Source organism: Aethalodelphis obliquidens, unplaced genomic scaffold, assembly GCF_003676395.1.
Source record: "Aethalodelphis obliquidens isolate GAN/ISIS:26980383/991018 unplaced genomic scaffold, ASM367639v1 scaffold2, whole genome shotgun sequence".
NCBI classification, from domain to species: Eukaryota; Metazoa; Chordata; class Mammalia; order Artiodactyla; family Delphinidae; genus Aethalodelphis; species Aethalodelphis obliquidens.
The window spans coordinates 29,632,673-29,776,851 of record NW_020837946.1 but is presented as its reverse complement, the minus strand read 5'-3'; the positions used below and the strand labels follow the sequence as shown (position 1 = coordinate 29,776,851).

General features: G+C 40.5%; 1 protein-coding gene and 1 pseudogene across 3 annotated transcripts; one reads left to right on the top strand and one right to left on the bottom strand.

Annotated features, from left to right (window-relative positions):
• Positions 1–59,497: 59,497 nt before the first annotated feature.
• On the bottom strand, positions 59,498–120,885 carry INO80D (INO80 complex subunit D). 3 transcript variants are annotated; one of them, XM_027123278.1, is made up of 11 exons: positions 120,783–120,881; positions 101,719–101,811; positions 101,368–101,614; positions 95,658–96,400; positions 89,084–89,192; positions 77,250–77,474; positions 70,953–71,062; positions 69,406–69,539; positions 63,819–64,036; positions 62,563–62,720; positions 59,498–61,207 (listed from the first exon to the last, which is right to left on the bottom strand). In XM_027123278.1, exons 3-11 carry the CDS (start codon positions 101,583–101,585, stop codon positions 60,042–60,044), a joined length of 3,081 nt encoding a protein of 1,026 aa, XP_026979079.1. In that variant the 5' UTR covers positions 101,586–101,614; positions 101,719–101,811; positions 120,783–120,881; the 3' UTR covers positions 59,498–60,041. The 3 variants fall into 3 exon arrangements, with proteins under 3 accessions (XP_026979079.1, XP_026979089.1, XP_026979098.1); XM_027123288.1 differs by lacking the exon at positions 101,719–101,811 and having other exon boundaries at positions 120,783–120,885; XM_027123297.1 differs by lacking the exons at positions 101,368–101,614; positions 101,719–101,811; positions 120,783–120,881 and adding an exon at positions 100,398–101,350.
• Positions 75,665–76,153, top strand: LOC113629141 (60S ribosomal protein L27a pseudogene; annotated as a pseudogene).
• Positions 120,886–144,179: the final 23,294 nt, after the last annotated feature.

Here is a 144,179-nt window from a genome sequence, read left to right as displayed (position 1 = left end):
TCCCAAAGAGGCTCGGCAGAATGGAATTGAGCCGGGCCCTGCAATGCGAAAGCATATACGCTATGAAGGAGCAATCTGTATAGAAGCAGTCAATCCAAGGTGATTCGTGCACTCAGTCACTCAGAGGTGTAAATCCCTGGGGATGCACGAGGTAGGCGGTTGGTCTGGATGCCTATTTTCTGGGGGCAATGAATGAATGGATTTCTCCCTCCTTTCCAGGCTCCAATGCTTTTAGCAATTGGCCCTGTGGCAGGATTTATACCACGGTTCTTGTAAATCGTACCTTCTCTCTCTCCTTTCCAAAGGTTTCTTTCAATAAAATGCAGATGGAATTGAGAGTTGCTTCTCATGTGTTTATAGGTTACTTCTGCTGGGCTGCTTATGCAGGTGCACGTCTCTAGGCCTCCTTGTTTTTTATTTTCTCTGCCTATTAGGGAAATGGAAACATATGGATTCCTTGTCTGGGCCCAGCGGACCTTATAGAATCGTATCCCTGTCGCCTTCCTCACACATCTTCCTGTATCACATGGCTCTGAATTAGCCTCTTAATCTCCAATGGAAAAGCCATAATATGGGGAAATTCAATAAAGTGTCTATGCAGTCTGAATGCCAAAGCACTTACAAAAATAGATGGGAACGTGGTCATTTATACAACTGTGAAAGGAGAGCCTTAGCTGGCATTGGTGATGAGTCACCATTGCATAAAGAAACAGACATTCAACATGGCAAGGCCGAGCCTGGTGTTCAGGCAAACTAAGATTTTTAAAGTCTAATTGGGAAAAAAGTAGTACTTGAGTGTAAAGAAATTGCAGGCTTGAATTTGCATCTGCACCACCAATGCAAACATTTCCAGGTTACGTGAGCAGTTTGATGCAGAGATTCCTTGACAATTCTTTGCCTGGAAGTTGAAGTCTAGAGACATATGCAGAGCGTTCCCAGAAACGAATGGCAAAACCCTGCTATAGGTAATATTCCCATGTTATAATTTTCATTGTAAATAAATAACTCATCTACTGAAGGCTGCATATGTTTTATTCAAATACCCTACTACATTCCTTTAGGAAGAGGAAATAAGTGAATGTTCACCCAGGAGGCTGTCCACCATGCCCAGCAGAGTGCTCAGTAAGACTAATAGGAACACATAGTGTCTACGTTGCTCCAGTTTTCAGAAAAAGAACATTCCTCAGGTGAAGATGATCATTTTGCTGTTCCTCCATGCCAGTCCAGGGACAACCTAGGAAGGAGGTGAAACATACAGACATCTGTCCCCAGCTACATCTGGACGAAAAGACGAATGCATCCTGTGAGGTATCAAGCTTGCAACGTTCTGCAGCTGGGGGCCTCAAAATGATTTGCAGAGGTTCAGACTAAAATGGGGCGGGATTCCATGTGCTTCCCTGAGCCTTTTGGGAACTTTGCCAAAGTTGCAGTCTAGAGGGAGTCACACTGTTGAGCCTTGACAGCCAGGGCCCCTGACCATCTCCGTGACACAATGAGTGGGAAACCTGCTCCTCTGTCTGGATAGATTCCACTTGGATGGGGTGGAGGCTCAAACCTTCACAAGGTCTTCCCTGGACCCACTAAGGTGCCCAAGGAAGGATAAGGCTCCAGGCGCCCCCTGGTGGAGAATCATTGTATGTATGAATGATATTAGTGATGGACACTTGCTTCGGGAACATAGTGAAAGCAGAAAAAGGAATCACTGATAAGGGTCTGCTTGGAAAACTCTTACAATGACCCTCATGACTTGAACTTGGTTTTTCCCTTCCCAAATTCATGAGTCCAGTTCTATACCAGCTCCTTCTCCAAAGAAAGTAGAACAAGGGCTAGCAGTGGAATCCCTGACCTGGGGATTGACACACCCCTGTTGTGGTCCCAGTTTTGCCTTGAACATATAACCTCAGGCAGATTGTGTCACATCTGGAGGCTCAGTTTCCAAATCTGCAAAAAAAAGTTTTGACGCGATGATGTCTAAAGTGGTTTCCAGCATTAACTTCTAGGACTCTACGTTTCAAATGTTAAAAATGAACTATAGGGCTTCCCTGGTGGCGCAGTGGTTGAGAGTCCGCCTGCCGATGCAGGGGACACGGGTTCGTGCCCCGGTCCGGGAGGATCCCACATGCCGCGGAGCGGCTGGGCCCGTGAGCCATGGACGCTGGGCCTGCGCGTCCGGAGCCTGTGCTCCGCAACGGGAGAGGCCACAGCAGTGAGAGGCCCGCGTACCGCAAAAAAAAAAAAAAAAAAAAAGAACTATAAAGATGTGCTGCTCATACCATGCAAACACAATGCTCATGGCTCAGGTAAGCCCAGAAGAGGTTTCCCAACAGGGCAAGATTGGTCCCTTCCCCCTTGTGTGGACTCCCCTTCTGACCAGCAGCCGTCATCCAAGAGAAAGCTGGTGAGAAAAAAAAGGATTGCCCGTGTTTTGTCATGGAAGCATTTTCTCACTTGGTTTCTTATCGCCGGTAGGAAGACGTAATAAATACTAATTAAAATAACCTGATGCAGCATCTTTCATCTTGACAAATAGCTCGTCCCCCCATCTTTACATAAACAAATTAGAAAAACCAAATGAGGATATATGGATCTAGGGAGAGCAAAAGAACAGGAGTTACACCCCGCACGGAGGAGACAGTCACCTGTGATCGTGATCGCAGCTATTTCAAATGTAATTACCTCAGTCACCTCCCACTGGGCAGGGACTCTTAAGGTCTGCTCAGCTTCTAGTGCATGACTTGTGCTCAATAAACGACAAATGCAATTATAATAATTAATAATTCATATATTAATAATGCAGTCCCTTTCCCCACGCTCAGTAATTGCCCGCCAATATGCCATGCATACACAGGAACAGGGGCTGCCAGGCACCCCGGAGTTTCTCTACACTTCCATAAAGCTGTGTCCAAAGGTCACCTTGAAGAGGTGATCACAGCCTCCCGTTCGTCTAACAAAGATGGCTGGCTGACGTGCTTCATTTTCTCTCTCTCTCCTTCCCATGGCAAATATTGGAACTGTCTTTGAGAACGAGCCCCGAGAAATAAATGTCATGAAGGCACAGCTGACATCTGTCTGGAGCCCTCACTGTGCTTCTCAGAGGCCCAGCAGTCAGGATACCTCACTCGTCCCTGGCACCTCCTTCCTTATCCAAAACTTGCAAAGAGCTTAAGCAACTGAAACGTCCATCCGGACCCTCCCCCGGCAGGGCCCAGCCTGGCAGCAGAGAGCCTTTGAGGCTTGTGGAGCAGCTTATCTGGGGTGAATTGGCGAAGACGGTTTGGGGAATCCTCATCCCACAGTGAACAGATTGTTCATTTCGGAGGCAGTCATGAAAATCAAAAGCTCACCCAGGTTATTAATATCCTAGCAGGCCTCCCCAGAAGAGGGCTAATGTTGATCTCTTTATCTCATCTGTGTTTTCTTTTTTCCTGGCATTCTTTGATTTTTCGCAATGCAGGTAATTCTACTCTGTTTGATCAGAGCTCACTCAAGTGGTCTAATGAATTTCAATTGCCAGTTTATTTAGGTTTCCAACTGGCCTCTCCTCCCCGGACATTCCAAGCGATTTCCAAACTGGGATTAAAACTCAGTGCTTCAACCTCCCCCGCCCCCCCCCCCCCGTCTCCCGCCCCCTCTGCCGGCTGTTCCCCACCTCAACCACCACCGTCCCATTTGTTGTAATATTAAGGCCGTGGTCAGCAGGAAACAGAGACTGATGTCATCAGACAACTCTCTAATCCTTCTGGAGTCCAGAAATGACTGACCTTTTGTTATACATAAAATCCACTCCTAGAGAAAGCCAAATACCGTATGCTAACACATATATATGGAATTTAAGGGGAAAAAAATGTCATGAAGAACCTAGGGGTAAGACAGGAATAAAGACACAGACCTACTAGAGGATGGACTTGAGGATATGGGGAGGGGGAAGGGTAAGCTGTGACAAAGCGAGGGAGAGGCATGGACATATATACACTACCAAACGTAAGGTAGATAGCTAGTGGGAAGCAGCCGCATAGCACAGGGAGAGCAGCTTGGTGCTTTGTGACCGCCTGGAGGGGTGGGATAGGGAAGGTGGGAGGGAGGGAGACACAAGAGGGAAGAGATATGGGGACATATGTATATGTATAACTGATTCACTTTGTTATAAAGCAGAAACTAACACACCATTGTAAAGCAATTATACTCCAATAAAGATGTAGAAAAAAAAAAAAAATCCACTCCTACACCCTAACTCTGAGGAACCAGAAGGCAAAAGAGTCCTTTAAACTGATCATCTTGCTTCTTACAAATTGCTTTCTCACAGTATTTTTTAGCTTTACTTTTTTTCAGGCTCCAAGTAAAACCAGCTAAAATAAAGTTTTTGGTTTCACCTTCAGAGGATAAAGTATACACAGAACTAACTTTCAGAATTAATTTTCTGTGTGTTGATTAGATCACTTTCATCAAGATAATGTTTGATTGGAGAGCTCTGCCAAGCATACCATTGGCACTGCACCACCCTAAATAACTACTTCAAATAAGACCACGATCCCAGTTTCCACATCGCGGGAATGTCTCCCTTCTGTCTCCAGTCCTCCTGGCGGAAGTGCTGTGTGTATGTGTTTGGTACACTTTATGCCTCATAGGGGGCTGAGAATGAAACCCTTGAAAGATCAGGTTTTTTCTCTCTCATGCTTCTGGTTCAGAACCAGTGTCAAAAGTATCTGTATTCATGTTAACACCCTCCCTCCAGGCTGTTAAAAAAAAAAAAATCTTTGCCTTCAGTTCAGTTCTTTGTTTTTCTGAATTCCAGATTTCTCATTAAATAAAAACATTGCTCATCTGTAGATATACCTGTAAAAGAAGCCCAATATCACAAACCCATTATCTTTAGCTATAAATGTGGTCTTCCTCTCATAATCTTTATACTAACTCAAAGACACTGTCATCGCCTAGTCCAAGGGTTAGGAAACTCTGTAAAGGGCCAGATAATAAATATTTTAGGCTTTGGAGCCATATGGTCTCTGTCACAACTACTCAATTCCACTGTTGCAGTGTGAAAGCAGCCACAGATAATACATCAGTGAATGGTGTGGCAGTGTTCCAATTAAACTTTATTTACAAAAACAGGTAGTGGTCCAGGTGGGGCCCTAGGGTCATATTTGTCCACCCTTTTGTCCAGAAACTTGGGAATCACCATCTTTGCTTCTCTCTTTAACCCCATACACCCAATCAATAGATGAGTCTGCCGAGTTTACCTCTTAAATATTTCTGAAATCCCCTCTTCTTCACCATCTTTAAGTTCTTACTCCACTTTAAAGATATTGCAACTGAAAATTATAGACGATGCAAGAAAGACAATGGAGTACACTGATGTTCAAAGAAAATTGCCCACGTATCAAGATTGGAGGATAAATTTATGCTTACTGTGTTTCATCAAATCCAAGATCCCATTGACTGTAAGATGTACAGTATTTTATGCATGCCGCTAAGAAAGAAAAAATGCAGCATAATCAAAACTTTCTTATCGCTCAGAATTTTTGTATTACACTTCTTGAAAAAATCATTTTAGACATAGAAGACATTGTTCTTCATCAGTTTTGTGCGTGCATTAAATATACATATATATGCAAAATAAATTGGTTAACGCATTCCTAAAACCTGATATGAAGAGCCTGATTTATACATCATTTTCCTTCTAGAGTCATGAAAGTCTGTGTCTTTTACCTCAATAGACCATCAGGGTGATGGTAACGCAGCATTTCTTAAAAGAGTGCTCCATAATTGTTTCCAAGAATTCTCCCCATCCCCTGACACACATTCAACAAATTTTCATGCTGTCCCTTTTTTGATCTTACTAAAAGGTGTCATGGGAATGCTTGCCAGTAACAGCCAGTTCTCATGTTCCCTCCTTAAGGAGTCCCTTAGATGCTTTGTGGCTTAAAACATGGAGGATCTGCAGTTGTCTAGTTGTGACATCAGGAGTAGCAAACTAATATGCTCATGCTAGCAATGACAGCTACATCTTGAATTTTGCCTGGCAGACGGTGATTAGAAAACAATCCCAATTTCAGAGATGTTAACGTAAAAAAAAAAAGTGCATCCATGAAATATGGTATACGTTTTAAGTTAGAACAAATGTTTATGGCATGTATGTAACATTTTTTATGATTCTCCCACTTGAACCAGTTTTTTTGATTAACTAGCAGTCATTTTTTTGATTAACTACCAGTCATTGTTACCTATAAAATAATAAGGGTGCTTCTGCTGTACATGCCAAACAGGAATTCGACAAGCTCAGTCTTTGTCGGAGGTGAGATTTGGAGCTTAAAACGCCTCTTTTTAGATGAGTATATGTCACAAGCAGCTAGATTGTCTCACTGGCACTACCTTTGACAATTAGAAAAAAAAAGAAACTAGTTTTTTCCCAAAAATTTCTCCCAGAGGACTTGAATGGTGCTTATTCCCCCTACTGATTTGGCTTGAAAAGACTCACCCGTAGTGGCAGAAGGAGCACTGAGATTTTTAGAACCAGTTCTTCTAGTCCAAGGATCATACCATGACCTCAAATAAGTGAAGTCTTGTGGGACCCACAAGATACAAAAGGAAAGAGTTGAATTTCACAAGGAAAGCCTTCTGAACCTGAGAGGTTAGAACATTCTTCCAAATTTACCCGAGGAGGGCACATGGGCCCACAGAGGAAAAGCCTCTGGGACCCTCAAGCTTCTATAGGCTAGCTCCCCATCAGACACTGGGGTTGGCTCCATCTTCCTCCTAGAATGAGTTGCTAGTTCAGCTACTGTTTACAGAAAGAGTGCCACTTATATAACGTTAGAGCAGGGGAGACCTCAGAAAGCCAACCTCATAAAACACCAGCTGGGAAGACTGGAGAAAGTGGGCTGGCCCATGGGACCACTCCAGGTCAAGGGCAGAGTGTCTAGATCCTTAAGCCAGTGTTTTGCTCCCCACAGCTTGGGGCCCTTGGTAGCAAAATCCCTATATTCTTCAGAGAAGTTACCCTGTGAGACCATTCTTTTAGTCATTAAAATAAAATGCTACCCTCTTCAAACTCTAGAATAGGAAATCATCTTTCCCCCACCTTCCTTGAAATGTGGCTGAGAACGGTGCTGGCTAAAATTCCATAAGACCTCTTCTTTTAAGCTTTAAATGGAGCTCATTAAAGCACTCGGGGAAAAAGACTACTGTTTATTTTCTTGTGTTTCTAAAATACATTGCTGGGACTTCCCTGGTGGTGCAGTGGTTAAGAATCCGCCTGCCAATGCAGGCGACACGGGTTCGAGCCCTGGTCTGGGAAGATCCCACATGCCGCGGAGCAACTAAGCCGGTGCGCCACAACTACTGAGCCTGCGCTCTAGAGCCCGAGAGCCACAACCACTGAGCCTGCATGCCTAGGGCCCGTGCTCCGCAACAAGAGAAGCCACCGCAATGAGAAACCTGCACACCGCAACAAAGACTAGCCCCTGTTTGCCGCAACTAGAGAAAGCCCGCGTGCAGCAACGAAGACCCAGCACAGCCAAAAATAAATAAATAAATAAACTTAAAAAATAAAATAAAACAAAATACATTGCTGAGGTTTTCAAGAGAAAGACAGACAGCATTGCTGGGAGAAGGAGGCCAGGAGATGGCTGGATAAAGCCACGGAGCTTCCAACTCACCCCTCAGCGTCAGATGACTCCTGAGAAAACAAAGTGAAGCCTGAGCCTATATGACCCTTTTCCTATGTGCCTATGTAATCCTGAGCTGACCCACTGTTGTGTGCCCAGGAGAACCCAGAGGTGGAAAGTGATGGGGAAGCCGTAGGCGGGTCACTTTGCTCTGTCTCACTTCAGCTGTAAATTTTCTGGGCTATACGAGCATGACAATTGATTTATTTTTCATTTAATACAGATTTATCCTGTGACGCTTTGAACACTCACTGACTCAGAATGGAGAATTTTCAGTTTAGTAAAGCAAACGCCCAGTAAATATTATTGGATATGAAATTTGTTAATCTGCACTTCCCTTGTTTGGAGATAACCATATTTTCTGCTACCCCATTGGACAGATCTCCAACTTCCAGCATTTCAACGTTAATCTGAAATGACAAGTTATGAAGGCTCAGAACCTATTTTCTTTTCAGACAAGACTCACATTATTTTTTTTTTAAATCACATTCTTAAAATCACCCCAAAGAACAAGTCAGGAATCCCCAGGGAATCTAATCAGATCTATTAGGCTAACTATAAAGACACTACTGCCCCAAGCCCTCAAGAAAAGATCTTAAGGAAGAAAAAATTAAATTGCCACATCTAATGGATTCCCTGTGTGACTAAATCATTGTATTATTTCTCATGTTTGAGGAGATACACAAATTTCACGGACAGGCCCACTCCCAGCTTCGATACCCCTGCTTTAACAGCTGTTGCCTTGCCCCTGTGTCTAAGGTCAGGTTCATCGGTGATGGAGCCCAGCGGTTCTTACTCAAGTGGGCTGAATGCATGAAAGAGTTTTCTGTTGACATTATTCCAATGCTTTCAGGAGACCCCTCCCCATCGGGTCCCAGGGAAGATTCCGCCTGGCCTCTTCGTGATGGGAGGTGGAGACGATTAAAGCCATGGGGATAGATGAAAGCTTTTTCATCTGAGAGTCTGAATAGCATAGGATGGTTCAGGTCACCCAGCTGAATTAAATAGGCTCTCCCCCCTCACAGCGTCCAACCTTCACCTTTATTTTCAACTATTTGCTTCTTCTGGTTCCCCATTTCTCATGCAAACTCCAGAGAGAAAACTAAATTAACCAGCTGAAATCCTTTTGGGGAAAGGGTGGCATAAACACAGTCCATAAAGCATCATAACCAAATAGTGACCTTCCCCTTTTCTTTCCTTGAACTCTCACATTGATCATCCCTGTCTTCCAACTGCAACCTTAGCAGCATAATCTAACATAGCCCCAAGGCTATGGGTATAATGTTTAGTTCTTTACTCTCAACTCCACTTACTACCTTTTAATATGGTTTATGTGTATATACATATATTCTTGTTTAGAAATAATTATTTAAAATATATTGAATTATGAAACAAATATAATCATCATACAGTTGCATAATAGTACATATGTTCATATGCATAATCTGAATAGTACAGTGCAGAATTCCATTTTTTTTCAAGTGGGTTATAAATAGGGTTAATATATTTTTTAGCTCTATAGTGGGCCTCTTTATCTGAACTCAGACAGGGACCATTTCCTCTCCTTCTTTTTATGAATTCTTTGCCTAGTGAACACTGAAAATAAGGCGATGCCTAAAGTTTAAAGTTAGCCTGTCAGGGAGTCCTTTGCTCTGATAATTTTAATCAGCTGCTAACATTTATTTCCATCTCCAACATCAGTTTTAGTTATGGGTTTTGTGGTTTTTTTGACTTTTTAAGGATTCAGTTTTTTTAAACTTTTTATTGGCGTAGAGTTGATTTACAATGTTGTGTTAGTTTCCAGTGTAAAGCAAAGTGAATCAGTAGCACATATACATATATCCACTCTTTTTTAGATTCTTTTCCCACATAGGTCTTTACAGAGTATTGAGTAGAGTTCCTGTGCTATACAGTAGGTCCTTATTAGTTACCTATTTTATACACAGTAGTGTGTATGTGTCAATCCCAATCTCTCAATTTATCCCTCCCCCACCTTTCCCCTCTGGTAATCATAAGTTTGTTTTCTACATCTGTGACTCTATTTCTGTTTTGTAAATAAGTTCATTGGTACCATTTTTTTTAGTTTCTACCTATAAGCGATATCGTATGATATTTGTCTTTCTTTTTCTGACTTACCTCACTCAGTATGACAATCTCTAGGTCCATCTAGGTATGTTGAAATAGGAGCTTCCCCCCAAAACTGTATCTACCTGCTAGAGAAAGAAATCAGAAAACACTACGATTATATTTCAAACTCTTTTTCTATCAAGTTGTCATTTGAAATGAGCAAAGGAAAAAAAAAAAGGATGGTTCTGAGTTGAAAGTAAGGTGTGCGGTAGCTTGGGAGGGAGGACTGGTTACACCTGGCAATGAGAGTGATGTTCAGAAGTCAGGAAGCCCCTCCTCGGCAGAGCAGGGAGGTCTGGCCCGTGTACAGATGCCCAGCTGGTGTGCACGGGCCCTGACCTCAGCCCAGAGCCTACGAACAAGGAGCGGGCACTAAATGCAGAATTTGGAAGGAGAAGGGAAGAGAGAACTTCCAAACTCTCACACATGCACGCGCGCATAAAAAGGAGTCTTAAATAAGATACAAGTGAACTTATTTACAAAACAGAAACAGACTCACACAAACATAGAAAACAAACTTACGGTTACCAAAGGGGAAAGGGGGTGGGGGAGGGATAAATTAGGAGTTTGGGATTAGCAGACACAGACTACTGTATATAAAATAGATGAACAATAAGGTCTTACTGTATAGTACAGGGAACTATATTCAATATCCTGTAATAAACCATAATGGAAAAGAATATGAAACAGAATATATATATAAATATATATATATATATAAAACTGAATCACTGCTGTACACCAGAAACTAACACAACATTGTAAATCAACTATATTTCAATTTAAAAAAAAAAAAAGGATTAGAGGGTGGGTAGAAAGAGCTACAGATTCACATAAGTTAACGAGGACCCAGGCCTCACTCTGCCACTGCATGAGCACTCTGTTCCTACCTGTCTCAGTCTGCTCTGGCTGCCGTAACAAAACACCCCAGGCTGGGTAGCTTAAACAACAGACATTTATTTCTTCCCAGTTCTGGAGGCTGGAAGTCCAGGATCAGAGTGCGAGCCTGGCCAGCTGCTGGTGAGAACTGTCTTCCTGGCTTGTAGATGGCCGCCTTCTCCCTGTGTCCTCGCATGGTCTTTCCTCGGTGTGTGTGGGTGAGGGAGAGAGGCTCTCTGGTATCTCTTCTATAAGGGCACAAATCCCACCAGACCAGGGCACCACTCTGAAGGCCTCATCTAACCCTAAGCACCTCCCAAATGCCATTAATATGTGCTATATTTAGCTGTTTAATACATGTAATTAAATAAATACCATCACATTGGGGAGTTATGGCTTCGACATGTGAATCATGGTGGAGGACACAAACATTTAGTCCAGTCCATTATACAATGACACACCATAAAACAACAAGCCACAGAGCCTCAGTGCCATTCAATAACAGCTGATTTCTCAAAATCTATGCGGTTCATTGATTTCATCTGGACTCTTTATGCATTTGGGATCCGACTGGGGGTCAGCTGGCCTGGACTGGATCCCCTGGGGCAGCTCTCTGGCCCACACCTCTCTCCTCCAGCAGGCCGGCCCAGCTGCATGCTCATGGGGTTGGCAGAGGGGTGAGTGAGAGAGCAAGTCTTTTCCATCGTCTGGTTGTGTCACATTTGTTACCATCCCATTGACCAAAGCCAGTTCACATGTCTGAGCCACGGCAGCTTGGAGGGCACCATAAAGTTACATCCTCAGTGGGGCGCAGAAGGGGAAGCCCTGGGGCCAGCCTTTAATCCCCACACAATGGTTGTGCAGATATCTTACCTCTCTGCAGACATTTCCCTTTCTTCTTCTGAGGGGCATCAGAAAATGTATGTAAGACCCTTTCCAGCATTATGATTCTGTGACAACCGCCTTAATATAATATTGCATGTATAACTTCATCCTACTGATGAAATAGTTAAGGAGTATATTAACCCTAGTTAAATGGTATTTTAAGCAGTATTTTGACATATTGGGGGGCAGGGGTGATTTTAAGTTTATAGTGTTCAGTTAAACCAAGACCTCTTGAAAGATTTAGCCAGAGTGAGACTGCTCGGGTTCTGACCCTCTGCTCTGCCATCCCCTGCTAGTTTTTTTCTCTGAAGGGAACTGGGGTTGGTTTAGGTAAAGTGAAGTATCCAATGGGGCCTATTTGTAGCAAATTCCGGTTTATGTGAGGAAGATAACACCCCATCCTGAAAAGTTACAAGGTGCAGAGGAAAGAAAAAGACAAAAAAGCTATTATACAGACATCCTGATGAATTTTTAAAAAAAAAAAAAAAGAAAGAAAAAGAAAACCTAGATGGAGATTTAACCAGAAAATCTAGGGCTATGAGCTTGTGAGCTGTCAGGATAATTGAGGACAGGCAATCTCCTAAGTGGTAACGAACCAATGTGGAAGAATCGTGTTTTTTCAGCACTGGAAACAGGGTGTGGCGAGATATCAGATTTAGGAAGCTCCAGTGGGACAGCGTGAGACGCGTGTTCTGGGAGTGATGATAGCACACCCAGCCGACAAGGCCAAGCGCGCTCCTGCCTCCACGTGGCTGCGGAGAGTGGAAGCCTGCAGCAGATTCCAGCTGTGTCACCAGCCCTCCCTTTCTGCAGGGGGGCAGAGTCAGCCCAGAAGGGGCCGTGGTGGCGTAAAGCAGGCAAACTCTTGCCCGAGAGTAGCCAAGGGTGTGGAGCTTTGTCTCTGGGGAAGATGTACTTCCCTGCTCCTTCCTGAGTCCCCTGAGGTGACTCTGCTAGACCCTAGGACCTCCACTTCTCCGTCTGTGGGACAGAGAGCCATTCAACTCAGGCCGGCTGAGGGCAGGCTGTTTGGACCAGAAATCACTGCCTGGACATGTCCCCCAGCACCACCACCCCGTGTCGGGCTCCATGCTAGCCCCTCCACACCCGCCAGCTGTCAGGATCACACGTCACGTTCTGTGAGCCCCGGCTCCCTAAGTGCAGACAAACCAGCCCTGCAGGACTCACAGGGCAGAAGCTGAGCCACAGCAAAGATGAAATGTGATCAGCAGACACAGTGTTGGGTGCCTTGTGGGAGCAACTGGCGTCCTGCTGAGTCCTGGTTGCCCCGTCCCCTCCCAACCCTCCTCTGTCAGGACAAGGCGCACAGCCCTTGTCGTGTGTGGATGTGGCACTCCACGCTTAGCCCACAGAGTGACTCAGAGACGCCCACGAGCAGAAGCTGTCACACTAGTCACCGGCACTCAGTGATCTGGTGCAACGCCTCCCGGCGCTTGTGGTGACCGTGGCTATGCCCACAGTGTAAAGTGCTTAAAAAGAGGGCAGTGAGAGACTGGGGAAAGTCTGGGGCGAGGAGGTAAAGCAACTGCTGGAAAATCTCTTTCCACTGAGCTAGGACGTGAAAAACTTGATCAGCTGACGCATATTCACAATTTGATTCCATACCTGGATTTCTGAGGAAAACTATGAGGAAATGAATGTTTTATCCAAAAGGAACCAAACAAACTGTTTTGATGGTATGTCCCTTCTGTGCCTTTTCTTTTTTTTTGGTCATTTATTTGATTAATAAACAGAGGTGATTCAAAACAATTTTTTGAGTGAAACTTAGAAGGCACCCTTAAGCCATGTCAGAAAATCACCCAACCCTATAGAAAAACACAAGCACAGAAAGGAAACAAAATGGAAAAGGAGAGATGCAGGAGTGGCCCTGGCCCAGAAGGTAGCGATGTCTCTGTCTCCCCCAGGGCTGCATCCTCTCCCTTATCTGCCTTCCTCCTCTCAGCTCTCACTCAGTCTATCTGCAGACAGACGTGGGACTGGATACTACAAAATAGGCTACTTTTATACTAAAAGGAATTCAATAAAAGTGAAATACGTAAAAGCTGGGGCTTATATATTTTTATTATGATTCTTTTCAGCCAGGCTTTTAAAAATCCTCTATGTTGGGAGAAGTGTAGCCAGTGTATCTTGCAGGAAGAGACAGAAGAAAACAAAGCTGGTGTGTGTACATGAAGACAATCCCCGCCCAAAATAAAAACCTCACCTTTCACGGGAACCCAAGTTCAAGCTCCACCCTCCTCATCCCCGCGTGCTTTGAGACAACTTGCTTTATGCCGGTCCTCGTGATGGTTTTAGGTGCCAAGAAGGTGGTCCCCACAAACTGCATCTTTCTATGAATCTTTCATAAAAGCACTTTTTTCCCCTTAAGCAGTGGTAATCTGATGTTCATAGAGATTGATGAGAGCCCTGGGTGTCAGCAGAGAATCGGACAGATGGCAATCGTGACAATAAATAATTGTAATGCTTTTCACTCTCTTGACCTCAACAATTCAAGGGTCTCAAAACACAGCAGAGACTTAGAATTATAGGGCAGGAAGGGACCTTGGGAAAGGGCACCTCATTCATCCTTCCAGCTTCTCACCCAGAGCTCAGACTAAACGAGACGCTCTCATTGGCACTTGGCCTCTGACTGCAGTCGGGTGGCTGTGTTCCTGGTGAGAACACCGGTGCAGCCCATGAGTTATGGGACATGCCTCCTCCTTGCCCCAGGGGGAATCGAAGCTTCCAGATTCAAGGGCAGAGAATGCAATAGCTCCAGAGCCCTCCCAGTGAGATGGGGAAGCTGAAGAGAAGCTGGTGCCCAGGGCTGGCCCAGAGCACCAAACTGGCAAGAAATGGCTGCTCTGGCCACCAGGAAGGAGCAGATGCTGGGGAACTTGGCCATGCCACAAACGATGTTAACACAGACCTACCACACCATGGATGCACATTTTAAATGACTCGCCTCTCGGAGCCCAGGCCAGGACTTCTTATGTGTGGATTTCTCTTCATTTGCTGTTAATCAGAGGCTAAGAGAGATTTTGGCATGAGTTGATAAATAACCACTCACCTCACCTCTCAACTCCCAGCCGCCATGACAGGGCGCTTAGTGAATGGCAGTGTGCTTGTATTTCCAGATGGGGGTGGAGACAGACAGAGGACTGCCGTTCCCAAATCTTGGTTCCAGGCAGAAAGGATGGAGGGCAAGTGAGGAGAGGAAATGAAACTTTGCTTTCAGTTACCCTTGTCCTCCCATTTCCCATCTTCAAGAACCAGTTTGAGGTGAATGTCTGGCAAATTGGTTGTAAATATCCTTATAGTTAATTTTTCCTCATGTCATAGGATTCAAGGCCTCTTGAGAACTCCGTCCCCCTTCATGGGTTCCATAATCATAAGTATTCCAGCCAAACCACTCAGAGTTCTCTTGTTTTCTGTCCCGGGATCTCTTCCTTTCCTCAGCGGCCCCATCTCTCCTGAATCTTATGTGTTTCAATTCTCATCTCCCTTGAAAAAGATCATCTTTGACTAGAAAAGCAGAAACTCTCCTGTATCCATGAAGATCTTTAATCACACCCTTGTTCTTGAGATGCAAATAAAAGAAGTAGTGGTGTTTTCAAGCCCTTCAGGCCTTCTTTGCCGTGTCTAAAAGGAGCAACCTGAATTGAAGGAATTTTAAAATCTGACAAATTTCTTAATTTTTCCAGTTAAAAAAATACAGTTGTTATGTTATCAGAAAACTCATCTTGAAGAAACAAATGCCCACAAGTAAATAGTGCAGGTGACAAATCATTAAGAAAAAATGAAGCCCTTTTTGTGAGTCCTATTTATGGCTCAGTTATCCTGTCCTAAGTACCCACATAGAAATAAATTCAAGCATCACTAAAACAACATAGAATCTAATGTTCAAAATGTTCTAGAAATAAACTCTTCCTCAAAGGCACACACACAACTACTCTTCTCCCAGCCGGAAGCACAGACCTTCCCGAGAAAATCCAAGCATCATAGCACGACAGTGCTCTGCCATCTGGTGGCCAAAAGTGAAATGACCCTCAATACTCAACCAAAAGACTGCAGATAGTCGTGTGAATTCATAGAAATCATGAACACAGTTTTCTCAAGTCCTCTACCGATGAGCGAGAAATGGCATTCTGAAAAAACAAACCCAATTTTGAAGAATCTTCTTTAAGCCGCACAAGCTCTTACGTTGCTTGCTTGGATGAGCCTGACTGGTTACCACACACGTAACAGAAAAACTGCCGTTATTTAAGTCTGCAAACCTCTTTGCTCAAATGTCTACAATGACCAACCATTGTGCCATGCACATGTCTATTGGTAGCCAAGTGGAGGAAACAAGTAGCTCATTCTGATAATACAATTACAAGACGGGGACCTGGTACATTCTGAGAGCCACTCGTGAATGTATTTACAGAGTTCTGGTCCGCAGAAGCATTTCCCAGAGTCTGGTCTATGAAACACCAGTTCCGGAGATAACTTACAAAACCGCTCAGAGGGCTTCCCTGATGGTGCAGTGGTTAAGAATCCGCCTGCCAGTGCAGGGGACACAGGTTCGAGCCCTGGTCCGGGAAGATCCCACATGCCGTGGAGCAACTAAGCCCGTGGGCCACAACTACTGAGCCCACGTGCCACAGCTACTGAAGCCCGCGTGCCTAGAGCCCGTGCTCTGCAACAAGAGAAGCCACCACAATGAGAAGCCCACGCAGTGCAACAAAGAGTAGCCCCCGCTCGCCGCAAACAGAGAAAGCCCGTGTGCAGAAACAAAGACCCAACAGAGCAAAAAAAAAAAAGTAATCAATAAATATCTGATGAATAAGTAAATGAATAAATCATTTTAAAAGGAAGGGGGATGAAATCAATGTAAGGAACAAAATAAAACTTCAAAGAGGTATTAATTAATATTCTCAGAGAGGAGTATAGTGTCCACCCAACAAGAGTTGGAAGCTATTAGGATAGTGGGGCTGACAAAAATAACCAGGGAGTAAGAAAGAGCTTTACAAAGTAAATATGTGGTAGCTGAAATTTAAAAAATTCAACAGAAGGCTTATTAGATTAAGCTGACAAAACCTTCTAAAAAGCTAAACCAAAAGAAAATAAGATGGAAAATGGCAGGGGAGAGTGGGGGCAAAGGAGTGGGCAGGGAGAAAATTAGGGGATAGATCAAGGCAATCTCACATCTAATACAAGTTCCAAAAAATAAGAACAGAGAAAATGGAACACAGCTGAGCAATAAAGGGAAATCACAGGAAGTCATGTGTGCACCAAGCCAGAGAGCCCCAACCAACTGGAGCAGACCACAGAGGGCGGGGACTCAAGGAGACACGGGACTGATGGCTTGTGTGATTTGTCTGAGCATTTGGAGAAAGCATTATAAAGTACTTTGTTGGAAAGGTCTGTTGAAGTATTTAGGGAAAAAGTTTGTGTAGTGGTAGATCCGCAGAAAACTACAAAACTGAAAAATTAAGATAATGATTGACTCCAGGAAAAGCAAAACATTATACAGTGTGTCAACGAAAAATTAATCAGTCGATGCAAGAAAGAAATGGAAAAATTTGTTTCGAATTTTATTTTATTTTTTTATACAGCATGTTCTTATTAGTTATCCATTTTATACATATTAGTGTATATATGTCAATCCCCATCTCCCAATTCATCGCACCACCACCACCCCCGCTCTGCCACTTTCCCCCCTTGGTGTCCATACATTTGTTCTCTATATCTGTGTCTCAATTCTGCCCTGCAAACCGGTTCATCTGTACCATTTTTCTAGGTTCCACATATATGCATTAATATACGATATTTGTTTTTCTCTTTCTGACTTACTTCACTCTGTATGACAGTCTCTAGATCCATCAACGTCTCTACAAATGACCCAATTTCATTCCTTTTATGGCTGAGTAATATTCCACTGCATATATGGACCACATCTTCTCTATCCATTCGTCTCTCTTTTTTTTTAACATCTTTATTGGAGTATAATTGCTTTACAATGGTGGGTTAGTTTCTGCTTTATAACAAAGTGAATCAGTTATACATATACATATGTTCCCGTATCTCTTGCCTCTTGCGTCTCCCTCCCACCCTCCCTATCCCACCCCTCTAGGTGGTCACAAAGCACCGAGCTGATCTCCCTGTGCTATGCGGCTGCTTCCCACTAGCTATCTATTTTACATTTGGTAGTGTATGTATGTCCATGCCACTCTCTCACTTTGTCACAGCTTACCCTTCCCCCTCCCCATATCCTCAAATCCATTCTCTACTAGGTCTATGTCTTTATTCCTGTCTTGCCCCTAGGTTCTTCATGACCTTTTTTGTTTTCCTTAGATTCCATACATACGTGTTAGCATATGGTATTTATTTTTCTCTTTCTGACTTACTTCACTCTGTATGACAGACTCTAGGTCTATCCACCTCACTACAAATAACTCAATTTCGTTTCCTTTTATGGCTGAGTAATATTCCATTGTATATATGTGCCACATCTTCTTTATCCATTCATCTGTTGATGGACACTTAGGTTGCTTCCATGTCCTGGCTATTGTAAATAGAGCTGCAATGAACATTTTGGTACATGACTCTTTTTGAATTATGGTTTTCTCTGGGTATTTGCCCAGTAGTGGGATTGCTGGGTCGTATGGTAGTTCTATTTTTAGTTTTTTAAGGAACCTCCATACTGTTCTCCGTAGTGTCTGTATCAATTTACATTCCTATCAACAGCGCAAGAGGGTTCCCTTTTCTCCACACCCTCCCCAGCATTTGTTGTTTGTACATTTTCTGGTGACGCCCATTCTAACTGGTGTGAGGTGATATACCTCATTGCAGTTTTGATGTGCATTTCTCTAATAATTAGTGATTTTGAGAAGCTTTTCAGGTGCTTCTTGGCCATCTGTATGTCTTCTTTGGAGAAATGTCTATTTAGGTGTTCTGCCCATTTTTGAATTGGGTTGTTTGCTTTTTTAATATTGAGCTGCATGAGCTGTTTGTATATTTTGGAGATTAATCCTTTGTCCGTTGATTTGTTTGCAAACATTTTCTCCCATTCTGAGGGTTGTCTTTTCATCTTGTTTGTAGTTTCCTTTGCTTTGCAAAAGCTTTTAAGTTTCATTAGGACCCATTTATTTATTTTTGTTTTTATTTCCATTACTCTAGGAGGTGGATCAAAAAAATCTTGCTGTGATTTATGTCAAAGAGTGTTCTTCCTATGTTTTCCTCTATGAGTTTTATAGTGCCCGGTCTTACATTTAGGTCTCTAAACCATTTTGAGTTTATTTTTGTGTATGGTGTTAGGGAGTGTTCTAATTTCATTCTTTTACATGTAGCTGTCCAGTTTTCCCAGCACCACTTATTGAAGAGACTGTCTTTTCTCCATTGTATATCCTTGCCTCCTTTGTCATAGATGAGTTGACCATAGGTGTGTGGGTTTATCTCTGGGTTTTCTATCCTGTTCCATTGATCTATATTTCTGTTTTTGTGCCAGTACCATACTGTCTTGATTACTGTAGCTTTGTAGTAAGTCTGAAGTCAGGGAGTCTGATTCCTCCAGCTCCGTTTTTGTCCCTCAAGACTGCTTTGGGGGCTTCCCTGGTGGCGCAGTGGTTAAGAATCCACCTGCCAATGCAGGGGACATGGGTTCGAGCCCTGGTCTGGGAAGATCCCATATGCCATGGAGCAACTAAGCCCCTGCACCACAACTACTGAGCCCACATACTGCAACTACTGAAGCCCACACGCCTAAAGCCTGTGCTCCACAACAAGAGAAGCCACCGCAATGAGAAGCCCGTGCACCGCAGTGAAGAATAGCCCCCACTCACCACAACTAGAGAAAGCCCACGCACAGCAAAGAAGACCCAACGCAGCCAAAAATTAATTAATTAATTAATTAGTTTTTTTAAAAAAGACTGCTTTGGCTATTAGGGGTCTTTTGTGTCACCATACAAATTTTAAGATTTTTTTTTCTAGTTCTGTAAAACATGTCATTGGTAATTTGATAGGGATTGCATTGAATCTGGAGATTGCTTTGAGTAGTATAGTCATTTTCACAATATTGATTCTTCCAATCCAAGAACATGGTATATCTCTCCATCTGTTTGTATCATCTTTAATTTCTTTCATCAGTGTCTTATAGTTTTCTGCATGCAGGTCTTTTATCTCCCTAGGTAGGTTTATTCCTAGGTATTTTATTCATTTTGTTGCAGTGGTAAATGGGAGTGTTTCCTTAATTTCTCTTTCAGATTTTTCATCATTAGTGTATAGGTATGCAAGGGATTCCTGTGCATTAATTTTGTATCCTTCAACTTTACCAAATTCATTGATTAGCTCTAGTAGTTTTCTGGTGGCATCTTTAGGATTCTCTATGTATAGTATCATGTCACCTGCAAACAGTGACAGTTTTACTTCTTATTTTCCAATTTGTATTCCTTTTATTTCTTTTTCTTCTCTGATTGCCGTGGCTTCCAAAACTTCCAAAATGTTGAATAATAGTGGTGAGAGTGGACATCCTTGTCTTGTTCCTGATGTTAGAGGAAATGCTTTCAGTTTTTCACCATTGAGAATGATGTTGGCTGTGGGTTTGTTTTATATGGCCTTTATTATGTTGAGGTAGTTTCCCTCTATGCCCACCTTCTGGAGAGTTTTTATCATAAATAGGTGTTGAATTTTGTCCAATGCCTTTTCTGCATCTATTGAGATGATCATATGGTTTTTCTTCTTCAGTTTGTTAATATGGTTTATCACATTCATTGATTTGCATCTATTGAAGAATCCTTGCATCCCTGGGATAAATCTCACTTGATCATGGTGTCTGATCCTTTTAATATGTTGTTGGATTCTGTTTGCTAGTATTTTGTTGAGGATTTTTGCATCTAAATTCATCAGTGATATTGGTCTGTAATTTTCTTTTTTTGTAGTATCTTTGTCTGGTTTTGGTAGTAGGGTGCTTGTGGCCTCATAGAATGAGTTTGGGAGTGTTCCTTTCTCTGCAATTTTTTTGAAGAGTTTGAGAAGGATGGATGCTAGCTCTTCTCTAAATGTTTGATAACATTCACCTGTGAAGCCATCTTGTCCTGGACTTCTGTTTGTTGGAAGATTTTTAATCACAGTTTCAAATTCATTACTTGTGATTGTTCTGTTCATATTTTCTACTTCTTCCTGGTTCAGTCTTGGAAGGTTATACCTTCCTAAGAATTTGTCCATTTCTTCCAGGTTGCCCATTTTATTGACATAGAGTTGCTTATCGTAGTCTCTTAGGATGCTTTGTATTTCTGCAGTGTCTGTTGTAACTTCTCCTTTTTCATTTCTAATTTTATTGATTTGAGTCCTCTCCCTCTTTTTCTTGAGGAGTCTGGCTAATGGTTTATCAATTTTGTTTACCTTCTCAAAGAACCAGCTTTTAGTTTTATTGATGTTTGCTATTGTTTTCTTTGTTCTATTTCATCTATTTCTGCTCTGATCTTTATGATTTCTTTCCTTCTGCTAACTTTGGGTTTTGTTTGTTCTTCTTTCTCTAGTTCCTTTAGGTATAATGTTGGATTGTTTACTTGAGATCTTTATTGTTTCTTGAGGTAGGCTTGTATTGCTATAAAATTCCCTCTTAGAACTGCTTTTGCTGCATCCCATAGGTTTTGGATCATCATGTTTTCGTTGTCATTGGTCTCTAGGTATTTTTTGATTTCCTCTTTGATTTCTCCAGTGATCTCTTGGTTATTTAGTAACGTATTGTTTAGCCTCCATGTGTTTGTGTTTTTAATGTTTTTTTCCCTGTAATTGATTTCGAATCTCATGGCGTTGTCAAAAAGGATGCTTGATATGATTTTAATTTTCTTAAATTTACTGAAGCTTTATTTGTGACCCCAGATGTGATCTATCCTGGAGAATGTTCTGTGCGCACTTGAGAAGAAAGTGTAATCTGCTGTTTTTGGATGGAATGTCCTATAAATATCAATTAAATCTATCTGGTCTATTGTGTCATTTAAAGCTTGTGTTTCCTTATTAATTTTCTGTTTGGATGATCTGTCCATTGGTGTAATTGAGGTGTTAAAGTCCCTCACTATTATTGTGTTACTGTCAGTTTCCTCTTTTAGAGCTGTTAGCAGTTGCTTTATGTATTGAGGTGCTCCTATGTTGGTGCATATATATTTATAATTGTTATATCTTCCTCTTGGATTGGTCCCTTGATCATTATGTAGTGTCCTTCCTTGTCTCTTGTAACATTCTTTATTTTAAAGTCTATCTTATCTGATACGAGTATTGCTACACCAGATTACTTTTGATTTCCATTTGTATGGAATATCTTTTTCCGTCCCCTCACTTTCAGTCTGTATGTGTCCCTAGGTCTGAAGTGGGTCTCTTGTAGACAGCATATATATGGATCTTGTTTTTGTATCCATTCAGTGAGCCTGTGTCTTTTGGTTGGAGCATTTAATCCATTCATGTTTAAGGTAAATATCAAGATGTATGTTCCTATTACCTATTTTCTTAATTGTTATGAGTTTGTTTTTGTAGGTCCTTTTCTTCTCTTTGTTTCCCACTTAGAGAAGTTCCTTTAACATTTGTTGTAGAGCTGGTTTGGTTGTTCTGAGTTCTCTTAGTGTTTGCTTGTCTGTAAAGCTTTTGATTTCTCTATCAAATCTGAATAAGATCCTTGCCAGATAGAGTAATCTTGGTTGTAGGTTCTTCCCTTTCATCACTTTAATTATGTCATGCTACTCCCTTCTGGCTTGTAGAGTTTCTGCTGAGAAATCTGTGTTAGCCTTATGGGAGTTCCCTTGTATGTTATTTGTCGTTTTTCCCTTGTTGCTTTCAATAATTTTTCTTTGTTTTTAATTTTTGTCAATTTGATTACTATGTGTCTCGGCATGTTTCTCCTTGGGTTTATCCTGCCTGGGACTCTCTGCACTTCCTGGACTTGGGTAGCTATTTCCTTTCCCATGTTAGGGAAGTTTTCGACTATAATCTCTTCAAATATTTTCTCGGGTCCTTTCTGTCTCTCTTCTCCTTCTGGGACCTCTATAATGAGAATATTGTTGCATTCAATGTTGTCCCAGAGGTCTCTTAGGCTGCCTTCATTTCTTTTCATTCTTTTTTCTTTATTCTGTTCCACCGCAGTGAATTCCACCATTCTGTCTTCCAGGTCACTTATCCATTCTTCTGCTTCAGTTATTCTGCTACTGATTCCTTCTAGTGTATTTTTCATTTTAGTTATTGTACTGTTCATCTCTGTTTGTTCTTTAATTCTTCTAGGTGTTTGTTCTTTAATTCTTCTAGGCCTTTGTTAAACATTTCTTGCATCTTCTCAATCTTTGACTCCATTCTTTTTCTGAGGTCCTGGATCATCTTCACTCACATTATTCTGAATTCTTTTTCTGTAAGGTTGCCTATCTCCACTTCATTTAGTTGTTTTTCTGGGGTTTTTTCTTTTTCCTTCATGTGGTACATAGCCCTCTGCCTTTTCATCTTGTCTATCTTTCTCTGAATGTGGTTTTTGTTCCACAGGCTGCAGGATTGTAGTTCTTCTTGCTTCTGCTGTCTGCCCTCTGGAGGATGAGACTATCTAAGAGGCTTGTCAAGAAATGGAAAATTTTATCCAAGCCAAATTATAACCCAGGAAGAGCATCTCAGAAAACTCTGAGAACTGTTCCACCCATTAGAAGTCAAGGCACGGTTATATAAGTTTTTTGAGACAGAGAGCTGTGCATCAAATGATGTATTATTGACAGTTTACACAATCCAGATCTAAGCATCATTGTGGCCCCTTACAAGGTCAAGAAGGAATGTTATCTCTTAAGGAGTTGTCTTGTTGATGCTGGAAGAATGTTGCTCTTTTTGGCTGAGGATGTATTTCTGCCAGTGTAGGAGGTTTGGTCGACGCATAATGCAGAAACACAATGCACAGTGCGGGGAGAGCCAGGAGGTCGAAGGGCAGAGAAAAAATGTTTTATGTTTAAATTTTTCCTGTTTTGCCATAAATTATGAATTTTATTTCACACATGTAACCTAGCAGTAAAGAGACAGGACTGTTAATTTATCCCCCAATGCTGATATCACCATTTTGGGAGAATGGGGGAGAGAAAGGCAGAGTGGAGGGAAGAGTGTATAAGGAGGAACTCCTCAACTACCAGGAAGCCAAGAGATGTGTCTAAAATGGATAAGTACTACACAGTAACATGAGCATATTATTTATCAATATGGAGTAAATACAATGGGGGCCTAAGGAGAGTAGAGAGAAATGGAGCAGTAAATGAATGTTTTTCTTTATAAGACTTTTGATACACATTGACTTTTCAGCTATGTGTACGTATGTCTTTGACTAAATAAAAGAAAAGGAAATAGACTAGAGTGAAGGAGATGCATGGGAAGGTATGGCAGATAGTGAGATCTGGGGCCCGGTGTTGCCTTTCTTCTCCTTTCTGATATTTCCAAATTTTCTGTAATAAAAGTGTAATGTGCTTATAATGGAAACATTTCAACAAACACTTTTTAAAAAACATACTTACAAATATTTATGCCAAAGTCATAGTCCCAAACTGTTGATATGCATAGACATTACCTGTGGAGTTACTTAAAATGCAGAAGCCCAGGTTTTACCCTCTGAGATTCTGGACCATTACGGATGCCCTAAATAGACCAGAAGTGCCACATATTGTTCAAAATATAAAGCAATACCAAGCCAGGAAACTTTTCTTCAATTTCCTAAATTACCCAATCCATATACATATAGAATGGATAGGAAGTTTAAATAGTGTTTTTCTAGACTGGACGATTTTCTAATCTGTGTGTGTTCCTGCAAAAGCCTCTGCTTTGCTAGTGCTCTCAGCAGCTGCCAGCTGGGGTACAGAAATCTGCATTGCAGCACTCTCCCCAGTTACGTAAGAAACACTGCTCCGGGACCCCATTCCACACGGGGGCGCTCTCCCAGTTTGGTCTCTGTACCTCAGAGTCCATACGAGATCCAGTTCTTCGTTCCACTCCCAACATCTGGGACCACTCCGTAACCACAGGGGCAAGAGACACACTTGGAGCTTTCCTGGAAAGTACAATTTGTTTGAGAGCAGCAACAGCAGCTTGTAAATTCAACTGAAAAAAAAAATTAGCATAGTGAAGCAAGTTCCCTCAGGCAATGGGAGTCCCAGCCTCCACTGGAAGTGTTCAAGCATTACTCATTCTGCTCTACCACCCCCAACCCCTCATCAGGGGATGACATAGAGAGCTTCCCACAGCCAGGAAATGGCTGGATTTCAAGGTCCCTCATAACCCGAGAGTGGTAGTTACCTACAGCAATTTTGCCTTTCCCCATACCACCCCCACAATCCCCCACCCCCACCCACCCCCAGGGACATTTAACAATGTTTAGAGACATTTTTCTTTGCTACAACTGGGGACTGGGGTGGGGTGCCACTGGCTTCTACTAGGTAGAAGCCAGGACTGTTGTTAAAAATTCTACAATGCACAGGATAGCTCCCTCCACACACTCCAATAAAGTATTATCTGACCCAATATGTAAGCAGAGCCTAGAATGACAAACCATGTGCTAGAAACTGTGATACAATTATTCAAATGAGGTTAAAAGATAAGCTGTCCTCTTCTTTTACCACAATAAAGCTCTATTATCTATTAATGCTTGGCTTGATAAAATGTGTTCTATGTGCAGAAATTAAAACCATTTACAGACAGGTGCATCAGTCACCCTTTCCCAAATAGGATCCAAACACACACTATCGCCACCTCTCCTTAGCAGGCACAGCTGTAATCTCATAAAAGATGCTTTGCATGATATGCTTTTCTTTAAGTCTTACTTCACATCAGAAGCTGGAGATGGTAAAAAATAAAATCTGTATACAAAGCTAGTGAGAAAAACAATTTGACAAGTGATGTCCAATGCTAAAAATAAAGTAAGAGGTGTTAGTTTACTAGTATTGAGGAGAATATAAGATGCTATAAAGCAAGTTCAAGAATATAAGATGCTATAAAGCATGACATTTGTTGGAACGGATGGTACAATTGCGACATCATACCAGAAATAAAAGATCTGGCAATGTGCTAAGGTAAGGTGGTCTGTTATGTTTTATTATCATGTAGATGTGGTGAGGCCAACAGATTAGGAGACGACTGATTGCCACTGAAAAGGATGTTTGTAACTCATACTTCTCAAGAGGAGAGGGAATGCTGTGCCGCACAGGGCCACACGAGGAAGCACCAGCGTCAGTTAGGAGGCAGAAGAGGGAAGCAACAGCAAGAGTATTGCAGTTTTCATGGGAAGGAATGGGTGAAACAGGGTAAGCAGGCTAGTTTGAGTAATTTCATCAGGCTGGACACAAAGGGCGTCTCTAGCTGTCTGGTACCTGGCCCCAGGTGAATAGGGCAGGTGGATAGTGGTCCAGAGTGTGACAGCCCCATTGAAGGAGGTGATTGGGGTGTGGGCTCTGGATCAGTTTCCTTCCTTCTGACAAGCACACTGGAGGGCAAGCTGTTTACTATCTCTAGGAATTGGCTAACCCTGGGAGGGGCAGTCCCTTCAGGGTCATCAAGGCCCCAAATAACAAAGCATCAGAATACAGAAAATAAAAGACATGGTTAATACACAAAGGGAATGTCAGAATGAATAACGAAATATCAAAACAGTAAGCTTTACTAGAGAATGGACTTGAGGCTATGGGGAGGGGGAAGGGTAAACGGTGACAAAGCGAGAGAGAGGCATGGACATATATACACTACCAAACGTAAAATAGACAGCTAGTGGGAAGCAGCCGCATAGCACAGGGAGATCAGCTTGGTGCTTTGTGACCACCTAGAGGAACGGGATAGGGAGGATGGGAGGGAGGGAGATGCAAGCGGGAAGAGATATGGGAACATATGTATATATATAACTGATTCATTTTGTTGTGAAGCTGAAACTAACATACCATTGTAAAGCAATTATACTCCAATAAAGATGTTAAAATGAAAAAAAAAAAAACAGTAAGCTTATTCTTGTTGAGTGTGCATGGGTCCATGGGAAGGAGATATATGTCCAAGAAAGGTGAATGAAGCATGAGAGAGAGGTTTCTCTCTCCTCTGTACATCAGGTTTAATTCAAATGGCTGGGTCATATAATGGGTGAACAAAACCAGACATACACCCAAGCGCACATCAACTGATGAGTATATAAATAAAATGTGGCATATTCATACAGTGGAATATTATTCACCAATAAAAAGGAATGAAGTACTGATACATGCTATCACAGATGAACCTTGAAAATCTCATGCTCCGTCAAAGAAGCCAGACACAGAGGGTCACATATTGTATGACTCTATGTACATGAAATGTTCAGAACAGCCGTTGTATGTAGATTAGTGGTTGCCAGTGCCTGAGGGGAAGGGGGAATGAGAAATGATTGCTAACAGGTACAAAGTTTCTTTTGGGGGTGATGAAAATGTTCTTAAATTAGATAGCAATAACGGTTGTATGTCTATGAATATACTAAAAAAATTAAACCGTACACTTTAAAAGGGTGAAATTTATGGTATATTAATTATATCCAAATAAAATTGTTATTAAAATAAATAAATAAACAGACTGTGCAAGTTTCCTCCTAAGACACAGGATGAATTTATAGTGACTGAATAAGAAGGTAGGGCTCTGGGCTGGCTGTCAGCCCAGGGGAAGGGCCTGCCCCCCAATCCCTTCCCGACTGCCTGGTGTGGGTAATTGTATTCCACCCATAGCTATTTATAACTTTGAGACTTGAAGGCTTTTGATAGTCGAGAGCCTCCTATTAACATGCAAATAATCCTGGGAGAGTTGTAAAATAGCAATCACTCCCCAAAGTGGAATGCAGTCTTGCAAAAGAAGCTGCTGGCCACCTGCATTCAAATGTGTCAGTGTAGGTATTGCAAAAACTGCCGTGAGCCTCAGCTCAGCAGGTGACAGCAGGTAAAAGGACGGAGGGTGTCTCAATCTGGGACACAGAGAGAAAGAGGTGGAGCCTGGGAACATCCCGGGCTTCACAGGGAGGCATGGAGGTGAAGGCAGAGAGTGGCAGAGACAAGCCTGCACACCCCACGCCGAGAAGACGCTCTTCATTCTCCCTGAGTTGACAGTACGGCCACCCACATCAGGATGGGACTAGGGTACAGCCTGGAAAAGACCTCAAGTAGGCTCGGGGGCAAATGGAGCAGGACAGGAAGTTAAAGAAATCAGCAGGCACAGCATCACAGGCCAAGAGGCAAGGCAGGGCTCAGCTGGCCTCAGCCAGGTAGGAGAGGATAGAGGATGCTGAGTTCCAGGGACGGGACCTTAAGGCAGCAGCACCAGGACAAGCACAATGAGCCTGAATCTCTCCCCATATCAGGTTCTGACCGTGGTTCGGTTCTGTACAAAGTGAACACCAATGACAGAAGTACCAGGCCAGCCCTCACCAGCCTCAGTAGAAGGATGTGCTCTAAGAAATACGTTGGTGATCGATAGATTGCCGTGACCTCCCTGTGTCAGTAAACATTACTGAAGTTCTACCTGACACAGGCCCTGCAGCATGTGGAGAGATTGACACTTGGTCCCAAAACGGAGCAGGGAGCTAGTTACACCCAGAGTTGGAAAGAAGGCAGAAGGTGTGCCTCCTGTGGTCCCTGGCAGAGAAAAGCATCCTCCTTTTAGACTCTGCAGCAGCGTCACTTCAGACAAGAGGGCTGGGGGCGGTGGCATAAACCGTGTCACTGCCTCCTATTTTGTGAGCAGATATTATCTGACAGCCTGGAGAAAAGGTACTTAAGAAGGGGAAGGGGGAAGGCACACACGGAGATGCTGCTGTACCCAGAAGCAGGAAAGCCATCCTGCATCCTGGTCTCAAACTTGAGTGAGCACCGGAATCACCTGGAACAGAAAGGCACGTGGCTTCGTTAAGTCCGGGGTGGAGCCTACCAATCCCCAGACGACACTGATGCAGCTGCTGCCCATCCCACAGCCGGAAATTACGAACCAGCCCTGGATAAACTATCTCACCTGTTTTCTCAGGTCACCTGAGCAGACGGGTCCTGAGAAGAAACACACACAAGTCTACAAGGAAAGGTCCAGCGCCACACAAGCTGGCTGGGGAGAAACAGAGGGAGAGATTCCACTGAAAAACACAAGGAGTGGAATAATAACAGCAGCTAACGTGGATTGATTGTGCCCTTAGCCTGTGGGGAGGACACTCTAAGTGCTCTATGATTTATCTCACTTAAACCACAGGACAAGCCCACAACGGTGGTGCTATTCGTATCCCCGTATCCCCCGTTTAGTTGGAAAGGGAAACCCAAGAACAAGGGTGAAAAGCAGCTGGCCGGTGCCAAGATTCAGGTCCAGATCAAGTGGACCCACATCCTTAACCACCGTGCCCTGCTGTTGGCAGAGGAAACAGAAATGACACTGTAAACAGAGATGCTAGAATCTTCTTTCCCTCATGAATCCTCCTGCTAGGCCTTCAGGAAGGCACCTCAACTTTGCAAGCTAGTCTCTTTTGGGAGAGAAGGAGGTGAAAAGGGAAGTGTGTTCATTTGATAGGGATGCCCAGCCGAAGTACCACAAACTGAGTGCCTTAAATGACAGAAACGTACTGTTTCCCAGTTCTGGAGGCTGACAGTCCAAGAGAGAGGTGCCGGCAGGTTTCCATCCTTCTGCTGGCTGCAAGGGAGAATCTGGTCCACGCCTCTTGCTCAGTTTCTGGTGGCTTGCCGGCTATCTTTGGCATTCCTCGGTGGATGGACATATCACCCCATCTTTGCCTTCATGTTCTCACAATGTGTGTGTCTGTCTCCAAATTTCCCCTTTTTGTAAGGACACATTCATACAGGATTATGGGCCTCATCACACCTGCAATGACCTAAATTCCAAATAAGGCCATACTCTGAGGTGCTAAGGGTTAGGACTTCAACATATAATTTGAGGGGGACATAATTCAACCCATAAGAGGAAGCAAAAATCTTCCTGGTATGAAATCCAAATGCCTAGATCCTAAAGATATCAAAAATACTTTGGGAATTCCCTGGCAGTCCAGTGGTTAGGGCTCTGTGCTTTCACTGCCGAGGGCCCGGGTTCAATCCCTGGTCAGGGAACTAAGATCCCACAAGCCACAGAGCACGGCCAAAACAAAAATACTTCCCTGGGCAGGGCCAACCCACCATATGTATACACTAAATAAGAAGCCCCACTTTTATCCAAGACTTTAGAAATAGGAAAAAAAGTAGGAAAAAAGAGGAGTACATTAAGGGAATTTTATAATGAGAATTCTTTTTTTCCTAACACTTTTCTTCAACTTTAATGCTTCTCTTTCAGGTATATCTACCATCCAATTATAAAGTAGGAATGCAGCAAGTCAGGTGAAAATGGTCTTTTGGTACCTGCCACTAACCACTGTGTGAACCTCTCCTCTTTGAACAGCATTTGAATAAAAGCTGTGCTCATTTGAGGAGAGCAAGGTTGAATCAGAGAAGATGGATGTGAAGATTTCTCGGAACAAAGGTCTGAGAAGTAAAGCAAAGAGAACTGATGTTCTGTATCAAACCGCCTGGGAAAGACAGCAATCTAGTGATTTCATTATTTGACATTTTCCCACTCCCTTCCACGACTCAGGGTGGGGTGTGCCAAAGGTAGAAAAACGCAGTGTCTGAATCTCACAAGAAGTTCCTGTGACTGGGGACGGGCAGAACAACTTTTCTTTGGGGACAGAATGCAGCATCCTAATTAATTGGAGAGAGTACAGCAAGGGCATTCTTGAGAATGCCAATTTACAACCAACACAGAATTCAATTTGCCTTCATGTATATCATGATTGTTTAGAGAGGGGATGATGAAGAGACTTGGGGTCCAGTCTTTGCTATAAATACCTCATTCACTCTCTCCTTTATTCACTGTTGGACTCCAATGATGTGCCAGGTGTTGTGAAAACAGTGAGTTAGAAAGTGAGATTGAACCAGCGCCTCCTCTTGTGGGGCTCTTCGACCTTCAACAGTACTTTTCTTCATGTGTTAGCTCCTCAATCCGAAATTTGAAAATTGAATTTCCCTAAAGGATTCAAGTCGGGCTTCCCTGGTGGCGCAGTGGTTGAGAGTCCACCTGCAGGGGACACGGGTTCGTGCCCCGGTCCGGGAAGATCCCACATGCCGCGGAGCGGCTGGGCCCGTGAGCCATGGCCGCTGAGCCTGGGCGTCCGGATCCTGTGCTCCGCAACGGGAGAGGCCGCAACAGTGAGAGGCCCGGGTACCACAAAAAAAAAATTAAATAAATAAATAATAATAAATTATTGTAATAGCATCCTCCAGGCATATTAAAGACCACAGAAGTGAGCTCTGCCCTACAGGGTGCCACAGGTGAACATTTGCCTATGTCAGAGTAAAGAGCATTTCCACCAGCCTTCCCTGTTCTCCAGAGACAACCGTGGGGCCTCGCAAGTATTGGCAGAATTTTAGCAGATGGTGAAATGACACACACATGTACACTCCCTCTGCATGTGTGTGTATGGTGAATGTGTGTGTGTGTACACGTGAACACAGATATCTATGATCTGTTGGGCTGATGATGCTGGCAGTGAAGCAAGGTGGGGAGGAGAGAAAAAAAAGTGTTGAGAGAGAGGAAAACGGAGAGATATTTAATCTAAATGTAACCTTTCGGTGACATTTCTTTCTGCAGTAGCCGTCTAGCTAGCGAATGATGCAGCTATTCTTGGGTTAACACCTTAAGAGAATTTTTTGATTGAAAATGTGGATTCTTTTCAAGAAAATAGGGAAAGCTACATATTTAGATGCAAGCCATTCAGGCCGAAGGCACAGCAGGCTAGGCCTTGTCGGGTATGAATGTGCCAATGACAGCCTTGTCCTGTCAAGCCTCTGCTGTAATTAATTACACACGCCCTTCGAGATTTCAACAGAAATGAAGCTCTGAGGGTCTCCTGGGGACGATCCACGAAAGCCACAAAGCAGATCTCTTGGACACAGACTGAAAAACATCAGGTAGGAAGGGGTTCCCTCGGCTGGATTCATGGGAAATAAAAGGAAAAATAACTTAATTTTGGTATTTGTGACAGGCAAGGCCTACAAATCTGCAAAGCCTCCACAGGCAACAATCTGGTTTCCTCCTTTTCCATGAATGATGCGCTGGGAAGGCCGAGCCGGAAGAAATAAAAAAACAACAGCCCTTCATTCAAAGTAGTTCCTTGGAGGAGCAAGGTCAGAGGGGTGAGAAGGATGGGAACATGTGACCCAGAGGACACACAAAAGCCAGGGAGGGGGCAGGGTGGGAGGGCTGTCACTGCCACCCACCCCCCCTGCCAGCTCTCCCCACCAAAGCCAGGGTCACAGTGTCAAGTTCTCCCCTAAGATCTCCTTTTGCTCTCAGGAAAAAAATTTTTTTCTACTTGACATCTATTTTTAAAGATTTTTTTCCCCCTATAGTGTACATGCTCAGGTCAAAAAGTTCACTCAGGGACTTCCCTGGTGGTCCAGTGGCTGAGATTTCACCTTCCAATGCAGGGGGTGCAGGTTCAATCCCCGGTCAGGGAGCTAAGATCCCACATGGCTCGGGGCCAAAAATCCAAAACATAAAACAGAAGCAATATTGTAACAAATTCAATGAACACTTTAAAAATGGTCTACATCAAAAAAAAAAACTTAAAAAAAAAAAAGTTCACTCAGTCCACTTTCAAAATGCCTCTGTGGTGCCCCTGTCTGAGCAGCTGACACAGGCGCTGAGGGCCAGGGCTTCGAACCTGCCCAAACTTACTTTGCAACAGTACAGAGTAAGAAAGGGCCAAGCAAGGGATGGGGCCGGGGAGGGAAAAGCACTGACTCCTGGGCAGAGAGAGGCGGGAGTGGCTGAGGCCAGCTGCTACCTCAAGCATTTCAGCATCAAAAGCTGATCCAGCTGGAGTTACGGGAGCTCCATGTAACTAACTAGCATTTTCTCTTTTCTTCCTGCCTAATGGCGTGTGTGTGTGTGTGTGTGTGTGAGAGGGAGAGAGAGAGAGAGAGAGAGAGAGAGAAGATCCACTCAAAGTCCTGTCAAGAAACAACCGAGGGACTCCCTAGCAGTCCAGTGGTTAGGACTCCATGCTCCCACTACATGGGGTACAGACAGGTTAACTGAGGGGTGAAACAAGATGTTTTCTAGCCAAGAGGAGAATACACATAGATGTGTGTGTGTGTGTGTGTGTGTGTGTGTGTATGAAATGGGTATTTGTATCCCTCAAACATATATTTCTCAACTATTTTGTGAAGAAATTGAGAGTAGGAGATAAAACAGAGCGTTAATATTCACTTCTCATTTTCAGCCCGAGGAGCTCATTGGGCCTGAGCAGGCCTGAGTCTATTACTTAGATTGAGCTTGTTATTCGTTTCTCCATTTATATCCATTTATTGCATGTATATTTATTTTCTTTATGAAAATCATCGTTTCTATGTACAGCAGAATATCCATGTTTAGTTCTCCCTCAGTTCTCCTCATTCTTTTTTCTGAATATTGAAAAATCTTCTTTTCAGAAAAATGTTGATTAGACTTGTTTACTGGGTGAAAAAAATCCATTCTCCAAGTGTAAAATGAATTAGTAGGAAAGGAGCTTTTTGGAAAAAATAGAATTATTGAATCTAGATTGGCGTAACATATATTATACTGCAGTTTACTCTGAAGAGAGAGATGAGATATGGATGACATCATTCTAACAGAAAACGTCTCTGGAAAAATACTTTCCTGCTTTGAAAGAATTTTAACAAACAGTATTTTAGATGTAAGATTGAATCACATTGTAGGTCAAAAACAATTAAACATCCATAATTTCAATGACTGATTCGAATACAAGAGGACTGAGAAAAGCGTCATTATTTTTTTACTTAAATACAATAAAAGTTCAGCTTGAATTGTACATTTAAAATGGGTGAATCTTATGGCATATAAATTATATCTCAATGTTGTAAATTAAATGTTTGTGTACCCTCCAAAATTCATGTCAAAACCCTATGCTTCAGTGTGGCCTTTGGGAGATAATTAGGATTAGACGAGGCCATGAGGATGAAGTCTTCATGAGTGGGATTAGTGCCCTAATAAGAGTGGGGAGAGAGCTTGCTTCCCTCTCTGCTCCCTGCCATGTGAAAATACGAGAAGGTAGCTATCACAACCTGGAAGAATTCAACCATGCTAGCACTCTGATCTCGGACTTTCAACCAGGGAGAAATAAATTTCTATGGTTTACAGGCCATCCAGTTTATGATACTTTGTTATATAGCAGCCCAAATGGACTAAGACATGCGATAAAGCTGTTACAAATACTATTGAGTTATTTATTCATAACTATTTGCAAAGCACTAACCAATTATTTATAGGTAGGAGATCTACTGAGGGTCCATGAAGCTCTATGAGTTATCTAACTTATCCAGAGAAGGGGAGAAAAACAAGCCACAATGAAAAGCCCAGACCTTGCTCCTCTTGGCTCAGTCCCCTACCTCACAAGACTTGAGTGTAAAAGGGCCCAATCTATTGCCAACATTTGCAGTTCTCCAGGACAGGAGGATAATTAAGCCAAGGCCACAGAAGTTTGTAGAAAAAGAACCAGAAACTAAAGTCCACCATCTCAACTGCTTCTTTCTCCATGGTAAGTTAACCATTAACTTGAGACCAAACAGGGACTTCGTCTTTTTCTCTGAGGCTTCCCTCTTCTACTGTGACACACCTGCTTCTCCCTACCCCACCTCCTAGCCCACCCTGGAAAGTGTTATCAGACAACAGCCTCCCTGTGGAAGTTCACCTCAACCCAAAGGGTCCATGCTGGGAGACAGGAAAAAAAACAGAATTGGCAGTAACACTCTGAAAGTCTCCTGGGTGCTGTTCAGCATGCCACCACGCTAGCATGCTTTCCTGGTAGCAGATGGATCCACTAAACCTACAGGAAGCCCTCTGAGAGGTGCTTCTCAAACTTGAATTCGCAGCGGATCTAAAATGCAGATTCTGATTCTTTAGGTCTGGGCTGAGCTCTGAGAGTCTGTATTTCTCCCAAGATCTCGGGAAATGCTGATGCTGCTTGAGCAGGTACCACACTAAGCAGTGAGGTTTTGAACAGCACTCTTCAGAAGAAATGTAAGGCAAGGCAAAAACGTGAGCCCCGCAGACAATTTTAAATTTTCTGGTAGCTACATTAAAAAAGTAAAAAGAGGGACTTCCCTGGCAGTCCAGTGGTTAAGACTCCATGCTTCCACTGCAGGGGACCCGGGTTCGATCCCTGGTTGGGGAACTAAGATCTCACATGCCAGCGCGGTGCGACCAAAAGAAAAATAAGTAAAAAGAAGCAGATGAAATTAAATTTAATACTACATTTTTAATACATTTAATAAAAATGAACTTATTTACAAAAGAGAAACAGATTCACAGACTTAGAGAACGAACTTATGGTTACTAGGGGAAGGGTTGGGGGGATAGTTAGGGAGTGTGGGATCAACATGTACACACTGCTGTATTTAAAATGGATAACCAACAAGGACCTACTGCATAGCACAGGGATCTCTGCTCAGTGAAACGACCTAAATGGGCAACATTTAGGTTTCCCACTGAAACAACCTAAATGGGAAACAACCTAAATGGGAAAAGAATTTGAAAAAGAATAGGTACATGAATATGTATAACTGAATCACTTTGCTGTACACCTGAAACTAACACAACATTGTTAATCAACTGTACTCCAATATAAAATAAAAAGTTTAAAAAAATTTTAATACTACCTTTTTATTTAACCCAATAGTTCAGAATGTCATCATAACTAATGTAAGAATTTATTTTTGAGGTGTTTTACATTCTTTTTTTCATATTAAGTATTTGAAATCTGGTATGTATTCTACACTTACAGCACATCTCAATTCCAACAAGCTGTTTTAAGGGCTCGGTAGCCCCATATGACCAGTGGCCACTGTTACAGGACAGCTCTAGGGATCTCCTCACGCGTCCCTGTAATGCCTGGCCAGGCACCCCACAAGCAGCAAATGCTAAGGGGAATTATTCCCATTCTACTCTATTCTTTCCTGGTGAGAGGTCTGCTAAAAGTTCCTGGAGATTCAGAAAAGGAGACAAGAATTGTCTTGTCTTTTAGGGAGGGGCATGATTCCAAGAGAGGAAGGAGGGCATTTGCATTTGGGAGCCTAGCAAGGACATAGGAAGTTCAGGGTGGCCAAGTGTGGTGGGTGAGAGGCAAGGAAGAGGCCCCAGAGCTCCTGAGCTGCTCTCCGGTCCCTGACTCTTCGCCACCCATCACTGACCTGGTGCTGCTTGGGTCCCTGCCCCAGACTCTGAGGTCACGGCCAAACTCACCAACCCTATGACTTGAATTTAGTGCCAAAATCAAAGAGGGCAAGAAAGAAATTAAAGAAGTATAAAATAAAGAGAAAAAGGAAAGTGAGAAAAGTGGGAGATAAAAGAATCCCAAGGAAAAGAAAAACTCCTCTAAACACTTAACTTCTATTTACTTTCTCACTTCCTCACTCTTAGTTCCCAGACTACACACAAAAAGATAAATTTTGGAGACTTTTTTTCCTGCCTTAGCCTAGAAACAGGAGGAGGCTTGAAGCTACAGCATTTAGCTTTTACAAAACCAGCATGAGAGTATCCCTCATGACTCTTCTACAGAATTGGCTTCTGGAAGTCATAGAACTGGAGGACCATCGACTTCAAACTCCCTTCAAGGCAGGAAGTCTTTCAGAAACAAGGACAGCCAGCCAGCCCTTCCATGAGAACTTCCAGAAAGAGTTCACTACCTCCATAAGACACCTTTTCCATTTTTAAGAAATGTTACAAAATTGTTTCTATCAAGTGGAAATTTACCTCCATTTAATGTTCATCCACTCATCCAAGTCCTATTTTCTGGAACTACGCAAAATATATGTCATCCTTATCCTTTAAATAATTGAAGACAGATGTTCTGGCGGGCTTGTCCTAGATCTCTTCCTGTTCAAGTCTGCCAACACTTTTATATCAATCTGAGACCAATATATATAATATTCTAATTGTCCAGAAAGAGAATTAGTTAAGTAAATTGTAGTCCTTCCATACAATGGATTACTATGCAGCCATTTAAAAATGATGATGGAGACGGAGATTTATTGACATTGAAAGATTTTTACCATATGTTAAATGATTAAAAGGCAGACTAGAAAACCATATGTATCGTAGGATCCCATTTTAAAAATACATATATAAGTATAGATAAACAGAGAGAAAAGTCTAGGAGAATACACACTAAATTATCACAGAGGTTATTTATGGGTGAAGGCATTATAGATATTTTCATCTTTTTGCTTAACAGCATTTTCTCATTCTTTTACGGGAACATGTGGTACTTGTATAGTAGTTAAATAATGTTTTCTGTAAATAAATTGTAACCAGTCTTCACAGCAGATAAGGATCGGTGACAAATCATTCATCATTCATTTATTCATTCAATGAATGAATGTCTACTATATGTCAGACACTGTTCTAGGTGCTGGGAGACAACAGTGAACAAGACAGTCAGAAATCCCTGCACTTCTGGAACCTACATTCTAATGAAGAAGACAGATATCAAAAAAGAAATAAGAAAAATATATAGCATATTAGTAGTAACAAGTGATCTGGAATAAAAATAAAACAGGCAAAGGGTGGCAAGTGTACGGGAGGTTGAAATTTTAGATAAGATTGTCAGGGAAAACCTTACAGAGAAGGTGCTAATTGAGTGAAGACCAGAAGTAGGTACAAGGATGTGCCACAGTTTAGGTGTCTGTGGAAAGAGAGTCAAGGGAGAGTAAGTACAAAGACCCTGAGGCAGGAGCATGGCCCACATTCAGAAACTATCAAAGAGCCCAGCAGGGCTGGAGTGGAGGGAGCTGGGGAGAAGGAGACAAGGTCAGAGAGGAAACAAAGGCCAGATCAGCGGGGCTTCGCATCACTCTAAGATGGGCAGCCCACGGAGGTTTCTGGGCAGAGGGCTCACGTGATCTGACTTGTGTTTTAACAGAATCACTCTGGCTGCTGCTGTTGAGAATAGACTGAAGTGGGTAAGACCAAAAGCACGGTGACCAGGTGGCCTCTGGAATCATCCAAGCAAGAGATGACAGTGGCTTGGACCACCATGGTAACCGGGTGGTTAACCAGATTAACCAATTGTTAGTGACCAGAGTATATTTTGAGAGTAGAAGCCTCAGGATTAGCTGACGGTCTAGACGTGGGGTATAAAAGACAGAAAGGAGCACGGAGGTTTTGAGGAGGAACGATTGAAGTGATTGGTATTCGAGATGGGGAAGATTGGGGAAGGGGCAGACAGGGTTAGAAGTCAGGAGCTCAGCTTTGAACATTCAATCTGAAAACCTCTTGGTGGTTTTCACCAAGTGGAGGTATCAAGAAGATAAATGTTTCTGAAGACAAAAGGAAGGACACTGGATAGAGATATGTTAACGAAACAAAATTCAACTGAGAGACAAAAAACATTCAACTGAGGACATTTGAAAGATCTTACTGGCTTCAGGCACTGATTCATGAATCAGGCAGCATCTAGTCTAGCAGATAGAAAGGAACCCCAAGGAGCTGTACAAAATGAAAAACTTTTATAGGCAGAAGGGTGCAAGAACAAGAAAGTTAGGCAAAAATCGGATCGATTATCACAAGGTTACTTTCCCTTTTGGCAGGGGCCTATCAGGTAGATTATCTAACTGGTGTTGATCAGGGGATTCCCGACTGACTGGTTCAAGGTTCCATTTCTGGGAAAATCAAAACCTTAATTAAGCTAAATCTCGGTTTTGGTGACATGGGGCTTTGCATAAGCAACTCCTTTTGGGGTCTGTTGTTCGTAATAGACATAAATCAGGAGCTGTCAACAGATGGGACTTAAAGGTATGAGACTGCAGGAGATGACAAGACTGTCGGTGTAGGGAGAAGAGCTGCAGGTCTGAGCCCTGGTGCACCCGACGTTATAAGTTCAGGGAGAAGAGGAAGATCCAGAGGGAGACTGAGAAGCAGCTGAGTGGAGAAGGAAAAAAGACGGAGAAACTCTAGTATCCTAAAATCTAACTGAAAAAAGAGATTGAAGACGGAGGGAGTGGTCAACTGTGTCAAGGGCTGCTGCTAGGATAAGTGAAGGGAGGAACGAGGGTGACCTTGGGATTCAGCGACACAGAGTTGTGAGTGACCTTGGCCAGAGCAGTTCTGGTGGGGCAGTCAGGGCTGGAAGCAGTGGTGAAAATCTCCTAGGAGTAGGATCAAGAGAGGCTGGGAGGAGAGAAACTGGAGACAGCTTTCTGGGAGCTTTGCTCTAAAGTGAAGAAAAATAGAATCGTAACTAGAGAGGAGGAATCCAGAGAGGGTTTTTTGTTTTGTTTTTTCTGAGATGTGAAACATAACAGCATGTTTGTCTGTAAGTGGAATTGATCCAGTAGAAACAATAGGGAAGAGAAGGGAAAATTACCGGCGCAGTGTTTTGGGTAGATGAATAGGTATGGGATCCAAGCACCAGTGGAAAGCGAAGCCCTTGCTAGAGGCACAGGCTCATCCTCCACGGTACCAAGACAAAAGGAGGAAATGGGAACAGATGCATCTACCAATAAGTAGATATATCGTAGGAGCGTGTAGGGTTGGTCTCTGATTGCTTTAATTTTCTTAGTGAAACAGGAGGCAAAGGATATCTGCTCAAGGTGAGGATGAGGTGTGAGGTGAGGTTGGAGGAAAGAGGAGAAAGTGTGAACCTATCATCTAGGAGAGGGAGAAGAGTAAAGGGATTATGGTACTTGTTTGCTAGGCAGCATTAAAGGTAGGCACACTTGAATTCAGTGACCATAACATCATGTTTGAGGCCTCCGATTTATAATTCCTTTTTTTTTTTTTTTTTTTTTTTGCGGTACGCGGGCCTCTCACTGTTGTGCCTCTCCCGTTGCGGACCACAGGCTCCAGATGCGCAGGCTCAGCGGCCATGGCTCACGGGCCCAGTCACTCTGCGGCATGTGGGATCTTCCCGGACCGGGGCACGAACCCGTGTCCCCTGCATCGGCAGGCGGACTCTCTACCACTGCGCCACCAGGGAAGCCCCTACAATTCCTTTTTAAAGAATAACTAGGAATCAGTCAATGGAAATATTGACTTCACTACTAAAATCACAGAGCCCTAGACTTTTTGAATTGGAGGATACTTTAAATACTATCATTCAGCTTCTTTCTTTCAAAGAGAAAAACATAGGAGACCAGGGAAGTTAAGATGTTTACTAAACGAGGTCCCTAAACAAGTTAGTGGCAGAACTCAGATCCTTATGGAGGGGAAGAGAATAAATAATTGAGTGGTGTGTCCCCCAGATACAGACTACACATTAATAGCTGGAATGTATATAACACTTCCTTGCTAGAGATGTACAATAATGGCATGGGCTACCTGAGAGGGAGTGAAGGTTAAAAGACATCTTTTAAGTGTTGTGAAGGATGGCTCACGCATTACAGAGTTAGTCTAAATTACCCTTCCAATTCCAATGTTCTACCTTTCAGATGAAATGTTCAAGAATACTGTGCATGAGAAAAAGCGTACCGGGGCAGCGTTAGGACTACTAGGGTAACTAAGGCCCACAGCTCACGTAACAAGCCTCCTCCCCTAAAGTCTTCAACTACAACTTTTGAAATGGCAGAACTGACTGAAGTTCCTTATTTCCCCTGCCTGTGCTACGGTACCTGTGCTTATCCAGCAGGAAATGGCTATAAAACAAGTAGCCAGAGGAAGAGGTAGGAGACTTAAGATGCTCGAATATTAACAGGACAGATAATTAGTCCTTGAATAATTGATGCACTTAGGCTCCCAGGCTATTATTCTGACAAGCATTCCTAATGGTGCTAAAACTAATCCAAAGATTTCCCAGTGCCAGTCAATGAATGGACCACAAGTTTGCTCCAAAGGAAGTGCACAGAAATGATGATTATGTTGCTATTCTAATAAATAGGAATTGCCACAGGAGAGACGTTGCCTTTAAACAAAATCTGGGGAAGTTTCCTTCAATCTAGTTTGTTTCATAGCATGTTCGTAGTTTTTAAATTTTTCTACAGCATATTGGAAAAGAATTGGGGGAATGATAAGGACAGATATAACACGTCCACTGATAATTGCCGTGTGTCAAGTGGGGCTGGCAGATTCGGCCAGAGCCCTGTTAGATTCAGTTTATTATTTACATAGCAAAAGAGCAAGGAGCAAAGGTGCCAGCTCCTGTGTCCTCTGTCCCACAGAGGGGGCCAGGTGACAACAACATGGACGATAGGAAGCTCTATTGCAGAGGAGCTATCACCAAGCTCAGCTAGAGTTTAAAGACTGCAGTTGTGCGCTCAGAGTAGGGACAAGGCCTCAAACCTCATCAGAGCCTGGGAAGCAGTGAGGAACTGTCTCATGTTGGCTTCCTAGGGAGACTGGGAGGCAAGTGGGAAATGCCTGATAGCATCTTCTCACAAGTCTCTCATGTTCTGAGACAATCACAGGGCCTGAGTGGAGACATGCACAGATCGCCACGGCACCAGGGTGGAGCCGTCCCCTATACCATGGTGGGCTTAGAGTCTCTTGGGAAGGATGGTGAAAGAGAGGGAGGAATGACATGCAGAAATCAGTAAAAATAGTCAAAAGAGCTCTGATTAGGAAGCTGAGTCACTGACTAGTCGGCAAGAGAAAGAGGACCTACAGGCAGCATTGGCTCATTGAGGGGGGACCCACTACGGGCAAGGAGCTGACAAATAGCCCATTGGACACAACATAACGGGAGAGTCCAGGGCATCCCCAGCACATGGATCTGAAAACACTACTTCACATCAACAAAATCAAAAGCTATTCAGAGCAAAGAATTTTTTTTTTTTTTTTTTTTTTTTGCCGTACGCGGGCCTCTCACTGTTGTGGCCTCTCCCGCTGCGGAGCACAGGCTCTGGACGCGCAGGCTCAGTGGCCATGGCTCACGGGCCCAGCCGCTCTGTGGCATGTGGAATCTTTCCAGACCGGGGCACGAACCGGTGTCCCCTGCATCGGCAGGCAGACTCTCAACCACTGCGCCACCAGGGAAGCCCAGAACAAAGAATTTTTAAAGGCTAATGAACTGTTCTGAGAAACATATTATGTTATGTTATATAAATATGCAATTAAAGAGTTCTGTCATAGATGGTGCTCCCTCATTATTGTCAGGAGACTTTGTTAGAATCTGGATCTTCCTAATCCTTCAGACCCTACACAGCTACAACCTGGTGGAATAAGCAGGGAAAAGTATAATTTAAAAAGAGAGAGAGAGCTTCCCTGGTGGCGCAGTAGTTGAGAGTCCGCCTGCCAATGCAGGGGACATGGGTTCGAGCCCTGGTCCGGGAAGATCCCAGATGCCGCAGAGCAACTAAGCCCATGCACCACAACTACTGAGCCTGCGCTCTAGAGTCCGCGAGCCACAACTACTGATCCCACATGCCACAACTACTGAAACCCACGCGCCTAGAGCCCATGCTCCACAACAAGAGAAGCCACTGCAATGAGAAGCCCACGCGCTGCAACGAAGAGTAGCCCCTGCCCGCCGCAACTAGAGAAAGTCCACGTGCAGCAACAAAGAACCAGTGCAGCCAAAAATAAATTAATTAAATAAATTTTTTAAAAAATAAAATAAAATTACCTTTAAAAAAATCACTTTTGTTCCCCTACTGGACTAGTTCCATGGCATCAAAAATAGCTTCCATTCTTAGTAATTTAAGCATTATTTTATCAGAACTTTAAGAATATGTGACTTTAATGTTTCATTGCATTATCTACCAATATTTTAATTTAGTCTTAGACCCAAAACACTTTCCAAAGGAGAGCATCTCCAATCTGGTAATTTATGTCAACAAGAAAATATGATGAATTAATATAAATCAGATTTACTGCCAACTTTTCATGAATAAATTTATTTTGTTAAGTAGCTTATTAATTAAATAGGAGTATGATAAGATAAATAAATGATAATAATACAAATAAATTATAGCCCCAAGTTTCTTGTTATTTTCAGAGAGAAATGTTGTAGGTAATAGCCATGAACAGGAAAACATGTTATACTTTCAATACCAAAATTCAAAAATAATTTTGGCATAGCTGCTCCATCAGTATATGAAAATTAAATAAATAAAAAAGACACTGGAACACATTCTTTTTTTTAAATTTGTTTGTCTTATTTATTTATTTTTGGCTGCATTGGGTCTTCGTCGCTGCACATGGGCTTTCTCAAATTGCGGCGAGCAGGGGCTACTCTTCGTTGTGGAGCACAGGCTCTAGGCACACAGGCTTCAGTAGTTGTGGCACACAGGCTCAGATATCCTTGATTGTGGTGCATGGGCTTAGTTGCTCCACGGCATGTGGGATCTTCCTGGACCAGGGCTCGAACCAGTGTCCCCTGCATTGGCAGGAGGATTCTTAACCACTGCACCACCAGGGAAGCCCCTGGCACACATTCTTAATGATTAATATTCCGCACATATTTTGAGCAAGACATGAATAAATGCTGACAATCTAGCATATGCTGTGACAAATGAGTGTCATAGACAAGATCAGCAACATTGAATATCAAGATACATTTGAAGATTCCTCGTCTTCTCCCTACCCAAAGAAACCAGATGTATTATTTGGCTTCTGCTAAGCATCACAATGAACAACAGTTTATTGAGGATCTGCTGTAGGCACTGGGCCACCATCCCAAAACAAGGATTTTTAAAAGACAGCTATCCTAATGTAGCTTGTTCTTCTTGAGCAGACATAGGACATAGAAAGATAAATAAGTCAAGGAAACATATTTTGCATCAAATTATCACTACAGGTAATGAGTGTTACCGAGGGAAAGTAACTAAGGATTTCTCTGGAGGAGGAAGTCTTCTTGAGGGTAGGATGGCTTGAAGGAAGGTAGCTCTTAGATAAGCAAAGGGCAGGTCTTCACAGTATGCACTATCACAGGTCTAGACAGGACTATGGGTATATGCACTCAAGTGTGTATAGATAAGTTTGGCTGGAAGAGAGGAGCTGTGAAGGGAAGCACATTTGTTGTTGATCATGCAATGAAATGTGGTTCATACAGGTTAGAAGAGACAAGATGTGGAGCCTTGAAAACCAAACTATGTTGGGAACTTCCAACAGGGGAATGGAAGGAGATTGAATGAAGGACGTTCCCACTGAAAATCATAAATTGCTCTTGGCCAATTTGGGAGTGTCGTGGGAAGGTCAGTCTGGCAGGAGCATATGTAAAGGATGGGTTTGAGGAAGGAGAGATTAGAAGCAGGGATACCAGTCAGAAAACCAATGTGCTGGTTCAGTCACCAGGTGATGAAAAGCTGGGAGGCTGGGAGAAATCAAGATGACCGAAGATTCTAGTGTGGGTGACTAGGAGTCTTTATACTTGCTGAATGAATGATTGAACAAGGGAGCAAGGGCAGAAATTCAGAGTGAAAGCTGGTTTAAAAGGGATAGTAAGTTTGGATTTAGACAAACCAAATTTATTGTGATGACTGAATACGGAGGTGGAGGTCCTCAGGAAGCAGCAGGAGATGTGAGACTAATCAGGGCAGTCAGAGCTGTAGACATATGTTTGGAATTAATCCCCAGGGAGGTCAACGTTTAAGCCATGGCAGTAGAAGGATCCTACACTGGGAGCTCATGTACAGAGAAGAACAACAGAGAAGGCTGAAGAATGAGGTTGAGACATGTTCAAACTTAGGGAGAAGAAAGAGGAGTTGGAACTAACAAAGAACCCAGAAAAGACATAATCTGAGAATTAAATGGAGAAACAGGACAATGAAACGTCGTCAGTGCTGACTGGATCAGAGCGGTTAAGGAGAATGACAGCAAGGATCATAGATAGCCTTGGAAAGAATGGCTTCAGGAAAATAACAAGGTGAAAGCTAAACTGCAATGGATTAAGGAGTAAAGGTGGCAAAAGCAAGTATAATGCTTAGCAGTAGAAAGAAATGACAGCAGTTGAAGGGAAAAGAAAGTAAGGGAAAGATCTTAAAGAAATATCTGTGGTACAGAGCGTAAGTACTGTAGGGCACCATGCGTGACCTCTATGGACTGTGGAGGTGATATATGGTTTGACTCTTTAAATTTGATTTCTACTTTTTAGATTAGCAGTTGACATGCACATCTTTTGATAAAGGCCCCTCTACTAATTCTTTATATTTTATTTTCTTAAATACTTTTTAACCCAATGTATATTCTACAAGTAAGGATACAATGATATATTTTGTTCTATTACATGACGCTTTGTACTATATAAGGTTAAATGTAGAATTTATAAAAGTTATAAAGCAAAAGACAAATATATTTTAGTTTACAGGGTTTCAGTAACTGAATACATCCTAGAATATTTTGGAACTTGAGTAAGAGTAATCCTATTTGTTGGTTACCCATGTCTTCTTGTATTACAAAAATCAGCCCTCCTTTATCAGACCCTTTATCTTCAGATACTTCTTACCCAATCTTCGTGCCTATCCTCATCCTCCTTCTCCACAGCTAACTTTTGTTCTTTTGCTCATTTTCTTTCCACTTTCCCTTAGACACCTATGTTGTTTGTATCTTCAGTCTTTTCCTCTAGTCATAAAATGAGCATAACTAAAATAACAAAGTGCTTACTTGGTATGTGCCAGGGACTACCATACATGCTCTCCATGGGTTGTATCATGTAATCCTCCCAATGCATTTTATGGATGACGAAACTGAAGCAGGGAGAGGTTAAATGACTTACCCAAGATCACATAGTTTGTAAAAACAATGAAGCCAAGATTAGAAAACAAAGGAAGTCTTACTCCAAAGTCCATAGCCTTAACCAATTGCTACAGTGCCTCTCACCAGATCCTGTAAGTCTCTTCAAATCTGCATTCCTTCCAGTCATGAACTTCTTCAGAGTACTAACTTCATTCAGTAATATTTTCCTGTGATTATGGGCAACCCACATCGTGCCAGGGGGCTGGGGGTTCAGGCGCTAAGAGTATGGACACTGGAGCGCCCTGTCCAGGTGAGGTGAACAAGAAGTCATTAGAATGGAGTGTGAGGGGTGAATGCACGTTCACAAGCCCTCACAGGCCAGCGGCAGGGGAGGGGCTGACTTTCCTCAACACCATCACCCCTAGGCAAGTCAGCCTGCTAGCCTTTACTAGATAAGAGACAGGAAAAATTATTGAAGCTCTTTTCAGGTCTGTAAGTAAAATATAACAGATTATGTAGTGTTCTCCAAAATCTGTCCTTATCTTTCTTCTCCATCACTTATAGCTGGCTTCAACAATCAACTGTATGTCCATAGCTTCTGCATCTGCAACGTCAGCTTGGGCCTCTCTTCTGAGCCCTAACTACAATCAGTTGTCCATGCCAATGGGATGCCCCTGCTTCCAACTCAAACCTTAAGTATTTAAAACCCATTGAGAACCAAACCAAACCAACCCACTGACTCTCTGAAACCGTTGTGTGTAGAGTGGTGCTGTCCACACCTGCCACCAGCACCACCATTCTTCCAGAAATCCAGGGAAGAAGCCTCTTTTTATTCTTCCTTCTCCTCCCTTGGTCCTGACATCTAGTCAGTATGTTTCCAAGTTTTTTTAAAATTCCTCCTTCCTTTCCATTTTTTTTTACTGCCACACCAGTTTCAACTTCCTTAGCAAGCCTAACCATTGCAGTAGCAGCATCCCAACTCACCTCTCTGCCATGAACCCCGTCTCTTAAATGAGGCCAGATTAGTCTTCCTGAATCACAGCTGACCATCTCTCCCTGTCCCACTGCCTAGTCTATCCTTCCATGCTCGTTATGCTCTCACCCCCATTAACGTCTCCTCACCATTCTCCTTCATACATCTTATACATGTCAAGTTAAACCGCTCCCTATTTTCAAACCAACCATGAGGCATCCTGTGTATGCAGCTTCCTGCATCTGGAATACTTTATTTTTGGATGTCCAAATACTGCTCATCCTTGAATGCTCTGATCAGATGCAAAATTTTCTCTCCCCTTTGGTTGGAAATGATCTGACATGAACTTACACAGCATTCTACTGCACTTCTAAGCACTTGACTTATACCTTGTTTGTGTAGTCGTGCATCTTCTCTCTTCTACGTGGCAGTCTTGGAATGCACAATCCCGTTGTGATCCATTCTTATATGAATAGATACTGTCCTTAACACAAAGTGCTCAAAAATATAAACAAGTGAATAAAAAGAATGGAAGGGCAAAAAAGACAAAAGATGGAATGACAGAAGATTGGAAAGATGGAAGAATAGAGGCAGTAATATAGCATATTACCATGGGCTAGAATGACATTTCAGAATTCTAAGCAGTAGGCATCTTTCCATCACAGGGATTTAAAGTAGGAAAAATAACTGACTATAGTGACATGTTAGAGAAGAATTTTCCAAGAAGCCAGTTATGTGAAAGAAACAAAGTAGTACCACCTTAATGTTCAGATGCACACATTGCTGAAAGCTAGAAATTAATGCAAATAAGTAGGCTTTTAAACAATACAGGTTTTTTTTTTAAGAATTGTTGTTTTGGAGGGTTTTTTAAAATTAATTTTTATTGGAGTATAGTTGCTTTACAATGTTGTGTTAGTTTCTGCTGTACAGCAAAGTAAATCAGCTATACTTATACATGTATCCCCTCTTTTTTGGATTTCCTTCCCATTAGGTCACCAAAGAGCACTGAGTACCCCGTGCTATACAGTAGGTTCTCATTAGTTATCTATTTTATACATATTAGTGTATATATGTCAATCCCAATCTCCCAATTCATCCCACCCCCTCCTCCCCCCCTTGGTATCCTTGTTTGTTCTCTACGTCTGTGTATCTATTTCTGCTTTGCAAATAAGTTCATCTGTATCGTTTTTCTAGATTCCACATATAAGCAATATTATACGATATTTGTTTTTCTGACTTACTTCACTCTATGACAGTCTTTAGGTCCATCCACATCTCTGCAGACGGCACAATTTCGTTCCTTTTTATGGCTGAGTAATATTCCATTGTATATATGTTCATCTTCTTTACCCATTCCTCTGTTGATGGACATTTAGCTTGCTTCCATGTCCTGGCTATTGTAAATAGTGCTGCAATGAACATAGAGGTGCATGTATCTTTTTGAATTATGGTTTTCTCCAGGTATATGCCCAGCAGTGGGATTGCTGGGTCATATGGTAGTTCTATTTTTAGTTTTTTAAGGAACCTCCATACTGTTCTCCACAGTGGCTGTATCAATTTACATTCCCACCAACAGTGCAGGAGGGTTCCCTTTTCTCCACACCCTCTCCCACATAGACTGTTTGTAGATTTTTTGATGATGGCCATTCTGACTGGTGTGAAGTGATACCTCATTGTAGTTAATAAGGGAGATGAAAGAGCAAGGAGCTAGAGATACGCTAATGAAGGAGTTAAGAAAACATATTCTCTTCTAAACTTGAATTTTTGCTTGTACCTGGCAATCCACAGGCTCTCACCCCATTAAACACCACCCCATTAAACACTGCCTAACTCAAACATTTCACTAATAAGCTTATCTCCTTAAGGCTATTTAAAAAAAAATCAAATCAAGAACTCAGCACAATCTCAAAAGTTTCTGCATTTACACAGATATCTAGAAAATTAACCTTAAGTAGAAAAGGAGTTTAAAATCAACTACTATATAACTGAAGAAATGGACAGATCAACTTCAAGCATTATTCTTCATACCCTGTCAATTTCAAATGCAGAGAAACGGATGAATGAAGCTGTCAGTGCTGGCCATTTCACTAGCACTGTAGTCATCTGCTTCTAGCTGCAGAACGTTAATTTCTTTTAGAGAAGCAATGTACAATTTTGGAATGTATCTTAAACATGCCTGGATTAGACAGAAATCAAGGAAAAAGTACAAATGTCCCACAAAAATTAAAAATCATAAATCTCTACACGAGGAATGTGTGATTAGAAGATTACTAATTTTTCTTTGTGAATTTTTTCCTAGCCTCTATTTGTACCACAAAATCCCTCAGTATAGGAAATGAAAAGTTCCAATCCACATATTAAAAAAAAAAAATTCAGTTCCAAGGAGATACAAGGCACCTGGCAATGCCTTAAAGCAGCGGTCCCCAACCTTTTTGGCACCAGGGACTGGTACCCATCTGTGGCCCAGGGGTTGGGGACCCTTGCCTTAAAGGAAGAGTGTTTCTTCCAGTTTTTTGTTTGTTCTTATACTTATGAAACTATGAAAATGAATAGAGAAAGGGCTCCTGATTAAATGAAATAGAAATTGGCTTGTAAGACCTCCATTATAGCATATAACAATTTCCAATGCAACTTCCAGTTGGATTTCAAGGTTGGATACCACATTAAAGTCATCTTGAGTAGCATTTAATTGATCCACGGTTATTACACAAATATTAATCATTGTTAGTCTAACCATAAAGTACCATGAATATAGCATCCTGGGGTTCTTGACAAAATATAAGGTATAAATATATATATATATATATATATATATATATACACACACACACACACACACACATATACTCTATTTAAATAACAAAGGGGAAAAAATACCTACCCTGGATTAGCAGCTTCCATCAATATCCAGGCAAAAGAAATTAAACCAAAAGCAAGGCTACTTCACAGCAAGATTTATTAATACATCCAAAAGAAAGAAAGAAAAATCATTTTGTCACACTATATACAGATAATACATACAGTGTTTTATACACATATTACATCAGTTTTTACACAAGAAAAATATACATAAAAATGTAAACCTTTGTATACAAAAACCCTTAAACAAATTAAACAAGGACCAGATAACAAAAGGAGACCAATCCATTATTATTTCATCAAATTTTTAAAACGGTGATACAGTACATTCATTGAGATATATATGGAAAACGTGAGCCATCTCTTCTTGTTTAAAGGGAAATTACAAACCGAAAGCCCATCATCTCCCAAAATGTGGTCTCCCCCAGCAACTGCACGCCCAATGCTATAGATATTCCTTTCCTCAGAACTGGGGCCTCTTCCCAAAATCTGCCAGTCTCCTCATCTAGCTCCTACAGTCTGTGCAGAAACAAGTGGCTCCTAGCTTTTGTGCATATAACTAAGCTTCCAGCCACTATTTACACAAATACAGAGAAAATTCTCAGTTTGTAAGTTCCCTTTAAGCAGCTTTTTTTTTTGTATATATTTTTCATGTATGGCCTTAAAACATACTTGTGTGCCAAGGTGAAGGAGAACACTGAAAAAGAAGGGCTTTGAGAACGGCTAGTCCTTGCTACCGTGCAGTTACTTCGTTAGAAGAGATTTCGAAACTGTGCAACCTGTCATTTTACTGGTTTCCAATAAGCTACCTCACCTTTGATTTCCCACTGCAACTTGGTTTCAATCTGTACTTCAGTACTCTGGTTAGTACCATACAATTGCCAAGAGGCTTGTTAAAGGCTGCTTCTGATATCAAGTTTCAGCTAAGCTACTGTGTGAAATCCCTCAAACCCCAACCTCTAGAGTCTTCAGGGGTACTCTTACTCCACCTGTTTTCTGTTAACATCTTAAGATTCAGGATTGTCCATTTACACACTCCTCTCTCTATAAGGTCTTGAAATGGAATCTGCTGCCAACTCATCACAAAATAAAATATGTAACAGTTTTCTCATAATATTCTTTCATTCAGTGTATCAAATTGATATACTAATGAAAAATACCTGAAGCTGTGGGGAGTAAGAATTAAATCTAGGTCAAGTGCGTGCAGACTTGGAGTTCTTAAAAAAAAAAAAAGTCTGGGAAGACCTCTAACTAAACAAATGCAAAACCTACTTAAGACAACTGCATGAGAGAGCTGCCTTCTCTCAAAGCTGAATTTTGAACAAGGCTGAATAACAATTAGGTGATATATTTCCCTGCAGCTAGAGAGTAGTTAACTTCCCCCAGGCAAAATGATCTTAATGATCATTATTTATTAATGAAAGGAAGAGGCAAGTTGGTGAATTAAGTTGGTCTAGGAGATGGTGGATGACATACAGTAATGGAAATGTTAGGATTGCTTTATAACTGAAATAAACAGGTTAGTTTGTGGTACATCTCCATTTCATAGAGAGGAAAATGCACAAGGTTCCCCAAGTGAGTCTCCAGCGCTCTTCCTCTCACGGGACAGATGGCATTTTTAAAATGACAGTCTCCCTTTCAGTTAAAAAAAATAAAAATAACAATAAAAGGAAAAGGAAGATAAATAAATAATGTGTGGACGTCTTTAGATGAGACTTTTAAATGTTCTTTAAATAACTTTTGATAGTGTATTTTAAATCATTACATACAACTGCCATTGCAGTGACAATATTCCAGTAGGGGCAGCATTTTGCTAAATGTAAAAGATTGCCATTTAAAACTCATACATATACATATGTATATACAGTATATCAACACTATTTATATACATATATATCTAGAGAGCAACATTTCATTGCCTTTGAACATCTATATATCCACTCCCACAATATATACTAGAGACATACTGTGTGAGTATATATGAAAGTATATGTACACATGCTCCGACATGTATATATACACTTTTGTCTGTGTGTGCATAAAAGCTTTAAAGGCACAATATATAGGGATGCAAGTTTTCTAGAGAGCTGCAGCAAAGTTAAGACAGGATGTCACCAATGTGAGAAAAGTCAAAAGGAAATATAGCAGAACTCATTACACACGAATTCACTAAAGCAGTTTCATCATGAATAAAATGAATTATAGAATTTAAGAGGCTTAGGTTATAGAAGTCAAGAGGCTTTCCATTAAAATGAAAATGGTAAATTTATGATTAAATCACAAAGCAAACCAAACTTTTGAAAGGACAAATTAATGACAATAAATGACAAAATAAACCTAACACTAATGTCAATCATAAAATCATAATTATGTTCTTTTTCAATTTAAGTAAAACGTCCCAAAATTATCTAGGTAAAACTTTCGAAGCAGTCTTGTTTGAACGTGGTTTTTTGGGTTTATTGGTTGTTTGTTTTGAGACAAAGATGATGCCCAATTCTCAAAATTACTATAAAAAGTATTATAGGGCTTCCCTGGTGGCGCAGTGGTTGAGAGTCCGCCTGCCGATGCAGGGGACGCGGGTTCGTGCCCCGGTCCGGGAAGATCCCACATGCCGTGGAGCGGCTGGGCCCGTGAGCCATGGCCGCTGAGCCCGCGCGTCCGGAGCCTGTGCTCCGCAACGGGAGAGGCCACAGCAGTGAGAGGCCCGCATACCGCAAAAAAGAAAAAAAAAAAAAAAAAAGTATTATATACAAAATTTGTATCTTCTGGGAAATTTCAGAGACAAAGATATTTAAAAGAAATGAGTGAAATATTAATGAAATATGGCTAAGCCAAATGATTCTGGCGAGAAAGGACATAATAAAGGGAAAAAACACAACGAAGTGTGATTTTTAAATGTTGAGAGATTGACTTAGAAGGTAATGAAGATGAAGAATAGTGAGACTGGCAAGTAAGTACAGTTCTAAGAGGAACTCATAAACAAGACTATAATCCTAAGGACTTCCATCTTTGTATGCTCTGACGATTACCCTAGACTGTCACCTCTTCTTGTTTATAGAATAATCCAGAATTTTCCATAGACGTATAATCTTGCTTAACAAAGGCTGTTTATCTATTATACACACACTTTTTTTAGGGAAATATATGTATATATATATTTATCTATACACACACATATACATACGTGTATATATAGATTTATACAAATGTATAAATAAACATAATACTTCTCAATCTTTCCACTGACAAGGCAAGTTCACATTCAGCAAAGTGCCACCACATCCCATATACACATCTCTGTACAGATATACACAAAAGGGTCTATTTTCACCCTTCAATCAGGGGGAATTTATTCTAGCAAATCCCATAGTAACTGAAGGGAGAAATGGCACCAATACAACCTCCCTTCTTTCATTTGCATGCATATGTACAAGAAATACGCAGATTTTAAAAACCTATAAAGCAAAGAGTGAATGAAACTGGGAGATGCTGCAAAAAATACAACTGTAAAAAGAACAACGTACAAAGCTTTCCCAGGTCTTGAGTTATCTAAGATGAATGAGGCTTCAAAGGTAACTACAAACTCAGATGGATTATTAGAAGTTGTTTTGACATGTTTCAAAGTATATGATTTTTTAATATTAAAAATAAATGTGATTGGAGCATTTAATAACAACTCTAGCTTTGACTATTTTAGACCACCAGATACTTCAGTAATGAATGTATAGCAAAAAGACAAAACTCAAAATATAGGAATGTATTTTTTTTTAAATTCCAGATAAATCAGGTAAATAGTCAAGGGTAGCATAACTTTTCGTATAGCCAAAATATGGGGGTTGGGGGGCATGCTAACTTCATAAATAACAACACAACTGAGTAACTTTTTTTTTTTTTTTAAATTTTGGAAATAACTGAAATCAACCCAGCTTTGAAATGTTCATGGTGAAATGATCCCACCAACTCTTTAAACAAAGCAGCCCCTTAAAAAATGGCATTCTTTATAAAAGGCCTATACTTTTCTTAAAATTTCACCAAGAAAAGGTGATCAATAATATCTTATAACTCAGAAGATGAAGAAATCTATTATTAACATAAAAAAGGTTCAGCTGATCTCTGGTCCCATCACCCCAATAGATAAACACAGCTCATGTCCAGGTCTGTTTCTCTTATTTTTACTCTCAAAAGTGAGAGGCTGGTCTTTAGAACCTGCTGTTTCTTGAGTCATTTTAAAAACACAGCATAAGTTAATCAGAAGGTTAAAATAAAATGCACATGATATCAGAGCTAGCCTTTTAACATAACATAATCAAGAATTTGGTGTATTTATACAACAGAGACGATGAGAAAGTAACTCCAATACCCTCAACTAAATAAATCATATTTCTACTATACATTGTTACCTTTTTCTCTTTTGACCTAAGCACACATTCATCTCTCTCACACACGTGCCCCCAATGTATATTTTTGCATGTGTGTGAAAGCACAGACATATACATGCACACAAGTACTTTAATTCTATTTTTAAGTCACAGTGGGAATTCCTTAGTGAGGAGGGATAAAAAGTTCCTGAATAAGACACTGAGAACATCTAGATTTATTATTTTCTCTATTTTACTTCCCAACTTAACTGTAATTAAAGAATAAATCCATAGGAAATAAAAGAGGTTTTAAAAACTTAGTTTACAAATTCCAGCTACAGTAGTTGGGAGCTTTACTTGATCTATGTATTTCTATTTACCCTGTAACTAAGCTTCTAGCCATCGTAAGTGTAAACCACAGATCATTTACTAAAGAGACATCATTCTCAACAGTTCTATGAGCAGTAATAAATGGTCTAAAGGTGTTCTATGTTTTGAGGCCCCAGGATATCCTTTTATTTTATATATCTGCAAGGTAGCAAAGGATAGCTATACACCTTGACACGGCAGAGATCCAGTGTAAAAAGGTGCTTCACTAGTTTGTTTTGTAAAAAAAAAAAAAAAAAAAAAAAGCTCATATATAATTTTTTAGCTATTAAACACATAGGCAACATAATTCATTACACTCAATACAGCTTTAGTATAAAACTTATAATTTATGAGGTGATGTTAATAGTATAAATTAATATACCTTTTCTCTTAAAATCTACAATAAGTATTCTGAAAGCTCATTGGGGAAGGAAATTTTTTAAATAAAAGTTTTAAAGCTGTGCGTGGTGGGAAAGGATTCTGTATGCTGAGGCTGAGATGAGAGCCTGAAGGAGAAGGAAAAGCGTCCCATGCAAGACACCGTGGGCTACGAAACCAAATGTTTTCTCTTTCTTGCGCTCTCTTCAATGATGAGTCACCTTTAGCTTCTTTTAAAACTATTTTCTTATTTTAAAAACTGCCCTAATTTCCACAAGGAATCCCTGAGACATACTCAACACTATACAGTGAAAAGAACTATCACTGTTGAGAGGAACTGATTCAACCCTTCGGAGCAGATGAAGACACCGTCACAAGCACCAAACCTCCCATCCCTTCCACACTCCTCGGCTGGAGCCAACTGTACCTCAACAACGCAGGGTGGAGTCATTTCAGGGCAAATCAGTCTATTCCCCAAGTAAAAGCAAGGGTGGCATTTAGCTGCATTAGAGCCTTCTGCACGGCATGTTGAAAATTTTTCCAAGGGTAACTTTGGGTGCATATAGAGCTTACTTCAGTGGTCCCCAGCTTAAAAAAACAAACAAAAACCAAGTGAAAGAAGAAGATTCTATTACTCTTAGGCCAGGAGCAGTACAGAGAGAGAGTGTGTGTGAGTGTGTGTGTGAGTGTGTGTGAGTGTGTGTGTGTGTGTGTGTGTGTGTGTGTGTGTGTGTGTGTGTGTACACACTTCAGTGCCGGGTCTCTAATAAGACTGTTTTTGGGCTGAACTTCAGATCACCAAAACCCTGCCACTCAAAAGTAGCCAAACAGCCCCAAGATTTGGGAACCTGGGGTAAAAAAAGTCATTCCAACTTTGCTCTCTTTTTTTCTCTCTGAAATGCCATGTTTCTTTTTATTTGCTCTGTATCACAGTGCAGAGAGGAAAGCTAACAAAAAATAAGAGCTGGAGTGAAAAGAGAATTTTTGCTATTTAGAAATAAGGCTAAGTTTGACCCACAATTTTCGCATTAATGACACCGGTCATTAGGAGAGACATAATTATTCATTTATGTTTTATGTTTTCTTTCCTAACTCACTGGTTAGGAAAGAAGAAAATGCTTAACGGATATCCAACTATGTCCTTCACTGATATCTTACTACACATCTTTTGAAAGGTGGCATTTAAAAAACGCTACTTTATTCTACTGAACATGGATTTCGGGTCCCTCCAGAATATGATATTGGAAAGCTTTATAAAGTTCAGAATATTAAGAAGTCATTACATTGTTTTACTTTTCTATAGAATGCCCATGAAAATTCAGTTGTTTTCAATGTATTGAGAGGAAAAAAAAAAAAATCTACGTTCTATCACATATATATTCCCACCACCCCCCTCCACCCCATCCTCAAGAAATATATTTCTTGTCAGGAAAAAATCCTTGGAGCGATGTAGGTGTCTGTGATGAAAGATCTGGTATGACTACATTTTCTTCCAGGGAATCCTTTAAATTGCCTCATTAAACTGCAGAGTTCTGTTGACCATTTAAAAGACCACTGTATTATTCTATATATACCAGATTAAAAACAGAATTTAACAGAATGTTAAAAGAAGGCTAAAAAGAAAAAGGATGAAGAAACTGGAAACGAGACACCTAAACAAAATTTAAAGGAATTTCTAACCCTATAAAACTTGAACTGGTTCGCCTGGTGGTGTTAACATCCTCGTCTTCTTGCGATACCATCCACAGCAATCTTTTGAACTAACGGGAAGAAAAGGCAACGTGCCCCACACAAGCACTGCCGACGAAGCTACCACCCGTCACCACCACTCCCACCATGCAGGGGCACAGGAAGGACTGCAGGCAGGTATCAGTGAACTCACAGGATGGGTGTGACCTACATAGGCTCAAATTCTAGTGCCCAATGATAAAAGCCCAACAGTAAAGGTCAACAGAAATATAAATTTCTTCATGTAAGAAGCAAATTGTACAGCTAGGGCATCTGCATGTATCACGGACACTGTTTCCTTCCAAATCAAAGAACTGTCTTTGCCTCTGTGGATCATGATCACTGACTGAGAACGAGCTCTGATAAGGAAAAGCTTTAGTGTTAGTCGCAGAAAGTGATGATTCTTAACTTGCGGTTGAGAGGTTGGGCTTATTTAAGAAATAAATCTTATAAATAACTATTTGGCAAAGATAAAGTATTAGCTTTCGTTAGCCTTAAACCGCTCAAGACAATAAACTACAATTTTAAGGAAAAGAAAAAAATTTTTTTCCAACTTTATCTCCATACCTACTATTTGCTTCTCATTAAATTATACTCTTTTCATGGAAGGACACTAGACACGCCGTACTGCCTGCCAACATGAAATTGCTCAGGAAGTCATTTATGAAGCAGTTCTATCTCACATGGTAGGTTACTAGAGAAAATAATCCTTTGCCATATAAGCTATGCGACGATAATTAGAAAATTTTTCCATTGCATAGTCTGTCACTTGGTGGGTTAAATGTAATTGCTATTTACTATTGCGAATTGTTAACTAACTACATAACCTACCCAGATGTGCAAATTGCTAAGCCATTTGTACAGAAGAAAAACAATGTCTTAAGTACTTTAATTAAAATAATACTAACAATTATGCAGAGGGTGCAAAGGAGAAAAACACATCTTTCCTTCGGATGCTACAGATCACAGCCAGTGAATATTATACGTTAGAATGGAATTCAGATTCTCAGAGCACAGAATGTATCCATTAACTGCAGCAACTCTGTAAATTAAATCACATTGACACAATCTAACTGGCCTTTATAAATGGTCCCAAAGTACTGCAGAAACAGAGTGAACCTTCTTTGCCACTATTTCTCATGAGTTTAACACTAGAGTGAAAGCTAGTATCCACCTAATTAGATAGAACCTTATATAAAATTTGTTTCTGATTCCAGTATTGCCTTATTATAGAATAAGTGCTATTTTAAAAGACACTGATTTTCATATTTCTGGAGTAAAAGACATTTCATTCCTTTCTTTACATATTAATAGCCAACCTACTAATAGACTAGAATTGCTCCATTAGCTGAAAGAACAACATAACAGATATCTCTGGGTTCACAGATGTTCTTCTCTCTTCCAAAAAGGGACTCACAAGAAACAGCAAGAACAAACAAATCGCAAGCTCGGATATTTGTTTTGAAGTAGACGAAACGAGAAGAAAAATTTGTTTTTTTGCTAACTCCTCAAACCTACACTGGTACTTTCTACAGGTGCCCTTCCTTCAGCTATCATCGTGGGCATCTACACAAAAATGAATTTACTCAAAGTTTTTGGTGTGAAGCTGTAACTGGCAACATTCCTGATCATTTCATGCCTCCTTAGCAGAAAGCAGAAAAGGGCTTAAAAATGCACAGAAAACAGAAAATTGCAAACAATAAAATGTGCAACTTACTGCAAACTCAGTTTTGATAACTGAAGAATTTTAAGCAGCTACCACAAGGGACAAATAGCCAGAAAAATTCAGATCAACGTCCCATGACTTGCCCTTCACTGTCAAAGAAAGGCTGATGAGAAAGTCAATGTGTATGTACCACTTTTACCTCCATAAAAAAGAAAGTCAATGGGCTGCTCTGCTACAACCTTTAATTAGTACACAATGGAGACGGAATCAAATCACTGGGAATGGACAGTTATCTCGTGATGATTATAACGGGATGTGAAGAGTTTAGCAAACTAAATGACACTTTTGAGCAGAGGTAACTACTCATAATCATTTCATTATAGTACATTAAAATAAAAAAGCTTACTAACATAGGTTCACAGGTGAAAAATATTCAGATGATCTCTTCTCACCCTTCAGAATAGAAATTTACGGTGCTACCAAATATAATTTTGCTTTGTGACATAATTTTATAATTTAGACATTTCTCAATCTGCAAAAAAGGCAAAGCTATTAAAAAATAAATCTTCCAATCAATTATCATGATTAAAAAAAAAAACTAAATATATTACAAACATATTTTTGGCCCACAAAAAGAAACTTCAATAAATACAAAATAGGGCATATAATGATTTCATACAGTCATGTGACATTTCCCCTCCATAATCTCAGGCACGTTTTATCTGCATAATGCCTGCTGATTACCATCATTCCTTTAAAAAGCAGAGAAAGGAAAGCTTTCAAAAGAAGGGACTGGTTAGAATTAGCACGGCATAAAGAGCACACATATAGGAAGTAGGAAAATACATCCAAATCTTTACCTATTGAAAAGGAATTAAGATCAAATATTCCCTGACAAATGAATTATTATATCCCATCATTAATAGATATGTTCTCTCTACTCATCTTAAAATATATATATGTAAATTAGACTAGACTCAGGTATAAATAGCCAATGGTATCTCAAGGGACAGTGAAACCTCTCAGCAAAAGCAGAGTACAGATGCCTTTAAAATCTAATTCCACCCTTGGGCGGGGGGATCGGGGGTCGGGGAGAAGGCAGGTAAAAAGAAACCTCACATATTCATTTCATAGTCACCAACTTACTAAACTATCCAATGGGATTTTTAACCCTAAAGTTCTGGTACTTAAAAAAAAAAAAAAAATTTCCCCGAACTTAAACCTAAATACTTAAATTATTTTAAAAGTACCAAAGGGTGGGTAAAATTTGTCTAATTTCCATATTCCGCTTTGAAAGAAACTTTAAAATGTGTATCCTTCAGATATTACACATCACTTCACAACTGGTACATTGATTCTACAAGTGTCTTCAACATTTTACAAATCTTACCAAAGAATCACTACTGTAAACATGAAAAATTCAAAAGCAAAAGATGGATCAAGGAGTTCACAGATCCCATCTTTCCAAACCTATCTGACCTATCCTGCTTTTCACATCAAAATATTTTAATTACATCTTGCGAATATATTCCATGGAAGAGGGATTTAGAAACAAATGCATGTCTAAAAAGGCAATATAACCAACCACCAGACCTCAGAATCGCAGCAACCCTGCAGTCCCTCCAGGCAAGCTTTTCACGACATCTGCAGGGCACTGACATGAATTCAGCTTTTTGTGTTCTGGGCTAACTTAGCAGAAAAGGGTTGTGCTATTCACGCCACCAGACCACCACCCTTCTCCATTCAGGAAAGTCAGTTAACTCAGTGGGAAAGAATGACCAACCTTATCAGGGCTGTGAGATGTGGGAAAGGAGAAGAGCCTTCTACTCATTAGGAAAGAAAAAAAAAAAAATAACAATGGGACAGCTGCTTCCTGCCCTGCACAAAAACACACGCGTGGGTGCACACATACACACAGGCAGTTAAAAGACTAATTGTTTTCTTTTTAATTAAACATGATCACAATTAGGAATGGAATCCTGGCCTCATGTGATGTTTAGCAGTCGGTGCTAAGTCAGAGCCTTGATCTGCCTCTACACACCACTTGCCATCTCTTACACAGGAACTCAATGAATAGGCTCATTCCATTTAGAACCACCTATGTAAAGACCTGGTATTAGAATGGAAAGCATTGATCTGAATACTAGGAAATAGTAAAGGGCACTGGTAATCTGAGGTATCTTTCACTTCTAGGACTTGCTGCTAAAAGTCGATTCTATCCAGTCACTGTGCTGAGCCACTAAGGAAACCACTGGGGGAGAGTGGACCTGCCAGGAGGGAATGAGCACCAGTGCGAAGGAGCACACGTGAACACTGAAGCGAGGTCCACTGTGGGGTAACCTGCTTAACTGGAAAAGGGAGTTCTCCTCGAGTCCCCATCTGTTATTTTTAAAATCTTCTTTAGGAAAAGGGGAGAGGGGTGATAAAGAGGAAAACAAGATAGAAAACACCAGGTTCCCCACCTGCCTGCAAGCACACAGATACGCTCAGTTAGGGGAGGTAAAGGGAGAAGACGCATTATTGGTACTTGTAGCTGTGGCACCTGTCACTGTGAAGCCTGTGGGAGGCGCTATTGAGCTGTGGCTGGGCTGCAGGTCCTTGGGGATGCCACTGTGAGAACTCAGCTGGTGGCCGAAGGCTGCGCTGAACTGAGGGAGTTGCTGCTTGGGAGAGGTGGAGGCCAGCAGTTCAGCAGAAGGCCCCATGCCACTGAAGCTGGTCTGCGGTAACCCCGGAAGCACACTGGAGCTGCTGGGGGTCACGGTGGCGAAGGCAGGCTGTGTGGTCTCTGAGTTCGAAGTGGTGGGTGGTGTGGATAGGGAAGTGGAAAGAAGATGTCCATCTGCGCCGAGAAGGTTGCTAAATGGAGAGGGATCTCCGAGGCTGACAGGGAGATTGCCCCAGTGAGTTCTGGGGTTTACGACTCCTCCAAGTGGCACCTCAAGTTGGGCTGGGAGCAAGTGCTGCGCCATGATGGGCATCTCTGCTGAAAAGGTAGCTGCCATGTTATCACCAGAGTAAGATGTTGTGTGGGGAGAGGTGATATGGTCGCTGTAGGGAGACGGCACGTGCTCACTGTCATAATGGCTTCCGTGGGGCGAGGAGTGTGAATGGTCACTGCTGTATTGCTGTCGTGAGGTGATTAGGTCATCTGCCTTGCTCAGCAGCTGGGCAGGATGCGGCCTCTGCGAGGCATGGCTGCCATCGTGAAGTCCATGAAACTGTCCTGGGAAGGCTCTCTCCCCAAGGGCACTCTGGCTGATCAGAGTGGCAGAAGTAAGGCCAACGTTGGCTGGGGCAGAGAACTGCCCCTGGATCTGCCCTGCCAGGGGTGTAGGTGGGTTAGACAAGGTAGCAGAACGGAGCAGGCTCTCATCCAGCTCTAGACTAGAAAAGTTGTCGTGGACTATACGCCCATTCAGCAGCTCCCCCAGGTCCGTGTTTACCTCTCGGCTCAAGGACTGAATTCCTGAAGCTCCAGTCCCTGTGGAGAACACCCCTATTCCTCTGTCTGACAACTCCTGGACGGGCACACCATCTGACTGGGTGAGCACCCCAATGGTACTCAGGCACTCAAGAGACGTCACGGCCTGCAAGGCCCGCTCAAGCTCCTCGGCCTCTTCGGTGGTGGGGAGGAGGTCCCCGTTCTTGCCTGAGTAAACGAGAGCCATCAACAGTCAGCAGAGCTTTCACCGCCCCAGACCACAAAAATCATACAGCGGAATTATGTGTAACAATATTCTAGTAAGGATCGGATGGAAAGGAAAAAAGTGAAACATTCAGCTGCAGGACAGGTGTGAGGGGTCAAGCTGTCCCGGAACCTGAATCACATCTTCAGTTCGTTTACAGCACTATCAAAATCCGTCTGAGCCAAGTGTTCAGTGCTTAGGAGTCTAAGCACTACCAATTTAAAACACGTGGTGACTATCTGATTTCACGTATGTTTTTACCCGAAGCTATATTAACGTCATTAAAACGAAAAACATGTCAGTCAGTTCAGATCTGAGACAAAAGGCTGTGTGGGAGGAGCCGCCTTTGCTCCTCTACTCTTGGGCTCTTCCAGCTGGAAGGGCAGCTGTGAAGCCTACGATACAGAACTCACGTGCATATCTCAGCGCAACACCAAGCACTCAGCTCACTTCATAGGTTACCTTTTGAAATGCTTTTGCGTTACTCTCTACCCTTCCCCTCTCATCCTTCTCCCATTTCTAAGTGATTTTCACAAAATGGAAGTCACAGGCCTCACTGATTTCATTTCCAATATAAAAAACCCATTGTTAGCAACTTGACTAATCACCCCCAAAATATCCAGTTTTTAATGGTGAAAGAAACCTTCTAAGAGTAGAAAAGATTTCCCCTGAAAGCACTAGAGAATTGGCAGTATTAAGTCAACTTTGTTCTGGAAAAGTGCACTTCAATTGAAGTACATGGTGGGGTATTAAAATGAGGACAAGTTCTGAAAGGTTTCAATAAACTCAAATTTAAAATGTCTTTGTTCAAAAATAAACGAAGGGTGTATATGTATAACTGATTCACTTTGTTATAAAGCAGAAACTAACACACCATTGTGAAGCAATTATACTCCAATAAAGATGTAAAAAAATAAAATAAAATAAAATAAATGAAGGTAGGTGCCTTCCCTGGCGGTCCAGTGGTTAGGACTTAGGGCTTTCACTGCCACGGGCCCACATTCAATCCCTGGTCGGGGAACTAAGGTCCCGCGTGCTGCGCGGTGAGGCCAAAGATAATAAATAAGTAAAGGAACAAAGTTATAAACGTAGCTCTCAAACCTACCGATCCACTAAGGCTAGGATATCAGTCTAAAAACTGTACATGCCTCACCTTCTAAAAAGAGTAAAACAGCTTCAGTGCTTTACCTTTCCTGTCTCTGGCGAAAGACGTTACACGTGAGGAGGGATACTCCAAACATATCTCAAAAAAGCTACCTCCCCCTTTAAAAAACTCATTTTAAAAACCAGTTTTCTCCAATCAAAACATTGACCATACCTTCAAAAAAATCAAAATCTTGTAAGTCATCAGGTAGCCGCGGCAGGACGTCTGAAAAGTCCTCCTGGTTCAATTCCAAGTCATGTGGAATGTCAGTGATCTCATTGGCAATGTCATCCGGCAGCTCATCAGCACTCAGCTCTGGCGTGGACGGGCTCCTGGGGAAGACGACACGATTGGCCCCGCCCCCCCCACTTGACCTCCACATCAGTGTCCCCAAGACAAGTCTGTCGATGCAAAAACGGAAAATCCTAACTCAAAATGTCTCCCTTCCTACTCTAAGAGAAGAAATTCGGAAACCAAAACGACAGAACTCGCCATATGCAGTTACACACTTCTGCAACGCTTACCCATGTATTAAGAGAAGACAACCATTTGGAGATACTATTTTTACTGCAAATTAGAATGAATGACAATTTGGTGCACTAGTAAAATGAATTACAATTTGGTATATCAAGTGTGTCTTAGTACTTTATAGTAGAATTTAAAATCTGGTCAAAATAATAATTAAAAAAAAAAAAAAAAGAAACAGGGCTTCCCTGGTGGCGCGCTGGTTAAGAACTCGCCTGTGCCAATGCAGGGAACACGTGTTCGAGCCCTGGTCCGGGAAGATGCCACATGCCGCGAGGCAACTAAGCCTGGGCGCCATGGCTACTGAGCCTGCGCTCTAGAGCCCGTGCTTCGCGACAAGAGAAGCCACCGCAATGAGAAGCTCACGCACCGCGACAAAGAGTAGCCCCCGCTCGCCGCAACTAGAGAAAGCCCGCGTGAAGCAACGAAGACCCAACGCAGCCAAAATAAATAAATGATGAATGAATGGATGAATGAATGAATGAATAAATAAATAAATTTAAAAAAATGAAACAGATAAAACTGGGATGTTTAGCTGAAACAGAAGCCTCATTCATCTGGTCAAAATGCTTATTACCCCTGACAAAATTAATAATGCATCAGATTTCTGATGGAATATTTCTGTTGGAACATATATGGAATTTCTGTTGAAACAGAAAAATCTGAGAGTAGTCAATTAAATTCCCAATATCAGCATTTGCTCTCTTGGTTATCAAAAGCTTTACTTCAGATCTAACCCCATCAGATATTTTGTAAAAAATCATATTGAAAACTACAAGGTCTAGGCTTATATACCAAATGGTTCCTTTAGCCTACTTCCAACACTAGAAAAGTAAACGAAGCCAGATGTTCTGAGAACAATCAGAACACGTAAAGCAGACGTAAACTCTGGCGCCACCACTGACCGGATGTGAGAGGCCTCCACTGGCAGTGAGACGCTGGTGGGCATGCTGAGGTTCCCCTGAGGAACTGCAGGGGGAATGGGCTTTTGGGGTCGACGAGGTCCACGCCTTCTCTTCTTCTTGTGTTTTTTGGTAAGTGCAGGAGGCTTGGTTTTTTTCCTGGGTTTCCTCTGCTGCTGGTGCTGAACTTTACGGGAGCTATCTCCTCTCAAGAAATTATCCTTTGGAATGAATAAATGGGTATTTTTAAACTGAGATTATTTGGGAAAAACCAAACAGCTATCTGAAAAAAATACTTATATCTCTTAAAATTCTATATAGTGCCTAAAACTATGTATAACGATAATTAAATGAATAAGAAATTCATTTTAAAATTTAATTCAAATCAATTCAATATATACATATAGCTCATCCCACATTTACAGGCATTGTCATAGGTGCTGTAGTATAAAAAATTGAATAAAATTTGATTTGTGCTCTCAAAGAACTTAGTCTCCCATGGGAAAAACATGACTACAAGGATACATAAATACAGTAGAAAAAATTGGGCAATAATGATATAAACACCTTCTAAGGGTACACAAAAGGAAAATCCTGTATTTGTAGTTAATGTGAGATTAAAGGACAAACAGGATTTTAAGTTGTTGGGATAAGGGGGAAGATCATTCTAGGCTAAAGGAAATGGCACAAACAGACAAAAAGGACAGCAAATAATTGGGTATGACTATTGCTCGGGGTATAATGGAGGACAAAATATAAAAGTAACCTGTAAAGAAGTCTGGAACCAGATCCTATATGACTTTGAATACTCTGTTAAGGATTTTAAACTTTATTTTATAGGCAATGGGGAATGAGTTTTGATGACAGGAGTACATGTTTTAAAAGGATTAACTATCCTGCTAGTAACGTAAAGGGATAAAGAGAAGAGGCAAGTGAGTGGAGGAAGAAGTTCCAATCAGAGGGCTATTTCAACAAGTATTACGAGACTGATAAATAGCTGAGGGCCAAGTGAGCAGGAATGGAAAAGCGACGGCCTGTTGAGAGAGAATTCTCAAGATGTGACAGATCCTTGGGTGTGGTGAGGACGTGGGGAATATAAAATTCTCAAATGTGTCCAGGATTTCTAGCTGAGGTGATTGTTAGGGGATAATGCCATTAGTTGGGATACAGAACACAGCAGAATCAGGAAAAAAGTTAAGGAATTCAGTTGGCCTCAGACAGAGTTTGAGACGTGAAGACGTCCAGGGAGGCAGGAGAAAACCGTATCTGGTGCACAGGAAGGAAGACAGGGATGGAGATGGAGACCTGGAAATCTTGACACAGTAAAAGTCCTTCAAATAATTTATAGGGACCAGGGAGACATGGTAAAGAGAGAAGACAATGGGCACACAGCTTTATAAAACTGTTGCAATTAAGTGAGGAGGCAAAGGAAGAAGAACCAGGAAGGAATAGAAACCTGCACTACAACTAGCTTTCTTCAGCTAAGTACCCTTAAATCTGAAGACCCAGATGCACATTTTACTCTCTCTACAATCGGAAAGCATTTTACAATGACGGCATATTATTCCTGCCGTCAGCCAGGTGATGGTCATTACAGTTGGTGCTGCCTACATGTTCAAAGTTGGTCATAGCTCTTTGTCCTGTCATTGTTTGAATGAAGGTATATGCATTGTTGGTTTTACATGCAGAGGAAAAACTGCTGAGTATGCAGAAAGGCACGAAAAGTGGCAGTGTGTAAAACTGTTACTGGTGAAGCAAATATTCATTATTGAAGAACTGACCACAATACCCCCCACCCACCTTTTTATTGCAAAGCCACAACCAAAGGAAAAAGGAAAATAATCCACAAAGTGGACAAAGCTGTGTTATAGTAGATGTATGTAGAAAATACTGCCTTTCACACACCAAGAATTAGCTGAAACCAGGAGTGCTATAGAAGATAAAAATATCTACGTCTATCTATCTAAGACTAAAAAAGCTATTTTGGTAAGTATAAAATAAAAATTTTAAGTGATAAGAAATGCACTGTGCAACATTTTTTCCTTCTTGGTGGTATATAAAACAAACGTGGTTTTTACGATTGATGTCACCTTTGAGTTGATGAACTCAGTAATAATTCTTATAATCAAATACATAAAAAGACCTGAAGACTAATAATTATCACTAACATCAAACAAATTCAGAGCAAGAATAAAATTAAGCATAAATTCAGGAAATCTAAAAGATGTTTAATCCCAGACAAATACTTGAATCCAAACACAATTACAGACTCAAAATTCACAAATTTAGAAAACAACAAAAAAGAGGCTGCTTCCCAGACTCTGTAATTCCTTTTGGTTCAACACGTGACATCTACTTTTTTTATGCCCACTATGTAACTGAATAAATAGTGAATAAGCAGCTACCAGTACCCACCAGGTGCTGGCATCCATTCCAGGATTTCCCTCTAGGACCAGTGTGAATCTTGAGCAGGAGAGAGGAAGAGAGCTCTAGCCAAGAATATACTAATCCTACTGGCTCTGCTTCTGGGCTTCTGTCTTCCTCTCAGGCTTATGCTGTGTAGCCACGCAACGTGTTTGGTAAGGTGCCAGCTCCTCCACACAGAAGTGCCCATGACTGAGACCCTGCCTGGCCCTTGGTGTTCCCTTACTTAGCTCCTCCAAAGAACACCTGTGTCCTAGAGGCTTTCCTAAAGCCAACTGCTCATGTACCTAAACTACCTACAAACACTGTTCACTCCCAGCATTCTCACTGTCCCATTCTACTTCTACGCAGGACAACCCATTTAGTAACTTACCATCTGTTGTATGGTCTCATACCTGTTGAATACCATGTTCTGTCTGCCAGCCTGGACCTCGGGCAGCTCTAGCCTCTTCTACCAATGGCTGTCCTATCAAGTGGCTGAGTCTAGCTCAGAATCTCACCCCTATCCCCCACAAGCCATGTGCCTAACCGATAATTTATTCAACCATTACTTACGGAGCATCTTTGTTCCAAGCACTGGGGATATAGTAGCATTGAACAAAAAGATGTTCCTGCCTTTGTGAAGTTTACATTCTAGTAGGGGGATTCAGACAATAAACAAACTAAAAATGAATACATAATGTTAGGCAAATATAAATGTTAGGAAGAAAAATAAGGTAGCGTACAAGGATAAAAAGTAGCAGGGTAGAGGGGAGGCAGAAATGAACTGACACTTGATCAGAAACCTGAATGAAATGAAGGAGTGAGACATGGAGAATCTGGGGAAAGAACACTCCAGGAAAAGAGAAAAACAAGCAGAAAGTCCCTGAGGTGGGAGCATACTTAGAGTGTTTAAGAAAGAGCAAGAAGGCCAATGTTGCTGGAGCTGTGGAAGTGAGGAGAGGGTATAAGACGAAGCTGGAGCGGTTGCCAGGGCCAGATCAGGAAGTGCCTCATAGGCATGGTAAGAATTTCAGATTGGATTCTAGATGCGATGGGAAGCCACTGGAAAGTTTTGATCAGGGAACTAAAATGATCAGATGTATATTCTAAAAGGCCTGCTCTAAAGGCTACATACTGAATGATTCCATTTAGAAGACATTCTGGAAAATGTAAAATTATACGGACAGAAACAGATCAGTGGGGATAGAAAAGGGCTGACTACAAAGGGCAACACTAGAGACTTTTGGGGGGTGATGGAATGATTCTGTATCTTGATTATGTATCTGTATGCATGTCAAAATTCATAGTACTATACACTAAAAAGAGTGAACTTTACTATATGTAAATTCAAAGACAGTGGGACCCACATGCATAGTCTACCCTGGCTGATCTGTGAGCAACACATCCGGGCACAGGAGGCGTGGCAGGAAGAAGGGAGACTAATTAGGAGGCTATTACAATAATGCAGGCAAAGATGATGGTAGCCAAGGCTAAAATGGTAGCAGCGAAGTTCGTAAAATGTGTGTGAATTCAAGATATAGTCTGAAAGTAGAGCCATGAGATTTGCACAGTTTTTATCACCCAGTGTTAGTCTCTCACTGGGGGACGGATGGAATACAAGTGTTTGCTCTACTCTTATGTAATTTTAAACTTAAAAATAGCTCAAACTAGGGCTTCCCTGGTGGTGCAGTGGTTGGGAGTCCGCCTGCCGATGCAGGGGACACAGCTTTGTGTCCCGGTCCGGGAAGATCCCACATGCAGCGGAGTGGCTAGGCCTGTGAGCCATGGCCGCTGAGCCTGCGCGCCCGGAGCCTGCGCATCCGGAGCCTGTGCTCCGCAACGGGAGAGGCCACAACAGTGAGAGGCCCGCGTACCGCAAAAAAAAAAACCAACAACAATAACAAAAAAAAATATGGAAGTCATTCTTTAACCGTGATAACACCTCAATAAGCTAACAAAAATGTCTATATTTTAAATGTCTTAAAATTAAAATGGGAAAGTAATTATTCAATATTTGTATACATAGTTCAGTATACAACTTTTCAAAATATATGGTCCATAAAGGAAATCTAGAAAACAAAACAGGTTCTTAGAGAAGAAGCCGGTAAACTTCATACACGGCTACTGAGGTCTAGAAAGGATGACTCATTAGTCCATGTTATACATATAGCTAGTGGCAAAGCCAGGACCACAGTGTTACACTACTAAGTCCTGTCCAATGGCCACTTGGTTACCCTGATGCATCCCTGCAAACTAAAATATGCTCATAGCAGGTAAGAGTTGTCTTATTCAATTTTTTAATACATAGGTACCTAGCACAATACCTTGCAAATAGCAGAACAACTCAGTAAGTGTCTGATGGGTGAAATGCATTTATTTTAAGTGATTATATAATTCAGGCAGTTCACTAATTCAGACTTTTCTCTCCAAATTATTCTGAATTAATTAGGGCTTACGCTACCAGCATTAACTAAAGCAATAATTAAGTCCAATGGAATTATAATAAGGGTTGGCTTTTGGCTGAAATTTCATCCAAGATATTCGCAGAATTATATATAAGAAAAGCAAAATCCTAGAGAAATGGAGCAAAGAAAGATCTTGGGAAATCTGCCTATGTATAAAAAAATGTATCTTGAGAAGAGAAGTATAGACTAGCTATAGATAATAAACAAAATGACCACATCTAACTAACTACTAAATACTTTCTAGAACAGTGTTTTCTTTCAGTGAGGGTATAAAATTAATTCAATCAGTTATGACCAGCATTTCTTTTTCTTTTTTTTAGTGAAATAGAAGAGACTACAAAATATGAGGTCCTAAAAGAGTACTGTTTCACAAAACTCGTTTCAGTGATTTACATACACATATAGTTTGTACTAAGTCATAAAATATTTCCTACTCTGGACAGCTATCAAAACTTTGAAAGCCTCAAGCTATTATATATAAGATGGATAAACAAGTTCCTACTGTACAGCACAGGGACCTGCATTCAATATCCTGTGAAAACCATAATGAAAAAGAATATGAAAAAGAGCATGTATATACATATATGTATAACTGAGTCACTTTGCTCTACAGAAGAAATTAACACAACATAGTAAGTCAACTATACTTCAATACAATTTAAAAAATATATATATGAACTTTGAAATCCTCTGTTGCAGAAAATAAAATTTGAACTTACCATTTTTTTGGCATGTTCTTCACACAGAGGTGTCTGGTGTGTAATGTCAAAAACGGGCACAGAGCACTGCTGTCCATCTGCAAACTTGGCCGTGCAACTTGAGAAGAGTTGCTGAGAGCGGTTCAAGAGGATATCTGGGTTTTTTTTAAGTTAGGAATAAAATACACTCAAACCATTTAATTTTTCGAGCTCTACATAAAATTTGTTTCTTCCCTAACTTGTGCTTAGTAAGTATAAATTTTATTATCTATAAAAGCTAAAGAACCAACCCAACTACTAAGAATAGAAAAATGATAATAGTTATCATCTTTATTTCTCAGAATATACTTCTGAAGGAGTCTATTTTGCTAATGAGCTTCTAACATGAGTCTCCCATTGTGATTTATGGCCATTGTGATTTCTGTTATTTAGACAAGCAGGGTCATTTCCTTCCTAACACATTGACTCCTAAAAGTTCCACTATGATGATTAAAAACAAACAAACAAAAAACTTTCTTTTAAGGAAAATTTCTGCCTAAGATACTCATCAAGAATAAATATTTAAAGATATAATTACAAAAAACTTGACTATCCAAATTTGAATTTTTCATTTCACACTTCCAACACCAAACTCAAACTTATAACTTACGAAAAATTACTTTTAAATCAAAATTGCACTGTTAAAATTGGAACATCAGCTTTTTATCATCATCATTTTTAAGCATCTATACTTTTAGCCAGCCACTAACTACATTTCCGTAGATTTACTTTTTATCTATTAAGGAAATACCTTTCCTTTTTCCTTTATGCTTTTACGGTTAAGGCTATTTATAAAGCCTTTACCGCATAGAAACTACTGCTGAAAAAGCTGTGAAAATACAACACCAAGAACAGAAAGGAAAGCAAAAATCAGACAGATAGCAAAGAAAAGTAATTGCAACTATATAAATTTTTAAAATGCCACTCAACTTCGAATGTTTAATAAAAGTGAAAGTAATAAGATTTCATAACCAGTCTGAAGCTCCTTAACATAGGTTTTCCTCAAGCATATCCTGTCTTAAGATATATTCTTTCCTAGTCAGTGATGTTTGTTATCTTTCATCTCAAATCAGCACCATATTCTATAAAAATAGCAAATTAATCCCATACCAAAAAGTGTACTGTAAAACTGCATAACTTTCTTGGAAGACTAAAAACAGTTTTTGAATAATGGGATTTGACTTTCCCATCAATGAGTGTCATGGTTGCCTCATACAAACTACCTAGAACCACTGGAAGGACCAGAATCCTATTAACAAAATTTATTTAAGTGACAGCCACTGGAAAAACCTACTACTTGCTGTCAGCTTTGCTCATTTTGATATGATTCTTGAATACAGAGTCACAATGATATAAGCAGAAAAAAACTATTCAGAGGACACCAAGAAAATCAGAAGTAATATAAAAATTATTTTCAATTATTACAGTTATGATTTCAAAAGCCATTCATCACTTGGCCTGAGAATGAAATATATCACCCCAATGAATTAGTACTTTTCAACGCACACTTGATTTAGTTAAGAGGATACGTTGGAAACAATGTCTGGTGAATGGAAGGGCTTTATTGGTGCACTGTTCACCCTTCACGGTCCCACTGCATGCTGCTGGCTCCACCTCCTTCAACTTGGTCCGGCTTATGCTAAGGAACAAAAGCCACAAAACTGATTTTTAAAAATGGTTTAAAAATCCAGGGCAATTATTTAAATAATGTTACTACTCTGTAACACCCACATTTTTAACTACCTACGTTCATTATTTAAATGCAAATATGGGGGCTTCCCTGGTGGCGCAGTGGTTAAGAATCTGCCTGCCAATGCAGGGGACACGGGTTCGAGCCCTGGACTGGGAAGATCCCACGTGCCGCAGAGCAACTAAGCCCGTGCACCACAACTACTGAGCCTGTGAGCCACACTACTGAGCCCCTGTGCCACAACTACTGAAGCCCGTGCGCCTAGAGCCCGTGCCCCACAACAAGAGAAGCCACCGCAGTGAGAAGCCCGCGCACCGCAACAAAGAGTTGACGCAACTAGAGAAAGCCCACATGCAGCAACGAAGACCCAACACAGCCATAAATAAATAAATAAATAAATTTTTTAAAAATGCAAATATGAATTACAATGACCAGTTCCAATACTTTTCCAACCTACTGACAAAACAAATATTACATTATAATTGGTCTCAGCTATGTCTATCTGTTTTTGTTTTTTTGCTTTTTTAAGTGATATTTTGGTTCCTTTTACTTTACAAAGAGGCAGTAGAGAATAGTGATGAAGACCATAGACTAGATCAGAAAGACCTGGTTCTGAATCTCCGCTCTACCTCTTATTAGCTCTGTGACCTTGGGCAAGTTACTTAGCCTTGCTTAAGCCTCAATTTCCTCACCTGTAAAGTGGAGATAAGAGTACTTCTAGTCGACAGGCAAGCACCAAAAGACATAACACACCTAAAACACTTACCACATAGAGTATATAGTATGGTAAATAGATAGTAAAGAGTCAATAGTTGTTAGTCACCACTATCATCATCATCATCATTTTTTTTTCAGTTTATTTTTTTTAACATCTTTATTGGAGTATAATTGCTTTATAATGGTGTGTTAGTTTCTGCTGTATAACAAAGTGAATCAGCTATATGTATATATATCTCCATATCCCCTCCCTCTTGCGTCTCCCTCCACCCCTCTAGGTGGTCACAAAGCACTGAGCTGATCTCCCTGTGCTATGCACCTGCTTTCCACTAGCCATCTATTTTACATTTGGTAGTGTATATATGTCAATGCTACTCTCTCACTTCATCCCAGTTTACCCTTCCCCCTCCCCGTGTCCTCAAGTCCATTCTTTACGTCTGCGTCTTTATTCCTGTCCTGCCTCTTCAAGCTGCTAAACAATACAGCTGCAGAAAACTTAACCTAATACATGAGGAATGGGATACAGAACAGAAAGCTACGCAGTGAAGAATCTCCTTTCCACCCTCGTCTTGATTTGCTAGTTCCCACTCGCTCTATAATAAGTATTCTTTTTTTAAAGGAACTCCTTTATTTATTTTTGGCTGTGTTGGGTCTTCGTTTCTGTGCGAGGGCTTTCTCTAGTTGCGGCGAGCGGGGGCCACTCTTCATCGCGGTGCGTGCGCCTCTCACTATCACGGCCACTCTTGTTGTGGAGCACAGGCTCCAGACGCGCAGGCTCAGTAATTGTGGCTCACGGGCCTAGTTGTTCCGCGGCATGTGGGATCCTCCCAGACCAGGGCTCGAACCCGTGTCCCCTGCATTGGCAGCAGATTCTCAACCACTACGCCACCAGGGAAGCCCAGTATTCATTTTATTAGTTTGTGATCCTTCCACAGTTTTATACAAACATAAAAAAAATTTAAAAATAAACAATATTTAAATTCTTGAAAGTATCAATATAGAAACTATGCTATCTATGTAATTCTATAAAGCGTCACAAACTATTAGGCCTTTACACATGCCTGAGCATGGAAAAAGAATCTACTTAATGCACTGAGTCACAAGTCAGGCATCAAAAATAAAGAAATATTTTGAATTGTTTGTTTCTAATATCTTTCTAAGGATTTAAGTGGAATGATTTACACTAATTAGAGAAGGTCATATAGAATAAGTTACATATGAACTTATTACATAAAATCTAAATAAAAGAATATTTTCATTGTAATTGTAACTTTCATATAAACAGTAAATGCAAATAGATGCTTCCAGGTGCTGCCATAGAAGTTGCTTCAATTAAGAATTCTGCAAGGGCTTCCCTGGTGGCGCAGTGGTTGAGAGTCCGCCTGCCCATGCAGAGGACGCGGGTTCGTGCCCTGGTCCAGGAAGATCCCACATGCTGCAGAGCGGCTGGGCCCGTAAGCCACGGCCGCTGAGCCTCCGCGTCCAGAGCCTGTGCTCCGCAACGGGAGAGGCCACAGCAGTGAGAAGCCCGCATATCGCAAAAAAAAAAAAAAAAAAAAAAAAGAGTTCTGCAAGATTTGTCAGATCACAAGAGTGAGGAACTAGGTCATTAAGCCCTGTAAAAAGAATACACACTTTCAAAAAAAACGAAGCTTTACTAATTTGGCAGCTAAGCCTAATTTCTCTTGGTCTAGGTTTAAATAGAAGGTACCTCTCTATTTTGAATGGATAATTTTCATTGAACAGTTTAATAATTTGCTCAGCCAGCTACCAGGCCTAGTGTTACAACACGACCCTCACTTTCTTTACCCTAAACTTCAAAGTAAACCATTGGTTTCATTTTTTTAAAATCACCATTATGTTCCAACTCACCAATCTTTCTCTTAAAATAAACCCAAAGTCAGAATATCAATATCCCCATGGATAATTAAGGTAAAAATGCCTGCTGTGATGTTAGATATATTTTATTATCCAAATAATCCCAACAAAACAAAGGTTTTGATGTTGTTAATATGAAAATATCTACGACGGGCTTCCCATTTGTATGCTCTACTGGATACCCCATTAAAAAGGAAGTTTTCACACAACCAACACTATCTCTCTGCAGGATTGTGGGTTACAAGATACTGAGATTTGGGTTTACATACTTTAAGCTATTTCAATGACTTGTTCCACATATTCACCGATAAATATGACAAAGTTACTATATAAAGAACATTTTAATGTTGTTCAGTTTATATCTAAACTATATTTAAAGAATACCTATTAGAAGGTAGTCACTATAGTTTTAATTTCTAAAATATTTAGTGACTTCCCTGGTGGCGCAGTGGTTAAGAATCTGCCTGCCAATGCAGGGGACTTGGGTCCGATCCCTGGTCTGGGAAGATCCCACATGCTGCAGAACAACTAAGCCCATGCGCCACAACTACTGAGCCTGTGCTCTAGAGCCCACAGCCACAACTACTGAGCCGGCGTGCTGCAACTACTGAAGCCTGCATGCCTAGAGCCCGTGCTCCGCAACAAGAGAAGCCACAGCAATAAGAAGCCCACACACCACAACGAAGAGTAGCCCCCGCTCCCTGCAACTAGAGAAAGCCCGCGCACAGCAACAGAGCCAAAAATCAATAAATTTATAAGTAAATAAATAAATGAAATATTTAACAGCGGGACTTCCTTGGCAGTCCAGTGGTTAAGACTCCGTGCTTCCACTGCAGGGGGCGTGGGTTCGATACCAGGGAACTAAGATCCTGCATGCCGTGCAGCACAGCCAAAAAATTTTTAAAGAAATAAAATTTTAAAAATTTAAAAATAAAATAAAATAAAAATGAAATATTTAACAGCAACCTTTTAAATGTCTTTTGTGGAACTAGGTCTTTGAGAACAAAAAATATTAAACACAGAGGACATTATTCAACTGACAGCTGATTTCTGCAAACCTAAAATATATGTAATGTAAAGCAGTTAGTTTTAATCACCAAGGAATGATTATGGCACACTGGCATATGATTATCAGTGATGCACTGAGCAATAAACTTTTTACTAATCATGGGAGACATAACCAAATGACATCATATAAATCTGAGAACTATAATCAAGTTCATCTTGGTGTTTGTTTTGTAATACTTAGTTATCATGAAATTTTCTTAAAAACATCACTAAGGGTGGTTTGGGAGATGTTCTGAAAAGGAAGCAGTCGATTCTGCCAGTTAAAAATCATAGGCAAATACAGTTTCCACACAAACAGCAAATTGTCCCAAGCTCACAGTATATTCTCTTTCATCTCTGACAGGGTCATTATAATATACAAGACCCGATACATACAATGGTCTACATCTAGATTGTTTTATGTTGAACAAAACTCAAATTTCTACTGAAATTATACTCTTGAAAGCATTATATAATATAAATGTTAGATACCATTATTTTAAAACCTATGTCAAACTGAGTGAGTTCTTTCAATAAACAGAGAATAGACCTTCACTTGTTCAATTCTATTCATTCATTCATCAACACTGGAGATTAAAAACAAAATATACATTGTTCCTGCCCTCATAGAAACCACTGTCTAGCATGACAGACAGACATTAATGTAAGTATAAATTCAACAGTCAAGCAGAGTACAGAGCACAACAGCATATATATCAGGGGGACCCAACACAGTCAGTGGAATCTGGGAATGCTTCTCTGAGAAAGGCAAGTCTCTGAGTAAGAAGTATGCTAAGATGTTCTAAGATGATCTAAGATGTTCTATGATGTAAGCTAAGATGTTCTATGACAGACACTACCTCCACTACGGGGGACTGGGAGCTCTTAAGAGTGAGGGGAGCTTTTTTCGTCTCGGCCACCGACATGCCATCCCAACTAAGGAAGACCCGGAAACTTAGGGGCCACGTGAGCCACGGCCATGGCCGCATCGGCAAACACCGGAAGTACCCGGGAGGCCGCGGTAATGCTGGTGGCATGCATCACCACAGGATCAACCTCGACAAACATCACCCAGGATACTTTGGGAAAGTTGGTATGAGGCATTACCACTTAAAGGGGAACCAGAGCTTCTGCCCAACTGTCAACCTTGATAAATTGTGGACCTTGGTCAGTGAGCAGACACGGGTAAATGCCGCCAAGAGCAGGAATGGAGCTGCTCCTGTCATTGACGTGGTGCGATCGGGTTACTACAAAGTTCTGGGGAAGGGAAAGCTCCCAAAGCAGCCTGTCATCGTGAAGGCCAAATTCTGCAGCAGAAGAGCTGAGGAGAAGATTAAGGGTGTCGGTGGGGCTTGTGTCCTGGTAGCTTGAAGCCACATGGCGGGAGATTCATTAAATGATAACAAGTGCTTTTCCAAAAAAAAAACCGTGAGGGGAAATACTGCAGGCTGCAACCACTATGGAGGTATATTAGATATACATACACAGTTTCAAACAACTTAAATATGCCAAGAAGCAGAAAAATCTTAAGGGCATAGTATTTTTTGAGATACCCAACTGAAAAATAGGTTATTTTTTTACAGCAAATATAATGAAAACCAAATTACACAAAATGAAATTTCAAAAATTATATAGCTATGTAAGGAATATGATCAATAGCTACAAAGCAAAGGTTAATTTTTAGTTTTCTGCTTTTTTCCTCAAATGACTCATGCATGATCACTACAGAAAAATTAAAATACACAGACTACAAATTTTTTTTAACTTTATCAATAATCCCACCATCTAGAGATAAACACTGGTAATATTTAGGTATATAAACCCCGAAATGTTTTATCTATATAATGTTTATTTGCACATGTGCGCACACGCGCACACACAGAAAAAGACTAGAAGGAGACAGAATCAAAATGTTCACAGTGCTTGGTCTGTTTTGTGAATGTTGACATTATGGTGATTTCCTGCCTTTTTCTATATTTTTCAAATTTTCACAATAAGCAAGTATCTTCATTATAAACAGAAGGGATTCTCCCCCCAAAGAAATCCAATGTAATAAAACATTTTGAATACATGATATATGGGATTATGTAGATATTAACAGAAAATACAATGGAAAGAAAATTTTAAAATAATATAAGTAAAAAACATACAATACCACTTTTGTGGCTTAAAAAAAACCTAAATATTACTTTTAAATAACACAAAATTTCTAAGCATTGTATTTTTTTAAAGACAGGTAACATTCTCAAATCCTCTACTGAATAAATTCTAATCAAACTCCAGCAAAATTATAGTAATACTTTAATTTTACTGTCACCCCATGGCAGGATTATTCTGCCATCATAGAACTTTGAGCAACAAAACCAAAATACAATGCTTAAATATTTCAAGATAATATGCCCACCACTCATTGTGTCTCGACTATCCTCTCAAAAATTAGAGAAAACAGACTGAGGTGAGTTCTCAGAAAGAGGTGGTAGTGTGAGGCTCTGACCTGGTCCGACTGCATGCAGCTCTCTGTAGCTCCTGGATCAACTGGCCAGTACATTCTGGCTCTCTACTGGCCGCCTGCAGCAAAGCTTTCCTAAACGTGTGCCGGCATTTCTTTTGACGAGATTCTGCCCGCTCCAGGCGGCAGAGGTGCTTATATTTCTGCTGAAAGTAAGTGCAAAGTTGGGTCACCCTGGAGCTCCTACTCTCTGTATCATCATCATCCGACCTAGAGAGTGCAGGGAGAGAAGCAGAAAACTTGATTACACGTTAGGCTCATTTTAAAAAGGGGAAAAGCAGATGAAGAAGGGGGGCTGGATGCACAGGCCTGAAACTTGTGGCATGTGAGCACACATTTAACAAAATTAGAGGAAGAGAATTTCAGTAGAGCCGCTGAAAAGAAGTACAGTGTTTTTACAATAAGTGAGCAGTAGAGACAATCCAATGCTCTAAGAAGCTTAACCTTCTTAGCGTGTCATGATTAGACACTCAGTGCATCAGTGTCTTCCAAGTTTTAAGTGACTAGGGATTTTGGGGAAGAAAATAATTTCTTTACCTCTACTTACTAAAAAGTCTGAGTAAATGACACGACGGTTATGAGGAAACAGCATAATTTCATAAACGATAGGTCATACCAGAAATAGAGCAGTGAATTCCAATGGACCATGAATACTATCTAAGAGCTGCTCTTTCAGATGTACTGGTTTTTAACTACCCTTTTTTTGCTAAGCACTTAAAAGAATTTTGATTCTAGGGATCACAATCATTCTACAGTATTTTTTTAAACTACAGGAGATATCCTAAACAACATTTCATATAACAGGGAATTACACAGAGGCTTTTCTATCATTAACGCTAATGTTGGTTGATTGGTGGCCCCTGCTGGAGCACTCCACTGAAAAGGATGCTGAGGGCACATTCAGGCTCAACAAGAAAGAGAGCTGTGGTTCGTTAGCAATGTCTACCACCAGGGAGGTTAAAAAGGTCACCTTTCTATAGAATAAATGTGACCTCATTTTTTTTTACTGTTAGGAATAATGCACACAAGACTTGAAAACTGACCTGTGTTATTTTACCTTCCTTCTCTTATAACATAAACAAACAGCACACATATGACACTACAGACGACATATTTATTATCTTACTAATATTCTGTAAATCCTTTCCTGGTTTCTCTTCTTGAGTGGTAGTACCTGTTTTTTCTTCAGAATAGCCCATAACAGGCTACTCTGTAAACTTCTGTTTGGTATATGTCTTAAGAGTCATGTTCTCTTCAGTACAGTTTCTACTACAGATATACCAATTGAAGGATCTCACTTCAACCTTTTCACCTATTAGACATTCAACATTTACTCTATGTCTATCATGCTTTGTGAAAAAGCTAGGAGCTTTTAAAATTGCAGTTTCCCAAGACCTACCCTACATCTACTGAACCAGAATTTCCATGGGATGGGATGCAGCAATCTCTATTTTAATTGTTCCCCGAAGTCCCACAGCAGGTCTCCATTTGGGAATTGTAGTAGAGCCAGTACATGCTGTTAGTATCTTTAATGTGAGGTAGAGAGCAAGAAACATAGGAGAGGTACAGATAAAATGCTTTTAAAGTTCCCTAGAAAGACTGCTGGATGAAAGGCTTTTTGTAGAGGAGATGACAACAGAACTGAACCTTGAAAAAAGGGTAGAATTTGAAGATGAGCAAAGAAAGGTACCTCACAAGGATAAAGCAATATAAGCCAAGATACAGAGATGGACAGGATGGGGAACAGCAAGGACTGAGTAGCTTGGTTTGGCTAATGCAGTAGCTTTGGTTTGGGGAATGCAGGAGAGTGCTGGTGGGTTAGGTAGACTTTCTAAAGCTAAAGGACAGATTAAAGAGTTCAACCTTTATTCAATAGGCAATGAAGAACCTTGTAGATTATTAAGAAAATAGCTAACAATAACAGAGCTCTGCATGAGAAAGATTACACTGTCAGCAGATATAAATGGAAGAAGAGACAGAAGAAGAGAACAGTGAGGAAATTATGATAAAACTCCAGGTAAGAAATAACAAGGACCCTACACCAGGGGGGCAGCAGCAGGACTACAGAATATCAGAGGTAATCTGCATATATAAGAGACTCTGGGGACTTCCCTGGTGGTCCGGTGGTTAAGAATCTGCCTTCCAATGCAGGGGACGCGGGTTCGATCCCTGGTCGGGGAACTAAGATCTCAGCTGCTGTGGGGCAACTAAGCCCGTGCGCCCCAACTACTGAGCCCGCATGTTCTGGACCCTGCACGGTGCAACTAGAGAAGCCCACGCGCTACAACAAAAGATCCCATGTGCTGCAACGAAGATCCCATGTGCCACAATGAAGACCCGAAGCAACCAAATAATTAAAAAAAGAAAAGAGAGAGACAGACTTTGTCAACTGGGCAAAGAAGATGGAAGGGACAATAATCCCCCAGCTGTTTCCATTGGCAAAGAGCAGGAAACAGGAGCAAGAGCACATCTGGGGTAGGAAATAAATTCCATTTTAGACCTAGGTAATTTAAAGTACAGATGAGGGGCTTCCCTGGTTGCGCAGAGGTTAAGAATCCGCCTGCCAATGCAGGGGACACGGGTTCGAGCCCTGGTCCGGGAAGATCCCACATGCCGCAGAGCAGCTAAGCCCGTGCACCACAACTGCTGAGCCTGCGCTCTAGAGCCTGCGAGCCACAACTACTAAGCCCGCGTGCCACAACTACTTAGCTCGCACGCCTAGAGCCCGTGCTCCGCAACAAGAGAAGCCACTGCAATGAGAAACCCGCGCACCGCAACGAAGAGTAGCCCCCACTTGCTGCAACTAGAGAAAGCCCCGGCAGAGCAACGAAGACCCAACGCAGCCATAAATAAATAAATAAATTTATGTTTTAAAAAAAGTACAGATGAGGCAACATAGGGAGTGGTGGAGAAACAGTTGGAAATTATAAACTTGGGCACGTTTAGAGAAGAGATACAGATTTCGGAGTCAACGGCTAACAACTGGGAGGGACTAAAAGTAAAAGGCCACAGAGATAATAGAAAGAACACAACACATAAGGGCCATTATCACAAAAGAATTTGGTGACTGGGTATGAAGGATAAGAAAGTCAATAAGGACTTTGAATCTGTATAACTAAGAGAATGGAAGCGCCATAACAGAAAGATGAAAGAGAAGCAGTAAGTCTTAAAGGGAAAATAAAGCTAGGGTGGAAAATCAACTGCCAACATTGTTATTTAAAAAGACTCTTATTACTGCAGAGAAAATGGACTAGATGAGTGTTTCTCAACTTAACCATGGGAAGATGCACCTGGATGTTGCACGTTACATCATGATAAACGTTTTCAAAGCTTATTCATAACTTCCAAAATTATCTTGCTGTGGTCCAGTAACAAGCAGTTTGCAGACTAGCACAGATCCACAGACCATCCTTGGCACTGTCCTAAACTAGAAAATCTTCAAGATGCCTCCCACTTCTAAGATGCTAGACATTAATATTTCAAATCTGGTTGCTGAGGAAGAGTAGCAAATTAGGAAGAGAAAGGCCAGTTCCCATAATATACCAGCAGTGACAAGGGCTGGTACCTACAGCATTTCTCGATATGTGTTAAGTTTCCTTCTTTCTTTAACTTTTCTCATCTGGGTGAAATGGAGACACAGCTGGCTCACCCAACTCCCATGGTCAAGAGAAAGAAATGATACATGTGAAATCACAATATAAGTACAGGTATTATTATTAAGATGCTACTAATAGCTCCAAATAAATACAGAGCAGTAAATTCCAAACCTGATTTCGTAAAACTTCAGGCTTGTCTGTAATCTCAAGGCATGACGTGAAATTTTCCAAATAAAAGTCACTTTATCTTATTTTATTAAAACAACAAAAGAGTGAAAACTTCCCACAAAGAAAAGATTCATGACCAGATGGCTTCACTGGTGACTCACACAAAATGTTTAAAGAATTAGGGGACTTCCCTGGTGGTCCAGTGGTTAAGACTCTGAGCTTCCACTGCAGGGGGCATGGGTTCAATCCCTGGTCGGGGAGCTAAGATCCCGCATGCCACGCATATAGATAAATAAATATTAAGAAAAGAAGGCATAGTCAGAGCTGAGGGAAAAAAATAAGGCATAGACAGTTACACCTCAATAAAAAATAAATTTTTTCACTGCAGTATTTATTTAATTTATTTTTTTTTGCGGTACGCAGGCCTCTCACTGTTGTGGCCTCTCCCGTTGCGGAGCACAGGCTCCGGACGCCCAGGCTCAGCGGCCATGGCTCACGGGCCTAGCCGCTCTGCGGCATGTGGGATCTTCCCGGGCGGGGGCACGAACCTGTATCCCCTGAATCGTCAGGCGGACTCTCAACCACTGCGCCACCAGGGAAGCCCCAAAATAAATTTTTTTAAGTGACGGCAAAATAAAAACTTTTTCAGACTTTCAAAAGCTGAAAGAATTTATCACTGGAACACCTGCACTACAAGATATATTAAAGGAAACCTCTCATACAGAAGAAAATGACATCAGATGGCAATCTGGAACTACTCAAAGAATGAGGAGCTCTCTAGAAATTGTAAAAACGTGGGGGATTATAACATGGGTAGAAGTAAAATGTACGACAACTATAGCACAAAGGATGGGAAAGGAGAAATGGAAGTACACTGTCATACGGTTCTTATACATGAAGGGGTATAACACTTAAAGATACACTAAGGCAATTAAGTATGTATACTGCAAACCCTAAAGCAACCACTATAAAAATAAAACAGAGGAATGCAGCTAAAAAGCCAAGAAAGGAGATAAAATGAAATCATAAAAAATAATCAAAAAAGAAAAACGGGAAAAAGGACAGGAACAAATAGGACGAATAGAAAACAAACAAAAGATTTTAGACTTAAATCCAATAGTATCAATAATCACATTAAATTTAAATGGTCTAAATACCCCAAATAAAAATCAGAGATTGTCAGAGTACATAAAAAAGTAAGACCTAACTATATGCGGCCAACAAGAAACCCACTTCAAATATAAAGACTAAAATAGGTTAAAAGTAAAAGGACTGAAAAAGATACCAAGTTAGCAGTAACCAAAAGAAAGCTGGAGTGGCTATACTAATATCACATAAAGTAAGATCTCAGAGCAAACACTATGACTGGGATAAAGAGCATCATTTTATAAAAATAAAAGGATCACTTCATCAAGAGAACAAAACAATCTTAAATGTTTATGTATCAAATAACAGAACTACAAAATGGGTGAAGTAAAAAGCGAAAGAACTCATACAAATCAACAGCAAAAAGGCAAAAAATCCAATTTTGCAAAAGAAAACATACAGATGGCTAATAGGTATATAAAAAGATGCTCACCATAGTTAATCATCATTAAAACGCAAATCAAAACCACAATAAGATATCACCTCACACCTGTTGGAATAGCTACTACCAAAAAGAAATAAGTGTTGGTGAGGATGCGGAGAAAAGGGAATCCTTGTACACTGTTGGTGGGAATGTAAATTGGAGCAGTCACAATGGGAAACAGTATGGAGGGTCCTCAAAAAATTAAAAATAGAACAGAATTACCATATGATCCAGCAATCTCACTTCTGGGTAAACATAACCAAAGGAAATGAAATCACTGTCTCAAAGTGAAATCACTGTTTCAAAGAGATATCAGCATCACTGTATCATTATTCACAATAGCTAAGATGTGGAAGCAACATAAGTGCCCACACACAGATGAATGGATAAAGAAATTGTATGATATGTATACAATGGAATATTATTCAGCCATAAAAAAATGAAATGTTGCCATTCATGACATCATGGATGGACATCAAGGGCATTATGCTAAATGAAATAAGTCAGAAATGGAAACAAATACCATATGTTCTTTCTTATATGTGGAATCTTTAACAAAACAAAACAAAACAGGGACTTCCCTGGTGGTCCAGTGGGTAAGACTCTGCGCTCCCAATGCAGGGGGCCCAGGTTCGATCCCTGGTTGCGGAACTAGATTCCGCATTCATGGTGCACCTAAGAAGCCCGCATGCTGTAACTAAGATCCTGCATGCCACAACTAAGACCCAGTGCAGCCAAAATAAACAAAGAAAACAAAACAAACAAAACCCCCCATCAAGCTCATAGATACAGAGACTTAATTGGTGGTTGCCAGAGACAGGGGTAATGAGTAAGAATAATAGGTGAACTGTGTTTTGGGGGATTTTGTTTTATTTGTTTTTTAGTTTCCATAAATTTTTAAAATTTTATTTATTTTAATTTATTTATTTTTGGCTGCATTGGGTCTTCATTGCTGTGCATGGGCTTTTCTCTAGTTGTGGAGAACGGAGGCTACTCTTTGTTGCAGTGCACAGCCTTCTCATTGAGGTGGCTTCTCTTGTTATGGAGCACGGGCTCTAGGTGCATGGGCTTCAGTGGTTGTGGCACGCAGGCTCAGTAGTTGTGGCTCACGGGCTCTAGAGCGCAGGCTCAGTAGTTGTGGCGCACGGGCTTAGTTGCTCTGTGGCACGTGGGATCTTCCCAGACCAGGGCTTGAACCCACGTTCCCTGCATTGGCAGGCAGATTCTTAACCACTGCACCACCAGGGAAGCCCAGTTTCAATAAACTGAATAATAAAAAACGATCCTGTTTAGTCTCTCATGGTAGAAATAAGACAGCAAAAGAAACTTTGTGAACAATGATACCAAGAATCTTATTCAGGGGCTGAAGGTCGTCCTGCTCTCCATCAACATTGCCTCACCCCATCTTCCACACTCAAGCATACATATGTTGTTTTTATTGGCTACAAAGCAAATGTGATAATATTAAGGGATGGTTTAAAAATAAAGAATGTGATTTTCAAAAAAAAAAAAAAGTGAGAGAACTAAAAGGAGAAATAATCAAATCCACAAGTAGAGATTTCAACATCCCTTTCCAGTAACTGACAGAACAAAATGAAAGAAAATCACCAAAGATGAAAAGAAAGAAAATTAAAGAAGACCTGAACAACACTATCAACCAACTTGACTTAATTGACATTTACAGAACACTGTAATCTAAATGTGGTCTCTGAACACAGTACAATTAAATTAAAAACCAATTCCTGATAAATCCCCAAATATGTGGAAACTAAATATCACTTCTAAATAACCCATAGATCAAAGAAGACATCAAAAGGGGTATTAGAGGGAATTCTCCGGTGGTCCAGTGGTTAGGACTCTACTCTCTCACTGCCAAGGGCCTGGGTTCAATCCCTATTCAGGGAACTAAGATCCCACAAGCCACGCAGCGTGGCCAAAACAGAAAAAGGCGGGGGCGGGGGGGGGGGGAATTAGAAAATATTTTTAATTGAATAAAAATGAAAACATGTCGTATCAAAATTTGTGGGATGCAGCTAAAACCAGTGTTTAGAGGGAAATGTATAGCACCAAGCATCTATGTTAGAAAACAAGAAGGACTTCCCTGGTGATGCAGTGGTTAAGAATCTGCCTGCCAATGCAGAGGACATGGGTTCGATCCCCGGTCTGGGAAGATCCCACATGCCGTGGAGCAACTAAGCCAATGAGCCACAACTGAGCCCACGTGCCGCAACTACTGAAGCCCGCACGCTGCAACTACTGAAGCCCATGCTCTGCAACAAGAGAAGCTACTATAATGAGAAGTCCACGCACCGCAACGAAGAGTAGCCCCCACTCGCCACAACTAGAGAAAACCCTCGCACAGCAACCAAGACCCAACGCAGCCAAAAATAAAATTAAAAAAAAGAAAACAAGAAATATCTCAGATTTAACTGATTTAAGCTATTACCTTAAAAACGTCAAAAAAAATTAAAGCCAAACAAAAGGAAACAAAGAGCAGAAAGCAATGAAATAAAAAAACAAGAAATTAAAATAAAAAAAAAAATCAATGAAACCAAAAGCTTTCTTCAAAAAGATTAAAATCTGGGCTTCCCTGGTGGTGCAGTGGTTGAGAGTCTGCCTGCCAATGCAGGGGACACGGGTTTGTGCCCCGGTCTGGGAAGATCCCACATGCCGCGGAGCAGCTGGGCCCGTGAGCCATGGCCGCTGAGCCTGCGCGTCCGGAGCCTGTGCTCCGCAACGGGAGAGGCCACAACAGTGAGAGGCCCGGGTACCACAAAAAAAAAAAAAGATTAAAATCTATTTGAAGCTATTTTTTTATATTTATTAATTTATTTTTTGGCTGTGTTGGGTCTTTGTTGCTGTGCGTGGGTTTTCTCTAGCTGTGGCGAGTGGGGGCTACTCTTCGTTGCAGTGCGCGGGCTTCTCATTGCTGTGGCTTCTCTTGTTGCGGAGCACAGGCTCTAGGCGCTCGGCTTCAGTAGTTGTGGCTCAGCGGGCTCTAGAGCACAGGCTCAGTAGTTATGGTGCACGGGCTTAGTTGCTCCGTGGCATACGGGATATTCGCAGACTAGGGTTCGAACCCGTGTCCCCTGCATTGGCAGGCGGATTCTTAACCACTGCGCCACCAGGGAAATCCCTATTTGAAGCTATTTTAATTAAAACTTTGAAGTTATTTGCACAAGGACAAATAGGCCAATGGAAGAGATTAGAAAATGCACAAACAGACATACACATTTATGTCAAGGCTTCCAATGCAATGAAAAGTAAGTGTTCAATAAATAGTGCTGCTTAAATAGAGAAGCCATATGGAAAAAAAAAAAAGATCCTTGGCCCTAACTCACATCATATATAAAATATACAAAAATAAATTCCAGAAAGATTGTCAGTGAAACAATAAAGCTTCTAGAAGATAATATGAGAAAATAGCTTCATGACCCTGGGGTAAGCAGTGATTTCTTAAACAGGTCACAAATTAACCATACAGGAAAAAACTAATAAACTGTACCCATTGAAATTAAGAACTTTATTCTATCAAACACATCATTAGGAATGTGAAAAGGGAAGCAGTTACTGGCAGTACTTACTGTTCCTTAATACTACGTTTAAAATACCAACTTATTTCTGCTACTGAGAGACCTAAGTAAAGTCTTAAGAGCTCCACTTTGGCATAGGCATCTACAACTAAACTAAGTAACCAAGGAACCTCTGCCAAAACAAGGCCAAATTTTCTCCCCAAATTTCTTTAAGTACAATTTTGGTTTAGGAAGAAAGCCCATGAAAAGGTTCTTCGGGGGGAATGTAGCAATCACGCCACTGTGCCTTTTTTTCCCCCAAAACACAATGAACTCACTGAGCAATTTTAAATGGCAAAACCTTGAGAAATTTCACATGGCCAAAACTTCTTGAAGATATAATGGACAGGCGAGGTAGGGCCAATTTTCTACAGCTCTCCATTTTCTATAACACTGAAGCACAAGAAGCTGGAATAAGGTAGTTCTACAGGTAGTCTAAAAAAAAAGGACAGAGGTTCCTGTGAGAGAACACAGTGGCAGATGCAGATGGGCAGCTGCAGGCACGGAAGGGATGGTAAACCAACGCAATCCCAGTTTCACCCAAGGAAAAGAACGTAGTGCCCCGTGCCTGAAGCATAATACTAGTTCAACGAGAATATGCTGAACAAGTGAATAAACAAATGAGTGAAGAGGAAAAGATTAAAGGGACAGCTGGGCAGGAAGTAAGGAAAATTGCTTGTAAAAAGGAGAAATATATACTGAAGGAAAAGAAGAGCCAGTCAAAGAAGAAGCAAGTTAGCCAAACTGGCCAAGAAAGTAAAATGCTACAGAGATGAAGACAAAGCTGATGGTCACAAGTCTGTAACAGCAAAAGAAATATTCTGAGAACTGCACTAGAAGGCAGAAATGGAATATACATGGCTCCTAATCGAGGGCAAATACTCCCAATACTAATGTTCAGGTAATTTTCAGAATTAAAATAGGATTCTTAGCTATCATTTATCATTTCCCATGAACCAGGTATTGTGCCGAGCATTTAGTTATGTTATCTATTTATAGCATTTGGAAAATTAACCCAAAATATCCCAAGTCAGGCTAAGCTGATTTGAATATCAACCTTAGGAAGCACAGTTGATATTATCTATAACTTAGAAAGCTTAAGCTCAATTGTACTTCTGTCTGAAAACAAGAAATGCTAATGGTGAGGAAACAGTCTTAAATGACATATAAAATGGAATCTCAGAGAGAGAAAAAAAATATATAGCATTTTCCAATAGTAACTAGGAGACAGGGGAGACAGGGACAACTATACGGGATATAAAGCCCAAGAGTGGAAATGGAGGCATCAGGCTGTTATAGTTTAATGACACTGACCATTAATAAATCCAGCTAACTCTCCTTGCTCTAATTCCATGTCCAAATAAGCTTCTGACTATAATTTGCTTCCCATATAGTTTTGCTTAGTGAACATCTGTACTACTTAATGATGATACTTCCTACTAAAAACTGTCATTTTGGCTTATACATTAGCCTCTAGTGAATCAGCTCCCTAAGCCTAATCATTTCTGGGTGTACTAACAAATCACATTTTTAAGCCTATAAATTCAGAAACCGGACCTCAGAATGTATATGCATACTATGATACTGTGAAATTCTAGGAGTCGGCCTGGGTGCAGATAGTCTCCCCTCTGTCTTGCTGAACACCTATTCAAACCACAGTACTTAAACGAAAATAATAATTAGCTGAGTCTGTGAGTCATCTTTTAGCCCCACAGAGAAGGATCTATCTCAGTCCTGTCACACCGCACCAAGCATATACCTATGATGCTGAGGCAGTCCCCTGAAAGAGAACTAGTCTTCTTCTTACCCCTGAAGGGGCTGGGCATTAACCTACAGCTTTCTGATAAGGTAGATATCGAGAACCTCTAACGAGATTATTTCAAAAAAATATTTTAACACAAAAATATTCAGCGCATTAGAAATATCAGAGAATGGATAGGGATATCCCTGGTGGCACAGTGGTTAAGAGTCTGCCTGCCAATGCAGGGGACACAGGTTCGAGCCCTGGTCCGGGAAGATCCCACATGCCGTGGAGGAACTAAGCCCATGCGTCACAAATACTGAGCCTGTGCTCTTGAGCCCACGAGCCACAACTACTGAAGCCCTCGCACCACAACTACTGAAGCCCGTGCTCTGCAACAAGAGAAGCCACCGCAATGAGAAGCCCACACACCGCAACGAAGAGTAGCCCTCACTCGCCACAACTAGAGTAAGTCCTCGCGCAGCAAAGAAGACCTAACGCAGCCATAAATAAATAAATTTATCTTTAAAAAATAAAATGAGGGCTTCCCTGGTGGCGCAGTGATTAAGAATCCGCCTGCCAATGCAGGGGACACGGGTTCGAGCCCTGGTCTGGGAAGATCCCACATGCCGTGGAGCAACTAAGCCCGTGTGCCGCAACTACTGAGCCTGTGCTCTAGAGCCCATGAGCCACAACTACTGAGCCTGCATGCCTAGAGCCCATGCTCCACAAGAAGAGAAGCCACCGCAGTAAGAAGCCTGCCCACCAGAATGAAGACTAGGCCCCACTCGCTGCAACTAAAGAAAGCCCACACACAGCAACGGAGACCCAACGCAGCCAAAAATAAATAAATAAATTTATTTTAAAAATAAAAATAAAATGAAATTAGCATATATAGGAAAAATCAATCTACTACAGTGGAAATTTAAGAATAAAAAGAGGGCTTCCCTGGTGGCGCAGTGGTTGAGAGTCCGCCTGCCGATGCAGGGGACACGGGTTCATGCCCCGGTCCAGGAAGATCTCACATGCCGCGGAGCGGCTGGGCCCGTGAGCCATGGCCGCTGAGCCTGCATGTCTGGAGCCTGTGCTCCACAACGGGAGAGGCCACAACAGTGAGAGGCCCATGTACCGAAAAAAAAAAAAAAAGAATAAAAAGAAAAAGGAAGACTCACGTGTGTCTTTCATATCTGAGGGTCTCTCGGATGGACCAGGCAACCTGGTATGGCGAGGCCTGCTCTGAGTCCTCCAGTTCTTCTCCACTCTCTTCAGACCAGTCCAACCCTAGGAGGAGAGGATGTTGCAAGTTAGAAAAAATGAACATTTATTTAAAATTTAGATAAAAAGCTACCTGAAATACATAACCCGACACCTATAGCAAGTACTCTCATAGTGTGAATAAATCCCTCCTGATGAGTTTCAGCCCTGTTCTGGCAAAGGTATTAATAATGAATGTATGACATGCACTCGCATTTAAAATAATGACATTACAACAAAAAGGCTATATTCCACGGATGAACTTCTTTCGTCAGATGCTTCACAAATGGAGTAGAAACAACACAAAGCAAACAGAGAGTTCAAGTCAAAAAAAGGGGTAAAATTTCTTAAGTATCAAAATGTTATACACTAAAATAATGTCGAAAAACATAAAACATGTTCAAAATGACAGGAGAAGAAGCCTAATTCATGTTCAGGCAAGAAAAAGTCAAAAGGTGCCAGTGGACTCATGCTATACGTCAACAAAGAAGGGGCCTAGAATATATTGTGAAAGGCAGGCACACTCCATCCCCTTTTCCCAACAACATCTCTGGAGGAAAGGACACCATCCACTAGGCAGGGCCATTCCCAGGCTCTTGTCCCCTACGGGAAGAGGGAAGGGCAGGATGGCAATGTTCTATTTCTAGTATCGCTTGGGGTTTCTTTCAGTTCTTTTAAACAAGAGCTGTCACATTTTGAGTTCCATTTGGAAAACAAGGTTAGAGGGAAAAGTGGAGAAATACAGTATAATAATGCTTATTTATTTTGTTAAATCCTATTATTTTTAATGACTGGATAATTGTTAGCTTCCAACTACAGGTTTTGCCTTTTCTTTTTTTCTTTTTTTTTTGGCCACACAGCAGAGTATGCGTGATCCTAGTTCCCCAACCAGGGATCAAACCTGTGCCCCCTGCAGTGGAAGCACAGAATCTTAACCACCTGACCGCTAAGGAAGTCCCAAAGGTTTTGCCTTTTTAATTTTGTATCTTGAAGAGGTCTTAAATATTGATGTTGCATAGCCTAAAATACAACAGTGTGTGGACTACATAACCTTAATAAATTCATACCACTATGAAACTTTAATTAGATACCTTGATGACTAGTATTCTATGTCTTCCTTCTTGAGACCCTCAAAAATCAAAAGACCATCTTCATTAGGCACAGTTAGTTAAAAAGGACCTCACAGATTTCTTCCATAATTTAAATGAGTTTACATGTGCCAAATTGGGAAATTAAGAAAAGGTTAATTGAAATGCAAATTATAAATGCTTAAAATTAAATATTGCCATTGGCATAAAGAAATGCCAAATCTAGTTCCAAGATGACTATTCAAAATGTCAGGTCATCTTAAAAACTAAGTTACTTTCTCTAACTAAAATAATTAGTAGTTTGTTAAAGAGTAAATCAAAAAAATAAAAAACAAATAAGTGACCACATCATCACCTTCAGGACATTGAAAGGTGAGGTCCTTCAAACACAAAGTGACACTCAAGGCACCTTTAAAAATTAGAACATGAGTTGTTATTTTTTATATTTTCTGTAGAAGTCATAATAATGTCTACTAAGATACCCATGCTTTCTCTGAAAAAGTCAAGATCTAAGTCATAAGAAGTAAGATGGAAGTGTTTCTCCTGTTGTAAAATTAACTGTCCAATAAAGCAAACCTTTGATCTTGGCTTCATTATCACTAGTTTCAACGTAACTAATTGAGATAACCAGCCCAAACAGGACTGTAGAAGCCAATTAAATACTGCGTTTTTCTTTAAGTATTCTTTGCTGACATGAATGCAGAGTACACTTGGTTATAATAGTGCACTGTAATTTCTGGTTTCTCCAAAATAAACTGTTTTAAAAATTTGGGTCCCTCATATGCTTGAATTTTTAAAAAATAAAAAGACAATACTTTTCTATGAGTTTTAGTTCTGTTCAAAATGATTGAAAGTCAGCCCTCAACACAACATAAAATTTCATAGTTTCAAAAGCTAAAATATTATCAGCATCTAGAAATAAACAGAAATATAAGTAAAAATTTAGCAGATGATATGGGTAAAAGGTAGAATAAAAGGCAAACATTTGGAAGAAAAGTTAGATCTCTGCCTCAAAACTAATGCCTAATGAGTTCCAAACAGATGACTAAAATAATAAAAGGGCTAAAAGAAAATATAGGTGAACATATTTATATACTCTTGGAATGAAGAGAGCCTAAACAAGAGGAGAAAAAAAACCTGATTCAAAAGGAAGAAATCTTTAAAAAGAGAGAGAGAATACATAAAAAAATTTAACCTCTAAATTCCAAAACCTTTATAGTAGATACTAAAAGCAAGTAACAAATGGGAGTGAGAAGAGGTTTTGCAACAAACATTAAATATGTATAAAAAGCTCTTACACCTATCAATAAAAAAGAGAAATGCTTAAATAAAAATGGATGAAAAAACTGACAAGATAAAATAGGAAATACATATGTCCAAAAAAAGTAGTATGAACCAATATTCAAAACTACATTATTAATCTAAAAGAGCAGTCCGTACTCAAAAGTATGGCCCACAGATCCCCAGGGGTCCCTGAAACCCTTTTTAGGGAGATGCTTAGGTCAACGCTATCTTCAAAACAATACTAAAATGTTATTTGCCTTTTTTACTGTGTTGACATTGCACTGATGGTAAAAACAACAACAAAAAACCCATGGTGGGTGAAACTGCTGACGCCTTAGCGTGAACCAAGGCAGGGGCACAAAACTGTACCAGTTGTCAATATATATTCCATACCATGACTTGCAATTAAATGAAAACAAGTATACAAAAAACAATTTAAGACCATCCTTGATAAAGCACTCATTTATTAAAGACTTTATTTGATTATATCTTGATTCTTGTGTATATGTCTTTATGATGCAGTGTGTGATGAAACGTGAGGTATATATAAAACAACTCTACTGCATCCGAAGAGAGTACAGCAGCTGTCTTGAGGAAAAGCACTTTGTAGGACTCTTAGTTGTGACCTGAACTAGCTGCTTTTCCCTCATTCAATACCAATTTTATTTGAAAGAGTGACTGACAAACTATTGGCTATCTTGCAGTCATTTTTTCTAAAATGAACATAGTGAAACCATCACCCCAAGGAAAACAATGAACAGTATTTATTGCCAATGGTAACATTCAAATGTTCACTTGAAAGCTCAGTTTTGGGGGAAAACTTGAATTTATCACTGAAAGTATGACAAATACCTAAGAGTTGGACTTCTCCGATAAGACTGGTGTTAGTATTAATGAATGCAATCTAAAATTTTTGTATAATGAAATGTGTCAACATTTGGGACATCTGTGTAACTCAGTAGAGCAATATCTTCCAAACGACCAACATACGATGTTACAACATCACGCATGGGTAAAATATTCATTCAAATATCAATGGAGGGGGGCTTCCCTGGTGGCGCAGTGGTTGAGAATCTGCCTGCCAATGCAGGGGACACGGGTTCGAGCCCCGGTCTGGGAAGATCCCACATGACGCGGAGCAACTACTGAGCCTGCGCATCTTGTGCTCCGCAACAAGAGAGGCCGCGATAGTGAGAGGCCCGCGCATCGCGATGAAGAGTGGCCCCCACTTGCCGCAAGTAGTGAAAGCCCTCGCGTAGAAACGAAGACCCAACACTGCCAAAAATAAATAAATTAATTAATTAAAAAATAAAATCAATGGAGGGCTTCCCTGGTGGCGCAGTGGTTGAGAGTCCGCCTGCCGATGCAGGGGACGTGGGTTCGTGCCCCGGTCCGGGAAGATCCCACATGCTGTGGAGTGGCTGGGCCCGTGAGCCATGGCCGCTGAGCCTGCGCGTCCGGAGCCTGTGCTCCGCAACGGGAGAGGCCACAACAAGTGAGAGGCCCGCGTACCGCAAAAAAAAAAAAAAAAAAAAAGAAAATCAATGGATTTTAATGTAACAGTATGCAAAATTCCTAGATATGGTTTCAGATTCCATGTTGAAACTAATTTTTAAGAAACTACCACTTGTCAAGTTTTGGTGTAGAACCAATTACAAATATCTACAATTATTTGGAAAAAACTATTAAAATATCCCTCCATTTTCCAGCTACAAATGTGTAAGGCCATATTTTTATCTCCTAACCAGAAAAAAAAACCCCCACATATCAGGACACATTGAATGCAGAAGCACATATCTAGCACATCAGACATTAAGATTTGCTAAACAACGTCAAACAATGCTGCTCTCCCCATTATATTTGTTTTTGTTTTAGAAAAGTTATTTTTCATAAAAAGAACATGCTAACATGCAGTAACTTTATTGTTATTTTAAAATGAATTAGTATTTTTTTTAATTTCTCAGTTTTAACTTCTAATTCAGTAAATATCAGTAAATATAACTCACATATACGAAATCTCTACCGTGTCCTCGATAATTTTTGAGTGCAAAAAAAGTGATTCTAAGGCCAAACACTTGAGAAACACTGATCTAAGGTATGCAAATTAAAGCAAACTTTCTATCAAATTTGCAAAGGCTAAATAATAATAATAATATCTAATATCCAGGGCTATAAAGATGTAGAGAAACTGTCATTCTCATACGCTGCTGAAAGAAAAGTAAACTGACAAAATAATTCTGAAGGAAAATTTGGCAATATACATCAAAAACCTTTTTAAAAAGTGCAAAAGCTTGGGATCAGCAATTCTGCTTCCAGGAATCGATTTGAAGGAAAAATTAAAGACGTGACGGTAATTATTTTACTGAGAGGGCTATATAGCTACAACACTTTATACTTTAATAAATTGGAAATGATTTAAATTCAAGAAAGAATTCAGCTGTGACAAACTGTGTATGAAAAATTACTAACGTGATAATACATTGCAAAACATTTTTAAACAGGTTACAATACTGTACATACAACAGGAACTTACTTTTATATATCTAAAAGAATATGCCAAGATATTAACAAATAGGTATTAATAAGGCTTGGGGTGTTTTAATTTATTACTTTGCTTATCTATATTTTTTCTTTAAGTTTTATTAGTTTTTTTAATTACCAAAAGTCATACATGGTTTAATAACAAATGAAATAATATGAAGCTATAGAAGAAGAAATATCACTCCCATCTCCCCAAAACACATCCTGTCCAATTCCATCCCCCGCCATGGTAGCCAATGGTAACAGACTGATAGTGTACATCCATTCACACTTTAACTATGCTCATACCAGAGAGGCATACATCTATCCATATGATTGATCAATAGATATACTGGCGTCCCTTGTTTGTTCACTTTGCTTATTTTTACAAACATGGGACAGTACAATACCTCTTGGTATTTTTCTACTTGTTAATGTATCATGAGCACATCCAGGTAAAAGATGGAGATTTCATTCATTCTTTTTAATAGCTGCATACTTCATAAAATGTATATGTACCAGAATTTACTCAATTCTGAATTTCCTATAGGTTATAAAGGTTGTTTTCAGATTTTTAATACTGCAAGCAATACTGTAAGCAATGCTGTAGTAAACATCCTGGAACACATATCCTTACATTCTGATACTTTTTTTATCCATAGATAGAGTCCCAAAAGTGAGCTTGCTGGCTATACATATACTTTTAATTAGTATATATTGTTGCATTACTCACCAGCAAAGTATGAGAGCCCATATCCTCATCAACAACAGATATACTTTTTGCCAATATGATGGTAACTCATTGTTACTTTAATTTGCGTTTCCTCGTCTGTTACGAGGATTGAGGTTTTCATTTGTTTATTGACCATTTATATTTCTTCTTCCTCTATTCCCATCCTTTTCCCATTTTTCTATTGCTGTCATATGTCATGCAAATAATTTTTCCTAAAGTTAGAATCACAACTCACAACACATTCAAGAATAAATTCCAAGTGAATCAAAGGCTTAAATGATCAAAAATAAACAAACTATTAATAGAAAATACAGAATAACTGTATAAACTCGCTATCAGAGAGATTTTCTTGAGTAAGATAAAACTCAGAAGCAACAAAGGAAAGACAGACATTTGACTACATTAAAGTTTTATCTGTAATTTTTTGCTTTCCAATCGTGAACAGGTATTACTTTAAGATTTTTTTTTTCAGAAAACTGTCAGCAGATATTTACAATGCTATCTTACTCCAAAGTCCTGTGATAAGACATGTGGAGAACTTCATTAGACACACAGGGACTGAGCTCAGAGGCACAAAACCAAACACAACTGCTTTTAATACCGCTACTACTACTGCTAGAAGCTATAACTGGAATTCTAAATTCCCAGCTCCTATTTCTTCTGTAACCTGTTCACCAGTCACTGTCCTGTCCAGTAGCATATTTACTTTAAAGCGGTCTACCTAAATACGAATCTTTAATTGACCACTCTGTCCAAGTATTCTTTTACTCCTATTACATGAGAAGGTTATGAAAATAAAACCTTGTGCAATAGGCACATCTTGTCACATTACACACACATGATATGGTAAAACAGACGGTAACTCACCTAAATGGGGAAACAGATCAGTGTCCAGCTGATGTTTTTGGGTGCACAGTTTCACCAGTCTCTGCAGTCGACTTATACAAGAGAAGTGTGGAGAGAAGGCTGTGGCTTTCATAAGGACCCGGTCAGTCCTGGGCGGGTCCACGACGGGAGCCCTACTAGATGGCAGGAGGGGCAGAGGCCTCTTGTGAGACAACTGCCTGGCTTGTGCTATAGTGTGTGGAGTGGGGCCCACTCCCTGCATTGGTAGGCTGGTGTTCTGAGGTTGAGGTGACTTGCAGACTAGACCCTGCGGTGGCGCTGGAGGTTTTAAAGTGGATAAAGGTGACAGGTGGGAGTGCTGCTGCGGAGGCTGCTGCTGAGAAGGTGCAGGAGGGGGACTAAAGTGCTCTTGTCGAACTTTTAAAATCTCTGTCTCTCTCTGGCGCTGCCGATTCTGGGCCAACTTGCTCTGCAACTTCTTTCTCACAGTTGCCCCTTTCTTTAGGTCATCATCTTCCTCGTTGAAAGCAAATGGGTCTTCCAACTCAGTTTCCAGGTAGTGGAGAGGGACCCTTGCCCCCGGTGGAGAGAGGGACATTCCATCCAGTCCATTGGGCATCTTCAAGGCCAACGTGGGCACCGTCAGGCTAAAGGCCATGGTATCCATCTGGTGCCTGACCTTTACCTCATCTATAGGATCATTCTTTTTCTTCCTCTCTTTTTTCGGGATAAAGCCAAGTACCTGCAAGTGGCTGTTGCAGTACCTTTAAAAATACACACATATACAGGAAAATGTTCATGATACATATTAAGAAAAGGAGAATATAAAACTACGTATCATAAAATGTGAATCCTAATATGTTCAAAATGCATGACTATAATAACTCTTTGGCATTCATGGATGTGATTTATACAACTTCCACTACCCTCAAGCAATCCTCAAAGTCTGTGCAATTTTGCTAAAGCAAATATATGAATTGCACATGTGAAGAGGCCGCCAGACAGAAGCAAGTCATTCAAATAGTGAGTGGCCCTGGATAACCAACCACCCAGCTATTGCTTCTCACACCGCTTTGTTATTCTCTATTCATAGCATACAAAGTAGCTCATCAGGAGTCTAAAGGATCACTTAAAATTCTCTTATGGAGAAAAAAATACATGTCCCAATGCCATTCAAGTATTGGAGATTCACAAAGATCTTATGACATAACACTTCAGAATGTTAAATGTCAAAGAAATGATACAAATGAACGTATTTACAAAACAGAAACCGACTCACAGACTTAGAGAATGAACTTATGGTGATGGGGGGAGGGGGGAAGGATGGAGGGAAGGGATAGTCAGGGAGTGTGGGATCCACATGTACGCACTGCTGTATTTAAAAAGGATAACCAACAAGGACCTACTGTATAGCACAGGGCACTCTGCTCAGTGTTATGCGGCAGCTGGATGGGAGGGGAGTCTGGGGGAGAATGGATACCTGTATATGTATGGCTGAGTCACTTTGCTGTGCACCTGAAACTATCACAACATTGTTAATCGGCTATGCTCCAATATAAAATAAAAAGTTTTACAAAAAAAAGAATGTCAAATGTCTACTGTGTGTGTTCTACACACACACACACACACACACACACACACACACACAAAGAGAGAGGGAGAAGGAGAAAATAAAATAATAAAACTAGTTAGTGTGATAATCGATTAAATGAGTTTCTCAATAGCCAGCCACGTGTTAAGTACATGGATTACCTCCTCTAGCTAGTTTCTACCTGCAGTAGGTACTAAAATAATGCCCTTTATACAAATGAGGAAACTAAATTTTATACAAATTAAATAACTTGCCCAAAGCCACCTATCTGGAAAGTGACAGAGCTGAGACAAACTAAAAATCAAAGCTTGTATAGCACAGGAAACAATATTTAATATCCTGTGATAAACTATAATGGAAAAGACTATGAAGAAGAATGTATATATATGTATAACTGAATCACTGTGCTATACAGCAGAAATTAACACAACATTGTAAATCAACTATACTTCAATTAAAAAAATAGAAAAAAATAAAAGTCAAAGCTCACAAAGACTCAATAAGTCTTCAACAATGAGCAGGTTACTTCTGTAATATAAATGCTATTTTAAAAATACTATGAAAAGACAGAATCCTTCTACATAATGAGAAAGTAGAAGGCATGTTATTCCAATAAATTTCACTGAAATCCTGTGAAGGCTTCTAACCAGTAGAAAAGTAGTATTTCCTAAACTGGTATACCTCATGCAGTTCCAAGGTATGTTAACAAGTATGTCATAAAAACAGTATTCCATGCTTAAATAAATTTGGAAAATGCTGGCTTAAACAGAATTAGATAATGATTTCATCATTTGTTTCTGCTAAACAACCTCTCAAAGCATTCTGTATGATAATGTGCATTATACACCAAGGGTAGAAATCTACCCATATAGCATTGCTTCCCAAACATATTTAAAACGGCACCTATTTTATTGCAGCATATTTATGACATCTCCATAGAACACAGTTTGGGGAAAAAGGCAATAAAGTGAATAATGTCAATCCCCAAACTCAATGGGTTGCAACAAAAAACTGTTTTAATGATTGTTAAAAACACAGATTCACCAAAAATCAGGACACATGGTTTTGTTGGTTTGTCTTAAAAATAAATCTATCAGAGGCACTCTTTAATTTTAAATAGAACTATTAAGAAAAAGCTTTCTGGACAGTAAAGAGACGTTACACTGTGTTTGTGTGTGTGTGTGTGTGTGCGTGCACGCACATGCGTGTGCCTAGCAGGTTTGAGCTAGGTCCCTTACACACCTTAAACAGAACAGATTCATAAAGCTGCAGCCAACAGGGAAAAGGGTTTCAGGGATAACTGTACTAAGCTTCCCAACAAAGAGTTAATGGTTTTTGTTATTTTCTACTCATTTTCAAATTAACAAAAGGATTAGTACTATTAGTGGGGAGAAATGAAGTGGGTTTTTTAAATTTAGAAATCAAACTCTTCTGCTCATTTACAAGGGCAGCCTGGACTGGTAAATGAGGCTACTATGTACTACATTACCTAATCCAGCAGAGGCAAATCCGCATGTACAGTCCTCCTTCAACCCCACCCTCAACTCCCACTCCAGCCACTGTCACACTATCACAACATTTAGCCTGAACTCTTAAAAACTCTGCCTCTTCTAAAAGGGAAAATTCTTCATAACTAGAATTAGAACAGCTTAGTTATGAACAGCATTTAAAGTAATGCAAATATGAATTTCCAGTCTAAAAGAATACAGGGGACTGACTGCAAATGGGTTGTTTTGAGGGGATGAAAATGTAAAATTAGACTGTGTTGATAGTTGCACACTCCTGTAAATAAACTAACAAATACTGAATTGTACACTTCAAATGCGTGACTTGTATGGTATGTGAATTATATCTTAAGTTGTTTTAGAAAAGAGTAAATATAGGAAACAAGAAAATTTCTTGGTAAATATATACCATTAAATAAATATATATATAAAATTATACCAAACTTAAATTTAAAATACTATATAAAATAACCAACTTAATATACCCATTTATCTCTAAGCTATCAAGGCTACAGTAATGGGCCTTAGCTTCCCACTGTATATTAGAAAATGGACTTTTCAATTATACCAGTACTTCTACCGAACGTAACACTATTCTATCGAAAAGACGGAATCCCATAAGTTAGCACTTATAATACACACCAGGTTAAGTTACACACCAGATATTAAGAAGCTTCCTCTAGCTGACTACCAACCAGATAATTCTGTCAATTGAAAGTCCTTGGGAATTTGTTTTCTAAAACTATACATAAAACCATGTCAAATCCCTAAGTATCCAAGGAGTAACTGCCTTAACAATGATAAAAGCTTATTTTCAAAAGAATATTAATCTTTTCTACATTGTATCATATAGTACAGTTATAACTATTATATTTATACACAGGTTTAAACATATTATTACATGAATTCAATCTGGGTTTCTCGAGGTAAAATATTACCTCCTACTAATGTCTACTTTAATCTGTTTTCAATCAACCCTACAACAAGAAAAGTATTCATAGCATTTGTGTTCATGTGATTTTGGACCAATTCTGAAAAAATGTATAACTTAGCATTTATTAAGCCTAGTTTCTCTTGACACAGCAACACAAAAGTCCTTTCCCTTCTTGTTCTAAAAAAAGAAAATTACTTCAAATATAAAGGTGAAGATGTATGCTTCAGAGAATTAATATTTTGGAGAAATTCAGAGTGACTCTCACTTTACTTCTTGCTGTTAGCTATTAAGATAACACTTGCTTCGACTGAAATAAAAAAAATCCAAGGTTGACAAAAATTGCAACTGTGTGTGATAAACTAAATTTAAGACAAAATTATAGAAATGTGATTATAATGGATCTTGAAGTAAAAAAGTTAATCCAAGTCCATCCATTCTTCAAGTTAGAAAAGGGCAGCAGTAAGAAATTATTTTCAGTCAGCTAAAACCAACTGGACAGACATGCTTAGCCTAATACCTTGGTACCTTTCTCACCTGAGATTAAAATTTTATTCCTTTCCTCACTAAACAGCTGTTTCTAACTTTCAGGTATTGTAATCTGAAGCCTAAAGTGCTCATTAGAAATTCTATGGGAGTATTCCCAAATCACCACATTATACTGTACTCATTTTGGTGGGATATTTATCAACACAAATTATTTATTTCACCCTAAAAGTTTAAAAGTTGCTCACCATGACATATAAAATACATGATTCCTTTTCAACCAATTTACGTAGGTGACATTCGCTTATATATAGGAACAAAAATAAAGGTTGTATATGTATTTTTTAAAGACAGAAGTAAAAAGTTCAAATTTCTACCTAAAGATAACAAGTATTTGAAACTTTTAGGAAAATAAGCATGCATCTCTCTGTAATATCCTACAATGATCAGCATGGTTTCTGGAGAACTGAGAATAAAGAGACATAAAAAAAGAGATTACATGTGAAATCATATAAATTTTCCTAAGAATATGAAAGATGAATAATCAGCATAAGACTCCTTTAAAAACACCTCCACATTTTATTTAACTCAGAAAAATATAAATTCATAATCCTAGTCAAAAAGCCTACTTTACTATGAAAATACAGTTTCTAAATTATAGTAAATATAGTCTATATGGAACCCTTTTTAACCAAAAGAAGTCTGAGAGGAAGTAAATCTGAATGATTCAAGTAATCATTCTTTTGAATAATTCTTTTTCAATAAGTACATACCATTTGCTACCTTTCAAACAAAGATTTAAAAACTCTAAAATTATTATCATTAATTATAACACCTAAGTAGTTCCTATAATTTCTCTCACTTTGGCTGATGAAATTCTAAGTAGAGAAATCAGGAAATACTTTCTAAGGCTGCAAACCAAACACATCAGTGCCAAGACTTCAAGCAAAAAAAAATTTTTTTTTAAAATAATCCTAGAAAGTCTATTAAGTAAAAAAGAAGAAAACAAACATACTTTTCAAATAATTCCCCAAAGTTACTACTCCATTTCTTAAATATTGCCATCACTCATCTTTAGAACCATTCTAAAGTTTACTTAGATTACCCCCAGAACTCAACATTTAAGTTCATCATATCAAAACACAAACAAACAAAAAAACCCAACTCCCAAGCCTACTAATTAATAATCAAAGATTGCTTTCCACTGTCAGCGCTTACCTGCGGTCCTCTGATTTAGGGATGGGGTTGGTGCAGCGCTGGCTATTATACTTGGCCACATATTCACATTGCTTGAAGGGGGCAGTCTTGTCCTCCAGAACGTGTCTGATACAGAAAGCGTAGCCGTTGAGTCGCCGCTGCTTGCACAGTTTGGGGCTATATGAGCACAAGGGCTTATTGTCAACCTCAGAGAAGTGTATATGTTTCCCTTCATACATCACGTGACTCTATTCCTTGTGAACATCAGCTAAAAGACCACCACAAAAAAAGAAACCCAAATGATAAATCAGAGAGTATAATGCAGATTTAAGTTGAGAATTTCACTGAGGGACTTCTGCCCCACAGCCATACCTGATTTTAAATCTTCTGCACCATAGCAATGTTAAGAGAACCCCAAGGATACCACAGTTTGGAATGCTGCAGAATCAAGATGAAGCAGATTGTCTACAAAAATATCAAAAGGCCTAGTTAACAAAGAGAAATAAGCAAAGTTTGCTCATCTGGGAAGTAAAATACTAGGATATCACCCTTCCTAACAGGATGGATTCTTCATTGTAATCCAACATCCCAATATTGAATTCAAATAATAAGACACATTATAAAATATTAAGTTGCCCTACCACTCCAAATTGAACTAAATAATTTTTGCTTTGGTTAAGTTTTGTAAATAACTCAAAGCAGCAGGGCTCTTCCACCAAACTAATGTCATAAGGTGGCAAGTCACTTTTTTCACTACTGATGGTTGCATGCTATGCCTATTTTCAGAACCCAGGTCTCTTTAAAATGACAATGGAATGAGCTCGTAGACCCAAAACTTCCCCCAGAACTTCTACATTTTTTGATATGTTGGCAAAATATTTAGCAGCTTATAACAAATGTTTCTATAAACTACAAAAAAAAGAACAAATTCCTGTTTTAAAAAGTCATTTTCCCTCTAATATTCCCCCCTACCTATCCCATCCAGACTGTAAATTTCTTGAGTCCAAAGACTGTTCACCACATTTCCACCACTCAGTTGAGTGCCCTGCAGCACACTGTGCTATAGTATAATTATCATGGCTTATGAGTCTTCGGAGGTTTAAGAAAACAGAAGGAAGCAATCACACAATAGTCACTATCTCTCTACACACAAAAGGTCCAGCAGTAACATTTATGTACCATAACACCATATAGTCTGCAATGAAGCTGAAACAACTAACCTGTCACATCAGGACATAGGGGGCTGCTGTGGTCTAACCCAGGGATCCCCAACCCCCAGGCCGTGGACCCGTGACGGAACCCGCGGCCCACCAGGTGGGCAGCCGGGGAGCAAGCGATGCTGCATCTGCCACTCCCCATCGCTCCCCATCGCCCACATGACCACCTGAACTATCACCCCCACCACCCCACCGGTCCGTAGAAAAACTGTCTTCCACGAAACTGGTCCCGGGTGCCAAAAAGGGTGGGGACCACTGGTCTAACCCACCTTCTCCACATTCCAGAAGTCACCCAGACAGCTGATGAACAGCTTAGATACCAGCTACAGAGAAACTCAAGAAACACTCTGTCACTTCCAAAACTAAATATGAAACTCCTTATACCAGTGAATGACAAGATACATAAATCCTTGAAGAGTCAGAAGATAAGTCTGCTCAAGTCTGTTTATCTGCCAAGGTAACTACAGTATTCACCTTGAACAAATGATTTAACCTCAGTTTTCTCATCTGTAAAATAGGGATAATATTAGTAGCTATGTTATCAGGTTGCTCTAAGGATCCGATGATACAAAGCACGCAACACGCGAAGTACCATGCCTTGTATAAGTTAAGCACTGAAGAAATAGAAGTTATTACTCATAAATGTTCTTATTATTACTACATTTTACCTGCTGATGATAAAGGGAGAGAATCTGTATTACCTTTGAGAAGCATTACACTTACTTTAGCAAAAAAAAAAAAAACTGAAACATTAGCCTGGTTAATAAAAATCACATTTGTTACTGAGTAAACCTAATCACACATCAATGTAAAACAAAAATAAGAGCTTTCCCTTTTCACTTTATCAGGAGGCAAGGAAGAAAAGTTGGACTAAAAATTTAAATTTAGCTGCCCCGAAGGTCTGGATGTTCAGGACAGGAAATTATTTCAAAGCAAACCCATGCTGTTTCATTTTTACACCATCTTTGGCCTGCTCATCCACCTGGCAAACATAAATCTTTCATGAATTAGTCCAAGTAAATCTACATGAACTTCAGGAAATAAATAGGCTGGAAATAAGTGACTGAAAAAAGTAACTGCTAGTATGAAAAAAGTAGCCTATATATGTATGAGAATGTTTTATAAATCATATGAAGGGTTAATGTTCACTTTTTACTGACATATTCTATCTAGATGGCATCATATCTATCAAGATTGATGATTCCCCCTTTCTTTCCAATGTTTATGCATCTTCTTTTTTCCTATTTGCATTGGCTAGAACTACTGGAACAATGTTAATAATAGCAACCACTGGTACTCCTAACTTTAAATGAGAACTGTTTTGAGTAATGGCAGCAATAATGCTGACTTCTGTGTTATGTTAAAGAAGTATAAAGAAATTCCTACTTTATTAAAAGTTGTTTCTTTTTAAAAAAAAAACTCAGAATTGATGGTTAATTTTTATTGAATTCTTTCCCAGCTTCTAGGGAAATGATCATTTTTCTCTTTTGTACTTTTAAAAGTATGTACTAAAAATATTTAGTATTGGGCTTCCCTGGTGGCGCAGTGGTTGGGAGTCTGCCTGCCGATGCAGGGCGTGCGGGTTCGTGCCCCGGTCCAGGAGGATCCCGTGAGCCGTGGCCGCTGGGCCTGCGTGCTCCGCAACGGGAGAGGCCGCAGCAGTGGAGGGCCCGTGTACCGCAAAAAAAAAATTTACTATTTAGTATTTCCTGATACTGTACTCTTCTTACACTCCTGGGATGAAAGCAACTTGGTCATCATGCGTTATTCTTCTAACGTATGGCTGAGTTACAGTTGCTAATATTGAGGATTTCTGATTTTTGTATTTTGAGAATGTCTAGAGGTTTTTTTTGTGCTTTGGCAGAATTAGGTGTTAATATAATATTTTAAAAAACAATTTATAAAATCTATGTTCCTGAACAGTTAAAAAGCATTGTAGTTATAATGTTACTTAGAAAGTTGCCTGGGCCTACTAGTGTCTTCTGCAGAGGAGGTTTTCAAGTTTATCTGCATACAATTTAGCTATGTGACCTCTTACGTTTAAATTTCTAAATATCTGTGACTCATTCTCGTATTCTGTGTATGTCCATACATATACGTGATATTTGTGCTTCCTCCTTTTGTTCATGATGGGCTTCAACAGGAGTTTATCTGTTGAATATTTTTACCAACATCCTCCCCCCAAAAACAAAAGCAAAACAAAACAAAACAAAACAAAACAAAACAAAACCCTCTTGGATTTATCAGCACCTCCATGTATTTTCTACTTCATCAATTTCTGCTTTTATATTTGTTCATTCTTTCTGCTTTCTTTCCATTTATTTTATTATTTTGTTAACTTCCTGGGCTGAATTCTTTTCTTTTCATTCTTTTCTTGCTTACTAATTTGTTTACATCTACGAATTTTCCTGAGTACTATTTTAATCATATCCCATAGGTACTAATACACAGAATTCTGATTATCAATACTTTCTAGTTGATTTGGATTTTATTTTTTTATTTCTCCTTTGACCCAAGAGTTATTTAATTTTTTCAGATGGTAGAGTTTTATGCTTCCCTTTGTTTTAGTGCTAGTTAAGAATAAGGAGCATTGGGAATTCCCTGGCGGTCCAGTGGTTAGGACTCCGTGCTTCCACTGCCTGGGGCCCAGGTCCAATCCCTGGTCAGGGAATTAAGATCCCACAAAAAAATAAAAATAAAAAAGAATAAGGAGCATACTGGTGTCTGAGTGATTCTCTGGGCCCAACAAAGGAACCAAGTTTCCAGAGCTCTGAAGACAAGGGGTAACACCCCAAAATATGGACTTATTTTCCATTCCACCTTCATTGGCCTAGCAGCTACCAAGAACAAAGGCTGCATCTCCAGATACCTAGTAAACAAATGCAGTACTGCTTCATGAACTGATTGCTTCTCTGAGGTGCCCACAAGCATATCTGGGGAGAACCTTCATGAATAAGTCGAGGAACGGCTGTCTTATGAGACTGGAGAGATTCCACAAAAGAATGGATGTCATGAAGGAGGCAATGGTTCAGGCAGAGAATAGATGCTGAGATTACAAGGAAGCTGGAGAAACAGAAGAAACACTTGAAGAAGGAAAAGAGAAACAGCTGGCTGCAACTGCCCTCACATCTTGAGAAAACAGCAGCAGTGTAGAGGAGTGTGAGGAAGGACAAAGGTGCTGAGACCTTGCTGAGAGCCCAGAGAGCTGACTGCAGCACACACTCATCCCCTGGGCAAGTCCTCGGCTGCCTCCCAGGAGTGTAAGACCCCAAATGAAGAAAAGCAAAAGCCCCAGTAGGCTCCTCAGGAGAATGGAATGGAAGACCCATCTCTTTCTCCAAACCCAAGAAAAAGAAATCAAGAAGCTGGTTAGCAGTGACCTTGCAGAGACAGCTAGCAGTGGAAGTCTTCCCAAGAGGAAGAAATCGTTCCCCAAAGAGGAACCAGTTAGTGACCCTGAAGTCAGAAACAAGAGTGCCCCCAAGAAAAAGAGGAAATTCTCTTCCAAGGAGCAGCCACTCAGCCGTGGACCTTTAGAGTCTGCTGGCAGCAAGAAGAGCAGCTCTAAGGAAAAGTTCTAAAAGCTATCCCAGGAAGATCAGAATGGACACTTCCCTGGTGGGGCATGACCCACGGAGATATTTCTCAACCCATCCCCTATATCCTAATAAAAACAAATTCACAAGGAAAAAAGAAAAAGAAGGAGCATAATCTGCATATATTTCTGATTTTGGATTTGACTGAGTTTTTATTTGGGGACTAACAGATATTCCTGGGAAAGAGTATTCGTTGTTTCCAGGGTATGTTGTTAGTTGTATCATATATCATGCTATTAACATTCACTATGTTATTACTTATTTCGTTTGCTTTCTTTATCTACCAAGAGCTGGAAGAGATGAATCAAAATCTCCTACTATCTTCTTATTTGTTTCTCCTTGTATTTATTTTATAAATTTTAAAGCTGTATTATTTGATACAGAGATTCATGATCACTAGACTGTCACTCTTTATCATTAGGAAATATAACTCAATTGATGCTTTTTGTCTTGAATTCAACCTTGTCTGACACTAATACCTGGACTCCATTTTTTTGGATGTGAACTTGCTGGTTAAGTCTTTACCCATCATTTTACTCTCAGGTTTTCTGAGGCACTCTTTTAGATCACAGGTCAGCAAACACTGGCTTATAAGACAAATTTGGCCCACTGCCTGTTTTTGTAAATAAAGTTTTATTGGAAGGCTGTCCTGTTCATTCATTTACACGTTGTATATGACTGCTTTCATGCTGTAACAGTAGAACCAGTAGTTGTACCACAAAGCCTAAAATATTTACTAAATTATTATTTGTTGGTCCCATTTTTAGATGCATCTCTTAACAGGTTTGACTTTTTTGCTCCAATCTGAGTCATTTTCTTTTAATAAATGAGTTCATCGAATTAATAATTTTGTATTTACTTACATGACAAATGTTTCATCTTAATTTTATTACCTTATTTTTTGTATTGTTTTTAGTTTTCAATTCTATCTTTTTATTACATATTTCACTATACAGTCTATTTTCTTAGAAGATTTATAGTCTGTGTCCTTTAAATAACATTTCTTTACTCCAAACTAAGAAAATTAGTATATTTAGCATTATTGTGATTAATCTCATGTTATGAATGAGAAAAATTTCCGTTTTTGTTAACTACCTACCCATTCCAACTCAGTGTTTCTTCCTTAGATTATTATTTCTACATTGCTATAGCTTATGACATTTTAATGTTTGTCCTACATTTAAAATTATTCGATGCTAATCACTACTCTTTCAACTTCGTTTTCAATTCATCTCTTGATTCAATAGTTGATAAAATATTTACCTCCCTTTTCCACATTCCCCACCAAGGACTGACTTATGGAAAATAAGCCATGGTTTTTGTTTAAAAATATATGTCAACTGAAATTATACTTAAACTATAGCTTGCCTGGACATAAGTCTTGGATATTTTTTTCTTTTCTGTCTATTGACTTTGTATAATTTTTTTCCATGTCTCCTAGAATGAAAAAGCCTGAGGCCAGCCTCTTTTATTGGAGGTTTGATTTTTTTCCCCCCACTTTAACCTAACAATAAAAGTCTTTATGGGAATTCCCTGGCGATCCAGTGGTTAGGACTCAGCACTCTCACTGCCGGGGCCAGGGTTCAATCCCTGGTCAGGGTATTAAGATCCCGTAAGCCACGTGGTGTGGCCAAAAATTAAAAAAAAAATTTTTTTAAGTCTCTATATTTAAATACTAGAAGCCATTCTAGAATTTCGTCTTTTATTGTGGGAAACTCTTCCTTAGTATCTTGAATTTTTTTTTCTACTTCATTTATTCTATTGTATCCTTCAGGGGTACCAATTATTGGTATGCTAGATTTACTGTCTTCCATATCTGTCTGTCTCTAGTCTTTATTTTTCGTTTATTTATTTGCAGTATGCGGGCCTCTCACTGTTGTGGCCTCTCCCGTTGAGAAGCACAGTCTCCAGACGGCCATGGCTCACGGGCCCAGCCACTCCGCGGCATGTGGGATCTTCCCGGACTGGGGCACGAACCCGTGTCCCCTGCATCGGCAGGCGGACTCTCAACCACTGAGCCACCAGGGAAGCCCTCTAGTCTTTATTTTTACTTTTTCCATTTTGGATTGTTCAAATTTCTCAAGCTCACCTCCATTATCATCAGCTATAGTGTATATGTGTTGCTTTGAAAGTGACCTTCATTTCTACAATGACTATATTTTCCTCTTTTATTTCATACCCTGGTTCCCTGAGCTCACTCTTATATCTTATTTATTTCTTGAGCTTTTGTATCTCATCTTTAAACTCCTGTTTCAGAGGAGTCATGTCTCGCCCCCAACTCTGCACACCACCTCCCAGCATAAGGAACTATTTATTCATAATTTTCACTTTCTCTGTTCTTTCTGAAAATGATCATCTCCAACACTCCTCCCTTAAGGCTTGACTCAATGTTGGATTAGTCTCCCCAACTCGCAGGGGCCCACATGGCATAGATTAGGGGATGATAATTTAGGCTTTATTTCTGTTCAGTTGACCAGATCAGCAGCTATATGGCTGCATGCTGCCAGTTTCTCCTCTACTCTCAACTTCTTGCAAAAATAGTACGACTCTACGGTTTGTTATTCAACCCCACCTCTCCTGCCACTCAGGGAGCACAATGTATATACCAACTTTGACATTCCTAGTAAGGGGATCACTAGTTTCGTCCTCATGGTGTGTCACCTACTTGGGAGGAAGCTGCTTCCCCCACTTTGCTTGAGTTCTACAGAGGAAATCATCCTCTCCTTGCATCCTCTCTTGCCCTGGTTCCATTCCCACTGCACTTAAATAGCACTAATTCATATATTCTGATTACAAGGTTTTTTTTTAGTTATCATATATTCTGATTACAAGGTTTTTTTTTAGTTTCTTCTGTTTCTCATTCTCCTTATTCTTTTTAGTTGGTTTAGACAACAGAGATGTCAGTATTCTGACATCATTAACCAGAAGTATCTTTTAAAATTCTGTATAGTAAAATGTACCAAAATAAAATCAAAATCATAAAACAAATTATCTAAGTTTTACAACAAACATATTCCTTACGTTATTTTCTGTTTATTTTAAAGAATCAACATGTTATTAAAGAAGTTACTAAACTTGATTCATTTTCACTATGTCAAATCCATGTGATTCTAGCTTTAATGACAAGTATTTATTTATTAAACACTGATGGCAAGTCCATCATTTTCGGAGAAGCTATAGAGGATATTAATAGTAAAAGACATAATTTTTTCCCTGAAAAGATTATAATCTATGCAATGAGAGGCACTCAATAGAAAGGACGTGAATAACTGGAGGACTTCACCCAGAGCTCTGAGCACCCAGGCGCCTCTGGTCTCACTAAGCCCAAGGATAGGCCCTCTGTCCAGAGCAATGGATGTCTTCCTCTTTGTGCCCCCTCCTCCAGCCAGCCCTAGCCTCAGAACACAGCTCAGTTGTCACCACATGCAGATTCCCTAAGGCTGAGTTAGTTACATGCTCCTCTGAGGTACTCTGTGCATTTCCCTGTTTTAACCCTTATCACATTCTACTTTAATTGCCTGTTCTTCCGTTGTTTTCCGTCTTAGGAAATAAGCTCCTAGAGGGATAAACAGCTTTCTGTTCATCATTATATCCCAGAGCTTAGCATAGTGCCCAGAAGTTAATAGCTGCTCAATAAGTACATGCTGCCTACATAATAGCTTCTGTAGTACCTCAATTCTAGGTTGTCTACCCAAAACAGGTTACTAGATTCACCCACCAATAATTAATTTTTAAAAATCACTAAATTGGTACTTCAGACAGTCTACACAATAATTTCTAATAGCCATAGCCATATACCAAGAGAAAGTATAATTTAGAAGCTTTAAATTTTTTGAATATTGCAGTACATCTGAGGTAACACCAAACGTTTCATCAAATAGATTCACATAATTTGCTACCCAATGTCTATCTGGCAAATAATGTTTTTTAAAACAATGTAAGGGGCTTCCCTGGTGGCAGTGTTTGAGAATTTGCCTGCTAATGCAGGGGACACAGGTTCAAGCCCTGGTCTGGGAGGATCCCACATGCCGCGGAGTAACTGGGCCCGTGAGCCACAGCTACTGAGCCTGCGTGTCTGGAGCCTGTGCTCCGCAACAAGAGAGGCCGCGATAGTAGTGAGAGGCCCACGCGCCACGATGAAGAATGGCCCCGCTTGCCACAACTAGAGAAAGCCCTCACACAGAAACGAAGACCCAACACAGCAAAAATAAATTAATTAATTAATAAACTCCTACCTCCAACATCTTCTGAATTAAAATCTACCTATTCAACTTCCTCCTAACTCTAAGAATTCATTAATCTATCCAACTGCCCTCTTTCAGCATTTGCCACAAGGTGCTAAAGCTCTTGCTAATGACCTCTATGCCATTACAAATGGGTGTTTAATTGCAATCTTATAAACAACTTCTCTTCAACCTTAGTTTTTTTTACATCTACCTGTTATTTTTTTTCTATTAATATTTCTTTGATTTTTAACGTATTAAAGTCCTACTAAAAGCCAATTTTCCATCTCCTTTTTGAACAATCACCTACCTGTTCTCCATTTTCAAATCCCTCTTTTAAAAGCCCAATTCAGGGACTTCCCTGGTGGCGCAGTGGTTAAGAATCCACCTGCTAATGCAGGGGACACAGGTTCCATCCCTGGTCCAGGAAGATCCCACATGCCGCGGAGCAACTAAGCCACTGAGCCACAACTACTGAGCCTGCGCTCTAGAGCCCGACAGCTACAACCACTGAAGTCCGCATGCCCTAGAGCAACTACTGAGCCCGAGTGCCTAGAGCCCATGCTCAGCAACAAGGGAAGCCACCACAGTGAGAAGCCTGTGCACCACAACGAAGAAGAGTATAGCTGCTCGCCGCAACTAGAGAAAGCTTGCACGTAGCAACAAAGACCCAATGCAGCCAAAAATAAATTAAATTAATAAAAAAAATTTTTAAGCCCAATTTAATCTTTATACTTATATTTTCAATTCCTTAATGTATTCAAACTCACTTTATATACCATAAAAGGAAAGAATGTTGGGGGACAATGGCCCTCTACTTTGAAATCTAACTTCCTTCTTAATGAGTATTATTTAATATCAAAACCACTTTGTCTATAGGGACTTCCCTGGCAGTCCAGTGGTTAAGACTGCACTCCCAATGCAGGAGGCACTGGTTCGACCCCTGGTTGGAGAACTAAGATCCTGCATGCCGCATGGCATGGCCAAAAAAAAATCACTTTGTCTGTAAACTGGAAACTATTCATCTGGTCTTCTCTACATTAACAGGTTTTTCCTTTTAAATTAAAGAAGAAATCATCACAAAAGCGCTAAGGTAGATCTCAGGGGAAGAAAAAAAAAACTATATATTTTTCATTTTTTACGTCTAGCCTCCCACCACTTAAGTTCTTTACCCCTACTCCACCAAAGATGAAGTTCACATGGCCTTCACTCATTGACATTCATTGTAAGATAAAATAAGAGATGAAACATATAATTTATAAAGTCCACATGATCTTAATCAAATGGCTTACAGACCCTAATATTTAAATACAATCCCACTGACTAATCCACTTAGAACTATACCTAAGCTCTACCTTTTAATACACGATGAATATCACTAAAAAAAAAATCGTAACCAGACTAAATGTATCACAGCTATAGTACATACTATATTCCGCTGTGGAAATAACTTGTTTAGAATTAGAATACAAACAGATCTATGTTCCCTTAAAGAAGAGAATTAAGGTAATTAAGCACTTAAGAGCAGCAGTAGAATATACACTCTTATTATTACCAAAAAAGCAAAAATAACTTATTACCGAGAATAGACCCACAGAAAGAATACTTTCACAGCAAACATATCCATATACTGAAATTCAAGAGAAGGAAATATGGGTAGGTGTAAAACAACACAAAAAAATCCTTCTTGATATTACATGCTGAGTTTAATGAAAAATAAATTCCTTTCCACAGTTTCTTTCTTCTGCAAAAACGGAGGAATAAGACATTAGCAGGGAGAAAAGTAAGAAAGATAAGCTTTTTTTTTTCCTGAAGTACCTGTTCATATTTCTTTTTTTTTTTAACATCTTTATTGGAGTATAATTGCTTTACAGTGGTGTGTTAGGTTTCTGCTTTATAACAAAGTGAATCAGTTATACATATACATATGTTCCCATATCTCTTCCCTCTTGTGGAGACAAAACACCTGTATGCAGAAAATTATAAGACACTGATGAAAGAAATTAAAGATGATACAAATAGATGGAGAGATATACCATGTTCTTGGATTGGAAGAATCAACATTGTGAAAAAGACTCTACTACCCAAAGCAATCTACAGATCCAATACAATCCCTATCAAACTACCACTGGCATTTTTTACAGAACTAGAACAAATAAATTCACAATTTGTATGGAAACACAAGACTCCGAATAACCAAAGCAATCTTGAGAATGAAAAATGGAGTTGGAGGAATCAGGCTCCCTGACTTCAGACTATACTATAAAGCTACAGTAATCAAGACAGTATGGTACTGGCACAAAAACAGAAATATAGATCAATGGAACAGCATAGAAAGCCCAGAGATAAACCCACGCACATATGGTCACCTTATCTTTGATAAAGGAGGCAAGAATATACAGTGGAGAAAAGAGCCTCTTCAATAAGTGGTGCTGGGAAAAACTGGACAGGTACATGTAAAAGTATGAAATTAGTACACTCCCTAACACCATACACAAAAATAAACTCAAAATGGATTAAAGACCTAAATGTAAGGCCAGACACTATAATACTCTTAGAGGAAAACATAGGCAGAACACTCTATGACATAAATCACAGCAAGATCCTTTCTGACCCACCTCCTAGAGAAATGGAAATAAAAACAAACAAATGGGACCTAGTGAAACTTAAAGCTTTTGCACAGCAAAGGAAACCATAAACAAGACCAAAAGACAACCCTCAGAATGGGAGAAAATATTTGCAAATGAAGCAACTGACAAAGGATTAATCTCCAAAATTTACAAGCAGCTCATGCAGCTCAATAACAAAAAAACAAACAACCCAATCCAAAAATGGGCAGAAGACCTAAATAGACATTTCTCCAAAGATAAGCTTTTAACAAAAGCAACCTACAGCCCTTTCGGTCTTCTAACAGCAACCATAAACCAATTTGCAAAAATTTGAACATTATTCTCTTTGGGACTGCCACTGTATCACCTCCATGTGGAATCTCTGCGTGTCATTACTGTTCTTTTGAGTCTCAAGTTTCAGAAGCACGTTCATTTCACTGCCACAGCATTTTCCCCTAATTGCCATCTGTAATTTTATATTCTACCCCCTTTTAAGAGCCTGGACCTACAACATACCTTACAATTTTTTCTAATCCAACATGAACCTAAATTCTCAGAATGTTAGTTTTCTAATATATTTAATACAAACGAAAAGAATTTTTACTTATCCCAGATCATATAAAGTCTTAAAAAGCATGTCCCCCCTACTTTAAGCTTTTTTTGAAATGAATTTTAATTCAACTTCATGGAGCATAAAAATGCGATACTAAACAGATTATTATTATTATTGATTTTTTTAAAAACCAGCAATATCCCACATATCAATGTGAAAAGTAGTAAAATTAGACTCAGAAATGATAAAAATCTATGAACTGATGTGATTCAAAGAGAAAGATCAGTGAGAAAAACTGTCTATCACCCCAAAATATAAACAATATTCAACATGAAGTTCAAACTTCAACATGAAGTTCAAACAGAAATGATAAAAATCTATCAACTGATGTGATTCAAAGAGAAAGATCAGTGAGAAAAACTGCCTATCACCCCAAAATATAAACAATATTCAACATGAAGTTCAAACTAGAATATTTAAAAATAAATTGCTTATTGAATGTCTATTATGTGCCAAACACTGTGCTCAAACAGCATTGTACAAATAAGTTTGCACTGTGAATTTTAATTAAAATGGCCTTTATGCTAGTCGAATTCTTTACCTAATTTACTAGAAAGGTAAGGATAGCTCATGCAGCAGTTGAGAGCACTTACTGGCTTTAGTGGGCATCAGAGATGGTGCTTCAATCTGGCTCTGCTAATTACTGGGTGTCTGACCTTGGGCAAGTTATTTAGGTTTCAGTTTTCTCAGTTGTAAAGAAAGGATTTACAATAGTATGTACCTCATTGAGTCACTTAGGAGAATTAAATTAGGTATTTCATGTGCATGGTACCTAGCACATACTAATCACTTAATGTTAAGTACTATTAGAAGCAGTAAGTAGTAGTTTATTGGTATTATTTTAATCAAAGACCTGCAGGGCTGAAATGCAGTTTCCAGCTGCTGCTGGTTTTCTGAATGGTACAACATAATTCTCGGTTAAGTCAGGTCCTCCCACCTTCTTGAGGCTAGGGTAACAGAATCCACTGAGACCTGTTTTCTATAATCCATATTAAAAATCTAATATTAAATTATCTTCTACATTCTACAGAACATCTATATTCCTGGTGTTCTGGTGTTCTTAGGATGACAATACTAGCAGAATGAGCAGTGTCTGATTGGGTTACAGCATTTATTAGCTCCAGTTAACAATCCTTTACAACAAATGCTTTCTGAGTTTCTATCCATGCCACAGTCACTCTCAATTGTTACAGAAACCCTATATTGCAGGACAAGAAGAAAGAAAAATTAAGTTGTAGTTACAGTCCTCAAAGTTCTTTTGTTCTAAGAAATCTGAAACCAATGGCCTCTTTGTTGCTAAATTCCAGGTCCACCTTTCCATCCTTATCTCACTTGACCTCTCTGCGGCACCTGACACTTTCTCTTTCTCGAAAACTCTCTTTCTGGCCGCTCAGTCATGGCTTCTCTTGACCCCAGACTTAAATGTCAATGTTCCCCAAGATGCTCTTAATCTTGTTTTATAGGGATCCAAGATGAAATGCCTACATGGGCCACAGGGGTGGGCCATGGCCAGACTTTGGCAAACTTTGCTTATCTAAAGGCAGCAGACTCAAACCAGTTCCAACAAGTTGGCACGATTAAAACACACAGGCGCGCGTGGACCCAAGGGTTCCAGATCTTCCAATTTTTCAAAGACAAAAATCCAAATTTTCCCACAAAATCTTTTCCATGTCAGCAGCTCATTTAAACTGTTGAAATACAAGATGCGTGACCTTGAGCAAGTTGTTTTACAAATCTGTTTCCTCATCTATAACGTGTCAATGATAAACTCACACACAAAGAGTGAATGTCAGACAAAACATTTTTACAGGCTTTCATTTTAATGTCTGCTCTACATCTACCCCAAGATTAGATTATTCCAAGTTTCAAGCAAATGTATAAAACTGTGAATAGGCATAAATGCATTTTACTGGAGAAGGGGCCAGAAAGATCATCAGATTCCCCAAAAACACTAAGAACCACTGACTAAACCAAATTTTTCTAATTCTACAACTTCAGCTGTTACCTATACGAGGATGGTTCCCAAATCTACATCCCGTCAACCTATGAAGACCGCTTTTTACCTCCGTAACAGCCTCTCCACTGACTTCTCTCCATCTCCACTGCCACCTCGTTAGTCCAAACCTTCAATCTCTTCTCAGCAGCTGTCTCGCTTGCCCTCCTTCGTTCCACTTTTTGTACAATTCAAATCTTCTAAAATGCAAATAATTTATTTGGCCAAAGGCCTACATAAATGTAAAATGAATCCAAATCCCTTGGCCTAAGTACAAACTCCTTAGGACCTGGTCAGGCTGACCACTCCCTCTCCCATTATAGATTCCTACTCCTCCAATTCCTACAATTTGCAATACAGAATACTCCTTTGTCCTTAGGCATTTATTAGTACTTGCAGGTCCCACCTCCTGGAATGCCTTTCTAACTCCTCCCATTCGCTCAGGGCAGAAATCCCCCCCGGAAAATGCTAACTGCTTGCCCCTAGGCCAGAATAAGTAGGTTTCCTTCCTCCAGGCTAAACTACCCCTCACCATTCAAAGATGTAAATGTCAGCTTTATTTTTCTTCTCCACTAGACTAAAAACTCCTCAAGGGCAGACAATGTGTCTTTTTATTACAAGGCCCAGGGCTACCACTAAAGAAGCTAATCTGTTAAATGAATGAAACACCACTGGCTTCAGCAAATCCTACCCACCACCTCAGATAAACATCCTACCCTCCCAAGGTGAGCCTACCAAAGCCACAGACTACTCAGCCCTTCAAAGCCATGCAACACACACAGCTGCAAGCAGATAACTTCTAGAGTTTAAAAGGAGCTAGAAGTAAACCCACCTTCTCTGCCCACTGGTGTACTTACCACTCCTTTACATTAACCAACTCAGAGCTCAACGACAGAGATGAGGCTAACATCAAGCTACTGAAACTTTCTATGAATATACTGCTGATTTTTACTGGCACAAAAATATTTATTTGCCCCATGAAAGTAATTATTATATTGTATCTGTACTCAAATACGTATTAGTATTAATATATGCTGAGTCAAGCACTCATTCACAGTGAAAAATTCACATTGAGAATATTAAAAAATCTTTAAAGGAAAATATTATATAAAGGTCACACGCCAGGCACCACTCTAAAGGCTTTATGTGCAATTCCTCATTTAATCATCACAGCAACCCTATGAAAAAGGTGTTATTATCACCCCCTTTCACAGATGAATAAACTGAGACTTAATGAGAGTAATTTACCCAAGTTACATAGGTAGAATTCAAAGCCAATTTGTCTCCACAGCCCAAGCTTTTAAGCAATACAAAACTATACAACACTGTTAAATGGAAGATCCTGAAATTATGCAGTATGCACATACAATCACAAAATAGGGAAAAACACACACACACAACAAAATGTTAACAATGGTTATCTCCTGAATGGGATGAATATGAGCAAATATTACCTTTAGTCAGAAAAAAAGCAAACAGACGAGAAATAGTATAGACGGTGCTAATAGAAAAGTAGAGTAGGCTAGGGGAATTAGGTGCCAAGCACATGGGCTATCTCATCTAATCTTTACAACAAAAAGAAGTTATTTCTGTTCTATAGATAAAGGCTGAGAACCTGCCCAGTGGAAGAACTGGGATCAGAACCCAAGGCCCAGCCCAAATACGGCTGACGGCAGGATACTATGCTACAAATAAAATGCAACCAAAAAGCTGTCTTAAAACCAAGTCACATTCTGGGAAAGAATCAGAACCAAGTAGCCTGGCATCTTAAGTGCAAGGAGGGGAAAAAAGGGAGACCTAAGGTTTTCATTTTAAGTTGATCAAAAGTAACTCTGCAAGTGTCCCCAAAAAGCCAGGACCAGCCATTACAGTCAGGGTTCTGGAATAAACTCATACCTAAAGGAAGTGGGGAGGAGACTCCACTGCTGTTTGTTTTGCAAAGCACAGAGTCGCATTAGCATAAGTTAAATGGACTTGGATGGGACACCATTGTATAGGCAGTGGAGTAGCTCCACTGGGGACAATTTGCTGCCTCCACCCCAGTCTCACCAATTCATCCATTGTTTACAAGTTACCAGGTGTGTGTGGGGAGACACGGAGTGCTACCTGTCTCGGAATATTGCTGTTAACTGTATTCACATACAAATACCTCTCATTATCAATAACTACTGTTCCAAAGCTGGATAGTGAGAGCTACTAACCCTGGGGAAACATTTCAGGTAAGAATGAATGGATCAGCATTTTTTTTTGAAATGACATGTTTAATTTTGGGTGCTCTGACTTGGAAATTTTTAAATCCATCTAAACTATAATTTCATTTCTCTAAAAATAGTACTAACATTACTCACTGAGAAAAATGGTTGGGGTAGGGTATACAAATTTCCTTACACAATCTTTTGGAGGAAAGAAAACGATTACTTCAGACTTATAAATGAAAATTAAACATCTGTTTTTGAAACTAAATATTTAACAGTGAAAAAGTATATTACCTTAGCAACTTAAAATTCATTCAATTTTGCCTTGAAAGTCTTTTCTTAGTTTCACATACAATGTATTTGAAAACCACCATTCCTTCAAAAATAAAGTAGCCCATGGGGTGATTAGAGCAGGAAAGATGTGTAGGCCGGGGAGTTCAAAACTTTTGGGATTTGTTCATATACAGATTTTGGAAGTCTGGGAATATGATGCCAACAATATACCTTAAAAATATCAAATTATGAGGCAAAGAGATTTTTTGAAACCTTAAAATGTCCTAAGAGACTCATAGACTGATTTCTTCCATCCAATATGCTCCAAAAATAAGGACAAGCTATAACAGAAGTAATAATTTTGGGTACACAGTATATGAAAACATCAAAATCAATAAGCAATTTCAATTAATCAATAAAGTTAAACAACCATTAAATGTAATTTGCATTTTTGTAAGAAATCCATACAATCTCAAATATCAAGCCTTTCTTAAGTAAAATACTAAATGGCTGGATGGCTGTCATTGTGGAGAAACAGAAGGAGTTTTATTTTAGGCAGACAAAAGGAAAAGAAGCCACACTTACTAAGAATCACAGAAGGAATCTCACTTCCACGCCTAACAGAAGTCAGCACTGACCAAGTCCTGGGTTACCCCTTGCCCTCTGCAAGTACCACCTTGTCCCTGGGTAACAGTGTTCTGGGTGGGTGGGGGAGGAGGGATGAGCAGTCAGAATGTGGAACACCTCTGCCAGCCAACTCCAGCCTACTACCAGGCAGGATACACATACCTACACACAACCTCCTGTCCTAGGTCTGCTAAAAAAAAAGCTGGGAAGAAAAGGGCGAATGAAAGAGGAAAAATCACCTCTCCAAACATGCCCACGCTGGGGGCTGGGAGTGGGGGGCAGGGCACATTAACATTTCGACTTCCACACTAAAGAACACCAGGAGGTTAAGTGTAGCCACAGGAAACATCCCATCCCCGAAAACCAGGAAATCTAGATTTGGAAATTTAAGTTTTCGATTTTTCTTTTTTTTTTTTTTAACTTTCAAAACTCACGGCACCAAAATATAGCTAAAATTGGATCCGTTTAAACATAGAGAGAAAAAAAAAAACCCATACTCAAACCACACCGTGTCAGCTATGTTCTGTCCCCCGAGGACTCTTCCACAGACCCTTCTGAGTTGTGGCAATAACAAGTTTCCTTAAAATGCCCATTTTTCTATTTCTAGGGTCGAACCTAAGAGTATCACAGAAATCCAAATAGCTGTTATCAGAATAAATAAACGACTGATCCTTAAACTGCAGACTTTGTTTCAGGAGCTGCCCTGCCCACCTCCACTCCCTCCTCATTCTTAATGCTTCCCAGCAGGGTCCGTCCTGAGAACCTGGGTCTCCCTCTTGGGTCCCGTCCCCGCGCTTGTTTTCCCGGACATTGACCAAATAGGACAGGAAACTCCTCCATCTGGGGGCTGCTCGAGACATCCAGCCCCCTCTCACTGACAGGCTCCTCACCGCTCCCTACCTCTTTCCCTCAGCAAGGCTATCCAGAAAAGGGGGCTCGAGACCCAAAGGAGCCAGGGATGGGAGGGGGGTGGGTGCTCAATCTGAACATAACACCCCCGGTTTCCGGGGTGAGGGCTAAAAAAGCGATTAGGAAAGCCTGCCCCGTAGAAATACCACCTGAATTTACCTCCTCCCTTCCCACTGCAACAAGCCCAGTCACTAATAAGCTAAGACAAATCCCTGGAAAACTTTTGCAAACGGGCCGAGCGGGCCCTCTCCCCAGCCGGGGGGCTCCCGGGGAAGGGGCTGGAGTCTGCAGCCCTGGAAGGGCTCGCCGGGGAGCGGGCGAGGGGTGCAGGGGCGGAGTACCTTCCACGGACAGGAACTGGCAAAGAGTTTCAAAATAGCCGAGTGCTCTCCCCCACGCCCTCGGGGGTCGCGAGCGCTAGGACCGGGGCTCCCCGAAAGGAGACCAGCCCCCAATTCGGGCCTAAAAGGAAACTTTCCGGGCCGCGGCTGCACCTGACTCTTCACCACCCCTTCACCCCACCCCACGCCCGCCAGGCCGCCCGCCCCGCCCCGGCCTGACCGCCCGGAGCGCAGAGGAGGGGGAGAAATAAATTCAACTATTACCGGAATCGGGGGTGGGGGGCGTCGGCGAGAGAGCGGGGGAGGGGGGCGGCTGGGCGCCCATTCCCCGCTCCTAGGCCCTGACGCCCCGGTCCCGGCCGCCCGGGCCTGCCGCCCCGCGGGGGAGCCTTCCGGGGCCCCGCGCAAGATTCGGCCCAGCAGCGCCGCCGTCCCGCCCGGAGGCCCCGGGAGACCCGAAGGAGCGCGGGGAGGCCCGGGGTGCGGGGGCAGGGCGCGGCCGCTGCGGCGCCCGCCGGCCCGAGGCCTAACCGGCGCCCCCACCCCCACCCCGGCCCGCGCAGGCCGCGCCGCTCGCCCCGCTCCGGCCCCGGCTGCACCCCCGCCCGGCGGCCTGCCGTCGTCAACCGTGGGCGCCCCCCAGGCCCCCGAGTCCCCAGCCCCCGCCACCCCGGCGCCGGCCCCTCTCACCCTTTCATTCTCTGCCCGGGGCCTGGCGCGGGCCGGCGAATCCCCGGCCTCACGTAAGCGCGCTCGCCGCCCGCCCAGCCTGCGCGGCCCAGCCCGCCGCCCTACGGGAGCCCGGGGATGTGGGCCGGGCCTGGGGCCGCCTCTGCTTACCTTTCAGCTGCTTTTTTTTTTTTCTCCTTCCCCCCTTTTCCCTCGGCTGGTCTGACAGATCAGAGTGAGAGGCGCTGGCAATGGACTAGGAAGCTCGGCCGCCGCTGCTACTGCTCCCCCCTGGGCTCCGGCAAGAGCCTTTCCCTGTCAAGCAAGAGGGGTGAGGATCATATTTTTATTTTGGAAACTAAAAAGTGCTCCCAGGGTCGGTGATTATTAAGGGGAAATCCCTGAATATACTCTCCAGCCAAGAAGGCAGGGCTGCCGGAGCTGCACAAGAAGAGGCAGCAGCCTCCTACAGCACCACTACAGGCACTGCGAGGACATAACACCAGAGAGCAGCTCCTCTGCCCTCCGAAACGACAACTTTCCTACCATCTTGGAGGCAGAGGAAAGGGGGGCCGGGGGGAAAAGTGCACCCGCTCCCGGTAAAGTACAAATTTCGAATTCTCATCTCTGGAAAAAAGTCCACACCGGCCGTCTACACCGGCGCCTGGGGGAAAAAGCGGGGAAGAAACTGGGGGTGCTTGAGAAACGTTTGCATTTGCACCAGGGGGAAAAATGTTTCTGCATCTTCTGATGGCAAGAAATCTTTACAAGACACAGGTTTTCCGGTGATTATTGTTTTCTATTTTCTGTTTAATTTTTTCCATGTTCGTGAGAGTGGTGTTTGAATTTTTTTTCAGGCTAATAATGATTTTTTTTTTTCCGTTACAGATCTAAGTTCTGGGTCTGGTGGTCAGTTTATAAATTTGGACTTCAAGAGACTTCCTAGCCACTTTATTTGTCTACTTATTTATACGTTTTTGTATTGATATACAGAGAGATTTATATGTTTCCTCATGTATAAAAATTTGTGTTATATATTCTCCTCCAAACTGAGATTGCTGGAAGACAGTTGTAAAGGGATGTCTTTTGTCTCCTTTTCTCAAAGCAATGTAAATAAAACCTATTGACTGTCCAGAAGGGCAAGATACAGCTGTTTATTTTTCACAGTGCAAATTAAGGCAGAGATCACTGGGGGCATAAATACAACTTAAGTATAACTGACCACCTTTATAGAAATAATCCTAATGCTGTTATGATCTGCCCATGAAGAAATGTTACTGTAAAACTGAAAACAGATTTTAAAGACAGCTTTAGATTTTCTCTAAGTACAATTGCTTAGTTAGAATTATGTACAGGCATTTAATTTTTATTTTAATTTAGATCCTTTAAGGTTTAGATCTTTGGTGCATTACACATGTTGGTGTCCACTTTCTGTGTCACAGAATTGAGAAATGTGTCTATTCTTGTTAGAGTTGAAATGCTCAGAATTTCTAATGTGCTGCCAAACTGTGTGAAGTGCTTTTAATATATTGCAATGGATGTCATGAATCTACTTTTTTCCAATAAGCAAAGCTTAGTAGATAGATGGGAACAAAGTCACACAGTGCAGAGCTAACACAGGTGAGGGAGAGAAGGGTGCTGCCCACTTGCAACAATTCCCATAGAACTCTTACTGGAGAAGAACAAATTGCAGAGAGATTTTGCTGTTTTTATGAAGAAAGAGAAGAATACTAGAAAATGAACAAAAAGTCTTTTTGTATGTTCTGCAGGGAATGGTGAATCTTGTACAAAGAGTTATTTTTCTGACGCAGGTTGGCTGACACAGTGGGAATGAATTTGTAATAGTAGTGCCTTGCATCAGTAGAATATTTATTTTTAATTGGGGTATAGTTACTTTACAATGTTGTGTTTCTGCTGTACAGTGAAGTGAATCAGCTATGTGTATACCTATATCCCCTCTTTTTTGGCTTTCCTTCCCATTTAGGTCACCATAGAGCATTGAGTAGAGTTCCCTGTGTAGAGTTCTCATTAGTTATCTGTTTTATACATATTAGTGTATAAATGTCAATCCCAATCTCCCAGTTCATCCCACCCCACCCCCCTTACCCCTTTGGTGTCCATACGTTTGTTCTCTATGTCTGTGTCTCTATTTCTGCCTTGCAAACAGGTTCGTCTGTACCATTTTTCTAGATTCCACATGTATGCGTTAATATACGATATTTGTTTTCCTCTTTCGACTTACTTCACTCTGTATGACAGTCTCTAGGTCCATCCAGGACTCTACAAATGACCCAATTTCGTTCCCTTTTATGGCTGAGTAATATTCCATTGTATATATGTACCACATCTTCTTTATCCATTCATCTGTCTATGGACTCAGTAGAATATTTAATTTCTTTCATTTAAAATTTATTACAAAGCATTTAGAAATAACTGATGACTCAGTTTAAAATGTTTTTTGAGCTTCCAAATTTAGAAATTCCCATAATGTTAAAATGAGTTCAGATAATGCATGTAACAGATATTTATTATTTTCATGCTGACCCCCATCTTTATCATCTATATTTGAATACAGTACCTGAATAGTCTTGGTTTTCTTTTGCAGTTTTTTCCCCTTACTCTTTGCTAGAAAAATCTAAAGTAATTAAAGTAAAATTAACTGATTCTTATCATCTCAGAAACCTCAGTTATGAAGTTGTGTTCTATTTAGTTATTTTTTTAACGTTTGGAAATCAAACACTTCGGTCACAACAAGGAAATCCGTTCCCTTAATGAAGAAATCTAGACTTGAAAAACGTGTTTTTGAGCAACTTGTTTCTTATATGTGACATGACATGACTTTGTAGATATGCTTTGAATTTTTCAAGAAATTAAGATGTGTTTGCCTTAAGCTGACTGTACCCTTTTATGCAATCCCTCTTGTGACCAACAAGCTTGTTTGTGTGATGTCCATCAGGGGATAGGGATATGGTGCATAATCTTAGCATTTCAATGTCTTTCTCTTTATAAAGCTTGACTTGTACAGGGCTGTGATCCATGATGTTTATCCACCAGCTGAGCTAAATAGCCCAGACTTGGGGAATTACAGCCCCAACAACAAGAAATCCTGCTAGGTTTGTAACATTGGTGAATTTGATTGGTCAGTGTTTATTTCACTTGATAATTGAACTCATTTCGGGTGTTATCTCTAATTCCTAGAAACTACAGGTGCTGACAAAACTAATGACATAATTAACCTAAAATAAACGTATTTCGCCCAATAAAATTCCCAATACTGTACTCAAATTTGTCTAACATTGAGCCCCTAATACATCTTGGTAACCTTGCTGGACACTTTTATGTATGTGCTCTGGTTTAATTCCCCCAAGGGCTCCAAAAAGCATTATTTTTCTTTCCCTTCTCCCCTCCTTCTCCTCCTTTCCACTTCTTTCTTTTTTTAAATACAGTTGGGATAATCGTCTTCAATTTCAAGGAATGTAGACGTTCTTGGCCCTAAGGCTTTCAATAAGATTCCAAATCCTTTAGCTCTATAGTTTCTGAGGTGCCTTCCACAGCTCTGTACGCTATATCTGGAAATGCTAAGTTTCTGCCATTTACTCTTTGCCAAAAACAAACAGTAGCCGGCAGCTGGAGCCCCTTCATTCACTAGTGGCAACCAGCGGCTTATTTCACCTTCATGAAGTCTAGTACCTAAGTCTATCCATTGTTTTCAGACAAATATATATTTGTCAATTGAAATGCACTGTGTTTAAGAGAGATTTCCTTCCTGATCCTGAAAGGGAACAGTACATGTAATGCACTAGCATAATTAGAAATGTTACCTATGTTGTAAAGTTATGGTATTTTCTAAAAGATCTAGTCAGTGGATGAAGTGACCTGGAGCCATGAATGCCAAAGTTTTACCTATGTGATACTTAGAGCAGTAGTGTCTTTTATTTATTCTGTTATTATGCCTTAATTTCACCAGTAGCTTGTTTTGGCCTTTAGTTGAAATAGGAGACACTTGCCTTAATATTTTTACTATTATAAACTTTAATTGATCTGCCTTTTGGTATTAATGATTTTAATTTTGTAAAAATTGACCACCTTATTGTGAACACTATGGTGAAGAAAATACCACCTAGGGAATTCCCTGGTGGTCCAATGGTTAGGACTCCACACTCTCACTGGCAAGGGCCCAGGTTCAATCCCTGCTCCGGGAACTAAGATCCCACAAGCCACAGGGTGTGGCCAAAAGAAAAGAAAAGAAAATACAACCTATATTCTTAAAAGAGCTCATTCACAGATTGTGTGGATTTAAAGTGAAAGGTTTATGCATGTTTAATATATTAGATGTTTTTAAGCAATAAAGCCATGCCTTTATTGGCGAATGTTTTGCTGACAGAATCACCAAGTGTTTAAAAAGACACTGACAGCAGACATGATTATACAAATTTAGTGGGGGGGGGGGGGTTTGGGAGAGTAGGGGCGTGACTATAAACCTTCCCTAATCACAGAAATGTTTTTTTCTAACATTTCTAAAGGCAAACTCTGAAGTGATACCAAGAGGTCCCTAGTAGTTTGAAAACTTCCAGGGAGGTGAAAAGAAGTGTGTGTACAGAGCCTAAAAGTTTTCAAAAATCATAATATTATGATGGCCATAAATGTAATTTTTTTTCACTTCAAGCACTTCTGTTTTGGAAACATTTGTTGGTAATGTTTCTATCTAAAACAAAGATTTTAGTTTTATTGTGGTTACTGTGCCCTGAAGAAAATGTTTCTGAGACAAGCATTGTGCTTGGGAGACATCCACATCATAGCTTTAGGTTATTCGAATATGAAATTTCTGTAATATAGATGCAACTATAGTCAAAACACACATGATCAGGTAATCTCCAAGTTCTGACACCTACCCAGGGGCACTGAGACCTGGGGACTACTACCTAATGCCAAGCCAGAAACCAAGAAAGTCTTTTTTTTTATTTTTTTATTTTTTAAATCCCCATAAGGGGCAAAAGATACCCTCCAAAAACCAGATGGTCACTGGCAGCAGCAGGTGCAAGACACATCCCTGGTGCCATTTCCCTGCCTTCTCGTCACGCTGCAGGCAGAGGATGCGCCATCGCCTTGGCCATAGCATTCTTGGGCCGTTGTATTGACTCCTTACCTTACACTGGGGAAAACACCTCTCCAACTGAAGTCGTTTTTAAAGTAATGGTTAGTAAAAACACCCCAAAGCAGTATTAAAGATTGGATTTGGGCAGAATTATAAGTGTTAGCCAACTTTTTCTATAATTCATAATGAGAAAACTGTGTCCCAGAGGTGGTGGTTAGCTAAAACATTGTAGTAAGAAGAGAAATCCATAGAGTCCTCGGAATGATAGGCAGAGATCAACACAAAGGTGACTTCATTTCTGCTACGTTCCTGGTTAAGCAAGCTTTGTAGACCCGCTGGGACCTTAACCACTATTTCCATGGGAAAATAAACCCCAGTTTCCAAATAACTAGTTCACAGCGATATTCTGGAACACAGCTCTTTAATAAGTTTGGACTTCCTGTTCTATAATAACTTTGCCATATATTTGTTACAGGCTGCCAGAATTCAATCGTAAGGGAAAAGGGGGAAATCCTCTCATTCAGTTAAGGTAAGGAATAACTATTTAACACAATTTAAACAGCTTGATTTAAATTCATGTAAGGAAGATTATCAAAGATACAATATGGTGAGGCCAGTTGTAGTACACCAGGAAGAGGAAAAGACCTCAGTCAAAAATAAAGATTGTACTGTTTACCTTAACCGTATACACTGGTGTTTCTGTTTTATACATACCTGGGTGCTGTATGGTCTTACAGTAGGTATTTGCATTCTGTTTTATTCTTAAGGAAAACCAGGAGAAAGAAATGAGGACACAGAAGTAGATAAGATTCTACTAAAAATTACCCAACCGAGCCGCCTCCTATTAGGCCAAGGCTGTTTTTGCCCCACAGAGCAAGCCACAGCCATTCTTGTGATGCCTCTTTTCTTCTCAGCTCTGCCAGGTCAATCCTGCTCTGCTCTGAGGACTTCTTCAAAATCTTGTTCCTGAAGCCTTCTGGTGCCAACCTGAGTGTACAGTGACCTTATTCTTACTTTAATGCCTTGAGTTGTTTTCTAGGATTTTTTTTTTCCCCACATGCGTTCCTTTTGTGCAGGAGGAGCTGTAATGGTTTAAGAGTTTAATCTCCAGTCCAGGCCATCTGGTTTAGAAACTTGGCTCCACCATTTTCCTTGGTAGTGTGACCCTGGGCAAGCTACTTAACCTCTAAGGAATAAGAACAGTACCTACCTCATTGCATTGTTTGAGGATTACAGGTCATAGTGCATGTAAGGCACAAGGCGGGTCTTAGTGCCGTGTAAAGCTCAGCTGCTCTCTCTGGTTGCTTGCCAGTAAACACCTTACAGGCAGCACATCCCAAGGTCAGGGAGTACTGCTTTGTTTGTGTTGTGTTTTGTTTTTAAACACCACCAAGATAGTGGACTTAGCAGCACTAGTCACAAGTTGAATTAATTCAATACAGAAAAAGATAGAAGACTGTGATTATGACATACCAAATACCTACAAAAACAATCCATTTTTTCCCCCAGATATTTTTGAACACCCAAATAGTTGACAGTCAGTAGCAAAGATTTTTAAGTTTAGCTGAGATTTGGGTGTCCTTCAGACTCAATCAAGGTCTTAAAGAATATAAAATGAGGACTTCCCTAGTGGCGCAGTGGTTAAGAATCTGCCTGCCAATGCAGGGGACACGGGTTCGAGCCCTGGTCCAGGAAGATACCACATGCCAAGGAGCAGCTAAGCCCGTGCGCCACAGCTACTGAGCTTGTGCTCTAGAGCCTGCAACGCACAACTACTGAACCGTGTGCCACAACTACAGAAGCCCACAAGCCTAGAGCCAGTGCTCCACAACGAGAAGCCACTGCAATGAGAAGCCTGCGCACTGCAAGAAAGAGTAGCCCCTGCTCAGAGCAACTAGAGAAAAGCGTGTGTGCAACAACGAAGACCCAACGCAGCCAAAAATAAAATGTAAATAAATAAATAAATTATATATGTGTGTATATATATATATATATATATATATATATAATGAGATACAGAAAGAGTACATATAGAACATATAGCAAGAGAAATATTGTTACCAGTTAATGCCTTTTCATTAGCCGTTCTAAAGAGAGAAATGCATTTAAATTTCAATATGAGATATTGGAGAAGACTTTTCTGACAATAAGGCATAAAAAGGTTTACAAAATATCTTCAAAGCAAGTCATCCTGGGACTTCCCTGGTGGTGCAGTGGTTAAGAATCCGCCTGCCAATGCAGGGGACACGAGTTCGAGCCCTGGTCCGGGAAGATCCCACATGCCACAGATCAACTAAGCCTGTGCGCCACAACTCCTGAGCCTGCACTCTAGAGCCCGTGAGCCACAACTGCTGAGCCCATGTGCCACAACTACTGAAGCCCACACGTCTAGAGCTGTGCGCCGCAACAAAGAAAAGCCACCGCAAGGAGAAGCCCACACTGCAACAGAGTAGCCCCTGTCACCACAACTAGAGAAAGCCCATGTGCATGAAGACCCAATGCAGCCATAAATAAATAAATAAATAAAAATTTTTAAAGAGTCATCCCACAAAGGGAATAGTAGGTGTTTCACACATTTAGTGTTTCCAATGAACTGTTTGATAGGGCAGGTAAGAGTTTATTGTTTTAAAATGCAGTGTTAAGTAGTAGACAAAGTGTGGGGTTTAGATCAGAAAACCATGTGTGAATTCCGGAGCTAATATTTATTTACTAACTGTACAAACTAAGGCAGTTTCCCTAGACCCTCAAACCTCAGTGCCCTCATTCTCAACACAATTGCTTGAATAAGATGATTTATAGAACCATATGTAGTATACTATATGACATATAACAGCCACTCCACAACTGTCCATTTCCATTTTTTGTTGCTGAATTCATAGAAAGTGCCTAGAATTAAGGCAGGACTTTAATTAGAAAACTATAAAAAGGGGTCATGCTCTAGAAGCAATTTCTCAAGTACTGAGGAACAAATATCAAATTAATTAGAACCCTATTTACATATTTACTACTTTTTTGCATGATTTGTGTGAGATTTCTCTGTTTGGTTAGTTACTAGTGCTCTTGAGAAAATGATTAATTATTTTTAAAAAATATGATCAAACTGTATATTTTCACAGTAAGAACAGGCTCAGCCAACACAAAACCACAAGCGTTTATTCACTCAGCCTTGTGCCAGACAGCTATGCATTTCCCTGGCACTTGGCTCTAACAGAAAATGATTATGGGGTCTTCTTATTCAGGGTCCTGGGTGATACAGTGGTGAGAGACCTCATCTCAACTCTGGCACAGAGTCTTTACAAGAGGGAACTTAAATCAGTTTCGCAGCTTATGACCTACTAAAAAGAGTAGAGTGTTATAGAATAGAAAATACCCAAAGTCATTGCAGTCGAAGTATTATTTCACAAAAAATTTCAGCTATAGATACATATATGTATATTTTTATGGTGGGTTAAGGACAAAAAGTTGAAGAGATACTGCTATATCTTATGAGGCTGACGTTCGTAGCATCCTGCAGTGGTGAAGTAGTGAGCAAGACAGGCGGTCCCTGTCCTCATTGGCTTTACAGTCTAGGTACAGGATAAGGGTCTGAATGGCCCTGGTTGAACACTATAAGGAAGGTGAGGCCTGAGAGGAACTTGGAAACCACTGCGCTTAAAAATATTTTAAGTTTTTTTTTTTTTTCCGACTCCCGGCCAAGCTGGACGCATCTGTGGTAAATGTGCTGGCTGATGAGAACCTTTGAGCCTGGATAGGTTATCTCATCAAAATACAGCTTGTCCATGCAGTTTAGCTGGCTGTACCTCAAAGACACGAAGGAGTGGTTGTATGGTCAGAGAGAACCTGGAAACACTAGGTCTTCGTTGCTGGTAAAAATAAACTGAACAGACTTGTAATTCAAGTCAATGAAGGAAGTAGATCAGCTGAACATTAAATTGTTTACCTACAAGTCAAAGATAACTTGCATCTCCAGCGGTTGAGAGCAGTGGTTGAGAGTCTGCCTGCCGATGCAGGGGACACGGGTTCGTGCCCCGGTCTGGGAAGATCCCACGTGCCGCGGAGCAGCTGGGCCCGTGAGCCATGGCCGTTGAGCCTGAGCATCCGGAGCCTGTGCTCCGCAACGGGAGAGGCCACAACAGTGAGAGGCCCACATACCGCAAAAAAAAAAAAAAAGAAAAAAGAATTTGTTGCAAAGGTTAACTCCCGAGTTGGTTAACCTTCTCAGTTAGCAGGGTATTTATTGAGTGCTCAATGGGCATGGTACTTGGTTAGGCTCTGCAGGGAAGTAAAAGAAAATATGTGCACAGTTGCACATATGTGCACAGTTGTGCACAGGGAGTTTATGATCTACTTGCAAGGTAAATGACATCTGGGAAGCCCTTGGAGAACAATCAAGGGCTCAGTAGGGAAGAAAAGGGGCAGAGTAAGAGAAGCCTGCCTTGGGTTATTGTGGGAGATCCGGCCCTGACTCAGTAGCCGAGGGACCCCTGGCTGCTCTCAGAACTGTGAGCCTCTCCCACTCTTAAAACCAATGAGAGTACGTGTATAGATTCAAGAAGATCTGTGGACGTCTCTAGCACAGTCCTGGCACATAGGAGATACTAGATCAGTGTTTGTTGAATTTAAATGGAGAGAATTTTTATTTACCTGGACAGAGAAAAAGGCATTTGGTAAAGCAGGAGTGAGCATGTCTCAACAGAAGGTGTGTGTGGAAAAATGGAGGAAAAGACAGCAGTAGGGTAGGGCCCAGTTAAGAGGACTTTGAGAGCCAAGCTGAAAAGTTCAAACAGATGTAACAGGCAAGATCTTCTGGACTTCCCTGGTGGTCCAATAGTTAAGACTCCATGCTCCCAATGCAGGGGGCCTGGGTTTGATCCCTGGTCAGGGAACTAGATCCCACATGCTGCAACTAATTTCCTGAGTGCCACAACTAAAGATCCCGCATGCTGCAACTGAAAAAGATCGCACATGCCGCAACTAAGACCCAGCACAGCCAAACAAATAAATAAATAAAAGTTTTTTTAAAAAAGATCTGCTATTTAATTATTCAAGGAGTACCTGTGAATCATTTATACTGTGCTAGGCACAGTGGTTAGGATATTAGGGAAACAGCAGTCCCTGCCCTCAAGTGTCTTACGTCTGGCAAGAAAGGAAAGAATTATTGTTTGGGGGATGTTTTATTTTTATACAGATCCTACTTTTCAAAATATAAACTGTGGGGCTTCCCTGGTGGCGCAGTGGTTGAGAGTCCGCCTGCTGATGCAGGGGACATGGGTTCGTGCCCTGGTCTGGGAGGATCCCACATGCCGCGGAAAGGCTAGGCCCATGAACCATGGCCGCCGAACCTGTGCATCCGGAGCCTGTGCTCCGCAACGGGAGAGGCCACAACAGTGAGAGGCCCGTGTACCGCAAAAAAAAAAAAAAAATATATATATATATATGTGTATATATATATATATATATATATATATATATATATATATATATATATAAACTGTGAAGGCTAGGGGGTTTTTGTTTTGTTTTTATTTATTTATTTGGCTGTGTGGGTCTTAGTTGCGGCATGCAGTATCTAGTTCCTTGACCAGGGATCGAACCCAGGCCCCCTTTGTTGGGAGTGTGGAGTCTTAACCACTGGACAGCCAGAGAAGTCCCAAGGCTAGGGGTTTTGTCCTTTTTTTTTTTTTTTCCTCTTGAGCTATTTTGTTGACTTAGCATCTAGAAGAGTGCCAAGCACAAACTATGCACCATAAATATTTGAATTAATGAATATTTGAGATTTTGAATTTTTAAGCAGTACAATCTCTTTGAGATTGTTAGATAATCAAGATATGGCTTCTGGATAGGTTAAATGAGAAAGGTTCTAAGGAAGCAAGTATGGACTTTCTGTTGTCAATCTCAATACAGGTCCAAGACGATTAGTAAAATATCTGTACAATTTTAATTATGTCAATAACCTTTGAGCATTATATTCCATTTGACCATGTTATAGTCCAGTTAAAAATATCTGGGATTGGTGTTAAGTATTCTTGGCGTATTTCCGTTGTACATTCTTTTTTTTTTTTGACCACACTGTGCAGCTTGTGGGATCTTAGTTCCCTGACCAGGGATCGAACCCACGCCCTTGGCAGTGAAAGCTCAGAGTCCTAACCACTGGACCGCCAGGGAATTCCCCAATTGTTGTACATTCTTCATTGGTAAAAACACTTAAAATGTATGCTCTATTTTTGTTTATGTATTTATTTTCTGCATACTCTACTTTTAAATGACTAATGTCACTTAATATTGAACACTTGACAGGCTAATAAATACAATATAAGAGAATCACCCGAAGTAAAAGGCAAACATACAAGAGGGAAAAAGTATGGCTTTCAATTAAAGCCTTTTGTGTGGAAACGCTCAAGCATATTTGAGCAAATATCTTGGAGTGTTCCCTTCCCCCATTTTGTAGGACGTAATCAACTATACCATCTGCTCCTCCAGGTAACTTGGCAGCTGTTAATTAACTAACATTGTTCCCTGAGTTTTGCTGTCACCATAGATGGTTCCAGAACATAAGAACCAAAGATTTGTCAGAATAGCTTTCATACTACAAGTTTCCTTTAAATTATAGACGAGAAAAAAAAAATCAATATTGACCAACTGGGAAGAATTAAATATTTACATAGTCATAAATCATTTCAGTTTTCTCAGAGCTTATTACCATGATGTTTTATATATCTAAATGTTTTAGGTGTGCACAGCAAGAGCGGTTAAGTAATTTAATACCAACAAAATTTATACTTCAAATGGGGAAAGAGTGGATCATCTCGGTTTGTGGTAAGATACACAGATGCTTCCTGTTGCTCCGTCCAGAATGATGTTAACATTAACCTCAGAGGAGGCCGTTAAGCCAGCCTTGAGCTAGATGTTAGGCACTATGTTTCTCTCTATGGAGGAAGGAGGGAAGTATTACGTTACCTAAAATGTATGAGCAGCAAAGTCAGAGTACTTCATGCCATAATCACTGATGCAGTGATAAATTATCACTCAGTCTCTACAGGATGTGTCCAGTTCTCTGAAATGAAGCTAAGAAAAAGATTATAGGGAAAGGAGACGCATGATACCATTCTTAGAAAACTGATGTAAATACTCCATGCAGATCATTTGCCCTTTTTTTTCTCTACTGGAAGGGCATTTCTATCTTGTCTGAATCAAACTGTTCAAACAGTGTTTTTTGCTTCCCTCCCTCTGTCTTGACTTGAATTCAGGCAACTTCTGAAATGTTGATTTTTTTAAGCTGTTGAAAGGATTTTGTGTATTTATAGTTCTACATGCCAACTCCTTAATTTGAAATAATAGTAAAAAGCAAACATCAAAGCAACAACCACAGAAGCCTCCACAATATACTAAGTTGTCTAATTTTTCATTTTTGGATTGCATCCATTAATAGTATTTGTTTTCATTGATCTGTACTGTTGCACCAAAGCCATTACAATGTTGAAGCATACTGAGTCTTCCAAAACACAGTAACTCTTCCAACATGTAGCCATCTTAAAGGAAAATAGCAAAGACAAACAGTAAGCAACACAACAGTTACTATTTCAGCTAAGAATCCTAAAGCACACTACAAATGCTTTTCGTGTTACCTAATAACTGGAAAAACATTCTAGAAGTGAATTGCTTAAGATTACATAGAGTCGCCTGATTCTTTAGAGGAATAACTTTGGGTATGTTCTGTTGTAATTTTTGTTGTTGTTAACTAAATTACAGACTTTATTCTGATTTTGCAGGTCTACCACTAATGTCCTTTTTCTGCTTCAGGTGCTCAGTCTGTTCTTGTCTTTCATGACCTCCACCCTTTTGAACAGTACCAGTCAGTTATTATTTTTTTTAAAACATCTTTATTAGAGTATAACTGCTTTCCAATGGTGTGGCAGTCAGTTATTTTGTAGAATGTCTCTCAGTCTGGGTTTCTCTGATATTTCCTCATGATTAGATGAGGGAATGTATTTTTGGCAAGAAAATCTCAGACATCATATGTCCTTTTCAGAGCATCCTATCAGGGAGCACATGATGTTGACCTGTGTTACGACTGGTTGTATGGTTTTGTGCTGCTGCTGTGACACGTCCCCGCAGATCTGGCACCGTAGAACAACACCCAGCTTTTTTTGTGTGTGTGTGGTACGCGGGCCTCTCACTGTTGTGGCCTCTCCCATTGCGGAGCACAGGCTCCAGACGCGCAGGCTCAGCGGCCATGGCTCACGGGCCCAGCCACTAGGCGGCATGTGGGATCTTCCCGGACCCGGGCACGAACCCGCGTCCCCTGCATCAGCAGGTGGACTCTCAACCACTGCGCCACCAGGGAAGCCCGACACCCAGCTTCTTATCTCACAGTTTCTGCAGCTTAGAGGGCCAAGCTGAGTGCGGCTGAGCTCCCCGCTCAGGGTCTTCCAAGGCCAACATCGAGGTGTCAGCTGGGCTGTGTCCTCAGCTGGAGCTTGTGGTCCTCCAGCTCATTCATGTTGTTGGCAGAATTCAGGATGGACTGTTTTCTTGCAGGTTGGCAGCAGGAATCACTCTCAGTTCCTAGAAGCCATTCTCAAATTCTCACTGGTGGCTTCTCCATTTACAAGGGCAGCAGGAGAATTTCCCTCCCCTACAGTCCCTCTCACGCTTTGAATCTCTGACTTCTAGACCCGGATTTAAAAGTCTCATATGATTAGGTCAGGCCCAAACCCATAGTCCCTTTTTTAAAGTCAACTGTGTCACATAACCTAGTCACGGATTAAAATCCATCGTATTCACAGCCTGGATGGTTATGAAAGGCATGTCGAAGGTGGGGAGGAAGGGGAGGGAGTGGACATCTTAGAATTATGCCTACCACACTAGTGCTATTAGCCCAATTACTTGGTTTGGCTGGTGTCTTCTGGTTTCTCCGTTGTAACGTTACTATTTTGCCATTTGTAATTAAAAGATACCTTGGGGGAGATACTTTGAACTATGCGAATATTTTATTTCTCCTCAAACCTTCCTACACTAATTTTAACATTCATCAGTGGAACTGTCCATTCTCCTCCATTTATTTATTTATTTATTTCATTGTGGATGCATGGATATATATTTTATTTGGGGAATTAGAATCCAACACTATCATTATTTTGTTGTTCTAATTGTTCCAGCTTTGGCCATTGGGAGCTCTTTCAGGTTAGCTCCTGTGCCCTTTCCACGTGCTCTCATCCTTTTTCAGCACTTCTTTACTTTCTAACACCATGAGACACTCTAGATTCACCTTGTATTTCTTCCTGCTCCAGCCCCAGAATAAATCACTTTTCCACGGATAACTCCAGTTTTAATCCAAGAGAACTAGAAGTACGTTTCAGTTTGTACTGGCTACAAATTGGTGTCTCCACAGGTTAGGTGCAGATTAATGAATGTATTCGTTTCGATTCGCTGTCCTAACAAAGTACCACAAATTTAGTGGCTTAAAACAACATAGGTTTATTATCTTACAGTCCTGCAGGTCAGAAATCCGAAATGGTTTTACTGGGCTAATATCAAGGTGTCAGCAGGGCAACGTTCCTTCTGGAGGCTCTAGGGGAGAATCTGTTTCCTTGCCTTTTCCAGCTTCTAGAAGCTTCTACCTGCTTTCGTTGACTCCTGCTTCCTTCTTACGTCTTTATTTATTTATTTTTTGGCTGCACCTCATGGCTTCTGGGATCTTAGCTCCCCTATCAGGGACTGAACCCAGGCCCTAGGCAGCAAGAGTGTGGAGCCCTAACCACTGGACCGCCAGGGAATTCCCCTTCCTATGTCTTTAAAGCCAGCAACATAGTGTCTTTCAACCTCCTCTGACTCTTGTCCTGCCTTGCTCTTATTAGGATCTTTCTGCTTACATTGTGCCCACCCAGACAATCCAGAATAATCTCCCTATCTCAAGACCCTTAATTCAGTCACATCTACAAAATCCCTTCTGCATGTAAGGTAACATTCACAGTTTAGGGGATTAGAACATGGACATATTTGGGGGCCATTATTCTGCCAACCACATAAATATATTTGGACTAATGGGACTATCAGTCCACATAAATCAGGCAAAAGGAAAATATCCCTTTAATAACAGGTCCCTTTTTACTTCTTAGCCCAGTAGGTCCCTTTTTTAAAAATTGCAATATATTTGCACATTTGTCTAAATCCTTTGTAAAAGTAATGTCATTAATCCTCCATTGGTAGGACATTGGATTTTTTTTTTTTTTTTTTTTTTTTTTGCTGTACGCGGGCCTCTCACTGTTGTGGCCTCTCCCGTTGCGGAGCACAGGCTCCGGACGCACAGGCTCATCGGCCATGGCTCACGGGCCCAGCCGCTCCGCGGCATGTGGGATCTTCCCGGACTGGGGCACGAACCCGCGTCCCCTGCATCGGCAGGCGGACTCTCAACCACTGGGCCACCAGGGAAGCCCAGGACATTGGTTTTGATTTGTCCTCCAGAAGCAGTGAAGAACTCCTGTTCATCTGCCTCTCCTCCTCCTTCACTGTCACCAACAGCACAGATTTTACAGGATCACACCCAGTTGTAAAAGCAATTATTATAGTTTACCATGATGCATTACTCTGCTGTCCAAAGAGCTCGGTCTCTATAATCTGTGTGTACATTATTGGTTGGAAATTACATTGCCAGAGATAAATGAAAAAAATTAAATGTTCTGGGCTTCCCTGGTGGCGCAGTGGTTGAGAGACCGTCTGCCGATGCAGGGGACACGGCTTCGTGCCCCAGCCCGGGAAGATCCCACATGCCGCGGAGCGGCTGGGCCCGTGAGCCGTGGCCACTGACCCTGAGCGTTCGGAGCCTGTGCTCCGCAACGGGAGAGGCCACAGCAGTGAGAGGCCCGCGTACCGCAAACAAACAAACAAAAAATGTTCTCTTCATACTCCTGCCTATAACTGTGCATTTACTTTTTATTCATTTCTGACTGTGCAAGACACTAGATAGATATTAGTGATGACCAGTAAGATGTGATAAATCATGGTTCAAAATATGGGGATATTGCTTTTAGAAGCTTAACCTCAGGGAATAATTCAAATATCTAATTCTTATATACTTATTTTCTGTCTGGGAGTTCGTTTCTAAAACCAAGGTTTTCCCATTCTTACTACTTTCAACAAACTAGAAATACAATTTTGATGTCAAGTATTATGTGTGAAAAGCCATTTAGGGGCTTCCCTGGTGGCACAGTGGTTAAGAATCTGCCTGCCAACGCAAGGGACACGAGTTCGAGCCCTGACCCGGGAAGATCCCACATGCCGCGAGCAACTAAACCCATGCACCACAACTGCTGAGCCCACGCGCCATAACTACTGAAGCCCACGCGCCTAGAGCCCGTGCTCCGCAACAAGAGAAGCCACCGCAGTGAGAAGCCCGCGCACCGCAACAAAGAGTAGTCCCCGCTCGCCGCAACTAGAGAAAGCCCGCGCAGCAACAAAGACCCAACGCAGCCAAAAATAAAAACTAATTAATTAATTAATTTTTTAAAAAACAACAAATAAAAGGAAAGCCATTTAATGCTTTCTATTCTAGTACTAAACTATAGATTGGTTGCATACTAAATCACAGGCTTCTAAGTATACTTTTTCATTCTTTCTTTTTAAAGGATGAAATATCAACAACTTATTAAACACTTATTCCTGCCCAGTGCTTTACACATAATATGTTATTTGGTCAACTCTATGAGGCAGGTGTTACTATCATCATCACCCCCATATCAATAGGTAACAGTAATAGAGATGACATGGCTGCTAAGCAGTAGAACCAGGACTTAAATCTAGGGAACCAATTCCAGAGCTTTCTCCTCTAACACACAGATCGGTGTGTACAGTATCACATAGTGTTGCCACCAGTTAAAAAAAAAAAATTTGGATATAATGATTGTTCCAAATCCTGCTCGTAACTGGATCATTTTCCCCAACTTTGGCATATAGCTGAAAAACTGTAATCTCAATAGACTGTGATACATACGAACAGAAACTTTAGAAACAGCCTAAATGCTGCACAGACTTAGTAAATCTAAGTCCTATTGAATGCACATACAATAACTAGAGCCCAGGACATTTCAGACTCAAGTTCATCATTACCGCTGTTGAAATCATCTCTTTAATTTGAGGGCGTTACTCAGGGAGAATGTAGCTCCCAGCACAGTTATTCAGAATAAGGTAGAACTATACACTTGTATCTTTTGCCATTGGCCGTTACTTTCCCATATTTAAGTTGGACTGCTATCAATTTAGGTATTTGCTATGATTTGAATGTTTGTGTCTCTTTAGAATTCATATGTTGAAATCCTAAATGCCTAAGGTGATGATATTAGGAGGTGGCGCCTTTTGGAGGTGCTGAAGTCATGAGGATGGAACTTTCATGAATGGGATTAGTCCCTTCCATGTTGAGGACACAGTGAGAGATGGTAGTCTGCTACCATCTGTTGCAGACCCTGGAAGAGGGTTTTCACCAGAACTTGACCCCAGCCTCCAGAACTGTGAGAAATAAATTTCTGTTGTTTATAAGCTACCTAGTCTGTTGTATTTTGTTATAGCAGCCCAAACAGATTAAAACAGTATTATTTCTCCAGTTCTTGGAAAAATCCTGGATGGAAACTTAAATTTTTGCTGCCTCATGATAGATTTTTTTTTTTTTTTTTTGGCACACGGGCTTAGTTGCTTTGGGGCATGTGGGATCGTCACGGACCAGGGCTCAAACCCGTGTCCCCTGCATTGGCAGGCGGACTCTTAACCACTGTGCTACCAGGGAAGCCCTTGTGATGGATTCTTAACAATATATTCTGTTCACATCTAGTCAGAAAGAATGATTTTCATGTTTACTTTATACATTTGAGTACTTACGTATTTCATTCATAGAAATGTGTAAATTTTTCCATTCCAGAACACCTGAATCAAAAATATTTTCATGTTGAAGTTTGTAGATATTTCCCAACCTAGTTATTTTTTTTTAATTAATTAATTAATTTATTTTTGGCCGTGTTGGGTCTTTGTTTCTGGGCGAGGGCTTTCTCTAGTTGCGGCAAGCAGGGGCCACTCTTCATCGCGGTGCGCGGGCCTCTCACCGTCACGGCCTCTCTTGTTGCGGGGCACAGGCTCCAGACGCACAGGCTCAGTAGTTGTGGCTCACGGGCCTAGTTGCCCCGCGGCATGTGGGATCTTCCCAGACCAGGGCTCAAACCCTGGTTATTATTATTATTTTATTATTAGTTATTGTCTATCAATAACTTTAAAGAAATAGAAGATAGTGTCCTAAAAGACCAATAAAAATTACACAGCATGAAAGGCTACTAGTCAATAAATGGATTATTTTTCTACATTTCTGTATTTTCCAAATGTATAGAGAGGCAGTTACTCAACATTTGACAAACTAGCTAATTTCAGACTTTTTGCTCTGGATCTTTTGATTTATTAGTTTGCCTGAGATCAAATTGCAACACCCTTAAACTATATTATGAACAGGGTTCTCCTAAAGAAGATACAGATATTTATTATTTAAGGGTAAGACAAAGTTGTGTTTTTTTAAGAGAGGACCTTAGTTTTAGCTTTGGAAAATTTATGCATGGCCTTGAAAACTTTATTAATTTATTCATAAAATATTTACAGTGAGCCTACTTAAGGAAACTGTACTAGGACTTATACAGATGGTCACATACTATAAGGGGTTGAGAAATTATTGTCTCTGATAGTTTCTGGTGCAATAAAGCACATGTATGCTTTTAGTGACCAGAAAGATACCAGATCTCAATTTCCTATTGGGCCCATAGTTCTTTCCCTGGTCCCTGGATGGGTAACCCTCCATTATGTGTTTTCAGTGATACATATGAAAAATGTATACATTCATATTTGTGCCTCTAAATCCATAGGTGGTAGATAAAGTAGGTGGTACCTAATATCCCCATTTTACAGGTGAAAAAATATATATCAAAGACGCAGTCATTTATTATTTTTTTTATTTTTATTTTATTTTAACATCTTTATTGGAGTATAATTGCTTTACAATGGTATGTTAGTTTCAGCTTCACAACAAAGTGAATCAGTTATACATATACATATGTTCCCATATCTCTTCCCGCTTGCGTCTCCCTCCCTCCCACCCTCCCTATCCCACCCCTCCAGGCGGTCACAAAGCACCGAGCTGATCTCCCTGTGCTATGCGGCTGCTTCCCACTAGCTATCTACCTTACGTTTGGTAGTGTATATATGTCCATGCCTCTCTCTCGCTTTGTCACCGTTTACCCTTCCCCCTCCCCATAGCCTCAAGTCCATTCTCTAGTAGTAAGTCTGTGTCTTTATTCCTGTTTCACCCCTAGGTTTTTCATGACATTTTTTTTTCTTAAATTCCATATATATGTGTTAGCATACGGTATTTGTCTCTCTCTTTCTGACTTACTTCACTCTGTATGACAGACTCTAGGTCTATCCACCTCATTACAAATAGCTCAATTTCGTTTCTTTTTATGGCTGAGTAATATTCCATTGTATATATGTGCCACATCTTCTTTATCCATTCATCCGATGATGGACACTTAGGTTGTTTCCATCTCTGGGCTATTGTAAAGAGAGCTGCAATGAACATTTTGGTACATGACTCTTTTTGAATTATGGTTTTCTCAGGGTATATGCCCAGTAGTGGGATTGCTGGGTCATATGGTAGTTCTATTTGTAGTTTTTTAAGGAAACTCCATACTGTTCTCCACAGTGGCTGTATCAATTTACATTCCCACCAACAGTGTAAGAGGGTTCCCTTTTCTCCACACCAGCATTTATTGTTTCTAGATTTTTTGATGATGGCCATTCTGACTGGTGTGAGATGATATCTCATTGTAGTTTTGATTTGCATTTCTCTAATGATTAGTGATGTTGAGCATTCTTTCATGTGTTTGTTGGCACTCTGTATATCTTCTTTGGAGAAATGTCTATTTAGGTCTTCTGCCCATTTTTGGATTGGGTTGTTTGTTTTTTTGTTATTAAGCTGCATGAGCTGCTTATAAATTTTGGAGATTAATCCTTTGTCAGTTGCTTCATTTGCAAATATTTTCTCCCATTCTGAGGGTTGTCTTTTGGTCTTCTTTATGGTTTCCTTTGCTGCGCAAAATCTTTTAAGTTTCATTAGGTCCCATTTGTTTACTTTTGTTTTTATTTCCATTTCTCTAGGAGGTGGGTCAAAAAGGACCTTGCTGTGATTTATGTCATAGAGTGTCCTGCCTATGTTTTCCTCTAAGAGTTTGATAGTTTCTGGCCTTACATTTAGGTCTTTAATCCATTTTGAGCTTATTTTTGTGTATGATGTTAGGGAGTGATCTAATCTCATACTTTTACATGTAGCTGTCCAGTTTTCCCAGCACCACTTATTGAAGAGGCTGTCCTTTCTCCACTGTACATTCCTGCCTCCTTTGTCAAAGATAAGGTGGCCATATGTGCGTGGGTTTATCTCTGGGCTTTCTATGCTGTTCCATTGATCTATATTTCTGTTTTTGTGCCAGTACCATACTGTCTTGATTACTGTAGCTTTGTAGTATAGTCTGAAGTCAGGAAGCCTGATTCCTCCAGCTCCGTTTCTCGTTCTCAAGATTGCTTTGGCTATTCGGGGTCTTTTGTGTTTCCATACAAATTGTGAGATTTTTTTTGTTCTAGTTCTGTGAAAAATGCCAGTGGTAGTTTGATAGGGAAGACCCAGTCATTTAAATCAATAACAACTGCTATGACCCAGGGCCTATTTGCTTTAGTTTCCCTGTCTCTACTCCTAGTTAAATAACAGAAATGATGTGAGAAAAGAACCACCTAGATGGTAAAGCACTAAGATGACTTTCTAGCACTTTCGCAAGCAAAATTTTAAATGTATAAAGAGGATGGCTTACTGCTCTAGTAAAATGCTCCCTCCTCCAAACAAATGATAAATTTGGAGGAGAAACGTTTTCTCTTCAAATAAAATTGTGCTGCTCTTTGATCCCTTGATGTCATTTCAAGGAATGTGTCCTAACGGATGTATTTAGAAAAGTATGCAAATGTTTACGTCTAAGGATATTTATTACTACATTATCTGTAATAGAAAAAAAAATCTAGGAAAGCCCTAAATATCCCATCAATAGGGAAGCAGTATAGCATAGTGGTTAAGAATCACCTGGATTCAAATCCCATCTCCATAATTTACTATGTGATCGTGGACAAATTATCTCACTGTGCTGCTATCTTACCCATCTGTAAAGTGAAGCTAGTAACAAAATTTACTCCTCTGGGTTGTGACAGTGTTTAGAACAGTGCCTAATCCATAGTATATGCTCAATACATTTTAGTTATCATTATTGATAGGGAATTGGGATACATTTTTGTAGAGGCACACGATGGAATACTAGGCAGCTTTTTAAAAAAGACAGCTTTATGCACTACTTAACCAGAAGGCAGTCTGTTGCTGACTCATTCTGTCTCCCTCCGTCCAATGCCCCCCAAAATACGTAGCTAGAGAGGGGCTAAATTTGGTGCATATATGTTGAAGAACAGAGAGTAAATTTGGGGGGGCTCTGGTGGAAAAGAGTAAATTTCGAGGGTTTGTGGGGGGAAGGAAGGTGAGAGGCTTTGGGGCAACATGGAGGGTGAGGAGAGAAAAGACCAGCCAACTTTTCTTTTTTTTAAAGCAAAGAAAACTTATGTTTATTAAAATGTTTGTTAGGTGACACACACTTTGCTGCCAATTTGACATGAGTAAATAATTCCATTTAGTCCTCAGAGTAACCCTAAGGGGTGGGTGTTCTTGCTGGTTGACCACAAAATCATAGAGGTGAAGTGGGTTGGTTAAGTCACACATGGGGCTTGACCAGGATCTGTGAAACTCCAAACCTGTATTAGTTCATGACTTCGAGATACTTTTCTCAACTCGATGCTCTTCACTTAAATGTCCTCTCTAGGTGAGGAGGCACATCCATCAGTGCCTCCAAATAAAGCGTAAGTTCCTTCATGAAGCAAACCACATTGTCTGGCATCTACAAACCTTTACGGCACCATTTTGTCAGAGCCGCTGTTTTCCCAAAAGGGTATGCTTTCTCAGATCTCTGCGTCCTTGCTTGCTGTGCTCCTTCTGTCCACTTGGCTTACTCCTACTCAACCCGCAAGACTCCTCACAGTAAGCACTTCCTCTTGGAAGCCTTCCCTGATAGCTCTTGACACCCTCCCTGTCAGGGCTGTCAGGAAGGTGCCTTCTCTGCTGTTCCCAGAGCACCTTGTTCTTGTTCTGTCACAGCACTTGCACATAGATGTAATCATCAGTGACTTGTCTGTCTTTGCCACTGATGACCGGGTCTATCTCCAGCACCTGTACAGTCCTCAACCCATAATAGTTGCTCAATTAACATATAGGAGCTGGGGATGGATATTATCCCTAGTTATCACTCTTCTTGAGCATTTTTTTTTTGAAGTATAGTTGATTTACAATATTCTGTTAGTTTCAGGTGTAAAACAAAGTGATTTGGTTATACATATATATTATGTATATATCTATATTCTTGAATATAATTCCTTGTGCTATACAGTAAGTCTTTGCTGTTTATTTGTTGTATATATGGTAGTCTGCATCTGTTAATCCCCTACTCCCAATTTATCCGTTCCCTCCTCACTCCCCTTTGGTAACTATAAGTTTGTTTTCTTTGTCTGTGAGCCTGTTTCTGTTTTGTAAATAAGCTCATTTGTACTATTTTTTAGATTCCACATATCAGTGATATCATATGATATTTGTCTTTCTCTGTCTCGCTTACTTCACTTAGTATGATAATCTCTAGGTCCATCCATGTTGCTGCAAATGACCAGCTAACGCTTTTGATGTATTAGTTTGGTGGGTGGGTTCAGGGGAGAAAAGGGACCAGGGAAAGAATTATGGGCCCCATAGGAAACTGAGATCTGGTGGTCTTTTTGGCCATTAAATGCATACATATGTTCTACTGCAACAGGAACTCTAGCAGAGACAATAATTTCTCAACCGTTTATTGTGTGGTAAGCATGCTAAGTCAGAAGTGAGTCAACACTGCTCTCTGGGAGGTGCTTGCCAGGGAAAAGGAATGACTTCCTGGGCTGCAGGGCCGATTTAGGAAAATTCCTTGCCCAGCGCCCTAATCAGTACTTTGGTGCCTGGGAAAAATTAACTTATTCCCAGGGGTGAGCCGTTGACTTGCTCCACTCAAGCTTGAGGACTAGGCATTATAATTTGAGTTAACATCACAATGTTCAAATTTAAAAACTGAGCAGGCACAGTCCTTGCCTAGTAGTCTTAGTTGTAAAGCTATTAAAGATAATAGCAGGTTGGTGTATTCGTAGCATAGACGCTCCTAATAATCTCTTTGGTAGTTTGCCTAGCAGAAATGTCTCTGACCCCTTTTAGGGTGGTTTCTGTTTTCCTTCTGAAAACTGCTTTTCTTGCACAGGGACTTAATGAATTAACTCACAAAACATGAAATGGAAGA

What these genes read in the sequence shown, in the direction of transcription:
- INO80D (XM_027123288.1), bottom strand. Translation starts at nt 101,585, where the DNA reads ATGTATGAAGGGAAACATATACACTTCTCTGAGGTTGACAATAAGCCC. An exon ending in CCTAAATCAGAGGACCGCAG is followed by an intron (nt 96,401 to 101,367) that starts GTAAGCGCTGAC and finishes GTATTTTTAAAG; the next exon opens with GTACTGCAACAGCCACTTGC. An exon ending in AGATTTTGATTTTTTTGAAG is followed by an intron (nt 61,208 to 62,562) that starts GTATGGTCAATG and finishes TCGTTTACTCAG; the next exon opens with GCAAGAACGGGGACCTCCTC.